This window comes from Erithacus rubecula, assembly GCF_903797595.1.
Source record: "Erithacus rubecula genome assembly, chromosome: 12".
In the NCBI taxonomy this organism is placed as follows: Eukaryota; Metazoa; Chordata; class Aves; order Passeriformes; family Muscicapidae; genus Erithacus; species Erithacus rubecula.
The window spans coordinates 19,147,032-19,278,355 of record NC_136664.1 but is presented as its reverse complement, the minus strand read 5'-3'; the positions used below and the strand labels follow the sequence as shown (position 1 = coordinate 19,278,355).

Genomic DNA, 131,324 nt, shown 5'->3' with positions numbered 1-131,324 from the left:
ACTTGGGATCCCTGTTTATGGTTTAGATAAAGGCTGAGGTCAGAGCAACAGTGACCAATCTGACAGCTGGGAAAGTTTTAACTGAACTGTCATTGAACACGTGTGTCAAATTAAGCAACAAACACCACAAAGCTTCAAATGAAATGAGATATTTTTCACTTTTTTTCTAATCTAATACTGCTCCTCTGGTATGTAAAATATCCTTCAGTTGATTTCCTTTGTTCCAGGAGCAGTTTAACAGTGAAACACGTCATCCAGATAACTCTGGGTAAGGCTCTCAAAACTCCTCTCTCCTGGCTGCTGTAACTTTTGTACTGACACAGCAACCTGATACAAATCTCACCTCTGATACAAAAGCAAATCATCCTCACAGAAGTGCCCATCTTCCCTCATTCAAGAGTTCAGAGAAATTTCCATGCCTTTCAGGTATTAGTCACCACAGAATCATTACAGAAAGCTGCATCACCAGCTCGACAGAAATGTAGGAGGGAGGAACATTCAAAGATAAATCACTGTCCCCCCTCCAGGCTCTTTCAAGATAAGATTAAGCCCTCCATCCCCTCCCACACCTGACATTCCTAACTCCAGTCAGAGATTACTTGCACAGAGGAGGCAGGAAGGTAACCTAGCAGAGCCCTGAACTGGAGCAGAACTGCAGAGCACCTGGAGAAGGGCAGGTTACCTTCTGCTGGAAGGGCAGAGGTAGGAGGCACCAGTGACAAATTGCTGGAGCTGAGGTTCTGAGGCTGCCCTCCCTGGGGAAGCTCTGGTCACCATGACTCAGACTCACATCATTATCCCTGCCATCCCCCTGCCAGCATCCCTGCCACCTCCCTGCCTCCATCCCTGCCACCATGCCTGCCTTCATCCCTGCCTCCATCCCTGCCTCCATCCCTGCCACCATTCCTGCCTTCACCCTGCCACCATCCCTGCCCCCATCCCTACCACCATCCCTGCCATCCCCCTGCCCCCATCCCTGCCCCCATCCCTGCCAACCCCCTGCCACCATTCTTGCCACCATCCCTGCAACCATCCCTGCCTCCATGCCTGCCATCATCCCTGCCTCCATCCCTGCCTCCATCCCTGCCACCATCCCTGCCTCCATGCCTGCCACCATCCCTGCAACCATCCCTACCCCCAACCCTGCCTCCATCCCTGCCCCCATCCCTGCCTCCATCCCTGCCACCATCCCTGCAACCATCCCTGCAACCATCCCTGCCCCCATCCCTGCCTCCATCCCTGCCTCCATCCCTGCCTCCATCCCTGCAACCATCCCTGCAACCATCCCTGCCTCCATCCCTGCCACCATCCCTGCCACCATCCCTGCCCCCATCCCTGCCCCCATCCCTGCAACCATTCCTGCCCCCATCCCTGCCTCCATCCCTGCCTCCATCCCTGCCACCATCCCTGCAACCATCCCTGCCACCATCCCTGCCTCCATCCCTGCCCCCATCCCTGCAACCATCCCTGCCCCCATCCCTGCCTCCATCCCTGCCCCCATCCCTGCAACCATCCCTGCCCCCATCCCTGCCTCCATCCCTGCCCCCATCCCTGCCCCCATCCCTGCCTCCATCCCTGCCTCCATCCCTGCCACCATCCCTGCCATCATCCCATCCCTGCCCCCATCCCTGCCTCCATCCCTGCCTCCATCCCTGCCTCCATCCCTGCCCCCATCCCTGCAACCATCCCTGCCCCCATCCCTGCCTCCATCCCTGCCCCCATCCCTGCAACCATCCCTGCCCCCATCCCCCTGCCACCATCCCTGCCTCCATCCCTGCCTCCATCCCTGCCATCCCCCTGCCCCCATCCCTGCCTCCATCCCTGCCACCATCCCTGCAACCATCCCTGCCTCCATCCCTGCCTCCATCCCTGCCATCCCCCTGCCACCATCCCTGCCATCATCCCATCCCTGCCCCCATCCCTGCCCCCATCCCTGCCCCCATCCCTGCCCCCATCCCTGCCATCATCCCTGCCTCCATCCCTGCCACCATCCCTGCCACCATCCCTGCCCCCATCCCTGCCCCCATCCCTGCCATCATCCCTGCCTCCATCCCTGCCACCATCCCTGCCACCATCCCTGCCATCATCCCATCCCTGCCCCCATCCCTGCCCCCATCCCTGCCCCCATCCCTGCCCCCATCCCTGCCATCATCCCTGCCCTCATCCCTTCCACCATCCCTGCCATCATCCCATCCCTGCCATCATCCCATCCCTGCCCCCATCCCTGCCGCCATCCCTGCAACCATCCCTGCCATCATCCCATCCCTGCCATCATCTCTGCCACCATCCCTGCCATCATCCCATCCCTGCAACCATCCCTGCTCCCATCCCTGGCAGGGCTTCATTCCCTTCCTAGCACCAAGGGCATCAGGAAAGTGAATTCTGATTTTCAGTAATCCCAGGCTGTCACCACTGAGTGATGAGCACCATCATCACACATCCCTGAAAGGCTGACAGTGACACACGGAAAATGGAAATTGTGGTACAGATCAGTCCCAGAAACCCCCCAGATTCTTCCTTGCTTCCTCAGGACCTTGCTGCTGCTGGCAGCAAAAGAAGTGGGGTGGACCAGAAGGACAGAAATACAGAAAAATACACCAACTCAAGAATACAGAAACATTATTTTTCCAAGTAGCTGCTGTAATTATTAAGCAGCAATTAACAAGAAAGACAGCTTAATTCCATGTTCCTGGACCAGCTGTCATACATTTGCAGAAGAATTATAAATGTCTTTGATAAATTTCCCTTCTCTGTAGACAGCTCTATGCTGGACACATCCTGGGTCAGCAATTGTCATCTGACTGTGAAGTCAAAGATTTGGAGAATCAGGAAATTTTGCCTTAGCAATGCTGGAAATTGCAATTATGGAGAACACCAAGGTGCCATTTTCCTTCCAGTACTTCTGAACATGAGTTATTCATGTATTCATGTATACAAGGTAATTCAGAAGACCCTGATTTTCAAGATCATTAAACTCAGATGAGCTGAGACTGTCCCACAATCCTAAATCTACTCTGTGCAATCTTAAATCTACTCAGGGTAAATCCTTTGGATTAGGAACATTGACTTTGATGCTTCAAACCTGTGATTAATTTAGGTTTATGAATAATCCCATTAAGTTCACCTCTTTTTTTTCTTTTGTACATTTGCAGAAATGTTGCTGTGTGCATAGGTTTGTTATGAGAGGCACAATGCTGCACACAGGAAAACAAAATGGAAACATGGCAGCAGAGGAACGTGGCCCATTTTAATGAGGGGATCAGAAACTGCTCTCAGGGACCTTCAAGGGACACCTGACAAGTGTGGTTCACTTACATGGAGGGTTTAAAATCATCTACATGTCTGTGCTTTGGACTGACAGGCGGTTTTCCTCCTTGGCTAAAGGAGAAATGCTCAACACTTGTGCTTTCTGAGCCCTGCATCCTTGGGAATAACTAAATTCACTGCTAAATTCACTGAATTCACTGCTGCATTTCCCCAGGATCCTGCTCCAGCCCTCACTGCCTGTTCAGCAGTCACAGAAACACAGGGCTGCCCAAAGCAGAGAAAAGCCTGCTGTTTTATTTATTGGGACTCCAAAGGGAATCCCTCAAGCATGCAGAGATCCAAAAGGGGTAGGGAAAGGTTGCTTAAAATAACAATCTTATTTTAAACATGGATTAGAGACTGCCCTGCCTTTCCTCATAGCTCAGCAAGCAATGCAGTGAGGGGAGTGAGATCCCACGTACTTTGGGAATGCAGTCAGAGGGGTTAAGAGGCACAAAATCTAAACAAAATCACCCAAGAAACACATTAATGCATAAACAAAGAGATGTTTAAGTTAGAATGAGCCTCCCTCAGAGCCTTGCCCTGGTTTTTGAGGACTGATGAGGTCCTGCACATCTCCCATGTGTAACATTCCCTTTCTCCTCTCTCTTTCTTAGGAGCTGCTCTGCATGCATGGAGTTGAAAGGGTTTATGGCTTATAAAAAGATCTGACAAGCTGTATTTCATGAGGACTGTGCAGTCCAAACACAAGTGTGTGTAGCTGCATTGCCATGGTAACAGCAAAAAATGGGTTATCATTTTCTCAGAGGTTGCTGTCCATCCTTCCATAAACTATCTGGCATAAAAGGGTTTATTGCTTTTCACCAGTGCAGTACTGCAGAAATATTTTTAGCTCCACTAATTCAATTTCATATTCAAATCAATCTGAAAATGAGTTACCTTTCAGTCTGCCAAAGGATGTCAGACAAAGCTTTCACTGACTTGGTTTTGCTTTGGCTTGTGGTGATGGAAAGATTACACCCTACAACAACAAGGAAATGTGTCCCAAAGTTCTAGAATTCCATTATTTCATTATTCCATTATTTCTTTATTTCATTTCAATTTCATTATTACCCATTTAAATTTTATATAAAATATTGTTCTTTGGGGAGTTCTGGAGGCTTGCACTATCTCTTCAGAGGTCTGAATAATAACATAATTACACATTGAAAAGAATCTCAAAGCAGATTGAGAAAATTGCATGTAAAAGTCCTGCAATACTGCAGAGGATGAGCATAAATTATTATTGCCTTTTACACTGACTGATGCAGGGTATTTAGACATTCATTCAAAAATCCAGTAAAAAATAGAAACCAGTTAACTTCAGAGTCATAACTACCCTGCTTACTGATGCACAGAATGAGCCAAGCCCAGCATTTCTCCATTCCCAGCTGCCTTCTGTAGCCAGCAGACCACATCTCAACGTTTTTGATAAAATAAACTGCTTAAGGAGCCCTTGGCACAGCCTCCATCACAGCTGCACTGCAGGGAGATGCCAGAGCTTTGCTGTCCCCAGCTTTGCTCTGACTCTCTAGAAACAACAACTGAGAGAAAGGATTAAGTTCTTTTGATAAGAACAAACCCAGGGCTGCTAACACCAGAGACAAGGTTACTTCATACTCAGTACAGGGCAGTGCTCTGAGGAGATGATTTCTGCAGGGCAGTTTCATTTCTATGCCTGCTCATTCTGAGCTTCTGCAACTTGCTGCAGCTGCCAGCAAAATTTTAATGCTGTTTCTGAGGGACCCTTTGTCCTTGAGAGTTAAACATTCCATTCCATTCCATTTCTTTTTAACTTGGAATATTTCATTTACATTAATACTTTACCCATGAATACAGGTTGATGGGTAGAGGTCCATTACAGTTTGAGGGGGAGCTCCCTCAGGCCTTCCATTTTTTTTTTTTTTTTTTTTTTTCTGAATTGATCCAAAAAATATTTATGTAGGACCAGAGAGAGTTAGTGACAGAGAAAGGCACAGGTAAGCAAAAATACAAGGAACAGTCTGAAGTTGTAAGATGACTTCTTCAAGTACTGCTCAGAACATCTGAGTACAGAGAGGATTTTGTTAATATGAATTAAGGAAACTTCACATTTTTGGAACAATAGTATTCTGAAAGATAAGGCCAGGAAAACAATCTTTTACTTGCTAATAACTCCTTGTCTCACAGCACTCTGTTTCTGTCCCTGCCACCCTAGTGCTCACCTCCATGGAGAGCCCTTCAGCATTTCTGAAATGCCATTAACTCATCCTACAAAGGGAAGGACAGAGGTAGAGTCACTCAGCCAAATTCCCACAGGCACCAGTGACTCACTGGGAATTATCCCTGTCCAGAGCCTTTCCCACTCAGCTCCTCCCTGCAGGAATAAGCTCTGACACCAGTGGCAGAAACCAGACCAACCTTCCAGTACAGGCAGACTGGCTTAAGAGAGGGATTTGCCCATTGACTACAAACCAGGTGATTTCTTACATATAACTCAGATTTTTAATTTTTATTTGATTTGGAGCATTAACTCTGCTTAGGGTTTCCACTACAGTATTGCTTTCCTTTATACTTCTTTCATTATTATTTCCATAGGATTTTGTCTTGTGATATTTCATGATGTAATTAGTATTTCACAATGTGATTCTCCCAAAATACCAGAGGTACCAGCTGTAATTTCCCTGAAAACAGAATGAAAGCCCCAGCCTCTGGCCCAATGGGGACAGAAACATGTTCTGGATTAATGGTGCTGTCCAGGGCCCTCTGAGAAAAAGGAGAGCACAGAAAGCAGTTCGGGCACTCCTGCAGCAGCACCAAATCTGGGTTTAAATGTTTCATGTCCTCCTAAACTTGATCCCAGAATCAATCAGCCCATAACAAGCATTATTAAGCAAGAGTACTGAGCCAGAAGTTGAGCTGGGCAGACACACAGCACAGGTATTACTGTCCAGACCATCTTCCCTTAGATTTTCTGGTGTCCTTACTGTGGTGCTCCTGTCCCACTTCTCCAAAGGGATGCAAAGGCAGAGTCCAGTGATGTTTGAGAGATGCAGGAGCATATGGTCCTGGATATTTATAGAAAAAGCCCTGGGACTGCCATGCATGAGGAAAGCCTTCAAGCTGCCATCTGGGGGCATTTGACATGGGCTCAATGCTTGGCAGAGAAATTTAGAAACAGAAAGTAATTTTAGTTCTTTGTAGTCCAGCTCATGGGAGCAACTCTGAGCTTGTGGACAAGACTGACTACTCAGCTTGTTTTGGTGAGGCATCACCTCCAGAGCAGAGGGGGCTCTGAAGTTTAGGGCATCTCCCAGCACAACCCACATGCTGCATGGAGAGCTGAACAGTGAATTTTTGTGCCTCCCTCTAACTGAAAAAAAAACCCAATTGACAGAGGTAGAAAAGGAGGAATTTAAAAAATATTTATTTTTAAAACACACTCACTGTTGCCTATTGTATTCCCCTCTCCTGTCCTTGTATACATTATTTCTGCTAATATAGCACTAAGCTTTGAGTAATCTATTAAAAAAAACTTATTGAAAAGTTTTATATAACACAAAGGTATATGTATATATATATATATATATATATATATATATATATGTAACACAAGCTGCCTGTGTGCCTATGCAGGTCAGTCCAGAACTTAAATAATTTTAACCCCTTTCACATCCTTACAACTTTTAAAAATGTTTTTTTTAGTATTAAAAATCAGATGAATGCTGTATATATCTACACTGCAGATCACAGCAGAGTTTTATACAAACAGAATTATTCATGCCAAATTCTAGTAAAATTAAAAAATAACATTTTAAACATATAACTTAAATGGTTTGAGGTTTTATTTCGAGCTCTCTCAGCCTGAGTTTTGGGTTCTTGCTGGGAGCAGGGCCAGGCTGCTGCACAGTGACCCCCCTGAGGTGCTGATAGTGGGGAGGGATTGGAATGACAACCTGCCAGCATCCAGCCACTTTTATCAGGCAGCACTCAAGGAGCACAGCCAAACGTGAGAATGGTTCTTAAGCATAACCCAGGCTGTGAAATCAGGATGGGCCTGCCACAGCTCTGGGAAAGAGCAATAATTTACTTAGGACTCAGCTCACAGCCTTTGCTTGAGTAACAATTTTCCCTTAGGAGTGGCTAAATGAAAGAAACCAGTGAATTCACTTTTTTTTTTTTGCACAGAGAGCACTCAAATTTCCATTGATTTTGATCTATAAGAGACATGATCACCCATGAAGTAACAAAAAAACTTGAGGAAAAGCTTAGAGATCAGCAGTGGGGAAAAAACTTTCTAAAAATGCTGAAAGATCTCAGTAATATAATTGGAGATAAAACTACAATATCTGAATATTCACTATTTATTTCTCATGTCTGTTTCTTTCAAAATCTTGTTTAATTTGTATTAAATATAATATAATTTAACATAATTTAATGTATTAAACATTAAAGACAACGCATTATTACATTCTTTACAAATTATCTATTACAAAAATTCTCAAACCACTCTAAATAACTTATTTTTGCTGAGTAGTGTTCAAAGAACATACTTCATTAAAACAATCTATTTTATCTGCTTTATTTCTGTTTGGGTTTTTTAAATTCACTCTCAGCTCAGTGTTCTTGTTTGCAGGAAGTGAGATCATCACAGTGAAAGCAGAGAATATTAATGACTCAAAGACTAATAGGCTAATTGCTTATGGGACACTGAGCCAGCAGGCTCAGGTATCAAATGGCTTTTCATTTAATCCTGGCAGAGACATCTGAATGATAAGCAGGGAAATTGGAGTGATAACCTTGCAGGATGGCAATGTGGGTGCCAGGGCTGTGTCCCCTGCCTGGCCAGTGGCTCTGAGCACAGCAGGTTCCTGCAGGGATTTAATTAATTAATTATTTGTAGGAGTTTCTGTTATTCTGCAGGAATGAACAGCACTGCTGCAGCTCCAGTGACTGCACGACTGATGTAGAAATGCAGGGTATTTCTACAGGAACCTTCCAAATAGCAGTGGCAGTCACTGAAGAGTCCAGCCTGGCACACAAAACCTTTTTACCTGGAATATCCACACACACAGACAATTTTACAATTACAGACAATTTTACAATCAACACTGCACTGACCAAACAGATTTCTCAAATTTTATTATTCTGCCTTTCTTGAAATCAGATCTAGAACAGATCCTGGATTAGAAGGCAGATTCTTCCTTGTTAAACTTACAACATCACAGCCATGGTGTCCGTTCTGTACATGGAGCAAGACCAGACACATTGCTGAGCAGTCCAATGAGCTGGAAAGACATAGGGACTCAGATGTGTAATGCATTTGTCACCCATGAACAACAAGCCAATATTTTAATGAGTTAATATGCACACAGCTGCTGGCCAATGCATGGGTGGTTGCCCTACCTGTGATTGTACAGAGGCACAGCCTGGGGCTGGAGGGAATGGAAATACATCCATAGCTCTGTTTTTGCTCCTTTAAGCATCTATTTGAGTACATTCTATGACTAGCAGTCCATATATTTGCTGCTTTGTGAGATGGGTGTGTGAACCACTTATACAGGTGTGCAGGAAGATTTACCTGCTCTGGCATGGCCTGTATCTGATGCACAGTCAGGGATCTGTTGGTACAGATTGTGCACCCAATAGTGACTGGGTGAATTAGATCATGGATAATCTTCTCTGGGTGTTTAAAACATCAGAGAGAAGGCTCCTAGATCATGATATTATTCTAAGTCCAACACCCACAGAGAGACTCATTTACACATAAATTATGAAGGGGAGAAGGGAGAAAAATTACTGTTTATTTTAAAAACCTCTGCATTTCAATAAATTCATATTTCTATGCTGTCTGTGGCAGTTAAAACTTTGTTGAAGTACCAGTTTTAAGAAGATTTTAACAGCATGAGCAGTGGGCATACTAACTTGGACATCTACACACTTGTATATACTTGACAAAATAATCGGATGTGCCCTGAGGGTTTTATTGCAGGTCAGAGTTTTATCCTGCACATCCAGGTTTGACAAGGTGCCTTTTCCATTGATTTCTGAAGACATGGGCTGTGGGGGTTAGAAAAATGCTCTGAAAACTGAGAGCAGCTTCAGTAAGATTGACAGCCCTTTCTCACAATCTCAGTATTTCTCAGCTGTTTTTGGAAGAGCCTGCAAGGGCTCAAGGCCAAGATAAACCCAGCTCAAAGCAGAGCAGTGACTCCAGGCACCCTGATAAGTATCTGACCCGCTAAGACGTTGTCAGGCTTATTATAGAAGGTGCAGTGTTTGATCTCAGAGGGGCCAGATTAACACAGCAGACGTGGAAACTTTGCTGGGACAGGCAGCTGTGGCAGGAGTGCTGACACCCCCAAGGGCTCACCCTGCAGTGGCCCACAGGGCTCATCCACTTGCTAGCTCTTCTCCAGGCAGACAGCTGTGACACAGGGTGAGGGCAGACCTGACCTTGTTCCCACTAAAGTCAGGGATAAAAATCTTCATTATTTCCGCTGGGAGAGAAATCAGGCTGGTTGTGGTCGGATGCTGTGTCCCAGAATGAGTTCAGAGCTGGGAATCTGATTGCACAAACCCTCCCCAGTATGAGAAAGGTTTCTGTGAAGATACCAGAGCAGGCAGTGACACCAACCAGGAGCACAGCAGGTAAATCTGATATCCGATTCATTCACCCTTCTGATGGCAGAACTTTCACAAGTGTAGGTGACTCTAGACAGGCACTGAGAGCCCTGGTGTGCATAGGCACCACAGGACTTCAGCCAGGGACAAAATAATTTGAAGCTTGTGAAATAATGGGTTAAAATCTGTTCACATGAAAGGTTTATGACTAAAACCACAGCCTGATTCAGCCAACCACTGTTTGTACACTTAGTCCTTAAAAATACTTAGAGAACATGTGTTGTGGTACATAAAAAGTTGAACTTGCATTGCAAACTTGGTATTTTTAGATGGGAAAATCCCCAGGTCAAAGTGTCTAGCAGAAGAGATTTACCAATTTAAACTAATTTCTACATTTAAACCCCTGGGGTAGATAGTAAATTCAAGTTTGAAAACAATATAAAGTGCCATTAAAAACCCCAATCCAGAGAAACTGTGCATTTTGTAGAGTAAGTGTGTTTTCTCTTGGAATTGAAAACAGAATTTCACTGTTTTCAGCTCAGACATTAGACTAATTGAGCTAATAAATACTGGAATAGTGGCAGCTCCTAACACAAACTGCAGAACTGCAAATGCTATTTCTAACAGTAGATGCATGAAAAAACAATAGAAATACCTGCATGCTGATTTAAATTTAATTCTTATTCAATCTGCTCTGTCCATAGTTTGCTCTTACTGTGGCACCATATGACAAAGGAGGTGTTATTAGTACTAAACTGCCTGAATATGGTGCCATCTGACAAACTAAGTTATTATTCCCAGGTATTTACCAGCGTGGACTGATCCTGTACAGCACTCCTGCCTTTTTTGTAGCATAAGATCTAATAAGGGTTATTTAGAAGCAGTTCAGTCTGGCCTCTGAACTGAACATCTTATCTTCTGAAGATTTAAGTTAACCAGGATGCGATGCTTGAAAATTACTTAATGACCCTTTTGGGCCTTGCTTTCGTTGTTATAAATGTATTTTTCCCCTCTATGTAGGGCAGAGAACACAAGACCTTCAGAGGAGAAAGAAACCCACACCCAACAATAAAACAAACAAACAAACAAAAAACCCCAAAAACCTCTGAAACAAGGCATTTTAGTCTTACTGTAAAATATATTAACCAGGGTCACCACTATGCCCTTACTCAGAGTGTGTATTAAGCTCACCTCTCCTAGAACTAACCTTTAATATTTTCTACCTCTTAGCTCACATACAATTACTTAGAATAAATGCAACAAACATGTGGGTGTGAAATCAAAGCCCTAGAGATTTTTTTTAACTGTCCTGTGTTTTTGTCTTAGGTTGCAATACAGGATGTAACCAAAAGTGTGTATTCTATCTGCTGAAACCAAGTGGGGCAGTGATCCTTATCTCTGTGGGAGATATCCTCTGCTGTTAAAAACCAGGGGGGGCCATCTTTCCCACAACTCATTCTTCCTCCAGGAGATATCTCCTGTTAATGGGCCATTGAGTCCCATTTGCATGACTGATAAAATTACATCATCGCACTGGGAGATGCTCCAGCCAGGGGAGGAGCCAAGCCTTTCCTACCCACATAAAATCTGAGATTTGGAACACCCAGGCAGCCTTTTTCCCTATCCATTCTTCTGCAATTAAATATGGACTGGAATATCTCCCTGCTCTTACTATCACAGTATCATTTTCACTAATTAATTGTGACATGGGAATCTGCTCCTCAGCCAGGACACTGACACTCTGCAAAGACAGAGAAAATGGACAAAATCCCCCATTCCACACAATTCACTGCACTGGTGTTTCTGCTTGGTCAGAACAGCAGGACTGAAGAGATCCTTACAATGTAGAGATAAGGACTGGGTGAAGCTCCAGGCTGGAACTCTGATTTACCAACAGTCCTTTCCAAATGCCTACATATCACTAAGACTCTGTTGGAATCACAGCCAGCCATGAGCCCTCTCCATGGAGCTGAAACAGTAATAAAATAGAAAGAACAAAACATAAATCCTTCCATTTATTGTAATCTAGTTTCCAGTAACTCCACTTTTCTATGAAACCCAGACTGTTCCCTCTTTTCCTGTCTGGAAAAGAGCAAAATGTGGTATAAAGCTACAAAAGAGAAAAGGGAGATACAAATATTTATTTTTCTAAAATTAAAATTAAATCATCACCTCCTTAAAATATAGCCTTAAGCTCCTAGAAATTAGTGTTTCATTCTTCCTCTACTTTAATCTGGCGATTTGGCTGTAATAAAGTGGCAAGTAATGCTGCAGAGTAAGTAAAAAAATGGGCAGTTGTTAAAATAACCTGAATTATTTCTACAGTCATCCCCGTGAGTAGATGGGGCTGTGAATGCCTGGCCTTACATTCCTGGTGTGATCTCTGCCCCACTGGATTCCTGCTGGCTGAGGGGTAAGAACTGAGCCCTGGAGACTCATTTTCCTTCAGGTTTAAGTGGCAATGACAGAAGTCATTAAACCACAGTGTCTATTCTGAGTCACTAATAAAGTCAGTGAAAAAAAGAGATTATCTTTTAGTAATTGTGTCATGCAGTACATCCTTATTGGTTTATTTCTGTGTAAACCAGCCTTGCCTTGCTGCTGACGTCAGTGAAAGAGTGAAATCTGGGATTTTTGGTGTCATCACTGGAAGTGCTAATGCTCTTAAGCAGCCAGCCAGGTAAGTGATAACATCCTGCCAGTGAGGTCAGCTGGAACAGGCTGTCTTCAGTCCCTGCATGCCACCTTCAAGGAAATTTTAACTTCTGACAAAAGTGGAATAAGGTAAAAGAGAATATTCACACCCAGGTACCCAGCACGTTCTCAGTCAATAACTTAATAAGTACAGGCTAGCAACTACCAAGTATCAGTTTTAGTACAAACTGTTCAAAACACAAGGTGTTAATTCAGAACTGAGGTTCTGAATGGTTTGTTTGAATCTGAAATTTTATTCAATTTGCAGATTTTAAAAGTGCAGAGTTTGGTGCTGCCAACTAAAACAGCAATTTGTCCTTAGCAAGCCAACAACTTATTGAATCCCAGCAGATTCCAGGAAATACTCTGCAGCAAAACAAGAATATGGCGAGATCATATTCCAAGGGACATGGTTTTAATTCTGAAAATACATTTTTGTCCAGTGGTTCCACTGCCTCAGGAGCCAGTACTTTTCAAATATCTTAAAAATGAGAGTTATCTGTGCTCCATGGGTTTGTCTCTGTTCAGGTGCCACTCCTGGCTGCCTTCTTCCCCTGGGTGTCTCTCCCACAGGATGGGCATAATCTGTGGAGCAGGAAAGGACCACCCTCTGATGCACTGCACACAGGGATGTGGGGAAAGACCTGCAGTTCTCTGTCAGATTGTATTTTCATGCACTGCAAGCCTGGAAACAGGACACCAAAGGGGCTTAACATATTCCCAGTGGGAAATGTATGGCCAGAGCCTGAAAGCTTAGAAAGAGAAAAGACCAAAGTGCTAAAAAAACCCCACCAGCACATTTATAAATAACATACCAGGGGTCCACAAAATGCTGGGTTTGAATCACGCAAAATCCTGAATGCAGTTTAGATAGTTAGATCCCAAAGTCTGAGGAAGAAATCCATAGCATCCTTCTAAATTAAACTAAATTAAATTGATCTCACTCTCCAGAGTGCCTAGTTACTCTCATTTCAATGAGCTTGGCTCAGATTTCTGAAGTGTAGAATTTTAAGGGTAAATTTGTAACTTCCTAAGAAAAAGACAGTCAATTTTGTCTCTCTGGTAAACATGATAGTAACATTTCTATAGAAAAATTCCAATGGGGAAAAGCATTCAGCTCATCCTGCCACTGGAAGCTCCAGAGAGGAATTGCTGTCCCTGGACAGGTGGAGAGGGGCAAGCAACAAAGAAGGATGAGCTGAGGTCTCACAGAGATCCAGCACCACACTGCCAGTCCTAAATTCTCTGTACCCATCACTGTGAGATTGCAGAGATTATTTTAAAAGGGGCACACAGAAGCACAAGTGTTCATGTAACTATGCTATTAAAACTAGGATAAGGTTCCCAGCCCATGGCAGAGGAGCTGGAATTAGATAATCTTTAAGGTCCCTTCCAAGCCAAACCATTCAGTTAATCTGTGTTTCTATGAAACTGCCATTAAAACTGTGGCTAAACAAATTGGGGTAAACAGTAATTGTTTTCCACTTTTTCATAAATCACACAAAGCCAGAGATGATTGCAGGTAACCCCAAGTTACGGGTAACTCACAAGGCATGAGTTTGTGTGAGCTGTATTTACAGAGCAGCCCTTAAAGAGTGAGATTTCATTACCTCAACCTCATTTATCATCTCTGAGACAAATGCTGACTTGGTTTCAGTGTTTGGTAAGCCAAAATGATCCTGGTGTGTCTCCACAGCTTTCCTGTGGTTTGTGCACTGCCTTAGTGCCAAGCCAGGCACATCTGAAGGTAAATCACCACATCCAAGAGAGCTGGAAATTTAAATGTCCATCAGATTATTGTGGTATTCAGAGAAGTTGTCCTTACTGCTTCTGATCTGGATCCTTCATTTATTTTCTTTGTTGGGAGATACTCATCCAATTGCTTTACTGTTTTTTATTGTCCTTCAGAATAATATTTATCTGAGAAGGACACAGGCTAGGTAGAGGGAATTAAGATTTTAACTTAATTTGGAGGTTTTTATGCTTAATTGTGATATCTGAAAAAAATACTAAAAACATTGACTTATTAAAAGCATAAACAGAATCCAGAATTGAAGAAGAAGAGCCCAAGAAGAAAATAGGACCATAACCTTGACTCTTCTCTGTATACTGCTCATTTTTCCCCTTTGGGGATTGAGGACAGCCCTATCTACTACATTCACCTGCTGAATTTCAGGTTCTTTCCTCTGGAATGAGAGAAACATCATCCAATGCCAATCTTTTGAATTCTTGGAGTTTTGTGGTGAAAATGCCTCTTCGTGCTAATGACTTTGTCCTATCTTAATTACCACACTAGAGGCCACATGCCAAGCCCTCCACAGCTCCATTTGCTGCTCACACAGAGCTGAGCAGGGGAAGGCAATGCACAACTGCTCAGCATGCCCTGGGAGCTGTGCCCTGGCCAAAGGCAGGAGAAGGAGATTCCCACCTGCAGTGAAACCTTGAGCTGTGACATGTGGGTGTCTTGAGCAGTGATGCTAAAAACGTGACTCGTGGTCATTAAAGGCCAGTCAAGCACAGGGGGCAGCTGAAGCAGAGGCTGTTACTCTTGTTCCATGCAGGTTTACAAACACCAGCAACAGCACTGCTGCATGCTCCTTAATACTTCCAGTCAAAGCCATGTATCTATCCCACAAACTCCTGGGAAGTTTCAGCTTTGTATCAAGGGCTGAGAAATAAAATGATGGAGAATGTCTTGGATTTGGCAGTAAAGTCTGTTCTGGCAAGAACTGCAATGTGAGGATTTTATTCATATCTGTAGTTGGGATCATTGGTGTATGATTTACCCTTCCTTAGACCCTTATTTGCACACCTTGCTGTCCAATGATTAAAATAGCCAAAATCAATAAGGCAAGCTGTTGGAGAAGCAATTTTGCACAAAAGGGCTTGTGGACTTTGTTTCCTTAATGATGGTGAGCTTGTCAAATCCACTCAAGAGACTGAGCTGGTTCCAGCAGCACATGGATGATGCCACTTGACCAAGAGGATGACAAAGATGTTGATGCTCTGAAAGCATTTATCAGACTCATGGTCAGCCTTAAAGGCTGTGGGTTTTTGACAGAATAGCACATTTCCTTTTTTATATTTCCTTTTTATACAGATCCTCAAGGGGACACAGCAATGGTTGAATGAGCACCCAGGGAAGAGGGAAAAGGCTGCACATGTTGTAAAAGCACAAATCTGGAATTCTGTTAGAATTCCCAGTTAGAACTGAGGCAGTATCTAAGGCTGATGCTTTGGCACCCTGCCAGCAAGCACACAGGCACTAATGAGCTAAAGCTTGATTTCTTCAGAGTACAGTCTGCAACTCAAATTCCTTTCCATTTGCCTTGGTAATGTGTGCCCAAACAGCATTAACACAAGAGCATAGATTCTTTCCAGAGCAGATAAATCACTGGTTAATAGGAACTGGATACAAGGGAATACCATAGTAAGGAACTTAAAGAAATCTAGATTTTTCTTTTCTGCCAATCCAGCAGTGCACCTTTTCAGGTAACTTTGCACATCCATGTCCTATCTCAGACTGAAAGTTTGTTAGCATTGATGTTTCTTTTCCTAGACTGCTTGGTACAGATTCTTCCTTTTCAAGCTCCCTAATTCAACTTCCTCCCATCTAAGGCAGTTATTTGCATTTTCCACCATTTCAAATATTCTGGACATCTAAATTCCAGGTGAAAGAGGTGGGCATCCCTCCAACCCAGCACAGCTCTCTGCTGTGATGGAGCTCTTGTAGTCCTCTACAGCCATTCTCCAATGAAAAAAAAAAAAAAAAAAAAAAAAAAAAAAAAAAAAAAAAAGAAAAAAAATCAAGAATTGTAAAAACTGTTTCATATGCAGATAATCAAATAATCAAATTACAAGATTGTTTTAAAGGATGCATTACACACAATTGTCCAGCTTCCAACACTCTGATATAGGGACAGCAAAACTATTTCAAGAGCTAGGACATTTTTAAAAATCAAAGTAAAAGATAATGGCCAAGAACATGATGAGAGAGTGCACATGGGAAACTCCTATGATTTTCTTATTTTTGAAGGCAACATGAAGATACAGGTTTCTGGCCTCTAATTTCAGTCCTTAGATGAAATTATCAAAACTGATAGACCATTCTTGACTAATTTGAGATTCTTGCTCCATAAAATTCTTCCTTTTTTGGATATTTATTCCTGGAAAGGCAGGCTGCCTGCACACTCAGATCAGTGGCATTGCAAGGATTATTAGAAACCTTTGGTGTGGTTGTTTATTCCTGCAAAAATCTGCTCCGAATTACAACAGAGAAAATGTACTGCAACATACTAGAGCCATGTGACAAAAAGAATTTTCTTTCACACAAAACAAGTATTCTTTGGTAGCCCTTTTCTTTGTTTCAAAATTAAGTTTGCTGTTTCATAATCAAATTGAGGAAGAGTCCCTTAATAACACAACATTATATCATGAGATCCAGCAGGAATGCACACAAGGAAAAGCTAAACAGCTCTTGCTGGTTTTAAGGCTGAGAGGAATGATGGATTTGTCCTTACAAACAAGCTGTGGGTCTGCTGGGAGATAAGTCCAGCACTAAGAGATAAAAGAAACAATGGGAAGGATTCCACTGATTGATGAATGGAAAAAAGATATTTGCCTTTACAAACAAACTGTAGGTTTGCTGATAAATGAAATTTGGTACTGAAAGATGAAAGAAGCAATGGGGAAAAATCATGAATTCTATATGAATTAAAAATTAAAAGGGAGGTTTATACTTTAGAGGGGAATCTCAGGTATCCGATGTTCAGGGAAGTCTGTACCTCTCAAGTACCTCAGCCAATGGGGAAAGAGAAAGGGAAATGCAGCAGAGAAATTGGGATAAAAAGGGAGGCTGCATCCTCCAAAAATCTGAGAAATCCCGGGGGAATTCCCCCCAGCCTCTCCCTGTATTTGAATAAAGCAAAAAGGACTCATCTGTCTCCTTTTTGGACACAAACCTCTGGTGTTTGTGGAGCAATGTTCCTGACAAGGCCTTAGCAGAAATTCCCCCTGATCCCAAAGTGCATTCCTGGCAACCTGGCTGGGGCAGCTGCAACTTGGAAATGTCTCTGCTCTGTGATCAGGGTGGTGGCAGCCACATAATGCACTGAGTGTCACAAACACCCAAACTTCAGTGTGACTTCTCCTCCCCAGAAGCTGCTTTGCAGCCAGGTGGGGCTGGGGAGAGCTGTGAGCAGTGCCAGGCAGTGTGAGGAGCAGGCTGCCCCTCCAGTCCCCAGCTCCAGCCATGCCCTGCTCTGGGAGCTGCTTCTCACACACACTGACATCACCACATTCACTTCAAAAACCCTCCAGGGAGGTTGGACAGGAATGGTTTTTTCCAGCCTCTGAATCACATCTAGCTGTGCCAGCAGATGGGGAATCTACTCCTGCTGTTGTGAATGGAAGAACCATCTGTGGGAGCAATGCTGTGAGTTCAAACTCGTCTGGGGCACATAGGATGCTGTGAGCTGCCCAGGAGGAGGGAGGCTGGCACTCCAACCATCCCCAGCCAGCCGCAGCTGCTGACTGCTAAATCACTGACAGGATGGGCAGAGAAGGGGAAGGTCAACAAGGGGACTGTGACCACATTTCTTTATGATTGCAGTGAGAATCAAATGGGATGATTCATTCCTGAATATAAATAGTGTCAAGCACTCCAAAAGCCAAGTATTGAACAATTTCAAAATCAGGACTGGAAGAAGCTGGGCTCTGCATTCTCAGGAAGTCTTCAGGGGTGCTGGGAGCAGGATTAGGTACATTGGCCTAACAGATTCTGGGTTGTTAATTTTGCTAATCCAAAACTTTATTTGAAAGATCAATCACAGTCTGAGATTCAAAGGGAAGCAGTACACTACTCCTTCCATCATTTGTTCATGTTGGCAAATAAGAAGAATTTGTGGCTTGGTTTGGATCCCCTTTTTGTCCACTAGCTTTGGAAGAGATTTTCTAGATATGTAAGTTATATTTGCAATTTGAGAAATACTAACACAAATTACAGACACTGCTTGAATCATATGGAATCCATGGACTACCACAGAAGGGACTTTTCTTGCAGTGCTCTGATCATCACTTCTCTGCCCTTCATACCTACTTTCTGATTTAATAAAGTTGGGGGGCACTGGAAGCCAGCATTATGCATATTTCTTTAAATGAAGTGGAATCAGTGCAACACTAAAAGTAATTATTTTGCTGTTTCCAGACATCACATGACATCACCTGAGACATGAGTCATAGAGACATTGTAAGAGTTCTTTTTAGCAATCTTGGAATGACACAGCAGTGTCTGCATTTTCAGCTGTTGCTTCTAAATCTATGCTTACAAAATATCAGACATTAAAAACTGCAGCTCATGTGTGTGCAAGCAAGGGTTTATTCTTGTATTCTGTGAAAGACTATTACAGTATTTTTCTTGCAGTTTTAAGTAATTAAAGAAGAGTTGAACACCTTCTCTGGAAAGACAGCACTAAAAGAGTCTCTAGGAAATGCACTGACCAGTTGAGTTCCTGGGATTCTCTTGGCCAGAGTGGATGGCAAGGGTGGAAAAAACTCATGTTGTTCCTTCCTAGGATCTCACCACAACTGCAGTTTCAGGTAGAAGTCCCATATAAACACTACACTGAGCAGCTTTGCTGTTTGTACACCTTCCAGAGAGAAGTGGGTAAGTTAAATATTTGTGTCTGCTGTCCATAAGGCATGGCCAGGGGTGGGCCAGGATATTCACAGGACACTTTGCTAATTTGGAAAATTATATTTCCTTAACTTCCCTAATTAATCTGCACCTGCAAAGATATTGGGCACCAGCAGACTCATGATCAGTCGTACATTTTCACTTGAAAATCTCTACATCTATAAAATAAGAGTGCTCTTTACAGTGAACATTTCACTAATCTGTGTGGTTTCTCTACTCATCCTGAGCTTCCCAATGTCCAGACTCTAAACCAAAAGAAACTGGTTTTCCCATTTCATTTCCTAAAAGCTGAGGGCTGTTTAGATGTATGCTTATACATTTATTTAAAAACCCAAACAAGCAAATCAAAACAAAACTCCAGACATATTATTCAGAGAATTGCATGTTCTAGCCCTGCCTTCCTGGCAGCTTTATGTTAAGGTTGCTCCATGCATTCTCACTGATGCTATTTTTGCTACCTTGCTCAGAGCTGGTCTCCACACCAAAGCACAGTTTTAGGAGAAGCAGTTTTGTTAACCTGACAATCTGTCACCTTGTCCCAAAACAAGATCTCCATGTTGCTGCTGAGCAGTTGCCTCTGCATTTGTTAAGTCACCTGCAACTTCAGTGGGATCTAGACAGTAAATTATTTTCTTGTCCTTGTTCCTTGTCTTGCCACCTGTAATGCAGGAAATAACTGAGGAGCATTAATGCAAAATTTATCTTGCCCAAGACCTTATTTTCTCTTGCACCTCAATCTAGATCAAATGTGTTCAATGTCCCAAAACTACACAATTCTAATTATCTATTCATATACTTTATTTTAATTGAAAAACACATTTTAATAATGAAAACTCTTTACAGAATTTATCTGCTTACTAATTCCATTAGCAAGCTTTTTTCCTGCACTCTATGCTCAAGTGCATGCAGTGGTAGCTGTGTGGAAAAACAGCTCAAGTGTTTTTAGGAGAAACTGGGGGCATAATGTCAAGGGTTTCCAGTGGGTATCCACCTGCAGAGAGGGACTGCAGAAGACAAATGAGTTACTAAGAAAGCAGGAGGGAAGGAGAAATTTGTCTCCCATAGCTTGGTAGATCAACACATGAATAAGAGATGAAATCACCAAAATAAGATATATAAGCTGTTGAAAACAAGTCTACATAAACAGTAAATCTTGTTTGACAGACTTAATGAAATTTATTTAAGGGCAAGTGCAGAGGAGAGAGGAGGCTGACCAAGGCAGGAAATAACATCATCCACACTCAGGAAAAGACACCTCTTGCCTCACAGCCTTGTGGACTATCAAGTGGAGGTAACAACAGGACAAGACTGAGAAAATAACACTAAAATATGAAAAAGGAGTAATGGCAGGAGTCTGGAATAGGCTCTCATCTGAACCTGCACCACAGCACTTTTCAGCATAAATACCTTGAAGGCACTAACTTGTACCTGCTGTTAAAGAAGTCATGACATCTTAAAATAGAATTAAGAAGAGATTGCCAACATGTTTTTTCCCCCTGCTGTTGAAAGTGACCTACAAGATCCATTAATAAATATTGCTCACTAGTTTCTCCAGGCCCTTACTCACCAGGGTGGAAAGGCCAAGGACTGTTACTGCTGCAGAACAGATGAAGAAAATAATTTCCACCCAGAGAAAAGGGCAGTCACCTGTTTTGCTCTTATATAGCCAGCTGGTATCTGTGCAGAACTTCCTTGCTTGTCCTTGATTAAGACCTCATATCTGTTTCCATGAAAGGAAGAATTAAAATGCAGAACTAGGAAGAGCTGCTGGATAAGTTCATTTGAGTTTGAAGCTGGAGCATGGGGTACTAGCAAGCCACAGCAACCATTCAGGGCAGATTGAGTGACATCCATCTAAAATGTTACTGCCTACATTATTTCTATGTCCTTGTTTCCAGGATATTGAGGATCAGCGTCTGGTTCCCCACCCATGGAACACTTTGGAATGTACCAGCCATGGAGTCCTCCCTCCCTGATGCCCCTCAGCATCACCAAGGCTCAAATGCAAAGGAAGCCCTCCTGTGACACCTCTGGGACTGACACCACCTGTCTGTGCAGAAGATGTAGAGTTCCTCTTGGAATGAGACCATATTTTCTTCTTCAAATAAAGTGTTCTGGCCCCATTTGTAACTGCAGGAAGACAGAACTGATCTCCTCTAGGCCATGCTGAGCTTCCACCTCAGACTGAGCACCTCCACTCTGTGAGTATCTAAAATGCCAGAAAAAGCCCCCCTTCATTTCCTGTGCCCCTGCTTGCCCCACACTGAACTGTGCAGGATGTGAATCGTGCTTTCTCCCAGTACCTGAGCTCTCAGTGCCTCCCAAAAAATCAGCCCAGCAAAGACCACAGGAAGGAAACCAGGACTCATCCAGCCCTAGGGCAGCATAGCTTGATGACACTTGAGGGAAAATTGAATCTCCCTTCTTTGGTTTGCTTCTCTCAGCCACAGCAGGAACTGTGAGATGTGTAAGGGACACAGCTCCTTTTACCAGCTTGGCCACTGCACCTGGTGCCACCTGCTTGTTGACAAACCTGGACACGAGAAGGTTCTATCCTGGGTCTTGCCTGGCACTGCTCTGGAGTGACCTGGCAGTCCTGGGTGTGGATACCAGTGTGTCTTGGTTTGAAAGACAGGCGTCTGCTAAGGAAGGCAGGAGCCTCTCTATGAAATGGAGAATGTAAACCCCCTCCCTCCAAATTATTATAATTTTGAAATTAAGGGGCTCTCAGGCAAAGATATGGGAATAGGATTAACAGTTCTTTACTAGGAAAATCAAAATAGAAATACATATTACAAAAAAACCCAAAAACAAAACAAAAAACCAAACAAACAAAAAAACAAACCCAGAAGACTGCCAGAGTCAGAATCCAAGCTGACACCCATCAGTCAGTCAGGGTGTTGGCAGCAGTCCCATTCAATGGTGGCTGCATCCTCCTGCAGTGGGAGATGTGGTTCAGCTGGAGCAGTGCTCCTGGAGAAGGTACAGTTTCCTCTGAAGGTCCAGGGATGATGTGGGAAGGTCTGCTCTTCCTCTGGAATCCAGTGGAGAAAGGTATGCTTTGGTGTTCCAAATCTCAGTTTTTATCTAGGTAGGAAAGGCTTGGCTCCTCCCCCTGGCTGGAGCATCTCCCAGTGGGATGATGTAATTTTATCAGTCATGCACTGAATGGCCATTAACAGGAGATATCTCCTGGAGAGAGGGTGGGTTGTGGAAAAGATAAAGAATTTTGCTCCCCATCTGGTTTTTAACATCTGGCCCATTAGCAGAGGATATCTCCCACAGAGATAAGGATCACTTCCCCACCTGGTTTCAACAGATAGAATACACAATTTTGGTTACATCCTGTGTTGCAGCCCAAGACACAATGGATAAAGAAACCCAAGTGAATGCAAAACTTAGACAAAACCCACGGTGATGACTCAGGGTCTAATCCTAAGTAAGGACACATTTGTTGTAGAGATCACATTTGTCATGGAATCTCATTATTCCATGAGATTTCTTTTGCAGTGGGGTCCTGATCCCAGGTTTTGCACGAACTGGAAACAGATGAAGCTGCATGATGGTCAGATACACAATTTGTTTGTTTAATGAGCTTGGGACTTTTAATAGCTAATGCACTGCAGCGTGTTTTGGCTGAGTCCCCAAGATGTTTCAAAGCCCAATTATCTCTTACAAGGTCAGTAGGCACTTACTCTTAAGGGCCCATGATTCAATATATGTTTGCATTCTATGCTCTCTTTAATGTTTTAATGCTTGTTATAAAAATTTCCACAGTGATTCATTTGCATGTATTTCTCCTTTGTTTGGAAGGGAGTAATTTGGAGTGGCTATTTTAGGGGTTGTTAAGTGGAACAATCTAAGTGTGAACACTCTGAAAAGATAAATGGAAACATTTAATATTTATGTTCTGCTATTCTACTGTGTCTCAGTCACGTAAAATCAGATCACTATCCTACAGCTCTTGTTTTAAAAAGACAGCACTAGAAGTAAGAAAATGTAGCAATAACTGACTTGTTAAAACAAGTGGTGATAAACAACTCAGAGGCACAATTCCATTGCACTTGCAGTGCTGAAAGTGTGCTGAAACTATGCTGAAATAAAGAAATATAAAAATAAAAAGACTATTCTATGCAGAGGCAACTCTCTCACAGTAAGGCTGCTTCAGCCATAGCTGCATCCAACATGATTTTGAGCTGCATCAGCCTCTTGCTCCTGCTCCCAGCACATCCTGAAGGTGCAGTTCATATCTCCTGGCAGCAGTGTTAGTTTACAGAGCTCCCTCAATTTTATACACAATTTCCCCTACACAACTGCTTGTGAGTTTACCATACAAATCTAATAATGTGTTCTTGTGTTAGCAAAAAGGGACTGTGAAAGGCAGCACAGAATCTCCTTGCATGGGCTTTGTCACAGAAACCAGACAGCTCCAAACACAGCCCCCCAGGACTGCAGACAGGATCCTGATCCCAATTGTGTGAGCAGTAACACTGCAGATATGAATATGCATATTTTACCAAATCACAGCTGTACTGCCCCAGGACCAAGTGAGAGGCATCAGAGCTCATGGACAATGGCACAAGGACCCCACACAGCCACCCTGAGTGACAACCACAGCTTCACCTCAATGCCATTCCCTCTGGGACACTTCTTCCAGCCTCAAGCTGTGAGATGAACACAACAATTAAACTCATCCTTGGGCCCACCAGTATAAATTTACACTTCCCATATACAGAGCCAGTCCCTTTTATAATCTTAGTTCTCAGTCCTTAAATTTCAAGGATTAGGATCCACTGTGTTACACAGACAAAGGGATTCCTTGTTTAGAACATTTTGTATCAAGCTCCACAGATAGGCTGATCAGTGCCTTTGTAAAATCTATAAGTGTTCAACTTCTGGCATAATTTGGTCTCTAATGGAATTCTGAAAGACTATTTTTGTCCTTCAAATTGAAGTGAACAGATCTATTTATCATTTCCCTGTAGGTTTTGAGGAGTGTAACAGAGCTATTTTTTCCTGCTGTGAAGCATTTGCCAAACGTTTTTGACTGACAATGAGTTTTATAGGTGCTAACATTTGCAGGCAATACATGAACTAAAATTCACCATTTAATTGTTTCAAGTCATTCACCCACTTCTAACAATGTCTGGTAGTATCCCATATTAGGGTTAAACCTTCATTCTCAGAACTGAAACTTAGCTGCTAAATATAAACTTGAGCCTAATCCAAGATCTTGCTTCAAAAATGTTGGTTTATACAGCTGACTGTGCTAAGTGGGGATGGAAGGCTGTTATGCTGAAGAAGTTCTTTACTATTTTAAAGCAACTTTACCAGCAATTCCTTTGCTGTCTCTCTCCCTGTCGTATTGCTGGTCACAGCTTAAAATACATGGAATATTTTTGCCACTCTCCCTGGGGCAGGTGAGGGCAGTGGAATGGTTGGGGGTTTTCACAGCTGACATCCTGTGTATACAACCACACACTTGGCTAGGAACAAGGCTGGGTGAAGAAACAACACCAAAAATAATCCAGGAAGACTGAGCTGAAGATGAACTCCTAACTTGTGAATAAAGGTCTGTAGAGCACTGAGAAGACCCTGCTCTCCCCAAAAGAAGGGGATACACCCACAGCACCCAGTGTGACACATGGCAGCTGTTTCCTCATTCTTTTCCTCCTTTCTTCTCCCTCTTCCTCCTTGCACCAGGGTGCAGCTTCACCTTGCCTTTACCTGTCCTTTAGAGTTTGATCCAGCTATAGCTGTAGAAAGAAGCAGAATCTTTTAGGTTGGAACAGACATTTAAGACAGTGTTTCACTGCTGAGTCCACACCAAACCAGGTGCCTGTGCTCAGATCTTCACTTGTGCTTGGCTATGCTGCTCATCTGTGGGGGGAAAAAAAATTAAAATTTAAAGGTGAATCTAGCTGCCAGCTGGGGAATTCTACTCTGAGAATATTAAGAAACACACATATTTTCTTTCAACCTATTCCAAAACTGGCAAAGGAGGTATAAATAACTATCTTGCTGCATATTAATAATGACCAAAAAGAGCTATAAAGTTTGGGTGAATTTTAATAATTGCTAGTATTAAGACTTCATCAAGTGGGACTTTCTTCTGTTAAGAGCTACAGGTCCACCTCAGTCTTATTACAGAATTGGAGTTTAATCTCCAGGATTTCAGGTAAGAAAGTGCTTCCACATGGGATCACAGGATGGTTTGGGTTAGAAGAAACCTTTAAGCTCATCCCATCCCACCCCAACCATGGCAGGGACCCCTCCCAGTGTCCCAGGCTGCTCCAGCCCCAGTGTCCAGCCTGGCCTTGGGCACTGCCAGGGATCCAGGGGCAGCCACAGCTGCTCTGGGCACCCTGTGCCAGCCCTGCCCACCCTGCCAGGGAACAATTTCTTCCTTAACCCTGTTATAAATCCACCTTCTCTCATTTAAAGCCATTGCCCTTTGTCCCCAGTCCCTCTCCAGCTCTCCTGGAGCCCCTTTAGGGGCTGGCAGGGGCTCTGAGCTCTCCCTGGAGCCTTCTTCTTCTCCAGGTGAGCACTCCCAGGTCTGCCAGCCTGGCTCCAGAGCAGAGGGGCTCCAGCCCTCAGAGCATCCTTGTGGCCTCCTCTGGATCTGCTCCAGCACCTCCACATCCTTATGTTGGTGTCCCAGAGCTGGATGCAAGGAGCCAATTTGCTCTTGTGCTCTTCCTGTGTAGTGTATTGCTCAAGACAGGATCAAAGGAGAAGTTAGTGCAGTCTCCATGGCAGCCTAATTAGGCAGAATTTGTTCCCCTTTTTCCCACATGAGGTACTTATTATTAGAAAATACCCTTGTGCCCCTGAGGAGCATTGCTGTGTGTGGCTGTACAGCAGAACATCCTGATCACATTGGCCATGGGTAACTCCCTGTGTTTGGTCACAGTACAGCAGGCTGTGTTCCAAAACAGACATTACAGCTACGTGGGTTTTCAGTCCTGTCTCTTTTCTACCCCTTACTAACTTGCTCCTGTTATCAACTATCAGCTGTAGCTGAGAAAATACTCTTGTTCTTTATCTCCATTGTCCAGTACAAGTGGGAAATGAGGATATTTGCTTTAATAAAGAGCTACACTGGAGAGCTACAGATTTGTCTGGGAAGCTTTTTAACAACTTTGTAAATTTATGGAACACAAAGGAAATCATCAGAACTGGTGATTAATGCTTATGAGATTTATTGATTTATAAACTGAATAAATCAAAACAGGTTTACTCAATACTGCAGTGAAACGACCTGTTGGTTTTATCTGATAAGCAAAGTGTTCTGTAAGCTAAACTGTTCACTAAATATCTCCCTAGTTACTCCTAAACTGTACCCATGGAATGCCAGGCAATGGATGAGATCCTTAGGTATTAAAGAAGCAGCATCAGCACTTATTTCATATCCCATCATTCAGTAATGAAATTTAGTAAGCAGTGCTGTTGTTCTTCATTGCTTTCCACAGCTCTAAGGCATCAGCTAGAAACAACTAAAAGCATAAAAATTTGAATTTACTTGGCTCATGTAGTAATCCAAAGGTTCAAGTGGCCAAGGATTCTCTTCTGTAACTGAAGCCATGCAGGTTTGTTCCTGCTTTGTCTCCAAAGACTCCTCCTGTCACCTGGAACAACACAAACACATTTTATGTGTGTCCTAACTGGAGAGAAAAGTCAGACAGGTTAAACTTAAACTGTGCCCTTTGCAGGGATGGTTTGGGGTAGCTGTGGTGCAGGTCAGCTGAGGGATGGTGACTTCTCAGGGCAAACCAAACCAGCGACTTCACAACTGTTTATCTGCATCTGTACACCTGAGTGAGGAGAAATTCTCCTCCAAACCCACAGGAGTGCTTTTAACGAAATAGGACTTTATTGGTATTCCTATGGCAGCTGCCAAAGACCCCTGGGAACTCTGGGTGTGAGGAAAACTTGCGTTTTGGTGGGAAATCTAAGTGCATCCCTTACTGAAACAGCTCTAGCACATATATCTTAACAAGCTCCAGTGTACAAAGGCAGAATTTTCTACTACGTGCACAGGCACTCAGCTTTTCAGAGGGGAGAGGCTCCTGAGCCAGCAGAAACCACCCCTGTTCCTTGAGGATAGCAACCAGAGTGTCTCACACACTTGCTGTCACGAAGAGAAGAGCTGAACTGATTTTTGTGCCAGTTCCCTCAACTCTAACCAGCCCAGTGTGACTCTTGGAGTGTCCTGTGCAGGGCCAGGAGCTGCTCTCAGTGATCCTTGTGGGTGCCTCCCAACTCACCGGATTCTGTGGTTCTCTGAATTGTTTTTGTTTCCCTGTACTCTGTACCTGTGTAATGGTTTGAAAGCAAAATCACTGAGAGACTCCAAGTCAGAAAAACAATTTAATAGGGAAAAAAAAAAAAAGAGAGAGAGAGAGAAATAAAATACATGCAATAGTACAAAAGAAAAACCACTGACCGAGTCAGAATACAACCTTGTTAGTGTGGTGGTAGCAGTGCAGATGAAGTGATCTTCTCGAAGCAGTGATCCTGTAGAAATCCTGGCAGTGATGCTGGTAGTTCTGGAAACCAGTGAGTAAGGGCAGATTTGGTGTTCCAAATCTCAGTTTTTATCTAGGTAGGAAAGGCTTGGCTCCTCCCCCTGGCTGGAGCATCTCCCAGTGGGATGATGTAATTTTATCAGTCAGTGGGACTCAATGGTCCATTAACAGCAAATATGTTCCTGAAAGAAGGGTGAGTTGTGGGAAAGATAAAGAACATTGACCCATCTGGTTTTTAACAGTTGGCCCATTAGCAGAGGATATTTCCCACAGAGATAAGGATCACTGCCCCACCTGGTTTCAGCAGATGGTGATAGAATACATCCCTTTGGGCGTATCTTTACATTGCAATCTAGGACAACCAGTCAATCCCTTCCTCTTGTATCCACTAAAAAAGAAAGAAATATACTGGTGCCTACAACTTCTTAAACAGAGGAGAGCATTCTGCCTCACTAGTCCAAGCTAGGAAATACATGGAATTTTCAGAGCCAAGGTTTCTGTGCCAGAAACTAGCAAGCACATATTCCCCATGAAACGGGGACTGGAACAGTGAGAACCCTCTGGAGTCAAGCAGGCAGGAAATCAAACACCCATTTTGTGCCTGGTAGCAGTTCAGCATCTTCTCTTTATCTAATCCTAAAGTTGAACATGATCAACAAATTTCTGTAGAAATTTCTCTAAAATCTCGACAGAAAAGTTAGCTGTACTGCCTGAAGGGAATGACTTTCAATAAATGCAGCCTGTGCTTACAGAGGCCCTTTGGCGCAGCAGAATGAAAGTTCAGCTCCTTTGTGCTGGGCTCACTCTTGAACGATTCTCCTTGGAAACTGAAATACAGGCAGCCAGCTGAGATTGCTTTTGAGAATGAAGACTTCTCATTTATAATTTATATGGCATAAATACCCATCCTAAATGCTTTAGAAGAGTGATTTTTTACTTTGTAACAAGGAAGGGAACTTCGTATGAGGGAATTTCCTTGTCTTGTAATAAAGAGGGAAAATCTTTCTTATAATTGAGGCTTATTTCAGAGTTTTGAACTTGTAAAATAACTAAATCCACTACCTGTATGTCTGTACCTGTTTTTCAGTAAATCTTAGCTGGAAATGCAACTGAAATGCAGCATCTGATAGGGCAGGGAGACAGTGGAAGTGCACCAGCACTTTCTGTTTAGGCTTGGTACTGAACTCTGCACAGAAATCAAACTGAAAACCACAAAAAACATACAAAGGAAAGTTTTCAGTCACTTTTGGGACTAAAAAATTCCATCTAGGGAAAAAAAAAATTACTGAAATCAGGTAGAAATATTTTGGAAGCTTATTTTATAAACCTGTGGAAGCTTGAGGGGCTGCTCTGTCCCAAGAGGTGTCCAGATAAAATTGTTGAAAATAAGCTACTAGGTAGGAACTGCTTTAAGTTAATCTAATGAGCTTTTCTGGGGACAGGAGGAACTATCACCTTGAACAAAAAGGTTCTACAAAGCAGACAGAAGTTTGAAGGGAAAACTTTGACGAAATTTCATCTTGCTTACTGAGAAAAGAACCAAGCTTAACTTAAATGCAGAACATTCAGAGCAAGAGGGACACTCCCCCTTCTCATCCAGGGATCCTCACTCTGAAAAAGCAACCTAATGAGTTAAAGGCAGTTGTAATATTTTTTCTGGCATGTATTCTGCCATGTCTGAGTGAAGTGTTCAGGAGAAAGGAGAAAATGTTGATATCTTTCCATGGCACAGGACTCTGAGCATCCTGTGTCAGGTGATTAAGGAAGCTAATCGAGTGAAGTATAGTTTGGTTTACATTTTGTTGCAGGAAAATTATGTATTTCCCAGCAAAATCATCACTAATGTACTTGACCAACAGTTTTGATGCAGTTGGATAAAACTTCCCCTAAGAGATATTCAGGGATTCCCTTTTTCTTATGAGTATTCATTCCCTTACAATGGTAATACAAATGAACCAAGTCTCTCATGAATATTTGGCACACATTTTGGATGGAGCCTTTTGGGGAATACTGTTTTGTTTAGAGAGAATCTAAGCAAATCTGATTCCATTTCAGAAAGTATCCTCAAGGCTGTTAGTGAGAATAGTTGTGAAATCTACATTATAGAAAAGACTTTATTGTTAAAATGCAAAGCTTGAATTAAGCAAACAGGCAATGAGCAACAACTCTAGTCTGGCATGAAAGACCAGAGGAGCCTGAGTGACAGGTAAGAGGTTCATGGCAGGAAAGACGCAAGTGAGCTCTTTGCCATTTCCAAAACAAGGTCCTTGCTACACAAAATGCGACCAGTCGAACCCCAGGGCCTCAGCTGATAACTCTGATGATACTATCTAATTAATTAAAGCACACTGATTAGCCCTGAGGCATTTGCTTTGGGCAGCCAGGTGCTCCTTACTCAAATGGAATACGAGCTGCCCCAACTGTGTCTCCAGGATATCAGCATTCCACTGAAGCCATTAAGGTGAACTTCCTATTTTTAGCAGTCCAGAAAGCAAATTCTGCCAGAGTTACCTCAGCATTCAGGCAGTGAGCAGCGAGGGGAGCTGAGATTGCATTTGTTAAAATCCAGTTTGAGTGTCAGACGTGCCCAGGGATGTGCTGATGGTTCTGACAACTCGTGCAGAATTTCTGCTTCCATGGTGGAAATGTGCAATACTTACCCAGACCCAGAAATAACACCAGCTCAAAAGGGGCCAAAGGAGGCAAGTTTCCAGTCCAAAAGTAGCTTGTAAAATGAGCAATGAGTGATTAAATAAACGAACCCAAAATGAGAATAGAGCCACTATACACAAGGAATGCAAACATGAAGCATATTTTTAAACCTTTTTCCATCCCCAGAATGGTGCAACACCTTAAATAATGCAAATGTTTGCTCTGGAAGAGAGGAAGAGCTTGGTAAGTACCATATTGATCTTTTCAACTGATGTACAAATGCATTTGTATTGACAAATTTCTGTTAGCAATCTGCTCAGTAAACCAGCAATGATCCCCTAGCATCCTGTTAGGGAAGTTAGAATATACTCCCAGTTCTACACATGGATACACATTTTCATTTTGTATGTGCTTAAAAAATAAATATGTTCAAGTTCCCATTTCACAGAGATAGGACTAGTTGGCCTGCTAGAAACCTGTGATGAGAAAATGCATTTTCAACTCCACTGGCAACCTTGGCACCTGAGTATAAGTGAAAAATCAGGTAATTCAGGTGTAATTCACCCTGAATTACACTTTTGGATGGTCACCTATTTAGATGAAAGATTCCTTGTTTTTCCTGTGCAGTTGGGAACCCAACAAAATTAACATTCCCTTTTGAAGCATGGAAAACTAATCTAACAATACTTCTACTACTTCTAATACTTGTACTAGTATTTAACTTGGCCTGTAGAACCTCTACATCACATCAGGTATTGCTCTGAGATAAAATGATTGAGTTCCTTGTAGACTGGTTTCTTATAAAACTGAAGTTTAGGCATCTGTCCAGTTTTATATTTATGTATAATCACTTGTGCATCTCAGACTCAAAACATATTTTGAATCTGGTGAACAATTTCACATAAATTGCAAAATCTAATAATATCAAGAAGTCAAATTTATGAGGTGCTTGCCCAAGAGAATAAAACCCCCTGGGCAGCAGGGTGTCCAGTCATTGTGAGAACAGCTCCAGATCAGCTGCAGAACTCTGAGTGTCACTCAGCCCAGGACAGGCAGCTGGGCTGGAATGCAATGAAAAGCTGGTGAAGGACAGCAGAAAATCCTAGGAAATGCAGGAAGGATCTGGGGAATTGCAGGGAAGGTTGTGGGAGATGTGGGAGAGCTGAAGATGGAACAATGAGATGAGATATATGAGATATGAGATATGAGAAGGATTTGTGTTTATAAACTGGTGCCTTTTTGGCCTCACCAGCTCTGGCTCAGCATCTGCCCTGCAGTTTTCAGGAAAACAGGGAGCAGGGAGGGAAAGGACAGATGAGCTCCATTCCACAAGCACAGAAGGGAGACCTTGCAGCCAGAACTCATCTTTTCCAGCACCAGACCATCCATCCCCTGCCTAGTTCTGTCTCCCTGAGGATTTTCTGGTGTCTAATAAGCACATTCCCACTGAGCTTTTCCAAGTGCACACTCAGCTCTCCCTGTGGCATTTCCCTCCCAAGTAATACAGATTCATATCAAGTTTCAGCCTTTTAAAGCTCACTTAAAATCCATCAACTCTGGGAAGTGAATAGTTAGACAACCAAGTTACGTCAATGTCTCCCAGTCAGAGTTAGAATATTAATTTCTCTTAAAGATCCTTTTTGGTGATCTGCATCACTTCTTGCTCTAGTATTGTCTTTCCAGTACAAGGTACAATTATTGCCATCCTGCCTGTACACCCAGTGCCTGGGAAGGAGAACATTTTATACACATGTATAAAATGTATACACAGCATTCACTGTTTATTTAAAAGAAAAAAAGTATATTCATTATGTGAATCTTAAAGCTATAGATTCATAGCCATTCCAGACTTCAATAAAATCACATTGTCTCTGAAAGGAAAGATTTGCAAACATCTCCCATTTCTTGAGCAGAGCAAGCATTCACAGACATGCACTGAATGAGATTAGCAGCAGAGCATTTGTCAGTCTGATTTGGGAGAAGGATCTTTTCCACACAAACTGGAGCTTCGCCTTTTTCCTGCAGTCTCCCTGGCAGCAGACACCCCACCTTTGGCTGCTCCCCATCACCCACTTGCCTTACTAGGCAAAGTGTTTCAAGCATCCAGAGAGGGCTCACACACCCTGCTTGGGTTCCTCACTCTGTTTTCTTGCAAAATCTGCCAATTTACACAGTTCCTGTTATAAAGTTCCTGTTCCCAGCTGCATCCACATCACTCCCTCCACTGCTCCAGCACAGCTGATGTGCCAAATGTGCAGTGCACAAGATCATTTAAAATGATGTTAAAAACAAATGCCCAGGTGTTTCAGATGGTCACAGCCCTTCACTTCTGTCCATGCAATGTGGTGACAATGCACAGGATCTGAAAGATGAAACAGCTCCCTGGACTGAGTGTGATGAGTCAACAATTCAGCCTGCACAGAGTAAATATCACACATGGAATTAGAGCTCAGGAATTCTTGGATAAAAAGATTAGTAAGAAACCCATATTTAGTAAGCAAAGCTGAAGAAAAAAACAGTAAGAATGTACAAAAATAGAAATAGATGAGAATCCAGTCATGTTAAACAGCAAAGTCACTACAATACCTTGCATTCTGAGGCTGGCAGTATGGTTATATAATAATTATAGCTGGAGTCCCAACAGGTACAGTATGAATAGAAATAGCATATAAAGACTCACCACACATTTTCAAAACCAGCACATCCTCAATGCATCTAGGAAACCTTTTTGGGAAAAAAGACACCCAAAATCACTTTGAAACACACCCTCAGACAAAATATTGATTCCACACCATTTAACAACTATGAACCTCACTGGTAGGATTCTCTGTTCAAGCCAGAGCATTTTAGTTTGGAATTTACCTGAAGAAGCCATGAGAAGGAGACACTGCTGTGGGAATACTGCAAAAATGCTCAGAGAAACTACAATTATATAAATATTGTGTGCAAGGCACCAGAGGAGCAGAATTACTTTGGCTATTGAAGCAAACTCTTCCTGTGGCCACAAGAATTGCCTGTGCAAGCAGGCAAGATAGATCATTGACACATTTACATATTTATATACTTGATACTGGTATATTTGCATATAATTTGCATGATATTTAAATGAAAAATGAAAATTTAAATGCAACCTTCCCCCAACATTTCTACATTTTGTGCTCTCAAATGTTTACCTTCAAGTCATAGCACCACTGCTGCAGGAACCAAGAGCTGGATTTACCTTTGCCTTCAAATTTAGGGAAAAAATCCTCAGTTTAAGATCAAGAAAAATTTTGCATCTGTGTCTAAAGCTGTGTTTAAAGTGTGTCTCTAAAACTGGGCAATGGCCTGGCCTGAGGAAAAAACCCTTTTTGTGTAACAGAGATCAGTCCTACAGATGATTCTGTGAGCAAACCCTGAGCAGGAGAGCTGCCCTTGATCCTTTTCTTCCTCCTGGCCTTTGGCCATGCACTCACACGAAGAGAAAACTGAACTGGGAAGGCACTGAAAAGGCAACTGCAAGGTTCCCTTCCAGCTGGCCAGGGCTCCCTGTCAGCCCCAGAAAGGGCTCCAGAATTGTGGAAAAGCAGAGGCAGGTTGGGTGCCAAGGGCTGCTTCAGCCCTTCCCTTTGCCTCCACACTCCTCCTGCTGACACCCTTCCATGGACAAGGAAACATCACAGGGACAAGGAAAAATCCCAGAAGCAAAGAAATGTCCCATGGACAAGGAAACATCCCAGGGAAACATCCTAAGGAAAAGGAAAAATCCCAGGGACAAGGGAACATCCCAGGGACAAAAGAATATCATATGGACAATGAAACATCCCAGAGATAAGGAAACATCCCAGGGAAACATCCTAGGGACAAGGAAACATCACATGGACAAAGGAAACATCACAGGGACAAGGAAACATCCCAGGGAAACATCCCAGGGACAAGGAAATATCCCAGGGACAGGGAAACATCCCAGGGAAATATCCCAGGGACAAGAAAATATCCCAGGGACAGGGAAACATCCCAGGGAAACATCCCAGGGACAAGGAAATATCCCAGGGACAAGGGAACATCCCAGGGAAACATCCCAGGACCAGGGAACATGGGTTCCTGCCACCAGCCCCCTGGGAGGAGCTCCAGGGCCAGGGCAGCAGCCCCCCCTGGCCAGGCAGGATTTGAACATTTGGGTGTGCAGGTCCCAGAGCCAACCCCTGCCTGGGCACGACCCTCAGGACAGCCAGGCCAGGTGAGGGGCCATTAAATTCATTACTGGGGATTTGTTATGCAACTAGGAAAGGAAAAAGGAATTTAAAAATCAGTGTAAATGGGAGATGAACACTTTTAAAATAGGATATTGAAAATGCTGTAAGAGCCTTAATTTTTTTTTTTAAAAAGCCATCCCTTCAAAATATTTTAATCTATTCAGGTTGCGATGCATGTGTGTAGTAAGAGCAAAAATAATTTAATCTACTATAAAATTTCTCAAACCAAGGCAAAGGGCTACCTGCATCTCTTAGTCATTACAGTAGAGAGATGCTGGTTTGCTGAACCATTTACAAAACCAGAAAGATTAATTTTGGTTTAGCTTTTAGAATGAGGATGGGGATGACAACGAGCAAGGGCTGGGTGCTGTCACCAGGCTGTGGAGAATTTCTGAGGCTGGGCTCAGCTCTGAGCTGCTGCCTCTGGGCTCCTGTCCTGGCACCTGTCCCATTATCCTGTTGGATCCCAAAAACCTGGAAATGTTGAGCTTTCTGTGCTTTCTGACACTGATCCTCTTGAGAGCACTGTTTTTGACCTGAGGCCTTGGAGAAGCTTCCAAATTTGAGTGATGGATTTAAAATCATGGGTATGTAGTTAAATAGAAATGTGTGATTTCACATGGAAAAGCGTTTTAAATTTGGGATTTTTATAATGTTGTAATAGGCATGGGACAAGATGAAGGATTTTGGGTGGTGTCTCAGTGTTCTTCCACCTTCTTCGTGGTTTCAGGCAGTAGTTTCTGGTTGGACAGTTAGTGCTGCACTGCAGGTCACAGGAATTTGGTTATTGGGTTAAAAGTATAAATAATATAGGTGATATTTCTCTACTAGACTATTTAGCTTTATGAAACCTTGTAGCAGCTGGATCTGGCTCCATTTTGTCACTTCTAGCTGGTAGCTGGAAGTGCTGCTGAACTTTCTGTACTTTTGATAAGATTTAATAAACAACCAAGCCCAAACACAAGAAAATTAATCTCCTTCATGTTTTTTAATCCTGTCTCTGTGTGAAGACAGAAGAAACTTCAGACAAACCAATAACTGAGTGGTGCCAATACCACCATTCCATTATCCCATACAGGTCCTGGCAGGGAGCACTGCTCAGCTCAGTCCAGTCCAGCCCAGCCCAGACCAGCTCAGCCCAACCCAGCTTAGTGTGTAACTCTGAAACTTCATGTTAGGTGTTAGTAAATTCTCTTCACAGGTAGTTAGATAAGATAATTCCTTTCTAGCTGGGGAATCGAGGACAACTTGTGCCCAAAAATCAGAAACATGGTGAGGGAAAGGGGACAAACCAAGGGAGACTTCATAGTCTGGGGCTGTGGTTGGACAACTGACCCCAGTATGTAAATGAACCAAAACTTATAGAAATGTAAAGACTCATGATCAGGATCCATCTTGGATTTGTTTTGTGTGCAGCCCCAGCAGGGCTCTTGTACTGCCCAAGGTGTATCCTTTCAGTAAATACCTATTTTATTATTTATTATTTTATCCCTTTTGCTCTGTCTAGTATCTGTTCCAGGTCAGCCTTTCCAGGCAACTGTTCTGGCAACCCAGATGGGACATCAATGCATCAGGAAACCCCTGGACTGGAGGAACACCCAACTCCAGGGAACACCAGAAGCTGCTGGCATTATTGGAATGGTGCTGGCAGCAGGGGCTCAGGAGCTGCAGGGTGTGCCAGGGGCAGCTGGGCACACACAGGCTCCTTTCTCACCTCCAGGGTCCATCATTTGGCTCCCATCAGCCAAATGTCTGGATGCTCCAGGACTCTGGTCAAGCTATTTCTGAGTGCTGTTCCAGAAATAGCTCATGGTTTTATTTATTTACTCTGTAGCAGTCCATGTTAATTTGCCAAGTGCCATTACATAACAGCAATTAATTCCATTATTTCTTCATTACTCGATGTGAGCATAGACTGTTTCCACAATGTGCTGAATGCATTTCTGTAGCTCTTCTCAATAGCTTTGAAGGGAAGATAAATGAGGACAAGCAGAGTGCCTAGATTAACAACAAATAATAAATCCAAGCCCCTTCATTGAGCCAAATTAAATATTCTGTTATAGGAATTGACCTAATTCCAGCTACTGGTTATTTTTCTTCTACTTTTTTATTATAGAATTTTTAAAAGATCTGGGTCTGTCATGAGAATAGGCTAACTCTTCCTTTAGACATACCTTCAGAAACTGTCTTGCAAATCATGGATAATTTCAGATGGCTTCAAAAGCTGATTTAATTTTCAGGATTTACTTCTCTATTTAAAAACTCATCCTGTTTAGCATAGTATTTATCTACCTTTTTAAAACTACAAACTATATATGCTTGCAGACAAGTCCAAATGTTATTGACAGGACCTGGTCCTTAGGTTTAATTTCTTAAACTTTTTTTAATGTTTTCTTGTATTTTAGCATGCTGATGTGCCCAGAAGATACATGTAAATTGCGTGTTGTGCACCCCCCTGGCACACACACTATATACTGTACTGTTTTATCAGAATTGTACCTTCTTTCAGGCATTTGTAAAAGGCAGTCAACACTGTACTGAATTACTTTTAAGTCATTCATTTATTTAATCTTGTCTGGTTTAGCAGACTTAGTATCTCCTGGATTTTTTTTTTTTTTGGAGCTGTGTTTTCTTTCTCTACATCTTCCCTGAAGTAAGTGATCTCTCTGTCTCTAGGATTCTTTCTCCTGCATTAGAAAAACTCCAGTGTGTTTTATCTCATAGATTCCAAATCTGCCCTAAACTACTGTGAGCTATTTTACCCCTGTATCATTGTCAGAGAGAAGATGTGCCAGAGGTCTCAGATTATTCCCTCAGGGAATCTGATCTATCCTAGAAAAAAATCTAAGATTGCACAAGAAGGACCAAACTGTTTTCAGGGCCAATGGACTCACTGGACAGATTCAGAGTCCTGGAAATGAACGTGTGAATGGAAATGCTGGTGTGGCTGGGGACAGAATATGGCTAAAGAGCTGCTCTCAGAATATCAGATGTGCCAGCTGGTTACTAAACTGGGAGCTAAACTGAGTTTGTCCTATGTTCTTCCAATGCTTTTGGCCCGGGTAGGCTCCAGAGAGGTGCAGATTTGGTGCTTATGACATCTCTGATGCACTTGCTGGGCAAAAGCTCCTTATTCAAACTCAGTGCCAGGTCTGCTCTTCCACAGGCAAAATCCCAGCCATGAGAGGACATAATCATGGGAGTAGATAGGTGCACACGTGCTTGTTAAGTCATTTAACTGTACAGCTCTAAAACCCCCTGGAATATCTGCAGTATTCCTGATCTTCAGATGTTCCCTGCACTGAGGCTGGGCTCCTCCAGGATCCTCCTCACCCCTCCCACCTTCCATAGCCCAGTTTGTTTATTCCTCTTGTGCAACCCCTTAAAAATATATTCATTTTGACTGGTCTCACAGCTGATTTTACTGTGTTCACACAAATTCCAGCCCACCCTGACCGTCACAGCCCTGTCCCCTTGCAAGCCAGCACTGCCACCTGATCCCTGTCCTTACTCTGCTCTGTTTGCTTGGGGGTAAAACACTCCCACAACTGGAGAACTCATACAAAAACTTCCAAACTGTCCAAACAGAACTTACTGCTCTGTAAGTATCACTTCCTCAGTTCAAATCCAAAAAAGAATGATGCATACAGAAAGGAGAGGGGGAGTTTCCAATGCTGCCTGCCATCTGTAAGCTTCTAGGGGTGTGTGACTTTTTACATGATCAGAGTTCATAAGGGATGTACAGATAAGGCTCTACATGCTCAGCACTGCAAACACCAGATTTTATATCAGATATTGGATTAAACTGTGTATTTGGGGTATCTGCAAGGGTTCAGACAGAACTGTGTCTGTATAACTTTAAACAACCATCTCTGTGTCCCAAAGTGCCATCCCAAGGTGACCCTTTAAACCTCCACTGATTCCCAAGAGAGATAATTGAAATTTGTGCCTATTCTGATTAAATTCAAACTGGACCAAAAAAAGCCTATTTAGTGACCTCTGTACTGCAGTTGCTTTTCCAAAAAGCAAAAACCCAATGCTGCAGTTGACAAACAGGAACTTATATTGAACAGTTTTGGTGGAATGGGCAGTGACAGGACAGGCTTGAAGGCAGAATAACCTGATCTTTCTCTGAGATGGCATCTCAAGCAAAGCTTTTAGCATAGGGCTGTCAGCACAGGGGAGCTTACCCTGATTCTTCTTCTGCCATATGAGTTATTCAGCTGACACCAAGAAAAATTTACCCATCTAGTCCAAAGAAATATGAAAAATCACTTCATAGTTGTAAGCACATTTTTAGGCACACTTACTGTAAACAATTTTGCAATTTTGTTAATTAGATTTCCAGGACGTGGAAGAAATATAATCAGAACAGAGTTAGTAGGAACAGAGCTCAATCAGAACAAGAAGAAACTGTAAACTTGAAGTTTTCCCCTATGGAAAAATTAAAGTGTCTTATTTTAACATTTCAGCATTGAAAGGAAAAATCCTGGGACTTATGACAGCAATGAATGCAGAGCCCACAGTCAGAAAGCCTGGAAAATCTGTCCAGTGCTCGAGGGGAAGGGAGACAGCAAAATCACAAACACTGTAAAGATCCATACAAATTAGATAAGCAAAATCTTATTTTTAGCATTTGCCCAACAGCAAAGACAAGGGAACAGCACGTAAACAACTCAGAAGGGAAGCAGTAACCTAAGCTAGTCCAGAATACATTGAGCAGCCAAGTTCCAGAGGCAGGAGGTGCTCATGGAACTGAAGAACATGAACTCCTACAACTGAAAAAAATTCTAATGGGCAACCTAACAGGAAAGAAAAAGCACATTTTTCTGTCCCTACCTTGCCATTCCATGGGGGATCTTGTAAAATGCCAAGGGTCTTTTGCTCAAAACTGAGGGCCAGAATAAATTAAAGACTTTACTTGACCAGAATTATGAGAGTAACTTGGCACTTAACTCTCATTAAATTGTCATGAAAGTCAAATGGGGTTTAGGAGGATAAACCTTGGAGGATCCAGGCCTTTGGTACCTAAAATAAAACTTGAGCTTAATTGAAAACCTGCACCAAAATGGTGATTCTGAATTCCTTTCAACCATCTGGAGATGCCTGGTATTTTTAGTTTTCCCTGTTTTTCTGAGAGAGGCATAAAGATAGAACAACTCAGTAGCATGGGGAATATGGAAATCAGTCTTGAGCTCTTACACTGTGACATATTTAAAGCAAAAAAAGAATGAATAACACCCATTTCCATACCTCCTTCCTGAGCAGCTGCCTTTACCAGAAAAGGAGACACCACCACCACCTTTCCTCCCAAAAAAAGGAAACCCTGCTCTGTTCTGTGGGTGAGCAGGCAGAAAGAAAAGGGGTGGGAAGGGGAATCAGAGCTGTGGAATCCAAATGGACAGAAGATGCCCCCTGACTGCAGAGAATAAAATCTCTTTCAGCTCAGTGAGTGAGATCCAGCTGGTCCTCAGCACTTCCCTAAAAACCAGCACACAGCTGCCTGCTTGGTGTGGGACTCTCCAGATCCCCTCTGCTGCTCTTCCACACTCTCCTGCATCACTGGAATATGAAGTCTGCTCCTGAGATCAAGTGCCAAAATGTTAGGAATATATAGGAATATAATTAATTGCAGTTTATATTTTGCTATGTATTGGAGAATCCAAGATCTATCTCCGAGGGTATAAGACAATACAGGAGATATGCTCCTAGGAGCTTATTTTACCCAAAAGAAATAAAATATGATCTACACTTCATGGTATAAACAGAGCCAAATTGTAATTCTCTTCACTGATTCAATTCTGTTTGTAAGGAAAGCAATTAAAGATGCCATTAGCCTGGTGATGAGGATGTTTCCATCCTCCACGTGACTCTTACTTGAGCATCTGTGTTCTTGTGAGCAATCCTGTGATTAAATTCATGATCCCTCTGAAGAGAATCTCCTAATTTCTGCTTGCTTATTCTCTCTGAAAAATTTTGTCTGAAACCTGAAAACGGTACAATTAAATGTATGTAACCTGCAGTAAAACCAAATTTTAGAAATTGTGTAAATTGTACCTGTTGATTATGTTCTCTGCTCAAGAAAAAGGTTTTTGCTAGGATTGGCCAAGGAGATTTTCAGAATCTCACTGCTTCAGGCACTTTGTATGACTGCATTGTAAGAAATCTGAACAATAGCAAGAAAAACATTTTCCAGAATGGAATCTCCCGGAGTGGGAGGCAGTGTGACCCACAGACTGCTTGCAAAAAAAGCAAAAGGAAAAAGGTCTAAGGAAAATCTCTGTACTTGACTTGGAAAAGATCAACAAATGGCAGCTCTGGGAAAGACTGGGGTGTTGATCAGCTTTTGTCATCACCCTTTTTTAAAAAGATAGCTTGCAATAGCAGGAGCCTAACAATTAGTACCAGTGAGGGAGGGGTAGGATTTTAACTAGAAGAGGAAAAATAAGGATTAGGGAGATTTCATATGGGCTTGGAGAATTTAGTCATCCTTGGTTATTTAATGAAGTAACTGAAGCAGTGCTGTAGCTCATAATAACTCTCTTTCAAAAATACTGCACGAGGGTACCAAGGGGAAAAAGAAAAAGTAACACAGTTCTTATTCTAAGAAAGAATGAAAGCAATTAGCAGCTAGGGAATTATAAATTATACTCATTAATTAAAATTCCTGGGAAAGTACTGACATATTTTCCAACATTTTATCAAAACAGGTGGGAAACGCATAGATTCACAGGCATCAAGGATTTACTGAGAATCTGTCAAGACAATCTAATTCCTTTCTCTCATAGTCAGCTGGCCCTGAGAATGGAGAAAAAACAGTGGGAGTCAAATCTCTGGACTGCAGTAAAGCCTTGGCTGCTGTCTCCTGGAACATCCACACAAGGAAGGATCCTCTGGATGAAGTTACTGCAAGGAAAGGACATTGAGGCTGCAACATTCAGTGATTGAGAGAAAACTGGAGGACTTGTGCCTGACTCTGTCCCAGAAAATCTTGTTTGTGCTCTGTGCTAGGTAAAGATACGCCCAAAGGGATGTATTCTATCACCATCTGCTGAAACCAGGTGGGGTAGTGATCCTTATCTCTGTGGGAGATATCCTCTGCTAATGGGCCAACTGTTAAAAACCAGATGGGGCAGTGTTCTCTATCTTTCCCACAACCCACCCGTCCTCCAGGAGATATCTCCTGTTAATGGCCATTCAGTCCCATTTGCATGACTGATAAAATTACATCATCCCACTGGGAGATGCTCCAGCCAGGGGGAGGAGCTAAGCCTTTCCTACCTAGATAAAAACTGAGATTTGGAACACCAAAGCTGCCCTTACCCATTGTTTTCCAGAGGACAAGAGCTACCAGACCTTTCTACAGGATCACTGCTTCAACAAGAGCACTTCATCTGCACTGCTACCACCACCCTGACTAGTGGGGTGTCAGGTTGCATTCTGACTCTGTCAGATGTGGTTCCTTTTTCTTTTGTACTATTGCATGTATTTTATTTTTCTCCTTTTTTTTTTTTTTTGATTTCCCTATTATATTGTATTTCTGACTTGGTGTCTCTCACTGGTTTTACTTTCAAAACCATTACACACTCTCAGTGCTGACTTGGAAGATGGAATAGAGTGTCCTTATTAAATTTGCAAATGCCAGTAAGCTGAGCCTGCAAGTGCCCAGGATAAATAAAAGTATAAATAAATAAATGTCTGAGAAGAGATGCAGGTCAATAGAAAGAAGTGTTGTACTGGTCCAAACAGAAATAATCCACTGCAGAAGTACAAGGTGGGGAATAAATGATGAGGGAACATTAATGCTGAACTGGGGAGCCTCAGTGACTCAGAGCTGGACATGAGTCAGGGAGCCAACACTGCTAATGCAGCTGCAAAAAATGGGATGTGGCAGCCTGAGAGGTTTAAGTGAAAGTGAAGGAATTTCTGTTCTTCTCTGCAATGGTGCCACCCCTGGACCCTGGTTTTGGGGCCATTCTTCAAAAAGATGCTGCTGAGTTTAACAAATTTCAGAGATACAGGGAAGGACTTTTAAGATTCTGTGTAAGAATTAACAAAATGGGATTGTCTTGATTAAAGCATTGAAAACTGGGAAAACAAATTACTCCCCAGATGGACAGGAAAATGGAAAAAACAAGATATTTAATTGCAGAAAACAAACAAACAAAAAAAAACACCAACAGTGTTCAGGTTAGACATTAGAAAAGTTTTCCAAGGATAATAGTGAATTTTCAGAACAGTTGACCCTGGAATATTTTAGTCCCCAGCACTGAAAGTCTCTAAGGACACTGCTGAGGAAAGGCACAGTGCAGTTTTCTGTGGCTGGGGGAAAAAGCTGGTGATAGGCTGGGTATTCTTAGAATGATTCTCTTTGACCTTGTAGAATTCCTTATTCTCCAGCTGCTGATAACTCTCCATTCTGGAGTAGGGATAAGCCCGTTTTTATGGACATTATTTGTCTCTGAGATACCCCTGAACATGCTCCTGCCTGTTTGCTGTCCACACTGCCCCCATTCTCTAATGGCTTTATTTAAAACATACTACCTTTCAATAACAATCTTTATTTATCCAATTTTGGGATATGAATAAGAATTATCCTGTATATTGCTTTTAAAAAACATAAATTACCTGCATAAATGCAACTAAGTGGATATAAACTCAATAGAACCATATGTGCAGGTACTTGGACATAAAAACATGTTGAAGTTTGAACAGACATGAAAAGGAAGCCCTACACATGTGTTAAAGCAGTAAACCTTTGTTATTCAAGTGAAAAGAAAAATATTATATTTTTTTTATTTTGTGAGTAACTTTACTTGAAGCAGATGCTCTTTGAAACTAATAATCTCATATATGGATCAAGCCTCAAGTGCCAGAGCTTTTCCATGAAAATTTCTCCTTACATCATGCAGAAGAGGTAAAAGCAGTATTGCAGCTGCACAAAACTGTCTTTGAAAATTTCACTGTTAAATAACATCAGGGGAAAAAAACCACAAACCATCAAAGTTGGAAAGGTTAGTGCTGCACTTTCAAAAGACACCTTTCTATGTTAGAGATGTTCTTGAATTTAACCTAAAATTATTTCTTTTGCTCCTTCCTATCAGTTAGGAGTCTTCAATAAACACAGTGACATGTCAGTGTACTGAAACATGTAAAAGCTTAATAATTTTCTCATTTCCTCGATAAAATTATTCTATACATCCAGAAGTACTGATTTAACAAAGTAAACTCTTCACATTTTTAAAAGGATTGTTTCAGAAAAAAACAGAAACTTATTGATTACAAGATGGCATATTTGTGTGTTTATAGAGAGTTTATCTCTCTCATAGCTGACAAACAGCTCATTCATCTGGATTTTCCCACAAAATCCCTGGGACATGATTCCAGTTGGGATGAGAGCAGGTGCCTGGAGCTGCACTTGGTGCCTGTGCTCACAGTGATGCTCACAGAGGTTCCTTTCCTAAGGATTCTACAAGAAGATTGGCTCCTAGAGGAAATATTTTTCAGGAAGCTGCCAAAATAAGGAAAATTTGGAAAGCAAGTTCCACTTCACATCACTGAAATGCATGTTGTTGATTTCAGAAGAATTTATTGAAAGTACTTTACATTTAAATCTGTTTCAAAGCTGCTCCGAGTAACTGAGCTCCTAGCAGGTAAGACTGAGATGTTACTGTTTCCAAGTAGCAGACAATCCCAAAATGATAAGCACTTGATCAGCTCAATCTCAACCCCTTTTTCTGTGTGCCCCCAGCCCTGTGGCTCCCACTTTGGTTGAAAAGCACAGGCAGGAGGGAGGGACTGGCACCCAACCACCCCCAGTTTGCTGCAGCACTGCTGCCCATTAAAAACAGCATTGATGGTTACTAAACATCTTCCATACAATCCCCTCAAAATTAACAGCAGAACACAGAAAACCCAAATAAAGGTGATGGGATACAAATCAATACTGTTAAAATACATAGGATTTTGGGTTTGTCTTCTTGTGTCCATTAGAGGTTTCTGTTAACTATAATACCCTTTTTTTTTCCCCCTGAAAAATCAAATGAAATGGTTGTTTATGGTTTGATCATGGTTCTAAACATAGATCTGCAACTGGAGGAATTAACTGGGCTTCTTATCCAGAATCTGTCCTCCTATTTTCAGTACTAGCCAAGCAATGTTTCTGAAGAGAGCAGGAGCTTCTTAGCAATCAGGCTCATGGAGTGAAATAAGAAATCCACTCTGGCTTGTGCCCTGCTACAAATAGAACCTGTCTGAGCTGCAGCCTGAGCACAGCCAGAACTGATAAAGGACAGTGACAATCCCTGATGTCACCATTGCTAAAGACACTCAGCAAAACACAAAAAGACTCAATGTACATAATGTGATGCAGACTCCCCAAGCTGGATATAATAACACCAAAAAGAGAGACTTTGTTTCAGTAACCCTGGTTAACCCTGGTCCCTTTTAGCACTAATGAATTTTGCCCATTCCTGCTTCATGTAGGAAACCTTTCATGTGGTTACAGCAACCAGCTGAGCTCCTTTGAAAAATCATATGCCTGATAAAATAGAAAAGGTTCTGTTCCAGTTAGATATCAGCCTGTTGGCAGCCATGGGCTATTTTGGGAATCACGCTTCCAATACTGCACGTCAAGCCAAGATATCGACTTCTGCCAAGGCTACAGCTTGATGGGGGTTTCAAAGGACTTCACATTTTCCACCAGATCTTAAAAAACTATTCTGTAATAGCTTTTTCTTGATTCTGCTTGAATCAAGATTATAGTGAGTCAAGGGATTTACTATTCTGTAGCAAAGAATATTACATGCAACTTTTTATAGTATTTGAATATAATTCAGCAAGGTGCTTTAACAAGTGTTTAATCTTAGTATATATTTCAGGGTACATACATGTCTCTTGCTGAAGGAAAACCTATATTCCTGAGGATAAATTCTGTGTCAAATTTTCAAAAGCAGCTTTTCAGTTTACTGCTTGACCAAACTGGAGTGTTGCTAAGAGTCAAAGTGTAATTCTGGAGAAGAATTCCAGCACCTCTGCAGGTCTCCAGCCTTCTAAAAACTCCACTGCTGGAAGACAAGTTGTTCCATGAGTACTGGGAATGATGAGAGCGATGCTTTCCATCAGCCTGTGTTCTTCACCTCCAGAGATGCTCACTACCCCACTGCATGAACACATTTCTCTCTGAAATGTCCCTGCCTGGGATTGGCCTGTTGGCCCTGCTGGGCACAATGTGGCACTCAAGGTGTCCCTCTCCTCCCCTCACTTAGCACAGATTTTCTCTTCTTCACAGCCTTCAGTTTTACTGGAACTTAATTATGAATCAGACTTCCACATTTTTAGTCAGCTTTGGCTAAAATTGTCCCACGGGTATAAAGCATCTCCAGGGAAAGAGAGAGTATGATAATACAAATCTCATTTTCATACAAAGCTAAGCTACACAGAAAATGACTGTTAGTGATTATAACTTCCAAGAGTTCAGTGGAATTCTCCCAGGACCTCAGCTGATTCCTCCTTATCTCAGAAGGTAAATCTGGGAAAGAATCATTAGACTTTTTTTCTTTCTTTGGCTGAGAATATCCAGTGATTAAAGTCACTGTCCCCAAAGAGAGGATCTTGTCTGAGAAATTCAGGGACAGTGACCCCCAGAGTGGAAGATGTTTCTGCTGCTCTGCAGGTTTTCCAGAGACACTGACAAAAGACAGAAGGAAAAAAGCCCAGTGTGTACCGTGGTGAAAATTTTCTGGATCCAGTTCCTATTCAGTTTTTATATTTTTACCTTTCCTGCGTGTTGGTGAAAAACAGCTTAAAAGCCCCCAGAAAATGTGTATTTGGATATAGAATCTGAATAGTGCCTGACACTCTAGCAAGTCTCAAATAGGTGGATGTCTGTTGTCTGCTATTTTTATTGAATTCATCAAAAATGTTCCTTTTATGATTTGGAACAGACTGGAACTAAAGAAGAGGGCTGACAGTTCAGACTTAAGGGGCAGTGCTAATAATGACTCTACAAATGTTTCATGAAGCTTCCAAGCCTTGAAAATAATGAAGTATTTATTTGATTTCTTTTTTAAAAAGTGTAAATCATGCCAACTTAGGAGGTAAACTTGGAGATCCCTTTAATGACTCTTTCCTACTAGCTTAGCACTGTTTTATGTACAATCTCTCCTTTCTAGAGGTGAGACTTCTACAAGAGTAATTTGAAATTTGTGGCTGTTTCTCTTTGTTATCAAAACAGCAGTGAGCTGTGAAAAATACAAAAATTTCTCCCAGCTGCAACCATGTGCCTGGAAGCTGCTTTCAAACTTATTTTTGGAGTTTCCATGTATCTTGTAACAGCACTGGGTCCTGCAGTTTTGCAGGAAAGGTCTCCTGTTCCTGCTCGGGTTGGACTCATGCCCAGGTGAGGAGCAGAGGGACAAAGCTCTGCCCCAGTAAAACCAGTGCCAGAGAGCTCAAGAGGCCCATTAAAATAGAAATAGTTCAGACAAGTGGTGCAGCCACACAGAACTTTCCTGGCAGGGAAGGAAAGGGGTGCACTTGAGCTGGCACATGAATGTCAGGCTCAGGATTCCCCTGCTGTGGTGATCTCACCCCAAACCCTAAGAGAGGCTGCTCTAGTAATGGTTTAGCTGCAAAATAACATTTCCCCTCATTCAGGAAGGATGACAGAAATCCAAAATTACCTTCTTCTGTTTTTTCATACTTCTACAAGCGAGGTGTTTCAGTGAAACCTTCAGAAAGCCGGGATGTGGGAATGAGCTTCCGCTCCCCCATCTCCCTGTCATCTCCAATTTGATTCATACTTCAGCATTCTTTTGGATTAGATCTTTTGATACTTTGGAATTTTGGAGAAAATAGGTAAGAAGGGCTGATTTTTTTCCATTTCAGCTATGGAGAGTGTAGACTTTTGCAATTATTTGATGGCCTGACAGCAGAGAATGTGATGACTCACAGAAGGCAATGAGAGAGAAGCAATTGTCTTTCACGGACAAAGCAAGTGAAATGACACAAAATGGAGTTTTATTTCAGAGATATCCATAGTAACAGCAGAAGCAAGTCATTTGGACAGATTCAGAAAGATTCACAAGAGCAGACCTAAGACAGAAAAGACCTTAAGATCATGGATCTGAGAAGGTCAAAGAGCCACCTTCTTCCTCCAAAATGCCCTTCCAAGATTGGCACCTGAAAAATACAAAGGAGGCAAGCAAGCCATGAACCAGGCAGGAATCTGGACTCAGGTGCTGATTCTTGCATTGCTGTTGTCTCCTCTCCCTGTTCCTGCCACTAGGTCTGGCAGGATGGGATGAGAAGCCTGGAATGAAATGGAATCCTTTCCATCCTCCTGGGAGCTGTGCCTTCCCTTGGGCACTGGTGCCTGGGGGGCTCCTGGGGGAGCCCTGACCCCTCTCCTGCCAGTCAGGGGCTGTGAACAGCACCCAGGAGTGGGGTGAAGGTCCAATTGCTCATTAATTATGTCCTCATCCCCCTCTGAGTGGGTGTCCCATGGCAGGGGCTCACAATGAGCCCAGCCCTGCTGCCCCTCCTGACCCCACGGGGGGATAGCCCAGGCTGGAGGCACCAAAAGGAAAAGGACTGGGAGCACTTGTGAAAAATGAGGTTTACTTTCCTGGTGGATTTTAAAAGGTTTAATAAAAGACAATAAGAGACAAACAATAAAGCAAAAGGTTGTAACAACTCAGTGCTTGGAATTCAGCCAAGCTGTTTTGGAGACACCCCTAAAATTCATCAGCCTGTTGCATGTTTATAGACCTATCATGCATTTTTGAACTTTTCTATAAGCTATTTTCTGTATTCTAGCAGCTGTTTTGCATGGCCACTCTTTGAGTCTCCCTTTTTAGAGTATACAAATTTTTGGTTGTGGTTTTAATTTATTTTTCTTAAATTTGGGCTGTGGTCTTCAATTTCTCCAGTCAGTCATGCTGGTAACTGGTGTATCAGTAGCAGGTGTCTCCACTGGGTGTTATCCAACCAAGCAAGTTCACAAAGACACTTTATCAGTTTATGCTACTCCTAAAAAAAATATCTTAAAAACCATTCCAACACCACACATACAGTATCCACCCTAATACTTGCAAAAAGCCAATACCATAATATGTATTTATGACCCACTGACTCAGGAACTCCTTCCTGCCCTGCTCCCTCAGCTGGGAAGTCACTTTGAGCTGCAGGATCTCCCCAGCCCCTGGCAGCCCCACAGCAGGGTGGGGAGCTGGGTTGTGGCAAGCTCTCAGTGACTTTAGCAAGTCACACTTCCCTCCTAGAACTATTTATAGCCACCCCCAGATTATGCAAGGATTCCCAGAACACTGCAGACTCCAGTTGGAAATTATATCTGCATAGCCTGGAGTTTATCTAGAAATATTTTTCAAAGCACATTGTTAGCAGAATGAGCAGTTAAAACTGCAGAAAAGCAGAGGTGCATTTGGATAGATTCCATGCAATAAGGAAGTTAATTTTGTTTTGTTTGCCAGGTAATGTTGATAATTTATATATTTTAAAAACCCCAAAATGACAGTTGCATTTTAAAAAAGCCTGAAAACCCAATGTGAATGGCTCATTTGACTGAAAAGTGAGATTTTTCAGATGTTTGAAACAGTATATTTTAGAAAACATGAGGAAATGTGAATAATTTGGATAAGAATACCTGAATTTCAATATTTTAATATCAATTAAAATTTCAAATTTCTGCTTTCAAATTTCTGGCAGAATACAGTACCTTGCTATCCATTCAGCCATGGGATAGGAACTTTCAGTGAAATCTTGTTTTGTGCTTCAAACGTTACAAATTTCTTACACTTTCATGTTGCAAATAACAAATAATAAATCCTGGACTTAAAATATTTCAGTGACATTTGAAAACCTAATAATCCACAAGAAAAGCAACTTAGGAGAGCCACATGGATACAAAGGTAAAATATATATTTCACTCAACATCCATGTTTTCAGTGGAAATACGCTGTAAACACCTGCATCTATTTCTTTTCCCCCAACTCTTGCACCATGTAAATTTGAAGGACTTTTATGCTTTGAAATAGGTCAGTTGGCAGAGTTAATTCTTAATTTTTAAATGGCTTGTCATTCCTGAGGCAGGAATATCTGAAAGTCAGGCTCAAGAATATCCATTGTGAAAATTTGGCTGTGTTTTGTCAAAAGGAATAAAGATTCATAATTCTATTACACAGTTTATTATCACTAAGCCATCACAGATTTTTACTGAAACATCAAATACAGACACAAGTTTGGGTCAGGTCTGTTAAAAAATATAATACACAATGATCATTTTCATGCCAGGGCACTCATTAATTTCAGAAGTGGATTATTGATGGGTCCCAATCTATTTCAGCCAGTAAAACAGTGAAACTCTGTTCACTGGTTTGCTGGTTAGCTGATCCATCCAAGAACAAATTGTACTTTTCAGTATGAAATGAACTTTGGAGTCTAACAATAAATACAGCTACAGAGTCTGCAGAGTCATCCTCAATAATCACTTAGTAATATTCCTGGGCTTGATTGTAACATTTCATGAAATGTCTTAAATGTGCTACAGAGCAGAGGTTTTACAACCAGAATTAAAAAACCCAACATCTGTGCTGGATTTGGAAACTGGGAGTGAGCAGTTTCCTATCAACCTGTCAATGCAGCATTCAGATCTCTGTGCCTACATGTCAGGTTCTATAGTTCAGTCCATTAAGAACATAAAATAATTGGGAAGAGGGGAGAGAAGAAAGGGGGTGGTTTCTAGACCCCAGCTTAATGTGGGAGGGATTTTGGTGGTATTTTTGTTTAGTGATGTCACCTGCACCTTTAGAGTCACTTGAATTTGAACCAAACTGTGGAGAGAATGATGTGAGCTCAATTGTGCTCCCAAATATTCATCATTAATGGACTGGGCTGCCATGTAAACCCTCAGGAGTAACCTTAGAGTCAGAAAGGAGCCAGATTAGGCAGTTTTAATTACCCAGTTGTTATTTGAGCCTTTCTTCCCAGACCCCTTCATTTTTGGATCCAGCCTCCTGCCTCCCACGCTGGTCTGGCCCCTCAGCCTCTCCCCCAAGGTGTGAGCAGCCCATTTTTAGCTATCTGGGACAAAGTTAGCAGCACTGCTATTCTCACTGGGCACAGTGTGCAGCATTTAGTCCCACACTAGGAGAGTATTTAGTAAGGTCACAAGGATGCCTACTCCTTATCAAACACATTCCCTGGAAACTTGGCAGGGGTTTCCTTATACAGGAATCCAGGCACAAATTAATGGCATTTGTTTCAGACTTATTTAAATTTCTCAGTGTTTGTGCAGAAAGAGATTTGCATTAGCAACATACAACAGAAAATTCTTCGTCAACAGCTTTCAAAACCTAATTTTGCTCTTGTTAAATTGATTTTGAATCCATTTCATCGACCAATTTCGGTGGAGTTGCTTCACATTTGTGCTAGAAGCACGCTGCATTTACACCACTAAGATTTATTTTAATCTAATTAACCACTTCATAAGGGAGAAAACTGAGCTTTTTACATCATTTTCAAGATGATAATAAGGAGGCTGGAGGCAAACACAGAGTGATAGATGCAAGGGCGCAATTTTCCACATTCAGAGAGCTTCTTGTGTAAAGCAGACACAGAGGTGATGGAGGTGTGGCTCCAAATGAAAACAGAGCCCTGCAGAAAGACAGGACCTGGTCAGAACATTGTGTCTGTCTGCCCCTCTGAAAGAGGGGAATCCCCCACAGACTTTGTTCCTTGTCCTTTTCCTGACATTTTCTAGTGGAAAGTGTCTGTGTGTGCTGGGCACATTGCCAGGAGCAGAGAGGTGTAAATTGAGCATCTGTGCCAGCACAGGGGCTTCTCAACCTGCTCCAGCCAGAACAAACTGCAGCACCATAGGATGGAGTGAAGAGCTCATCACAGTGCATCCAGTGGAAAAAGATGGGATATGCTAGCTCCATATTTTAAGGAAGAGCCTTTTTAAGAAAACTTATGAAAAGGGAAAAAAGAAGAGCAGGAATAGAGTTATCATCACAGGTAAAAGCTGAATAGAGCCTCAATAAATGGATGAGGGAGCTCAGACCACTCTGAGAATGCAGGAGTAAAATAATCTTTCATGTATAAAAATCTATTATTGATCTTTAAAAAATATTGCATTCAGCTCTGTATCCTGAAAGCAGAATATTCACATCCCATGCACAATACAAAATATTTGCTGTGGCATCATCAGCTGGGGTTTGTTCATTTGTTGTGCATTGAGGCCTCTCCTCAACTTCCTCAGCCTCAGGCAAAAATTGGAATGTGAAGATGGAGAGTTCATTGGTTTCAATTAATAGAAAGGTTTCAATAATAGAAATAGATAGTGCCTTGTACAATCAGAGCCCTTTCCCAGGCAGGCAGAGCAGGTCCAGCAGGCAGCAGAGCTCTGCTCCCACTCCTACACCTTCATCCCCACCATACTGGAATGGCACCTGGATGTGCAGAACACCCTGGCCACAAATACCCCCTCACATTTTGGGTGAAACCCCACTCCAGAGCCCAGCACAAGAAATCCTCCCAGCCTGTCCCAGTCAATCTTCCAGCAGAGGACACCCCTTGACAGGGCTTGGCAGAGAACAGCCACACTTTGGAAACTCTCACATCTGCCTCTGTGACCTTGAACAAGGAGTTGGCCTGTCTGGGACTCAGTTTGCTGCCTGAAAAGCATTTGCAGGGGTTCTTGAGGATAAGATTGCACAGCCCTCGAGTACAGCGGCACTGAGGACGAGAAGAGCAGACAAACTTTTTTTTGGAAGCACAGCAGCTTTCTACTTCAACTATCAGAGAAACCCCCCAGCTGCACCAGAGTTCAAGTATGGGGGTCAAAACAGGCTGTGATAAGAGAGGGCTCCTGTGGGTACTGTGAGAATCAGGGGAAAACTCAAGCTGCATTTTCCCTGATCCTCAGCAGTGTCCACAGCTCCAGCTGTGCTGGTGGGCAATGCACATGCCTTGTGGCACTTGCCCACCCTGGCTGACAAACAATGCAGTGCCTTGGCCTCCTGGCCACACAGAGGGGCATCACACATGGAGCTGCTCTGGGAAGTGCAGATCCTGGAAGCCTCCCCCCAGCAGGACCCAGTTATATAATGCCATTGCCCTGCCACACACTGCTGCTGCTAGGATCACAGCTCCTGCCTGCCCTGCCTGTGAGTGCCAGTGTCAATGCTCAGGCCAAAAATAACCCCTGATGGATGGCATGGATACTCCACAGGCACCCAGGCAGCTTTTTATAGCAGCCCTTTGATTCCAGATACCAAACCTGGGCTATTTTGGGCACACAGGCTCGGGGAAACATTCATGATCTTTAGCTTACATGACTACTTGTGCACACAGGTGCTGTCACAGTTCTTGTGGCTCTTTTTGAAGATATGGAATATATTTATCCCACTGGACATTTGTACTCATGGAGGGAGAACTAACCTAGAAAATGGAGACTATCACATGAGGTTCTCTAAATTGTTGCTGGAGTCTAAAGGACTTGTCACTTTGAGAAGTTCTCAGATGTCTGATGGCTTGATACCCAATGGAACTGAAAAGAATAATTTTGAATTGGATTAACTAGAAGTGAAATGTAACCTTGGGATGACTTTGATGCATTTCCTCATCTAATGACCAGAAAAAGATATAGATATAAATACACACACACACACACACACACACACACACATATATATATATATATATATATATATATATATATTAGTAGGAGAATGTGGTATTACTGGCAGATGCCCAATTCACCCTTCTGGAATATAGAAGTTCACTATTTGTTGATGGTGCAGATGTCCTTATCCAAACACATTTTCTAAAACAGAATGTACCTCTGGTACAACTCTACCAGCCATAAACAGCACTAGAATCTCCTGTGTGGGCAGAGCCCTTGCTATGTTACATCAGTTCAGTACAGCAGGGTAGCAGAATAGGAACATTTTGGCAGCACCACCTGCTTTAGTCATTACTATCAACATCCTAGGGAACTGTATTTCTGATATTTACTATTGTAGTCAGAGCCAAATCTCAAGGAAAGGTGTCTAGATGGTAAATGTCCTGTAGCTTGAGGAATGCTGGCCAGATCAGATCTAGTTTAGCACTTAACCTAGTTTACCAATCTTAACATCACTGGCAAGATTTTTCAAAGGAAGATTGTAATTTCCATGACAACCACATCATCTGCAGCTGATTAAACACTAGTTCAAAACAACAAATCAACTTTTACCTAGGAAAACATAACACCAGGAGACAGGAACAAGCTCTGGAGAGGCAACTTTAAAAGAGAGAAGAAGCCTTGTAAGGTGCTACATCTGGGACTCTGTGTCCAGTGTGGGCTTTGCTGCTGTCCAAAGCCTCCAATTCAGAAAGTCTCTGATCCCTGCAGCTGGCACCATTCACAGAACAGAGAGCAGCCTCTCTATTATCCAGGACAGCAAAAACAAATCCATGGCTCAGCATCAGAAAAGCTGAAACAGATCCCCAGCTGTACTTTGAAACTTCTCATTGAAGTTTCTTGCTCATGTTACCTTCCAATGTGACTTTATAGCCAAATCTAAGCAAAAAAATACACAAATGAAAAAAAAAAAAATCAGTGTTATGAACACTTAGCCAATATTTGAAATAATTTTAAAAGTTAATTTCACAAGAAGTCTGTGAATAAAGCCTTATTTTTTCAGGAAATAAATCTGGTCCTAAATACCAGTTCATTAAGGCTGCTCAAGTCTGGAAGTAGGGTGATTCCAACTTGTCCTATTTTAACAGAGTATTCCCAAGGTATGCTTTAAGACTACAGAATGCAATTCATTTCCCAATTACTATGAAAGGATTAAAAACCTGACCAGATTAGATTCAAAGCCTGGGCAGCAATTGCTAGAGCTGAGTATTTTCATATACCTATGCATTTCAGCTGTTTCCTGATGGCAAAACCCTCTGGTCATCAAGGAAAACTCAGTCCTTCAGCCTTTCTCCTCTAAGGCACACTAATGAATTCATTCATGGATGTTAATCCAACTAGGAAATTGCTCCTCTGTACATAATCTCCCTCTCCTTTAGCATTTGATCTTTTCAAAAGCTGAAAGAGGAACTATGACCTTCAATGGAAACACTAAAATTAGAAAAATAAACGAAAATAAAAGGATTGAAAGGTTACTACACTTATGATTAAGGTAAGAGGGGGTAAATTGCCTTTTATTTCTAAAGCTGACCTACAATATCCATATATCTGTGCATGGGTATTTCTGTTCTTTAGCAGATTTCTTCTTTACCTTTTCCAGGTCGCCATAGTCTGGTCTAGCTCCAGGGAGAGCCCACTGAAGATTATATATCATGTTGTGCTGAATATGCTTTATTTGGGAAAACGACAGAAAATAGGCCAAACTAAAATTAATGGAGTAACAACTTACACTGACAATCAAAGCACAGGCATCAGAAAAATATGTAGTAACACAATTTGGGTGGGAGAAGGTTCCCTTCCCTTCCCTTCCCTTCCCTTAGAAATGCAGCAGTGATTTTTAATTCTGCTATTTGTCAGAAAACGTACTAAAATACGAGAGCTTAAGAGAGCCATAGTCAGAGGGGGCTGCATTGTCATAAACCATCTTTGTCTCAATTTATTAGTGCCATAAAACCTGTCAGAAAATCAAAGTGGAAGAAACTCTTTTGCTGAACATTCCTAGTGTGGGGTATCTGTCAGGAGTGACTCTCAGGCTTTCCACAGCAGGACCAGCAAGTCAGGGAAAGCAAATACTGATTATTAGCTATTTCCCACAAGCAGCTCAGAAAGGAAACCAGTCCACTGCACAGAGATGCTCTGAGCAGAAGGCAGTGGCTTCCCCTTGAAATGAAGATGTGCAAAGCTCCCTGAGGAAGCTGTGAGAGACCCAGGGTGGAGGTCAGAGCACCCCAGCACTGCACAAGGAAACAGCAGCAGAGCCCAGGAGCCTCTGCTGCCTCTGCACTGCCAGCCCTGCTCATGGAGATTGGCCAGAGGATGGCTCTGCACTGCACAGAGAGCACAACTCACACCACCAATGAGACCAATTCCCAGTTATAAACAAGCTGTGGGTCACACCACTGCTCCTCTCACCAGTGATTTATCACTGTACTCCCAGAGGGTGATGGTTGTACCCATGGGGAGTGCCTCTTCCATTCTAAATACCAAAAGATAAGCCAAGTCTCTCTATATTACTATATCACACTTGTGTGACCCCAATGGAGCAAGGAAATCTGCAGCCTGATGACAAAACAATAGGTCAAAATCTTGATTATTTTCTTTTCTATTGTCTTGGATGCCTGTTCTTACCTGGAAGTATTATTTATATGCTGTAAGTATGTAGTAGCATAAAAGAAATACCTAAGTTTTATGATTACATTACTCAGAGAAAGAAGCAATGAACATTCTTGGACACAATCTGACAGCAGGTTGGCAAGTGGGGGGAATAATTCAGAATTCTCTTCATTTCAGCATGAAATAATGCCAAAAAAGCAAAGACTATCATGTAAGCTACAGACAACTCTCAATTAATGTCTGAAATAGCCTTGTGATTTAGCTTTTAAAGGGGAAAATGGAAACAACTATCAAAGATAAAAAATACTGGACTGTTGTTTTTCTATCTAGGTGTTATCAGCCTATTTCCAAGATTTTTAGAAGTCCTCGGTGTCAGAGCTGAGCCCCACTGTTTGAGTACAATGCAAATTGTCAGGCACAAAATCTCTGGGGGCTTTTCTCATCCTTAGTGCAAGGTGCTGGTAGAAAGGAGTGATAAACCACACACATCTAACACTGACTCAGGTGCTCCACAGCCCCACTCATCCACGTGGCAGACAGACAGACAGACACTGGGTAAAGGCAGGGGAGGCTCCCAGGTGAGAGCAGAGCAGTTTTGGCTGCCTGTGCCACCTGCACTGCCAGCCCTGGGGTTCTGCACCCACAGCCAGGGGTGCTCACCTTCCCCAGGCTCACAGGGGAGAATCCCCCTTCCCAGAGCCCCAAATTGGGCTTTTCAGCAGGTGTGAGTGAAGTGTGGGTTAGCAGATTTCTAAACTCACAGGTGGAAGACTGGGATCACAGTGAATTACATAGCTTAAAGTGTTTCCATAATTAGAACTATAAAAGTCTAAAGAATGTCCATAATTAGATCTGCTAAAGAATCTGTACTAAAAAATAGATGCACTGGAAACACATTTTTGGTAGAAGTTCTCATTGCCCTTGCTGGAAACCAAGAGAAGTGCAAAGAGTGCAAAACCTGAACTCCTTAACCTTTTCTCCAAACCAAGCATCTGTGCACACAGCACCTCTGCTCCCCTTACCCCCAGATTCCAGCAGTAATTTCCTGCCTCTTTTCTGGCAGGGCAGGGATATTTTTACTTTTTATTTAAGCAGGCAGTGCTCAGTGTTTCCACCTGCTCTGAGTTGTGAGGCAGCAGCAAAGTAACTCCCAACTGCTGTTTGTGTCCTGGAGGAAAAAGCTGGAAAGATCCAGCTTTGTTCCTTTGATTGGCACAGAGTTCGGACATTCTACCCACAGCTCCTTCTTGTATTTAGTTCAGGTCTTTCATTTCTACCACATACCTGGGGAAAAAAAATAAAAATTAAGGTGCCAGATGATGAGCCATTTTTGCCTAAGTGTAAGTGTAAAAAAGAACACACTCTTGCTCCTAAAAGGAATTTATTGAAATGTAGGCTGTCAGATATTAATTGCAGAACAGACACAAAAAGTTAGCCAAAATGGATAAATAATGATATTGCATGTCATTTAGACTGTAGTGAGATGAGCTGCTTACTTTGCTTTCATATGCAGTCACTCCATTAAAACAGAATTATTCTAGTTTAGTTGGATCAGTTTATGAGCATTCTAGACAAATATTGAGAGCTAATGAAAACTGAGCAGCTATGACTTCTACTCTTTTTCCACCCTGTATTTTGGTCACAGCTCAACTCTGTTCTCTCATTGGAGCAATGCTGCATCTGTAACTTATTTTTCACCACCTGATCCAAGTGCTTGTGTGTTTTCATACCTCCAGTTCCAGCACTGCTCTCTGTGGTGGATCAGACTCATTAATCCCCCATCTCCATGAGTACAAATAATTGGAATGCTGGTTCTTCAGCAGCCAAGTTCTGGCTGTGGTTATTCATAAATATGGCTTTTAAAAAAACCCAAAAATATGGTGCTGCAATATCAGACACTGCTTTGCTGCTTTAGAGATGGCAAATCTTGCTGTGCATAAACCGTAGAAGCAGAATGCTGTGAGGACATATCCCATACTGATATTATTTACCTTCAAATTAAAGCTTGGTATGACAAATGCTATTTCAAACTATGGATAAGACTTAACCTATGTGAGATTTTGAGAATCTTAAAATAGCCTTAAATTTAAAAAGAAACAAAAAAAAAGAAATGAAAAAAAACCCAAACCTTCGGTCTTTAAGAGAGTATTATTTTAAATATATATTTATATATATTTTATATATATTTTAAATGTTTTTTAAAAATGTGGGTAATTTTTATTCTGCAATTAGTTTTTAAAAATAGTCTATGGTAGGCACAGATTGTGTTCAAGTCTTGCTTTTAGAGGGCTGGGTGCCCTTCTGTAGGATGGCTTAGGGACTTCAGTAGGATTTCAGACATTTCTGGTAGCACAGCTTTTGGCTCTTCTCTTCTAATGGTGAAGCCAGTGCAAATAGGGAAATCCTCACTGAAATGCAAGCACCCATTCTGCTCTGGCAGCCTGGGCTCAAAGATCTCAGGCACTTCCAGCTCCAACTTTGAAGACATATGCAAGAAAAGCTATATGGCCAACTGATCTTTCAATTGTTGTTCCAGTGACAGCAGAACTTTATCTGGTGCTTTCCCATGCAGAGTTCCCACCCACTCCAGAGCACAAACACTCAGCCACAGCTGCAGTGCAGAAAATCCCAAGTGACAGGGATGCACAGCCATCAGCAGCAGTGTCAGTATAGTCTCATCACTGCCTGCTCACAGACAAGCCATAAACCAGCCAGGGACAATATTCCTCAGCTCTCCACTAAAGGAGAGGCAGTCTTGGATGCCATAAATTTGTGTGCTTGGCTGAGATTTCATGGCTGATCCCCTGCAAACCCAAAGCACAGAGCCCGAGTGCCCAGGCAGAGCAGGCACTGGCACTGCAGATATTTGACAAGTGTGGATTAACATGAATTCAGAGGCACCAGCTGGGTTTTTCACTTCCTCTCTGAGCTGCAAACCAGGGATGCTCCCCTTGTTCCATTGTCTCTTTCTGCACAACTGTTGGCTTGAATCTGCATGTTGAGTTAAAGGTAACAAGGCAAATCCCATCACAGAATTCATGTTTAAACTCCTTTGTACATTAGGCTAAAGGCAGTATTAATACATCCCATTTTGTGCCATTTCCTTGTAGAAGGTAAGATTATCTCTTTAGTCCTGTTGTGCTCCCTCCCAAGAGGTGAAACACCAGACAAAATACCAGAGAAATAAGGTGGTTGAAAAGTGGGATCTGACACCAGAGCATCAGAGCAAAGCTGTGGATGCTGCCAAAGTTCCTGAAAAAGCACAAATTTGAATTGGGGATCTTCACACTCTATCTCCCACCTACACTCACATATAAAAACAATTATTTTTTACTGGTCTAAAGTGTGGTAGAAAACAGGCAGTTTTCATTCACTGCTGCAGTTACTCATTAACTTCACCTCTAAACAATTCACAGTCCTCAGAGCCTCAGAGAAAACTGTGACAAAAGAGAGCATTTTTCCCAATTCAAATTAATACAACAACAACAACAAAAAAAAAAATACACTTTAAGCTCTATTGCTGTTCCATTTATAAAATATATCTGTTTATCTATATAAACACACTTTAGGCTATCTCTTAAGCAGATATATTTCCTCCCCACCCTCCCTATACTTTCATCGTGACATCATTATTAGTTCAGAAGACAATAGCAAAAGGTAAGACATATTATATTAATTAGTTGTATTAATATTAAATAAATGCATAGAAGATTGTGATAAAAGTTAAAACTATGCAAACTACATTTCCACACTTACTATTAAAGTAATGGGAATTCTGCAAAGCTGGAAAATAGAAATTTCCATCAGGGATCCAATAAAAGAAAGAGAATACTAAAAGCCTGTGTAGCATTTTGGATGTTCAGAGGTTCAGCTGCTTTCTGCTCACATAAATACAGCTTTAGTCAGTCACATCTCCTGAGGATAACTCTTGGCCTCCCAATTTTGTGCTTTTATTACCAAAAAATGCCTTCACACTGAGTAAACCCTTTTCTTACAAAATTTGAATTATAATAATGAAATAGAAGTAATGAGCCTTGGAGAGTAAAAAGCAACACGTGAAACAAAAGAGAGTTGCATTAAAACTGTAAAAAATCCATTATGAGAATCAAGTGTCCAAATGGACATGAGGGTTAAATGCCACAGCTGGGAACTTTGAGGAGAACCTATCAAAGGGGACAGAGATAAAGCCACCACACCAACCCTCAGCTGCAGACCATCAATCCTTGCCTGACACAAGTGGATTTCACTCAGCTACTTGGAGTTTTCAGTGTTCTAGAGGGAGCTGTTATGCTTCAGTCACACTCAGTGTTACATGGAGATTCTGTATTTGAAAATAGAGATCAGAATCACACAAAGAATCAGTTGGCTTCAAGATTTCTCCATTTTCTACAAGTTTAGCATTTTTTTAAGCTGGACTGTCTGGCCTTTGGACACAAAGATTTTGAAGACAGGCTGTTTGAAAACTTCTCATGGATTTCCTTTTTTCCATAGAATTCCAGGTTTTAACTGTGTTTTCACCCACTCCCTACACATGGTGCAACTCAGAAGGAGCAGTGATGGGTAGCAATCACTTCATAACAACAGGGAAAGCTTTCTGTCCTTGTTACCAGGACAAATGTGTTCTCAGATAATTATTTCACAGTATCATTGGCATAAACTCCCTCAGCTCACAACACCCAAAGCTGTGAACATCCTGGCTCAGCACTCTCAGCCTCTGCAGCAGACACCCACAGTGAGAGACAACCAAGAGTTCCTGCTTGCCAAAGACTTGCTGAAAACCCAGCAGAGTATTTAGGGCCAAATTATTGGAGGATTACTACTACTATTACTACTAGTATTCATAATAATAATGTTTTTCATTTTTATATTATAAATCATGGTGGTGGTGATGATGAGGAATGAAAGTATCCCCAAATGAGCCAGTTTCTTTAATCTTGAGATACCAAAGAACAGGAACAACCTGGTGCCATTGGGTCAGCTCAGCTCTCCCAGCAGTAAGGTAACTCCATGGAATTACCAAAAATTAGGGAAAATTAGGCAAAATAGGAAAATGTGCTGAAACACAAAAAACAAAAACCAAAAAACAAACAAAAAACAACCCCAAAACATCACTCAGCCACTAACAGAGGTCAGCCTGTAGACAGAACAATCACAAAGGATTTGTAAAGCGCTCCCTAAGGAATGATTCATATCTCTACTGTGCAGGAAGCAGCACGTTCCCAATTCAGCCATGGCAGGAATTTCTTCCCAAGGAAAAATGGAAGAAATGTCGTCTCAAGGACCAATGGCACTAATGCCATGATTCCACCTGGACCAGCCTGCCTGACTCTTAGACCTAGAAAATTTTAAAATTAATACTTGGGTTTATATAAGCTGATCCTAAATAAGCCATTTAACTTTAAAAAGTGCTGATGGAATTTCTGAACTACCTTTTCATAGGAAATTAAGATTTTTTCATTCCTACCCTGAGGGGAGGAAAAATGTTTTGCAGAGTTTATTTCCCTCCAATATTTTGTTGATTACCTCCAAACATTCCAATTTTTATCCTGTGAAAATCAGTATGTAAGTCTGTGAAATGTGACTGAACAATTCCGTTTATTTAAACTGACAGAAAATTACATCTCATTTTTAAATGAAAATAAGAGCTCTGTAGGCCATTGAAAAAGCTGTGAATGTTTTAAAACTTATTTTTTAAAGAAAGACCTTTTCATAAATTAAAAATTACCACTTTAAATCACTTTAGTAATTGCCCTAATGCTGTAACTTGGCAGGTTATAGGCTTTACAGACAACTTGTAAACCTTCCAAATAGACATCAATCATAGAAGTAATTGCATGGTCTTTATAAAGCAATCTGAACAATTATGCTCCTATACAAAAATCAATTTCCCCTATAACCAGCGATGAATCAGCTGCCCATTAATGAATAAAGATTGTGAATCATCATCTTTAAAAGATTTAAGACTGGGAAATGTAACAGCTTCTTAAAATTGGCTCCTGAGCTTGTCTGTTCTCGTGACTGCATGGCTGAGGTGGTTGAGAGCTTTTTCCAGTGTCCCAAAGTTAACCTGATGTGCAGCTTGGAACTGCCCCTCCCAAGGACCTCCTCTGTGTGGGAATGTCCCCTGCTCTCACCTGGGCTGGATAACATCACAGGACCACTGAGTGTAATGGTTTTGAAAGCAAAAGCAGTGAGAGACTCCAAGTCAGAAATACAATTTAATAGGAAAAAAAAAATAAAATACATGCAATAGTACAAAAGAAAAACCACTGTCAGAGTCAGAATACAACCTGACACCCCACTAGTTAGGGTGGTGGCAGCACTGCAGATGAAGTGACCTTCTCAAAGCAGTGATCTTGTAGAAATTCTGGCAGTGATGCTGGTAGCTCTTGTCCTCTGGAAAGCAGTAGGTAAGGGCAGCTTTGGTGTTCCAAATCTCAGGTTTTATCTAGGTAGGAAAGGCTTGGCTCCTCCCCATGGGTGGAGCATCTTTCAGGGGATGATGTAATTTTATTAGTCATGCAAATGGGACTCAATTGTCCATTAACAGAAGGAAGGGTGGGTTGTGGGAAAGATAAAGAACATTGCCCCATCTGGTCTTTAACAGCTGGCCCATTAGCAGAGGATATCTCCCACAGAGATAAGAATCACTGCCCCACGTGGTTTCAGGAGATGGTGATAGAATACATCCCTTTGGGCACATCTTTACATTGTAACCTAGGACACAGAGCCACAATACCACAGAATCAACCACATTGGGAAAGACCTTTGAGATCATCCTGTAACCAACACCACCCTGTCACCAGTCCATGGCACTCAGTGCCACATCCAGCCTTTCCTTGAACATCCCCAGGGACATTGCACAAAGCTAAAGGGCCTCCTTCAGCTCAGCATTCATAATCAGTTCCTGATTTCCTGTGAAACAATTCCCTCCTCCACCAGCATCAATTAAACACGGTGTGAGTCAGATGAGACTAACGAGGCAGGGCAGCATCAGTTCCTGCAGAAATTCAGTGAGCTAATGGTGACTGGCAGATTTGATCGGAGGCAGCCACTCCAAGCACAGTGTCTGTGTTTTATGGGTGGGGATTATTGCATTTAAACCACTGGCATGAGAAGGCAAACACACATACACCACAGAGACTTTCATATAGAATAACCCAAATTTACTTCTGCTTGATAAAGTTTTGTACTTTATGAGTATTCTATATTCTTTCCTGACTCTTTTTGCTGAGACTTGTCTTTATGAATTCTGTGTGTGTGTGCGCCTAAAAAATTTAGGCAATGTATTATTTTTAACGTTTTTCTAAGCATTGTATATGACGTAAACAAACACATCCTTTGCCAAATGGAAAAAAGTTTGCAAATCCACAGAGACCAAATGAAAAACTACAGCATGCAAGAAGTATTTCAGTAATTTTGAAATGACCATGACAAATTTAATTTTCAGGTCAGTGCATGATTTTCGATTACTTTTTTTCCTTTAACCAGTCCTGGCTTACACTACCCATAGTGTAATTAAGATCACTAATTTAATCAAAAATTGAAATAGATTTTTAAAAGTCAGTTTGTGCTTTCAGCTTGGATCCTAACACACAGCAAGTCAGCCAAATGTGAGGTGGTAGTTTTGAACTGTGTGCACAGGATTTTTGCTAGTCTCCAAGACTTCTGAGCTTCACAAACACTAAAAATCTGCTTAGACCAACTTCCCATTCATACCTGCTTGAGGGTTTGGGTGTATTTTTAATTTTTGGAGAAGGGCCCAAAATTGTAATAAGGCACAATTCAAAGAAGGATACAGTGATTTTGAACTTCAGATTTCCTTCTTCTGACTTCAGAATACTCTAGTTACTATTTAGATAGTCTAATTTTGCCACAAAATTCATCTACATAGGTACAAAAGAAATTTCCAGTTTTAGGGAAGCGAAAGAATGATTTCTAAAATAAATGTAAAAAAACACAGGAGGAAAGACAGACTTCACCTTGAAGCTATGCAAGTTATGTGCATTAACAGTAGGAATGACAAGCACAAGAAATAAGTCACAAACACCACAACAAAATGTAATTTCAGGTACTGCCTGTGTCCTTCCCATTAGGGTGGTATAAGTGGGTCTAAAAAAGCATTTGCAGTTTTGTCTAATCCAGCAGCCACCCTGATCACCCAAAAGCCATGTGAGAAACAGCTGGGAAAAACAATCACCATTGTCTTGCCATTATCACTGCTTCTTTTCTTAATGCAGTACTGTGAACACAGAAAAGTCATCTTTATCTTTCAGACACAAATATTAGATGTTTTATTTAAAAAATTAAAAAAAATTAATTGTAGTCAACACAATTTCTCAAAGTTGAAAGTATCTCTTTAAATAGTCTTCTCAAAAGATTGAATGCTTGGCATAACTAGATGAATTTTGCAGTTCTGAGTGTGAACAAGAAAAACACTTAATGTCAAAGGCATTTCATAGTGAGGAGGAGGAAGCAGGGCTTTCCCAGGGGCTGCTTATGCCCTGTGGCTGAGTCTGAGCTCAGAGCTGGGCACTGCCAGGGCTCACAGCTTTTATCTGTTTCTAGCATGGTCTGATCTCAGCAAATTCTCTCCCTCCATTGGGTGAGTGCCCTTTATTCCTTTCTCAGGCATTCACAATATATGTATTTTCCTTGCATGATTTGTGTGAGGAGAGGTGAGAGAATTGGGAATGTTCACCTGGAGAGGAGAAGCTTTGGGCTGAGCTCAGGGGGGCCCTGCAGGGCCTGAAGGAGCTGCAGGAAAGATGGAGAGAGACAATTAGCAAGGGCTGGAGGGACAGGAGCCAGGGAATGGCTCCAGTGGCAGAGAGCAGGGCTGGATGGGATATTGGGAATTAGGAATTGTTCCCTGACAGGGTGGGCAGGGCTGGCACAGGGTGCCCAGAGCAGCTGTGGCTGCCCCTGGATCCCTGGCAGTGCCCAAGGCCAGGCTGGACACTCGGGCTGGAGCAGCCTGGGACACTGGGAGGGGTCCCTGCCATGGCAGGGGTGGCACTGGGGGGGAATTAAGGTCCCTTCCAACCCAAACCATTCTGGGATTTTATAATAATGTAATTCTTAAATGTCATAGCTCAGAAAAATGTTCTCCTGCATGCCCTCATTTCCTTGTGGGTCTCAGGGTGTTCACCCTGCACAATGAGCTTTGTTCCTCAGTGAGGAAAGAAGATATCGAGACATTACTTAGGGTATTATTTCATGATAATAAAACTGACTGGTTTGGCATCCAGCCATGTTTGAAATGTGCCAGTAAGGGAGGAATTAGAACAAAGTCTTCATGCATGCCCAACTTCAGAGTTCCAGTTCTGGGAGTCACTGTGTGCCCAGAGTTGCCAGTTTCCAGAGGAATTAGTTGTGGCCTGATGCAGTGAGTCTTCATTCTTCCATGAGGGTAGATAGTTTAGAGGATTTATGCTTTTTCCAACAGTAATCCTGCTTGAGACAGTGAAGTCACACATCCATAAATTTGCCTCACCACCTCAGCACTAAGCATTGATTCAGGAGTCATATCTGCCTTCTACGTATGAGGAAGACTGCCAGTGATTAATGAAACTTTAATTTCATGCAAGCCTCACGTGGAGATAGCTCAGAATAGCAGAAGATACCAGAAATAATTTGCTTATCCCACTATATGTACTTCATTTATTTTCCTTAGCATTAACTGCCCTCATTTTTCCTTCTTTCTCTCCTTCCATGCTGCCTTCAATCTCTTTTTCCAGATGGTTTCTGTCACCTTTAACAGTAATACAAAAATTGCCCATGTGTTGTTTAAAGGTTCAGAACCAATTAGCTAGGACTTTGCTTTCATTTCACCAGCTCAAAATTTCTGTATATCTGATCACATTGTTCCAGCTGTGATCCTAATGAGCTAGAAATTCTCATTTTGGGGGGCTCTAAATTCTATTTATAGAGTCTTTTCCAACAATGAATTCATCTGTTCAGAAAACAAGGTCGGACTGTGCTCAAAAATAACTTATAATGAGCCATGTCAGCAAATACCAGATAAAGGTAGTGCTGAAAGAGGGAAATGAATACTTTAAGCTCATTTATGATTTATGAGTTCAGGGTTGAAATGGAAGTGGCATGTAATAATGAACAATGGAAATATCTCTTGTTTGGAAAGTGCAGAATAGAACTTTGGGCTTGAATAGGTTATTAATAGGTTATTGATCCAACCTATTTCTGCAACAAAAAAATAGAAAAGAGACCAAAGTTCAAAAACTGGTCAGCAATAAACAAAAATATACTCCATCAGCCAATAGCCAAACTAGAGGTCAGTCATATGCACAGCCATAAAATAGAGACCCTTAAGCATCAGTCATGGGTGTCTGTAATGGTTTTGAAATCAAAACCAGTGAGAGACTCCAAGTCAGAAGTACAATTTAATAGGAAAAAAGAGAAAAAAATTAAAATTCATGCAATAGTACAAAAGAAATACCATTGACAGAGTCAGAATACAACCTGACACCCCACTACTTAGGGTGGTGGTCGCAGTGCAGATGAAGTGATCTTGTTGAAGCAGTGATCCTGTAGAAATCCTGGCAGTGATGCTGGTAGCTCTTGTCCTCTGGAAAACAATGGGTAAGGGCAGCTTTGGTGCTCCAAATCTCAGTTTTTATCTAGGCAGGAAAGGTTTAGCTCCTCCCCCTGGCTGGAGCATCTCCCAGTGGGATGATGTAATTTTATCAGTCATGCAAATGAGACTCAATGGCCCATTAACAGAAGATATGTTCCTGGAGGGAGAATGGGTTGTGGGAAAGATAAAAGAACATTGCTCCATCTGGTCTTAACAGTTGGCCCATTAACAGAGGATATCTCCCACAGAGATAAGTATACCCCCACCTGGTTTCAGGAGATGGTGATAGAATACATCCCTTTGGGCACATCTTTACATTGTAGCCTAGGACAGTGTCTCACACCTGAAACCACACTGCATGTAGAGGTGCGATGTGCACATCCAGGGGCTCCCACTCTTACTCCTTCCAGGTTTTCCAAGCAGATGTCTGTTAACTCTGGACAGTCCCAGGATTTTATCGTTGCAAAAATTTATGACCTCCATGGAGAGCAGAACACTGTATTCCCTATTTCAGGCCAAGGAATCAAAAATTCAGTGATTTTTTTAGAGGTGGATATTTGCTTTCCTTCCACTTTCCCAGCAGAGTTGTCCTATTGACCAGGTCTGGTTTCTGTGAAATGCCCACATCACTGGCATGTTTGGTTTTAATTCAACACCACCCTGGGAACCACAGCCAGCCTTTGCTGTGTTATAAGGAACCTGTCAGAATTACAATCATGCCTCTCAGTTCATGGCAAAGTTCTTAGAGCAGCTAAAATGTCATCAAGTTGAGAAAACCTCCTTAGACAAAAATAAAAGTTTAAATGGATGCATATTCATACTTCTCCTTTTTCTTCACAGAGCATAAAAATCATATTTTCATTGCAAAAATGTGTTTAAAGCAGGATGATCCTGGTGCTCATGGCTGCCCAGGATCCCAGCTTGCCTCCAGGTCTTTGCTCTTCTTCTGTAGATCAAGACGTGTTTAGCCACACACAAAAATATATACAGCTGTGCTGCAATCAGGTGGTCTGATGAATAGTACAACCTGTTCAGATTTATTTAGTAATTTTTGTTATATTTTAACTAGGTATGCAGGGTCCTGCTGCAATTTGCAGTTTTCACAAAACATAATTGCAAAATTCAACTGAAGGAGAGCTGTTTGATTACAGCTGTTATTTCCTGGCTACCACTTGAGTATTTTGCAATAAGAACATAAAGTAAGAGCAGGTTCACCTGTTGCTACATTTCCTGGGTTACATTCTTCCTCTTGCTTTAATCAACATCAGAGCTTTACAATTCTTAACCTCTTCAAAAACGTGCAAAAAAGAAGCAATAGAAAATTCTTACACTAAGTTGGAAAGGCAATTAATTACATCCATAACTGGAAAGTTTTTGAACTCTCTCAGCAACAGAAGTTTCGTGGGAGATTGTTTTCATCAGCAGGATGAATAAAAGATGAGTTGGCAGGTGAATCAAGTAGAAATATTTATTACTAGCATGCACTGAGAATGACACTAGAATGCCTCTAAAAGCCTGGCTGGGAAAAAAAAAAAAAAAAAAAAAAAAAAAAAGCCATTTAAAAATTAACTCTCACTCCAGAAAAGGAAATGAAGATAACCAGATAAGCAAGCACAATATGTAGTTAAAAAACCACACAAAAATTGAAATCAAAACAAAATTAAAGCAAAATGAAATTGAAGTTTCTTTTCCTTTACGTCACATGGTCATAGAAGAGCAACAATGCCCCATTGTTTCTGTGGGTTTGACAGAGGTTTCAGGCTTTTCACCACAGAAACTCAGGTTATTGGACAGTGCCATTTGCTCCACTGCAGCCAGAGGTTTCAGAGATGCAGGGCTTACCACAAAGTCATAATAAAAACAAATAAATCCCTTTTTCAGCAGCATTAGCATTTTACTACTCTTGCCATAGTTTCAATAATACAGCAATTATCTCTTATTCATAAACTGAACTCTACAAGTGAGGGGAAGGTTCTGTGTGCCTGCCTTAGGAATTCATAGGGGATTTCACAGCAGAGAGCCTGGCAAAGAGCAGGGTTCTGAATGCATGGCACATCAGGACTAGGGCTGGATGCACTGATTTTATTTGTTTTACATATGCTTCCAAACAGTCAGAAATAACGATTCTTTTTTATTATTATTTCTTTTTTTTTTTCTTTTTTCTTTTTTTTTTTAATAGGATGGTGCAACATGAGTCCAACTCTGGAAGATTTTAATAATGACCTATTATTTTCTCTGAAAAATCTAGTCAAAGACTGGATTTCACTTCTAATAGAGTGAGAGAACACTATTAGATCTGGTTAACAAAGACTCCACGTGGATTTGAGTTCAGAACCCAGCCCAAGGCCACATGTGGAGCAAGTCCATGCAGGACCAGCTCCAAAGTTCACAACTTTGCCCTGCTCCACCACTGCCCAGCATCTTAATCCTTCAGTTGAGTTCCACTTATTTTCTGGTTGTTTTATTTTCATGGTAAGTGGTTAGAAACAGAATCAATTAAATCCCATGCTGAAGTTCAGGATTACACAAAAGGTAAAACTGGTCTAAGAGGATGATGCATTACTTTTATCAAATAACAGTGAGGACAAAGTTGTTCCTCTGTCCCCCAGCACTTCAGATGGGTGTTTTTTGCTTGTTAATTCTGCATTTTCTGACACCAGCAAACAGTGGGAGAAAGCTTTTCCATGGAATTGTGGATTATTCACGTGTGCACCTGGCTGAAACTACATTTGGCCCCACTCTGGAATTCCCTCACCCTCCTGTGTGGAAGAAAGTCATGTCCCCCTTCTCATATTGCTCTAAAATGACAATCTTGCCCCTTTTTCTTGATTTAGTTACTCAGAACAATAAGCAGAAAATGTAATACCATGGAGTAACTGGAATAGGAGGGGGAGAGGCATGTGGGAAATGCGACAGCAAGGATACACAGAAAATGCAAGTTTTGATAAGTTGCACCCAGTGCAGGCAATTATGTCCAGAAGAAAAAAAACAAAAACAAAAAAACAAAAAAAAAAAAAACAAACAAAAAAAAAAACAAACAAAAAAACAAAACCCTGGAGATGAAAGGGTAAAGGGTGGGGGAAGCCTCATTTTACTCAAGGATGCCAGATGACAATGAGGCTGGAGCAAGACATCTCTATGAACACCCAGACCAATAGTGCATTCCCATTCCTCCAGGAGCACCCCAGTGCAATCCCCAGACTAGAAGTTCGTCCAAATGAAAATGTTTGAACCTAAGAAGCCATGGCAATGCAGCTGGAGCTGCACAGCAGCAGGAGGAGACACTGGGGTTATGGCTGAGCAATGATTTCCCCAGCTCTGGAAGCATCTTTTCCTCTTGTGCAGCTGCAGCCTCTCCAGAAAACTCAAGCAGGTGTGTCCTGGCTTCATTTGCATATTCTTGTACCTCTCAGTGCCAGGACAAGGAGACTATTCCACAAAGCTTAACCCCTTAGGGTGCTTGGGCCATTGAAACTTGGTCTTGAAAAATAATTAAAGTTAATCAAACTCTTGCTCAGATTATCCATTCATAAATTTAAAGTACTAATAAATCACATGGAATTTTTAAAAATATGTGTAGATGATTGGTGTTTTTTTTCCCTCTATTTTCAAGAGCATCTGAAATTGATGTTATGAAAAGTAAGGGTGAGGAGAGACTGGGCACATAGCACAGCAATCCTTTTGCAAAGCTCAGGTGACATCGTCTGGCCAGGCTCGGCTCTGCAGGTACCAAAGCAGGGATTACCCAGCAAGGAACTGAAATGGGAATCCTGCTCGTTAAGAGAATCAACACAGAACTGTGGAGCTTTAAGAGCCACCTCAAAGCAACCAAATCCATTTCAGAGGGTACAAACCAAAGTGACTGAACACAAATAGAAAGGAGCAAGCCCAAGGCTCCACCCTGGGAGCTCAGAGCCCCCTGCCCTGGCAGCAGGACGCTGGCCCCTAAAGCACTGCAGTCAGCTGCAGGTGGGAAGAACTTCCACAGGGAGAACCTCTGGGCTGCTTTGGGAGAAGCACAAAGCCAGACCCTGAGCTAACTTACCCACCTTACAACAAGTGCCTATAGGATTGGCTCCAAAATTTCAGCAGGGAGGCATGGGAAGTGTACTTTATGACCCACTCATCTGTCACCCATATAATTTCAAACATTGCCTGCTGCCACAGTTTCCCCTTCTGCCCTGTTTAATTCAAAAAAAACCTCATTAGCCATGCAGGCTTATCTCTTTCAGAAAAGTGCTAGACAAGTTCCCTTAACCCAAATAAAAACCACAATTATTCTTGCCTGCCCTAACTGATGGCTCCCAGTCACCTTTTTCCCTGAGGATGTTGAAGAGCTCCAGCCAGAGCATCCCCAGTCCCTGAGACCTGGCTCCAGCAGAGGTGCCCTGTGTGCCCTGTGGGGCTGGCACAGGCCAGGCTGGGATGTCCCTGAGCCACCAGCACAGAAATTATCTCACCCAGCTGACAAGTGCAGAGATCCAACAGAGCAGTGTGAGTCAATCCTGCAGGATAAACACAAGATCTGATAAAACAGCAAGTGTTCTACTGGACAGTAACAATTTGAAGGTCAGTGTCCCCACCACAGATACAAGGAAAGGGGAAAAAAAACTTTTCATGGGACACCACGTTTCATAACCCCAAGAGAAACTCACACCTTGGATTCTTCCCTTTCCACTTTCTGTGGAATTACTCAGCCTGTGGCAGAACAGAGCACACACCAGCAGTGTGGCAAACTGACACCTGACAAAACCCCAGCTGTGCACAGCTCTGCCTTTGCTCTCATTACAGCTACAGCTCTGAGAACCTCTCTTCAACTTAATATCACAAAACTCTTCCTCAGTTTTAGACAAGTATCTTCTTCTGGAAGAATCAGTCCCAAACAATTTTCTTTTTAGCTGTCCAAGAACAGATAAATAGTTGGAATTAATGGGAAAAAAGTTAAGCCTCAAAGACTAAGGACATGAACACTTGCCTTGATACTGGTCTATCACAGGAGTAAGGATGTATTGTTTCTGTAGGTGTTGTAGGGAGGTTTTGCATTATTTTAAGACAATTACACCATTTTGAATGTTACAATGATGCTTTAACTTCTGAAGAACACATATATATCAAAGTTAAAATAACTTTATGTAAGTGTCAAATAAACTTAAGCCCAGTTTGGGTATTTTGGCCAGTGAACTCATGTCCCCTGTGCTACTTGGTTAATTTAATGGAACCTCAGTAGTGTCAAGATGTCTTAATTTTCATTTATTGAGTTGTTTTAGTTGTGGAAAACTCCCAGAGCTACAAACACTTCAGCAGACTGAAGCTGTTTACTTCTACCCCATGTTGAACATTTGTGCTCTCTGACCTAGAACCCGGCATATTTCCCTAGGAGCAACATTCCAGTGCAGCAACCAAAACACTGTCTTTCATCCATTTAATAAGGATTAGCTATATGTGTGAAAGGAGTATTTTTACTTCCAAAAGCAGTCATTCCCTCTCACCAGGTACAAAAAAGTTACAAAAAAAAAAATTTAACAAACGAACAAACAAAGACCTCTCCCAACTCTACATTATGGAGGTCTTAAATATAAATAAGCATAATAATTTAGGAGTTCTGAAGAAAAAAAGTTACAAAGTTGTGTTTGAGCTCAAGGTGTAAGTTTTAGGTAAAAAAATATTTTTCCCCTAGTATTTACATCCATGCTTAACCTCAGATGTTTTATTTAAAAGTCATAATGCCCATAATTTTAAGACACAGAATTTGTGTGGCTGCTATTGACTATTACTTCTCTTACTGCTGCAGAAATGAACACAAAAAGCAAGCAGAACTATCTAACCTAAACCAGACTGCCTGTAAAGATGTTTATTCCAACAGACTTTCAATATTGCAGGAGTTGCATCTAAATGTTCTCATGAATCTTCACATCATTAAGCTTTCAGAAGCCAGTTAATGCAGTTAGCTTGCTCACATAAAAAATTTTTTGACTCTCCAAGTCATAAAATACTATTTTTATTAGTGGCAGTTAGCTCTGATTGCACTAATTAATGGAGCAATTAAGAGATGAAAATACCTATGACCTATGATCCAGTTCATATGGGTACAATTTTCCTCACCACAAGTGCATTGCTGAGAATTTAAAGTGACTGAAATGTGTAACTTTGTTAAAATACATTGGATAGAAGACACCATTGAATTACTGTCAATTCAGGTAATTTCAGGGTGCAGTAAATTGTTGAACTCATACAACTTACTGTGTGGGTAGTGGGTGAATTAATCACAAAACATTTCACTGTGTGTACACTCACAGCTCAGCACAACCTTTCATTTTTTGACTTTAAATGTGATTCTTTCCTGAGTAAATATGCACACCTAATACTGCAGAGAATTGAGACTGAAAGGGATTGCAAGAAAATGCAACATGTCAGCAAGGTGCACACTTTATTCTGTTTCAGCAGCTCTTCAGAGCTGCAGATCCCTCAGGCTTGAAGAGAATACCCCTCATTTTGATCTCTTCTGGATCAGCTGGTACCAGCTGTCAGAGGTGGTGAAAGGAGGGGGACAGTATTGTCACCTTGTTCTCGTGTGAGCCTGGAGGCAGAAATGAATCTCAGTGCTGATGTGGCTGCAGCTCAGCTGTTTGATGGGATCAGTGGCACAGCAGCTGCCTGGGGTGTGCCACCTCTAGCTGCTCCTGCCACCTGTGTGACAGCCACAGTGACAGAGAGCAGATATCCAGGGGCTCCCTGGTAAGAATCAATAGCTCTGTCACCTCACAAGACTGATAAGAATGCAGAATCACACCTTGCTTACCTGAAGGCTGTTCTTCACCACGTGCTTGGCATCTCAGACAATCAGCTTTGGGTTTCCAGAGTTCTCACACATTTCTACACGGGTGGACTTTTCACCCTGGGGAGTTCTCATCCTGCTTAGTCCTAGCTCACACTCATTTTGTGGAGGGAGAGGAGTTTCTGGCAAATTCCTGTCTTTCCCTGTGTGCTTGCCAGGGCAGTGGTGAAATCACCACCCCTGGAGATATTTTAACCCACGTGGATGAGGTGCTCAAGGACATGGTTTAGGGGTGGCCTTGGGAGTACTGGGTTAACAGCTCAATTAAACCTTAGATATCTTTTCCAACCTAAATGATTCTAAGTATGGATGCATTGCCTTCACTGACAGCAACAAATTCCAGGGAATAGGCAGTTCAATCCATTATTTGTATTTAAAAAGCCAAGCAACCAAACCAAATCAAACTTTTAACTAGTTTAACATTATCCCTTTTCCACCATAGATTATAGTGCTGCATGTCAAAATTGAGCAAACCTATCATGAAATGGGAAATAACTTTCTGATTTTCAGACACCTTCTCCTAAACAATCACTACTGCAACCTACACACAAAATCTCCAGTTACACTTGATGAAAAAGTGTCCAGTGGCTCTTTCAAGAGAGAACCTGGATTTCACCACTGGATGCTGAAAGGAACATAAATTTGTGTTTATTTTATGACACTTGCTGCTTTGCTACACTACTCTTGCAGCAGCAGTTTGGCTCCACATTAAATGTTTGCTAGATTATCTTCATAAGACAGGTCTCAGCTCACATCCCTTTGGTAAGGGTTTAGCAGCTTTGGGCCTCTGGCTACACTGCTAAGTAATTTCTCCATGAAGAGGCAGTTGAGAAATGCTTTTGCACTACTTTATGGCTAAATTTCAAACAGTGAAGCCTGTAACTGAACACATGAGAGGATTTGTAAGAGCAAACAGAGCCCAGTGAAGCCAGAGGGGTCCAGGGATGCTGCTGAGGAGCTCTGCCCTCCTTATCCCCTTACAGGCAGAGTAGCCCCTCCTGAGACCAGAGCCATCCCTGCCTGCCTTTCCTGGCAGAGGAAATCTCAGTCCCCACAGGCATCACAGCCTGGAGGATGAGAGCAGGGCACCCTTTAAAGCAAGCTGCACCCCAGCACCAAGAATTTCAGCAATCTCTGCAGCATCTGGCACAAATCCAAAGTCTGCCTGCAGCCCTTAGCACCCAGAGCTTGGGGCAGATCTCCTCAGGTCAATCGTGGCTTTTTGGTATCAAGGGGAACAGACCAACTCATTGAATCTGCCTTCAGGTTGAATGGCTGGATGTATTCCAGTGTGTACTAGACAAAAAAGAAAAAAAAATTAATAGTAAATTCAGAAGTTTTTTTAGGGATGCATTTAGCAATTGCAATTGTAGTCAATCCTATTGAATTACAGTCAATCCTGAATAGTCAAAAAGCAAAAATATGTTTTCAACTATTTTAGCTTCCTTCTCCTTCTAATCCCATCTTCCAAACAGATTACTAAATGCCTGAAAAAAACACTAAGACATTTTATATGTAAGGAAAAGTACACAAAGCCAAAAAAATTCCACAAATGCTACCAGTTTAAGCCCTTAAATTTAAATTTTGTCTACTTAAGATCTTGAGAAAAAATAAGTTTTTCATCTGCTAAACTGTAGAAAGATAATGCTTTTAAGTGAATTTAATAATTAAAAAAGCAATGTTTTTATTTGCTCTGCTGCACCCACACAAGTTCTTAGCAGCAAGAACAGTAAACAGATCTATATTCCCAGTGTGCACATCCTTGTGGGAAACAGTTCCTGCTGAGTGTAAACAAGGAAGAGACACCAGAGAACACCATATGTAAAAGTTAATTTGCAAGCTTGGACAGCACTCTGAAAGCTTGGTATATACAAAAAAAACATTGTAAAATACACTTTTGTGTATGTTCAGAGACTACAACACATTCATTAGGGAAAGCAACTCTGTAACTATAAAGAAAAGCAAGAATGAAAGATTAAACCTATTTTGGAGAAGTATCAGCACTGTTATTTCTTCTAAGGTAAACCTGGAGGAAAAGGTGCTCTCTTTTGCTGTATTTACTTTTAGGTTAATTTTTTAACTGCTACTTCTGACAAACAATTTAAATTATGTTTGGTGGATATGATGCACAGCACCTCATAGATCAATACTTAATAAAGGGTACACTGTGTAAGCAAAACACTCAAATGCTTAAGCCTAGTACTGTTAAATCCTGAACAGGGAATTGTGAATCCCCTCAGGTGTTTGAATTCTAAGCTGCCACACAAGTCCACAGTGTTAAGAGAATGGGAATTCCCACTTAAAAAGAACTGTACAAGAAAATACAATTTTTCCCTTGCATAAAGAAGATAATCAGGAAAGACACCTGACAATCCCAGGGCTATTTCAATAGCCTTCCTTCATGTTGTTTTACGAATATGGGGCAATTTGTTAAAATATCTGACACATCAAAAAAAGGTTTGGTAGTTAATTTATTTAATACAGTTACAGTGCTTCAAAAGGATGCTACTTGTTCTCCACAAGAGCAGAGCCTGACACTCCATGCAGCTACACCTATTATCCATCTCTATTAAATTGTACCAGTCTCAGTGAAGTTGGTCTTGTTTGCCCATTGGAAAGTTTTACCAGAGGTTCTCATGGAATCAGATCTGGTCCACAATCTTCAGTTCAGTCAGTGAGGTTTTAGGAAAACATTTTTTCTTCAGTGTATACAAACCTGGAAACCCAGGGAAATTTCACCTTTTAGAAAGTTATTTTCAAAGCCAGTAAGTAACAAAAAGATGTAGGAACTTGCAGACTGGTAGCAGCTGGACTACCAGAGAGCGAGAGGAAGGGTTCGGTATCCAAGTTCCCTAGTGGTTACTGAACTGCAGCAGTGCAAGGCTCTACTGGTGGTTCCTGTAGTAATCTTCAATAGCTTCTGAGTTGAAGAACACGACAGTGACAGTGATGTCATCCCTGTACATCCTGGCCAGGTCCTCAGGCAGGGTCAGCATGGCAGCCAGCTTCTCCGGGTCCACCTCGCCGTACTCATTGCTGCCGACGGCGTGCCGGATCAGATGGGTGGCGATGTTCTGGTCCAGGGAGGCCAGGCCTTTGCTCTTCCTCTGCAGCAACAAGTTGTGCATGTAACCCAGATTAACTGGTTTCTTAAAAGTCAGTGGTGGTTTCTGCATGTTGAGCTCTGTAAGGTGTCCAGCAACGAGCTGTACAACCTTCTCATTGCTCAGCATCTCCCACAGACCATCCGAAGCAATAACGAGAAACTTATCCTTGTTTCTTAACTTGTGGTATGTGACTTCAGGCTCTGCAGTTAAATAAGGGGGGGTGTGGTAGTTTGGAGGAACGTACTGATAAATGTTTAGAGCCTCAACATCACAGCTGTTCTCGAGAATGCTGTGTTGTAATTCTTTGCTCCATTTTAATTGCACGTCTCCAAAAGCTCTGGAGGGCATGAGAATCCCCAGTAATCTGTCATTCACAAACAGGGTTTTCTCCTCAGATCTAGGATGTTCTCTCTTCAATCTTCTAATTTCAAATTCATCATAGGCATTGTGGTCTCGGGTTAGAGGGAGGCTAGACCATGTTCCATCTTCCTCACAGACCCCTAAAACCGCTCTGCAATCACCAGTGTTAGCCACATGTAGGTGAACACCATCAATGTGAGCTACACAGGCTGTCGCACCGGAAAAAGCCACTTGCAGGGCAATATTTCTCATCAGCTCATTTTCCTGAGGAGCCTGACCTTCCAGCGATATGTCCGAGTCTAACCTTTTGAAGGCACAGATCATGGCTTCTTCCAAACTAAAGCCCGGCTCAGCGTCCAGGTCCAGCAGGTGCTGCCAGTAGACGCGCAGGTTCTCGAAGTACCGCGAGGTGATCTCCTGGTACTCCACATCGCTGGGGTGCCTGTGCCGCTGCAGGATGGGCCGCACCGGCTTCATGGCCTCCACAGCCAGCTCGATCTCCTCCAGGCGCTGGCGGGGCAGGAGGGACACGGCGATGTAGTGCAGCAGCCTCTCGCTGACGGCCTGGGCGCAGGCGGCACCCGCGTGGCCGTCGAACACGCCGAACATCATCCCCGCCGTCTGCAGGCACGTGGCCGCGCTCCGCCGGTCCTCTATGGGGCTGTTGGAGGCCAGCTGGTTGCTCTCAAACCTCAGCACGGAACTGGTGCTCTTGCCATGCAAATCCAGCGTTCTGTGGGACAGTTCGCCCGCTCGGAGTATGTCGTTGATTTGTGCCGGAGACAACTGGAAAGAAAAATGTTCTTCTTCGGTGGAAGTGTGTCGGAATGCTTTGGGAAAGGAGAAAGTTCTGTCTAAGCTGCAGCTCCCAGCAGGGTAGGTACATGTTTTGGAGAAAACAAGCTTGCATTTGATCCTGTTTCTATTTGGGATACAGATGGAGTACCAACGTCCTTTCCCTTGTAAAATAATGCTGCTTCTGGCTGAGCTTAAAATCCAGGATGATACAGTTCTTGACATCATAAGTCACTCCAAAAATGGAGCACCTTCCTTCAGTAACACAGAATGTTCTAGCAGCCTGGAATATAAACACAGGAAAGGGAAAATAATTAGAAAATACATATAGAAGTGCAAAAGCATATCTAGAGCCCTCAGAAACGTTCAGAACTTCCTTCCAAAAGAGATTGCTATAGATAAAGGCATATTGAAAATGATACAATTTCCATCACTTAATTATTACCAAGGATATGACTTTAACTTATCAGAAAAGATAATTTTTACTTTCCAGACAGGGTTCTTTTTCCTCACTGTGGCAAGAAGAAATGGCAACATTACAAGAGATGTTACTGGCAACAACAAAAAACCTCCTATAACATGACACCGAACAAACAGATCCAACAAGCTTGAAAATTCGGACTTACATGACAACTCTTGCACAACTCTCAAAAAAGTCTGCTAGAGTACAACTCTATTAATAGACTCAAAACTTCACACCCAAGAGAAGATAAGTACTTAAACCCTGTGGAAAGACTAAGAGATTGGTCAGTTAATGATTTATGTGAACTACCATGATCCTCACAGCTAAAACAAGCCAGTCTACCTTTCCAATTCTGTTACAGCTTATAAGCTCAGCTGTTCTTTTTTTTACCTCCAAGGTCTTAACCAACCCTCAGGTAGGCAGGATCTTTTACATAGCTGAAGGCAAATTCTGCTGCTGGTTAATTAATGCTTTTTTCACAGCATTGTGCACTCTGGTGCAGTGAAAGCTGTAACACACTGACAACATTCACAGGTTCACAATTTGGCTTGTTCATTTGGAGGGCACTTAGAACAAGCTGCAGGGAAGATCTCTGCTGCCAACAGCACTGAAATCTTGGGCACTTCAGCAGCTGAAGCTCCTCATTGCCATTGGGGAGCTCCTCACATTGTCTCCCACTTTCAGTAAAGTATTCCAGCTGTGGGATATTGCTAAGCACAACCAGATGTTCACTCACAACAGAATTCTGCCCCACGGATTTCAAAAACTCACAATTACTCCCAAAATACAATTGTAATTGTACTCCCAAAGTACAATTACTCCCAAAAGATCCCACTAGCAGCCACTAAGAACAAGAGAGTTCTCTGTGAGCTTTCAAACACGTTGAGGTGGCCTGTGATACCACTTGCTCAGGCCAAAGACACTACATGCTGCTACAACAAGGGCACTTCACAAGAAATAACAAGAAACCAGCCAGATCAGATGAGTGGAAATATTTCCAAGAAATCAGCGGGAAGTAAAAGTCACCTTGAGCTACTCTAAACAGAAGGCTTACTGATACAACCCAAGAACTGCTGAAATCCTGTTTGGAACCCAAAGCAACGTGTCACAAAACATTTCTGAAGCGTGTTACCCATACTTAACACAGAAAAGAGCAGACAAGCATTCCAACAGACCCCACCACTATGATTCTGGCAACCTGGTGAGAACAGGCAAAGACAGCATAATTTCACTGCTGATGTCAGGAGAGCAGATGGAAAAGGCAGTGCCAGTTCACTGTCCAAGGCTCGCCTGCAGTTTCCTGGGACACTGCATCTCCCAACGCACACAATGCCTTTTGTTGTCCTACAGAAAGGAATGCAACCAAAATACACTAAATGACACTACCAACTCCAGCAACAGCTAAACCCAAAAAGCACCTACAGCACAAGACAAGCCAAGGCTTGCCAACCTTTTTCAGTCCATTCCCCGAACGGCTTTTCCGTCTTTCTCTGTCCGTCCCTCTCAGCCACACGAGACTGAAACAAGGATGACTTTCACATACGTGATCAAAAAGCCGATTGAAACAGTGTTTTAATGAGACCTGCCCCGTTCACAGCGGCTGGCTGACAGGGCGAGGCGGCGAGGCTTTATCCCCAGCAGAGTCACGGTCCCCGGTCAGCCCTGCCCAAGCCCAGGCAGCGCCGGGAGCCGCGGAGCTGCTGTGAGCCAGCCCTGCTCACTGCGCTCCCACCTCGGGGTCCGCCCCAGCCGCAGCGTGCAGACGCTGCTGCCCAGCCCCCGGCAGCGGTGCTAATTAAAGCGGTGTGTTCAAGACTATTATGTAAGAGCCAATTATTACATAAATTCCTTCCCGTTCCAGCGCCGGCACGCGGTGTTCCGGAGGAGCCCGGGCTGAGCCCGGCACGGACCGCAGAGCCGAGCAACGGCCGCTTTCCCCAGCGAAATGACAGATACCCGGTACATTGGGATTTACAGCTCCTCTGAGATCCGCACAACCCCGCATTCCCCTCACTCACCCTCCTGACACTGCCCACACCCACCTCACCCCACACACATCCGGCACACCCCGAGCCCAGACCGCCACCTCCGCACTGCCCCAGCCGCACACACCGACACACAGAGCCCCCAGCACCCTGTACCGTACGCCTAACCCACGCCCGCCCACCCCACCCCAACCCCAGCGCCGCCGCAGCCGAGCCCCGCATATCTCCCACCTTTCCCGCTCCCGCACAGCCGCCGCGTCAGGCCCGACTCCTCTCCCTGTGCCCCGGCCGCACTCTGCCCGCCCCGTCCCCCGCCCCGGGCGCACCCACCGGCCGAACAGCCGCCCCCCGCGCTGCCCGCGTGGGGGCTGAGGGACGGCGCTGAGCGACACCGCCCCGGGTTCCCGTCAGGACACGGCGGGCCGGGCGCGGCCCCGCCCCGCCGCCATGTTGTGCGCTGAGGGGCCGCGCGCTGCCGGCACCGCCCCGCCGCTGAGGGGCCCGGCCCGAGCGGGAGCGGAAAGGAAACGAGTGACACGTGTTAGGAAAAAAAAGCACCAGCGGGGCATTCTTCCCATTAATAACGTTCCGAACCACGTTGCTTCATTGAGGGAGCACCCCTCCGCTTTTGGGTTTTTTCCAGTACGATTCCACACCCTTCAGCGCTGAGGACAGCGGCTGATGAGACTCAAAATCGCAAAACTCTTTCGGAATTAACTCTCCGTATAAATTATGGAGAACAAAAGGGCTGGTTTTGCTGACTCCCCGGTTTCTTGGTTCATGTGACTGCTTGTGTGGGTTAACATTTGCACGGAGCGGTTCTGAGCCCGGTGAGGAGGGAAGGAATGGGCCCAAAGTGCATGGTGGTTAATCAGTAGGTGCTGCTGTTAACGCAGTGGTTACTGAGTAGTCCCTGCTTTAAAACCTCTAACAATCATTTTTGCAAAAAACAGGGGCTCGCAAGTCATATTATCAGCGCATTTTTTAATTTGCCTGGCTTCTTGTACTGAATGATTTTAAGTTGAATAATGTGGTGCAAGAGGAGATAAGCATGTTCCCAGGTTATCTCGTGTAAAGATGGTGATCATCTTCAATGACTCTGAGCTTTCAATTTATTGTTTTTACTATACCATGAAACATAGTTTCATGTTGCATGGAAGAACTTACAAAAAAAAAAATAGGTTATCTTAACAAAAAAACCCTTCAGAACAATATTTTGGCACAGGCGAAATGTCACCTTAAATTTGGCATAATTACTTAATCTGCCTGACAAATGCGAACTGGAAGAGGACACCAGCAGCAGCTCTGGGATGTCCCTGGGGAATGAGCCCAGCTCTAAGGCTGCCAGGAGCCTTTGGACACTGCTCCAGGGATGGACAGCAGGATTGCTGGGGTGTCTGTGCAGGGACAGACTGGACTCAATCCCCCTTCCAACTCAGGATATTCCATGCTTCAATGATTCTTCCTTCTGCCCTACCAATTTTCAGCTTTTGTACCTTTTTGTACAAAACTGATAAAGCCTCACACAGCAGCCTGAGAATGAACCTGAGTGCTCCGAGTTTCCTGTGCTCCCACCATGGTTAAACACTTCTCTTCAGCTGAAAGCTCTAACTTACTGCTCATATGTTCATGCAGTAATTTCATAAATTCATATGCAGAAGCTGAAGTGACTTAGGAGCCATGAAAATGAAGGTGAAACAATTAACAGTCCTGCAGGAGATGTCCCTTTCAATCCACATTTTCTGAACACAAGAAGGAATGTCGTCTTGAAGGTCCTTCACAGGGTTGAACATAAACTTGAATTGAGATTTAGATTCTGCTTTGGACTGTTTGATTATGCTGATGAACTAAAGCGATATATAATTGAAGGAAAAATAGTAGAGATACTACTCTCTGATATGATCTGAGCAAAGGAATGGTATCACTCGAGCTTGAGGTGTTTTGCCTTTAGGAATATCTAATAGAAATGGCAAATTTCTGTAGCAACGGGGCTTGGTTGCCATAGTGCTCTATGTTCTCAATTTGCATTGAAAAAACTAGAACTCAAGTTTATTTGAATAAAACTAAGATTTGGTTTTGACTTTGTTAATTATATGTGAGCAAAGTTTAGTCCTGTGCCAGAAGAAAATCCTTACCTATAAAAAAACTAGTCTAATTCCAGGTATTGTATTAAGGTACAACTATAGGTTAAAATATAGCAGATCCTATATTTAGATTTTTTTTAAAGGAACAATCTTATCTACTGACTTGTACAGTGAGCAGCTCTGGTTTTCTGTGGAAGTACATTCTTGAACTCATTTCTGTGTTCTTGTTCAAGCCAGACTGCATAACTTGGGGTTTCCTTCTTTCCCATGGAACACTATTTTTCCCCCTGCTTGTTCGTTTGGACAACTGACTGTGGCTACTTTGGTGGAATTTGAACATCTTCTGCCCCTCTTCTGCACTGCCTTCACAGCAGGTGCTAGCATGGATTACTTTCCATGACCTCATTCATATTCAAGAAAAGTCTGGGACTCTTGATGCTTTGTAAACATTTCTTGTTATGGGGATGCACAAAGATCTGAAACACCAAAAAAGCCAGATATCCCTAAGAAAACAAGTTTAAAATTGGACTAATATTTCTAATAAATAGCTAATCCTTCTGTCAAAAAGCTGACTGGCAGCAAAATTTTGAGTCCAGAGAATAGTAGTAAACTACTACTAAAAGTTGTTTCCTAGTTTTCAGAAGTTTTTCTGCAATAAAGAGACACAGCCTAGTGATAGAGATTAGAAAACAGCAATAGATCCAAACCCTTTGGAAACTTGTGAACATGCAAAGGATTGGTGGGTCCTTTGAATGAACTGTGTCTCTGGCCCATCTCAGTGAACACAGACAGTTTTGTGCTTTTTGCACAAAGAGCTCCAGTCTAATAACCAGCTTTTGGAGAGGAAACAGTACCAGCCCACAAAACACCTTCCTGCTGAGCACCTTTAAGCATGTCCCCCATTTGCTGGCTCTGTCTGGCCCTGTGAATAATGACAGACATTTCATCTGCTGTATATGACATTTTGGATTTTCACAAGAGGCAAATGGGCACAGCAGATGCAGAAATCTCTTACCATGAACAAACAAAACCCACAAAAAAATGGAGAAATGAAGGAGGCTCTAGGTCTGTTAGAGCAACTGCATTTTCCAGCTTGGTTGCAGCTGTTTCCAGTCTGATTTTCCTAAGTAATCTAAACCAAACACTCAAGTGCTAGGAAGGAAGGCAACCTGCAAGAAACATTGATGAACAGAGATAAACACCATGAACAGTTGTAGGAAAGGTGCCATCCCAACTCTCCTCTTGCAGCAGAGGCTCAGCAGTGTTTGGAGTTGCAGGGGTTAATCTGAAGACCCAGTTTAAATCACTGTAATTGCACTGGTGCAAAGGTCTTTCCAGTTGCTGTAATGGGATCTGAATGCCACATGGATCATTTTTATTGGATGTTGCTTAAAAATTGGTTTCAGTTAAACAAACAAATGTTGATTAAGGATCTGTGCTGCTGTAAAAGTAAATTTACATTTCTTGGGGTCAGTTTTCAAGACCAGGAAATCTTGTGTCTTGGGAAGAAGTGCTTATGTGTAAAAAAGTGATTATATTCCTTTTCCCTCTCTCCTCCTTCCACCTTCTCCTCCTCCAACAGACAAACAGGGAGAGCTGGCTCCTAAATTGCTGTATTTAATATTCCACTGTGTTGATATGAAATTAAATGATTTGCATTACTATGTTGCTGTTCACAACCTGGAGTAAGGTGCTGAAATTTGACTAAATTTCAAATGCAGTGCAGGTAGCAGCATTAATGGAACATCAGGGGAGTGGAAGTTTCCTGCCTTACATCTGTGCAAATTGGAAATAGTTCTGTGCAAGTCAGTCAGGTTCCATCCTCTGCTGTGCTTTCCTCAGGGTAAGTGAGAAAAAGTGTGAGACCCCTGCAGTGCTTGGATGCTCAGTGCTGTTAGTAAATGCTCTCTTCTGCATGCAGAGGAATTCAGAGAGGAAAGCAGCTACACTGAGGTATAAGATAACACCCCATTTTCTTCAGGCTTATCTCTGTTTTTTTCCTGAAATGCTCCCTTTTCTATCTTCCTGACCTTTGAACTTTGCCAAAAGCACCATCTGGTGTTGAGGTCCCTTGCAAACTTGTCCCCAGTTCTTGTATTTGGATTAAGTTACCCTCATCGTGAAACATATCATTATAAATCTGCTACATCATAGCAGATTTGTAATGGAAACACCTAAAAACCTTTCTACTTGCAAGAGGTTGGGGAAAAACCCCAAAGTTGAACTGTAACTGCAGCTATTAAAATTTAAAGGCTGAAGTTAAGAGAGTGTGCAGTTCACCAAGCAGAGGATTTTTGCTCAGCAGTGAACTGAGGACAAAAAAATTGTAACTGGTTTATCGAGTTTCTTTTATCAGACTGATTTTTATCTGAGGAAGGAGTTTCAATGACTACATATACAGAGCCAGCAAAAGGTTTTCAATGACAACCACTCGTATCTTTACAAATTATTATTGTCAGAGCTAAATTCTCTCATCTGTTGTATTTTGACTGAATAAGCCTTAACAATTGTTTGATGCATTGTGACAAGGGAAGGAGAGCCACTAGATGGCATTTTTAATCCAGATTTACTGTGCATGTTCAGCTTGCACAGTTCAGCTGTCCTAAATGTGAGGCCTCTGTTCTCTCACTCAGGATGGCTGCAATCCCAGAAGAAGATAAATGAATTTTTGCTGGAATAATTACAGCCAACTCCCATTTTTTCCTTCAACACAACAATTTGGTAAAAGATAGGGATAGCTCATGCTTTAGAATTGTTCAATGTCAAAATAAATGAAGTGCATTAGAGAGGTGTTTAGGTGTTTATCCAATACAATAATTGTGGGGTTTTTATTGGATGATCACAACAAAGAATATAAAAGTCTTCCTTTTATATTTTACTTCCCCATGGTAAAAAATAGATCATGTTCTTCCATCCAACAACTGAAAAAAAAAAAAAAAAAAAGCAACCTAAACAACCAAAAAACCCTGTAAGCAAAATCAAATTTATTTCTGCAGGAAGGTACAATTCAGTTTCTGCCTGGAACTGAACACCTTGGGGCAATGCAGCTTTTAAAGCTCTTTGCAATGGCTGAGCTTTTACAATAACCATCGTAAGCTAAACATTTTCCTCCTGCTGTTCATGAATAAACTACCCTCAAACAAAATTAAGTACCATGTGCAAGGTCACAGCACAGACACGTTCTGGACATAAATAAACTTTTTTTTAGATTGAGGAGTTGGAGCTGGGGAAAACTGGACAAAATTTCTATGCACAAGCCCTCTTTACCTCCTGTGAGAGAGCAGAAAATGAGAGGAAAATACTGAAAATGCTCATCTTGACTACTCTGTGAACACCTGTACTAATATTATTAATATTAATATTAATGGGATAGCTCGATTATGGTAAATAATACTGTTTGTATTTTAATCAGAAAAGTATTTTAAATTTGCCCCTAATACTTTTAAAATTTATTTTGGCTATCAAAGTGTAAGGTTTTTTTTACATAGTAGAATGCATCTCTTCATGTAAATTTTAATAGGGACATAAGGTACATGATAATTTAACTCTGGGCAGGAAGTCATTCAAGGTATACAGTATGTTAAGCTGAAACAGAAACTATTAATCCCAGAAGATGGTAAGAACTGAGATATAGACTAAAAAGAGGTTTCAGAAATAATTTATAGAATTTAAAAACATGCCCACAAACTTGGGAGAGATAACTTTTATCTGTACTTAGATCATTCCACAGTAGCTTAGGCAAAGTTTCTGTAGAGCTGAAGATAAACAATCAAAGCATTCCTTGATCCCAAAGAGATGCATCCATTGAAAACATCAGTGTCTGTTAATGAAATCCAAGAAAAAGAATGCTGTTAAGTAGGGAGAGTCAGGTCTTTTCAAAATAAAGGATGAAGACATGCACAAGTGATTTTAAAGTCTCATTTATTTCATTTGTTAAAGAAATGAAGATATATTAAATAGAGTTTCTACAATACCAGTTTGCATTACTAGCAAAGTAATACATAATACATTCAAAGTAATGTCATAATACATTCATAATAGCTAAAACCATTGCATTGTATAAGGATTTCCCATTGCCTTTAGCATCTGCTGGATAAGAATCTCACATCTAAAACAATGCTGAATTAGCCCTCATAACAGCCCTGTGAGGTAGAGGTCAGTGTTACCCTCTTTCTGCATAAGAGGAAATTGAGAAACAAAGTTTTAGGTCAGTGTACCAGAAAAAAACCCGGGGATTTGAGGAGCAGAATTCCAGTCTTTCACTCCTTGTACTGTGCTCCACATCTCATGTCTTTCTTCCCTGGAGAAAAGGGAGCAGCCACAGCAGCTGCTGTTCTCCCTTCTCCCCACTTCCCTTGGCCTTGTACATCTTGATTTCTTCATCTCAGCTGCTGGAAAGTGATCAACACCAGCAATCTCTACCTGAGCTACACAGACAGAACAGCCGTGTCAGGCCAGAACTCAAGGAGCTGGGAATTGACAGAGAACATCACAGTATTGAGTATCAGAGTCAGAATTTTGTCACTAAGCTGCAGAACCAACACGTGGCTGTTCTAAAGCAACTTTAACAGAGGTAAAAGGACTCAGGAGCACTGAAGCCTGTGTGTGCAGGGAGCATCCCTGGGGCGGGGGGGGGGGGGTGTCTGTGCAGCAATGCACACTCAGGGCAGACAAGTTCTACCCATGCTAGGTCCCTAAAGGAAACCAAATACCTGCTCTCTGTAGGGCAGACACTGAAGGAGGTCATATTGCAGAACATAGCACTGAGCTGAGGTAGAATCTGAGCAATTGAGGACCACAAAACACACCTGGATCACTGCAGAGGAACTCTTCAACCAAACTGACCCTGGCCAGGGCCCTGTGATCCTGCATTCTGCATGGGCTGAAAGGACAAATACCTAAATGACATTGCAGTAAACTGCTCTGCTTTTCAACACAGCATTACATTGTTATTTCTCATTGTAACATAGCATCTTAGAACAGTAGATTTAAAATATATATTTAATTTTCATACCAGGGCTTACTTGAGGCAAGTAAAAAACCTTTTTCTAGTGCTACTCATACACTCTGCTTTCACTGTATTGCAGTCTGATGACACAATCTTTAAATCAGAGCTCAGCAAATGGTAACAACAGATCAGTAAGGAAAATTTAAGTCCATTTTGTCCAAAATTCTTGATTACTATTTCCTCATGTATTAAATGAGACAAGTAGAAGTCGTGGCCATCAGCACTAGTAGATCACAAAACAATTTTCCATTTTATATCAAGTTGGATTTTAATGTAATTTTAATTTTATAGAGCTTGGATAACAACCTTGTTCAATCAGCTATCCCTTATATTAAATAGTGCTGGTTAAAAAGATGCCATTTCTCCACAGAATGAGCACTTCAGATAAAATAGAAAGCCAGAAGATTGTCTCCCTCCAAGCAGAGGGTTCACAGAAATGCCTGTCTTGTGTGTTCCATAGGTGGTCTGCAGACCAGAGTTTCTGTTTAGAGTATCTCACACGTGGAAGCTCTTGGATATCTCAGGACCATGATCAGTTTTCTTCAGGCCTTGAAGGAAGCTCGAACAATTCTCCCCTTGAGAGGCTGAGGGGGACGGAAGTTATCGGCCATTTGGATCCTCTGGTCCTCCTCACCCGTGAAGAGCAGCATGCGGAATTTCTCCAGCTGGAAGTTCAGGGGAAACAATTCACTGCTTAAGAGGGCAATCAACAGTAATGGTTTTGAAAAAGAGACCAAAAGGAAATATTCCGTGTATTTAATCAGTTAATGGAACAGGTTCAAGCAAAGCTCCTAGAGAGTATTAACAGAAAATGACGGAAGCCCCGAGGATTGGACAAGCTGAATATTCACAGACTTTCAACTTGGCCTCATTTCAAATCAAAACAGTTTTTGCCTGCTTATCCAGCATTGAATGATACAGGAACTGAGAGAGTATCAGAAATTTACCTGTTTCACAGAGATTCTTATGGGTTCTTTCAGCACTATCCATGTCACACTCTCATTAAGGGGTGGAGTTGTCAGAGAACCAAGGTATGTCCAATAATCTAGACTCGAGGGCAGGAGGCATTTAGGGTTGAAGCCTCTAAACTGAGCTTTTGTTCCCTGGGGAAATAAAATAGACTTGAAATTTATCCTTTTACTTTGAAGTGCAGGTAAAATAACTTTATTGAAAGAGAAGAAAATGTTAAAGTAACATTAAAATAGGGAAAAGGAGAATTCTGTAAAGGTTGGCTGCCTTGTAACTGCTAGCCAAAAGCAGATGGCAAGTGTCATGCCTAATGCTGGCTTACTGGACTTTGAGGTCTTGCACCATGGTCTCTACCAAAATTCACCTCTTTTCACAACAGGCCCAAAAATAATGCAGGCAGTGTGTTCTGTATATAGTGTTCAGTGTGATTATAGATAATATAATCAGAATTCCTTGTCTCATTACATTCTCATCTGTTTTAGTAGGCAAAATTTAATTCTGTAGTCATTGTCTGCTATGGTAAACGATGACTTAAAAAAATAAATCAAACCTTCAAGTCTAAAATTAGAGGAAGGTGGATTGAGGAAGATACATCAACCAAAAGACTGGTAGAAATGGAAGGAGGTGCTGCTTGAAGTAGTGATTGCCTTAAGTACCACAGTCTACAGCAACACACTTCACCCTGTAGGAGCATCCAAAAGGGTCTCAGACACTCAGAAAACACCTCAGGAACAACCTCTGGACCTCAGTGAGGTCATCCCTGATAAACCTCTGCAGCAAAGACAAACAGACAGCTTCCACTTGATCCTTTCCCACTGAGCCTTGGCTGGCACATTTTGCTGAGTCTAAAAGCCAAGTCTCAAAGGTCAGGGAGCTGTTGATTTTAGATTTTTTGGGAAAGGCAGAACCTCTGCATGACCAGTGGGGTCAGCACAGCCTAGTGAGGTACCTGAGATTAGGAAAATAATATGAACGTTGGAGAGGAAAAGGAAACTACAGCTGCAGTTATGTTGTAGTTATGGGAGGAGGGTGGGTGATTTTTCATTTTTGTCTCAAAGATGTACATGAGTGTGATTTTTAAAGGATATCCCAGAAGCAAATTTAAAAAGAGCTTAGAACTTACTTTAAATTTTACCATGTACAAAGCATCAGTAAGTCTGTTCATACTGGCATGTTCTTTTCCAATCTAAAAGAATGGAATATACAGGTTAATTAAGGACTACAACTGTGCTTTAATTAGGTGTTGTTTTCTTACCAAACCTGAACATTCCTACCAAAGTTTATCAGCAATTTGCAATGCATTAATGCCTCCAGTAAGTCATCTGTTTTCCTTAAGCACTTCTTAAATATGTGGCATAGTCCTCAAACACTTTACAGCATAATGCTCTTTATCATGTAAACATGCTATTTTTGCAATTCTTACCTCCAAGAAAACACCAACTACTGCCAAGCCATCTGGAGCTGCTGCTGCCTCTCCAAATGTTGCATATTTTCTGGCATTCCAATGTACTAAGTGAAGCTTTAACAAAAAAATAACAAATAAGAATTAAATTACTGATAGAAGTTATAAACGTGGTTTCTCATTGACGCTAACAATTGTTCTTAACAGAACAGCTTTGTGTCAAAGGCATTGCTGAAAACATGAAGTTCAGTCTTTTGGACAGGTCCATGGGTGTGGGCAGGAACCAGGCAAGTTTTCTGTAACAGCCCACACAGGGGTGGCATGGCCAGGCTCTGGGAGTGGGAGGATACAGGGGTGGCTTCTGTGAGAAACTGCCAGAAGCTTCCCCAGCTCGTGATCACAAGGAAGGGACCAGGCTGGAGCAGCTCCTGGAGCTCTGACTGCACCCATGGACAGGGACCAGGAGCAGCTCCTGGAGCTCTGACTGCACCCATGGACAGGGACCAGGAGCAGCTCCTGGAGCTCTGACTGCACCCATGGACAGGGACCAGGCTGGAGCAGCTCCTGGAGCTCTGACTGCACCCATGGACAGGGACCAGGAGCAGCTCCTGGAGCTCTGACTGCACCCATGGACAGGGACCAGGAGCAGCTCCTGGAGCACTGACTGCACCCATGGACAGGGACCAGGCTGGAGCAGCTCCTGGAGCACTGACTGCACCCATGGACAGGGACCAGGCTGGAGCAGCTCCTGGAACTCACTGTCTCCTGTGGGAGGGATCCCACACTGGAGCACAGGAGGAGTGTGAGGAGCCCTTCCCCTGAGGAGGAAGGAGCAGCAGACACAACCTGGGATGAGCTGAGCACAGCCCCCATTCCCCATCTCCCTGCACCACTGGAGAGAGGTGGGCAAAGCTGGGAGTAAACTTAAACTCAGGAAGAAACAAGGGGCAAGGAAAAGGTGTTTAAAGATGTAGTTTTTATTTGCCATTATCCTGCTCTGATTTGGTTGTTAATAGATTTTTTTGTTTGCTTGATTTACTGTGTGAGTAGCTGGTGAGGGAGCTCTCCCTGCCCTTATCCTGACTCACAAGCTTTTCCTTGTATTCCCTCTCCCCATCCAGCTGAGGAGGGCAGGATGTCTGACCTATCCACGGTGAGCAGGAATCAGAATCCTAATCCTGCCCCCTCTGCAGACAAAGTCATATGACAGCATCATTTGCATGAAATAATCCTATCTGTGCCAACACGCCCTTACCTCACAGGGAAAAGGTTTTCCATCAATGGTGTGCTCTGAGCCCTGGCTGTGGGTGGTCCCCCAGTGGAAGTGGAACTGCTTTAGCCGGAATGGATTCTGAAAGGGCCCCCCACTGATTGCTGGGCAGAAGAACAAAAAGACAAACAAACAAACAAAAAAATTTAAAAGGAGAAGAAAGCTTAAGCATTCTGGCCTTTTAGCTTCCTGCTAGTAAAACTAACCACTGCTGGCACAAAGCCAGCAGACTTTCCCAGCTGCCAGCATGAAAAAGATGCATTATCCAGGCATTTAAGAGGAGTGGATTTATTGATGGAGAGCACCAAAATTCATTTGAAAATGTAAATTAAAAACACTCTGTGACTACCTGTACAAAATCTGTAGCTTTCTTGACAGAGTATATCTGACACATGAAGATGTGGTAACCACATTTATGGTTATGCCTTTCCTGTTAAACACAAATATAGGTAGAACAAATTGAGCAGCACTTGGGGCTGCTGTGGGTGAGAGCTGGATCTGCCCCAGCCCCAAAATTCCAGTGTGGGCAGCAGGGCAGGGGGGATTCTGCCCCTCTGCCCCTCAGGTGAGACCCTGAGCACCTGCAGAGCTGCCCCAGCCCTGGGCCAGCCCAGCCAGGAGCTGGAGCTGCTGCAGAGAGCCCAGAGGAGTCACAGGATGAGCAGAGGATGGAGCAGCTCTGCTGGAGGAAAGGCTGACACAGCCGGCATTGCTCACCTGGAGAGGAGAAGGCTCCAAGGAAACCTTATACCCTGAACATCAGGTAGACAATTCAGCTAAGTATTTCCTTTTTGCAGTATCTTTACTTCCAGTGGAGGTTATCTATATTCCATTTCCTTTAAATACCTGATCCCATAAAAGAGGAAATATAATAGCTGGTACTTCACACAACACCACTCGACCTCAAATCACCTTCTCAAGGTAAGGAAATGCCACAAAGACACTTCATACATCATTTAGAAATAACACCAATGGACAGGCAAATGTTTAAGATGCCACCTATAGAAGATACTTTATCAACAGCACCAGTAATCCCTGTAATTTTATATGCCCTCAAATCTAATACACTTTGTCCAACAGACAAAGCCTGATCCAAGTGTCACATTAAGAAAATTAAAACTACATGTAATGTCTGTAAAGCTTGTATCCTCAGTGCAGTTTATAACATTTTATTTAAAGAGTGAAAGCTGGGGCTTGCACAGTGCATGCTTCCAGCTGGCCTTTATGCAGGAAACAGGCCTTGGCAAAGCAAAAGTTTTAGTATTAATTAAGGATATAAATACTCCTAGTACATTTTTCTAAAGTTAGAAAAATAATGCATCACCTGCCCAAAATATTTTAAGAAATTTAGCTCTTATGGATTACTGCCAAAATTCTGTTGTGTCATTTATGCAGAACTTTGAGTCACTAGATCCATTTCAACACAACTAAAAGCAGTTTAAACCATGTTTTCTACTCCTAGCAGTCATATTCTTTGAAAAGGTGTTATTGAAACAAGACATTCTTAATGTAGAAAGGGTCTCATTCCTGGCAAGTGCTCTGAGTGTATATCTCTAAATGCAGAGTAATAGATGTTCTTAAACTTCTAATGCTGAATAAAGTTCACTGTTACACAGACACAATTCAACTGAAAATTGCATTAAAGTAGTTACCAAGCTAAGATAATACTTCCAGAGAGATTTTACAAATTCTATTTATAGAGTGACATTCTGAACAGATCTGTGCAGGAAAAATGGAAAATGCTCACCCAGTCTTCTTTGCAAATTCAGTAAAGATGCTTGAAAACCTGACCATCCCATTGGGCAAGTTCTTAAATTAATTCCAGAAGAGAAATTTTAAAATAGAATGTCTGGCATATTAACCTGTAGCCCTTATTTCAAAGATTTACCAGGACAGTCAAGCCACTTCACAGAAAAAGTAATTTGGTTTCAATATCAAGGTATCCTATTTAGCTTGCATCAATCAGCACACCCAAAAGGAAGATGAAATCAGCTGATAGGTTTAAAAATTGTTCTGGTTATTTTTGTTTTGTTCTTTTAATGCACTCTTCCCATTTATCAGCTGCTTCATTATCTCCATTTGAATGCAATTCTCCTACCTCCAAATGTAAAAGCACAGTCTACCATGGAAACAGACCTAACAGAAGAAATAATCAATCACTTAAAGAATTTGCATTCTCTGCCAAGAGCTGAGACAAGAATAAGGTACAACTGCAGACAGTCCAACATCCAAAGTCAGCTGCTATCAACTCAGAATTCAGAATGAGCAGAAGATTTTCTAATTTCTGAAGGAACCACAGAGGTACAAGTCGGGGAGGGAAGAAGAAAATGCAAGGTTACAGTGACCAGTGCAGGTACAACTTGGTGCAGTGATTATGATTATGATGAGTGTGCTGCATGACCCAGCTCTGCTTATCCTCTTCCCTTCCCTGTGGGTGGGAGCTGGGCACTGAGCCAGAGCTGGCACGTACATGAATTGGCATCTTCGGCTGGGGTGCTCACGACCCAGGACACTGAGGAGTTTACATCCCTGCTTTGGGTGCTGGAGAGATGCCCAGAATACTTCAATTCTCATCTAAAAGAAAAGGACTGCAATCAAACTTCTCATTTTTCTGATGCAAGGGCTTTTCCTAACGAAGGAACCCTTATTGATCTGTGATCCTGCATTGCTAGAGAGGCTCAAAGTGAAGACAAAACAGAAATGGCTCCAGTCACATGCCAGAATTATAGATCATAGAAGTTACACCGTACAGATTGTGCTTAATTATTTCCCTGGTGTTCTGAGTTGGCTGGCTGTGCTAGTCTCACCTGTCCTGTCATCAGAGTCCTCCAACTCCACCATGACAGAGTGGCCAGTGTTGGAGATGCTGAGGGAGGTGCAGGACTCGTAGGAGATGAGCAGGGGCTGCAGGCTGGGGTCATAGACCGCACGAGCAGAGTCGATGTCGATGGGGGACTGGCGGTTCCCCTGGGCAATGGGGTAAGCCTTGTGCCACTCTGAAGGGCCTTCAACAGCCAACAAAGAAAAGCAGCATTATTTCCTTCCCACCACACACAGAATGGTCATTATGGGTTTTTCAGGAGGCTTGAAATAAAGCTTGCTCAGCAAGAGCGACTCCAGTGTTTGGAATGTGAGAAATTCATTTAAATTCTAGGCTGGTGTGTTTTTATTAGCACAAGCAGGCTGCAACAAGATGGGGATTCAAATATCTTATCCAAATCACACAGAGGAGATCATGGCACACCAACAGACTGCTGTACCCCCAGTCACTTGTGCCACTCTCTCTGCAGAGGCTGCAGTTACCTTGCTAAGGTGGGTACAGGGGTAAACACTTGCATGCACACACTCCCCAAAGAAACAGCATTTAATTCTCTCTGGGAATGAGAGTGTAAAAGCTCCAGCAATTCAAATTAGATGCAGATGACTCAATCCCTTAGCTACTGACTATGCAGTTATTTTTAAAATAATTTTATGACTGCAGTAAATCTTTGAGACAGCTCCATTCTTCACTCATGCCCCTTATGGTATCTTTCTAACCTGAGTGAAGGATACAGGATGATAATTAACACTTTGGGACTTCCTGACCTCAATAGAGAGGGGGGAGAAAGCCCAATTTAATAGCAGAACTCTGCTACCAGACCTGGAAGATTCTTAAGCCATTTGAAATAACAAAAGCTTATCCATATCAAAGAACTCCTTTTTCTTATGGCTCATTTTCTACTTTGCTATGGTAGGGAAAGCAGCAATTAAATTCCTCTGCTGCTTCTGTGCATGAAGTATAACAGTTAGCAATTGTACTTTGGGGTTCTCAAGAAGCACATTTTTAATTGTAGAATTCTACTTTCACAAAGGGAAGCTTTTTTTAAAATCAAGCACAGGTACTTAGCCTCCTTGAGTTTACATAACACAACAGTGATCTATTACAGTGTTACTTGGCTTTGACACTTTCTGCAAAGCTAAGCTGATAAAATAATATCTTTTCTCAGCCTGCCTGCAAAGCAGATTTAGGAATTAAATGCTCTTACACAAGCTAAAGCAATATCACTTGGCTCTCACAAGCTTCATAGGAGTATACATGGCTCTATTACTCCTAGCTACAAGCACAAATAAATAATATTACCTACTAGCACTAACCTAAGTTTGGTATTCATACTTGCTTTCAGACTCACAGAAAGTGAAGGAATTGCTGTTAAGAAAGAGATTGGCACCTGAAGGTTATGCAAAAGACTCTTGTTGGACACTCAGCAGCTAAAACAATTTCTGCAAGGAGAGAGACTCCTGGAAGTTATGCAATTGTCTCATTGGCCAGCATCAGCCACTCACCCATCCTCTGTAAAGGACACAGGCACAACACAACACTACTGTGGCAATCCTTCAGGAGCTCCACATCCCCCTGACACACAGCACTACTGTGGCAATCCTTCAGGAGCTCCACATCCCCCTGACACACAGCACTACTGTGGCAATCCTTCAGGAGCTCCACATCCCCCTGACACACAGCACTACTGTGGCAGTCCTTCAGGAGCTCCACATCCCCCTGACACACAGCACTACTGTGGTAATCCTTCAGGAGCTCCACATCCCCCCCTCACGCTCTGACACGCATCCTTGGAGGTGGGAAGCAAAGGAGGAGGACTAAATTAAAAACTGTCAAATCCGAAAGCATAAGTTGTTCTGTAAGAGATCTGATACTGATCTGTACAATTTCTTGATGTACTAGAAATACATAACATATAGCTTATTCACTTTTATGAAAGCCTAGATATCACATTTCAGCAACTGCACAGAATCAGGAGATCTATTACTGCTCTATTAAATCTTCTTTACCTAACAGAATTGCTTTTGGAGAGACACACAGGTAATTGTTTTTTTATAAAAGCATTTTGGAAAGGGACCCATGTATAATATCTGCAATCTGAAAAAAACCCCAAAACATTCAAACTGCTCCCCTCAGTTTAGGAATGTTGATTGCAACACTGAAAGGCAGCAGATGTAAACTTGTGCATCTTTTAGTGCCACTTTCTGGGTGCTATTGATTATCAATAAAGTAATTAATTACCTGCTGTATATACTTGATTCTTGCAGACATCAAAATGCAGGCAGCTCTGCAGGGCTCAGGCAACAGCTCTAGAAAGAAAACGAGTGGGGGAAGACAGAGAGATGCAGCACGGAAATGCCATAACCTACCGTCAGCCTGCCCATATCCCCATCTGTGGTGGCCAGTCATTTTGGGAGCTGCCCCTGCTTGGCTCCAGCTCCCTGAGCAGGGCACTGCTGCCTACCTGCCTTTATAGCAGCTCCCGTGGGATAGGGTCAGCCCCTTAAAGATACAGAGCAGCCAAAGCAATTCCTGCAGGACAGGGAAAGCGTCCGTGTTCTGCTGCTCTGCTCCTGCTCCTGCCCCTGCTCCCCCTATTTGCTGAGGCAGCACAGGTGAAGGAAAATGCAAAATTCAGATAACTGAAGTCTCACGATTTAGAGAGAAAGATAAATTGTGGATCAAAATCAGGAAAAAATATCAGTGTTTTCTCATTCTCTGCCCCAAGGAAGCAAAAGCAGTAAGGTGCTCTGAGCATCAGGACAGTCGTGTGCAGGTAGGACCTGCCCTTCTCACATGTGTGTTCTGCAGGAAGAAACATCACTGCCTCTCTTCTGAAACCCTCCTGCCAGCTGCAGAAAGAAATGGTGTTTTCACCAGATTTGTAATTAATCATAGTCAATGCTTGGATGAGATGGAGAACATTCTTACCTTGGGACAAAACTTCTTTTGCTGCTTCTAAACAAGGTACAAATCACGCAAGGTAAAAATGAATTTACAATCTGATTTTAATTTTGCAACTTTAAAGAAACTTTTCAAATGGACAAAATCAAAAGTGGTTATATTAGGGACAGAACATAGCAGACTCCAGAGAAAGGAGTTGATCTGTGAAGCCTCAGTTATCTGGAATGACCCAGTAGTTGCCTGTACCCTGCTAAAGCCATGGAGAGGCTACAATGAGACACCCAATCTGCAGCTGTAAAATGTATTGAGACATCTTTGGGACAAGGAAAAGGCTTCTTCATTGTGATTTTGTTAGATCTGAGGAAATGCTCTCTGTCGAGGCTAAATTTTATGAATATTGATTTTCACAAAGACAATAGCACACAAGATAGGGATTCTTCTATTATGCAATCAAGAATATGGAAGGAAAAAATCAATAAGAGCATTTTATGCAACTTTTATGTTGTGGTACTGCCTTGTAAGTATTAATTTTCTTTTTCAGGAGGTTTCCATGACAGTCAGCTATAAAACCTTTAAGAGTTGCTGATGCCAGCTATATTACTCACAGAGGGATGTAAAGTGCTGGAAAGGTCTCCTAAACTGCAAAGTTGCTGAACAACTGTTTTCAAGTGAAACATCAACACTGGGCTCAGGTGAGCCCACAGGGCACAGTGGCACTGCACTGCCCAACCTGCACCATCGACCCCTTCAGCTTTTATCTTCTCACTCAAACCCACACAGATTTCTGCAGATCTGGACTAAAACACGTGGCACAGGAAGAACTCTGAGACAAGGGAAAATATCCTGAAGATGTGGCAGGAAGCAGACTCCACAAAATGGAGGTTTAAATGGGTGGATTTAGAAAAGTGGAAAGAAGGAATGACATTGTCTTGAGGGGAAAGTGAGCCTGAATAAAATTTTAGCTTGTAAAATTTATCATTAGTAAATGTTAGTCAGTGTGTATATGACAACTTAATGTGCTTACATCCCAATCAGCCTTCTTTCTTTATGAGGAAAATATAAAATTTTCCTTAAATATAAGGTAACACTGCTGCTTATACAAATATCACATAACCCTAATACCTCTGGATATTGGGTGACTCCAAGAATGGTTTTCACTGATTCTGCCATCAAATTATCATTTATCACTTCAAAAGCTGCAGTCATCATGTAATTCCATTCTTTTTTACTAGTTTGAATCCAGGACAATTACATCACACTCGTGAACTTATGGAAGTGAGAACAACAGAGGGGTGGATTTCTCCAATGCTGAGCTAAAAGTGACATGATTTCCACAAATTTCTTCTGGGCTCTTGTCAGAAGTGTCTGCTTCACAGTGAATGACAGGAAGACATCATTCCATTCACTGCAGTGACTTGTTTCAAGCTGCCTTAAACAGGAATCTGTCTTCCCCAGCCTTCTCACTTAGGGTTTTATTCCCCTTTGCCAGCAGTGATGAGTGAAAAGAGCAGCAGCCCAAGAAAAATACAGGGGGTCTTCTGAACCTGTCACCTGTTGTGATACAGAACTAACAATGAATGCTTCAGGTTTCCCACCTTTATATATAGAATTAATGTTTTTATGATTTATTTTTTTAATTTAAATTGCTATATAGGGACTAATCATTACGGTTTAAAAACTCCAAATAAGATTGGAATACTGAACTGAAATTGGACATAATTAAGCTTTACAGATTTGAGGAAATTGGAGATTTTAATCTCTAAGGTAAAATGTCCGTAATGTTACAGGTCTGGAGTCATTGGGAGGTTGTTGCACATGAAGATGTCACTCAAGGATAATGCTTCTGGTAAATATTACTGCATCCCTGTGGAGGGGCAGAGCTCCATTTTAAGGTGTGTAAGATGAAGTAAGAGTTATTTGGTTCCAAGGTGAATGGCTCAGTGGCACTCTAAGTGTATTAAGTAACTTGGCAATTACATCTCCTGACATCATTAACAATGGTGACACATTTGAACGAGGTGTCATGTGCCTTCTTTAATGCACCCCAGTGTGTCTGGTGTGTCACTGCAAGCCAACAAAACCAGAAATCCCAGCAGTTTGGGTGCAGGCTGCACACTCTGAGCCATTCACGTTCCGTGAGTAGGAGCAGATGAAATGTTAAATAAAACATTCATCACTCCAGAGTCTGTCTGTGCCTCGGGTTCTTGACAGAGTATCTGTTTATCCAGGCAGCTCCTCTCTCCTCTTACATTGCCACCAGGGATGCTGGCAGCTCCCACAGGGGGTTACTCTGAGCTGGCATCTGTTCTTTACATGTGTGTTAAAGGCATTTCTAACGAACCCAGAAGCTGCACAAAAATACTCCACACAGTAAATATAAGCAGCACAGTACTGCCAACACTGAACACTACAAAGCACAATCATTCCAGATACTTTTCTATGTTTTAGTATTTGATTTTAAAACAAACTGCCTACAGTTCTTGATTGACTACAGAAGTTTCAATTTCTGTTATCTCAAGTTATTTCTTGCAAACACAAAATGTGGTGGCTTTTGTGTATATATTGATATATTAAGATTTTATACATGTATATGTATATTGCAATATTGATTCTCATGCAGACAGTGGAACTTCAGGACCTGAAAGTGGTCATCCTTCTCTCACAGCTACGGAGATTTCTGAGAGTTACGAGACTTCTAAGGGAAAAACTCACTGGGAATCTCCTCCTGGCATCAGGGGAAAAACAAAAACAATGGTGCCAAAGTGAAGAAGGCAATAAGAAAAGGACAAAGAGGACATGCATATAGTTGACAGACAACTATGCAAGAGAAAAGGTTTGAATCAAACATGGGCCAGGGTGGGCAAGGGGTTAGAAGCAATTTAGTAGGAATGATTTTGGGAAAGTGGGACAAAAAATGGGAAATGGGGTACCTGGTTCTCTAAGAGTTTCCCAGCCTTCTGTCTTGGTTTAAAAGATGGGTGGAAGGAGGAGGAGGAGGAGGAAGAGGAGGAAGAAGAGGAAGAATGAGAAAGAGAAAAAACCTAACCCCCAACTCTTTCATACACCATTTTTTCATTACTTTTTTTTTTTTATTTATTTACTTTTAAAGGTACACACGGTTGGCTGCCTTATACTAGCTATGGGAACTACATTCTGTACCTAAGCCTGAAATATTAATTATTGCAAATTATGGTTTGTCCAAATTAGGCAATGTAGCAGAGAACAAGACCAGAAGACTGTTTTGATTTTGGGAAACAGAATGTACCTGAAATACAGCAATGGTCACTGAAATGACAGCAAAAGGAAGAATTTACTGTGGCACAGCAAACACAAAGCCTTAAAAATGAACTTTCCTGGAGATGCTGTGTATGGGAAACAAAAGAGGAAGCACTGTTGTGTAGTACATCAGCTGCAAGATGTAAACCATTCCATATAATAAAGCACTGCTGTGTGCATCATTCCAGCAGACATACAGAAAACTTAAGTTTCTGAAGAGAGACAGATTAAAAGGATAATGGACTTTATATGTACTAATAAATCAGTGTGAATGATGCAAGTATTTCAGGACCTCTCTTTTGTTGTTGAAACTTAGTGCCAGAAATGTTGGTTGAAATTTTCTTAAGATGTGGAAATTTTCTCCTTTCTTGTACACCATTGTTATAGATGAGCAATGCAAGGTTGGATGTCACAATTAAAGGATGAATATTGTATGTATGTTAATTTTGTAGATGTATAGTTATGTTATTGCAATATATCTTCTCACAGTCCTCTTTCCCCTTTGCCTTGTAATGCTTTGGGCATTTGGGGATGGCTGGCTTGCTACTAGGAGGTGTGGCATAACAACACCTGACCTCCAAGACATAAGAAAGTAATATCCACCAAAGGACAAAGAAATAGTTGACTGATGTGACTTTGGGAGGGGATAAGGGTATAAAAAGCAGTGCATCCATTTTGTAAATGAGCACAATCATATGGCTGCAAGCCATGGGGAGTCCCAGTGCTGCCTTTTCTCCTTATTTAGTCTTCTGTTGTGTTTTGTTGAGGTTTAATAAACCTTTGAAATTTTAAAAAGTGAGTGTTGTTTCTCACAACTACCAAGGTCCAACCAATCCTGATCCTATATGGAAAGATGTTCATAATAGAAGCACATAGGCACAACAGATTTCACATGTTCTTGTCTCCATACTAAGCAGGAATAAGTGCAGTAATGTGCAACATCTCTGCAAAATACATCCTACCTGATTTTCCTGACTGCAGGCACCTTCACAGCTTCTGCCTCAGTCTGCCTGAAATTTCCTGAAAAGTCCATACAGAAAGTGCATCAAGAGATGCAGAGAAATGCCCGTTTTGAACACAAATTCTGGGAATGGTACTGTTGTCCAGACAAATTGGATCCATTACTATGCAACAGCCAGTAAATACACACTTGAGAGAGACATTGATTGCTTATGTCAGAGTGCCAAGCCTTGTGCTCGATGGTGCTCCACAAATCAAGCAGCCCAACTATCCATACTTTTCCCTATTTATATATTTTAGCAAACAAAGGCATGGATGTTTATTGGCTACAGGTTACATAGTTCTCTTATTAATGAGTATTCTCTCTTCTGTTGGTTAATGAGTGTCTCATTTCTCATGGAATTACTGCCGTGCTCTCACCTTCTCCTTTGGCTCGGTGCTTTCCTGTGTGGCTGCTCCATGAGTTGTGCTCCTGATCTGCCCCTGCTGCAATTCCACACAATTGCTGAGTCGCCTTTGTTTCTTCCTCATCTTGAGGGTCCTGCCAAATGTCCTCATGGCTCATTGTGAAAAACAAGGTTTACTTTCCTGGTAAAATTTAAAAAGTTTAATAAAAGACAGTAAGAGACAAACAATAAAGCAAAATACAGCTGGGTGCTTGACATTCAGCCAAGAGCACACACTAACTCAGAAAACACTTTGTTAAATGCATTGACGTGTTGCATATTCATAGATCTTCATGCATTATTCAAAATAATTTCCTCCCCACCCCAACCTGTAAATCAATATCAATATTTTTTGCTTCCCTGGGGTTCTGGTGTCAGATAATCCAAAAGTGTGAAGAATTTCCTGATTATCATTTTTACCATTCTTTGAGTTAGTTACACAAACAAAAGCTTTTTACATCACCCTGTTATAGTCCAACAAAAATACATATATTTATCACACTATTAGGTTTTGTTAATAGCAGAACTAAAAGAAATTACATTCATTCAGTAAAGTTTTCCGACATTATGCATACAGCTTTCATTTTAATATTTGGAAAAAGCCAATAATATAATATGTATTTATAACACCATGAATTCTGCATTCTTTGTGTATTGGTAGAAATCCTCCTCTCCAAGCTTTGATAACCTCCCCAGGCTGAGATCACTGGGGCATGTCCAGCCCCAAACCTTAACAAGGCAATTCTGCTGACCAGGAATTGGTGTTCTCAGCAGCTGGGCATCACTTAGAGATTGCTGGCTGCTCTGTTTCATGGATTAAATCTCTCTCCTTGCTGATTAAGCTTAAAAGTTACAAAGATCAAACAGCAAAGAACATCTTTTCTTAAAATTCAACATACTCCACATTTTATGTACTGAGGCATAGGTAGGATGTGATTAAACTCTCCATGAGCTTTTTTGAGTGGAATCCTGCTAGGAATAGAGTTCCTTTAGGAGCTGGAACAGAGATGACACAGAGTTAGGGGAAATAAAATGGGTATTTATTGAAAGGCCTGCAAAGGCTACACCCTGGCAGTACAGTGCCACAGCGTGGCCCCTGCCCTGCCTGAGTGGCTCCAAGATGGAAGTAAAAGAGGGCTTTCACATTTTTATAGACTTCAATCTATTTACATACAAGAGTCAACCATCCAATTCATAGTCTCAAATCCCTCCTCTTCTCCTGGCTGGCCTGCCCTCCTCTTCTCACATTGTTTATACTTTTGGCCTGGAGTCTGAAGAAACTGTCCTTGAGTCCATAGCTGGAATCAGCCTTTATCACCCTAAAGCACATGGGAAAGCACACCCAAGCAGAACAGAAAACTTGCAACTTAAGGCATCACCGTGAGGGCTGGCTTGCCAATGGGTGGGCATGGAGTGGTCATGTGAAGTATTTTTTGTAGGCCTCCTATTTTTTGTGTTCTCTGCTCAGGCTGTGGACAACAAACCCTGAGCAGAGGAGTAACACTGCAGTAGAGAATGGGTGGGTTGAGATGCAAAGGGAAGCTGCTGGGGGCAGGTTTACTGCGATTGTGGCCATTATGAGGGCTAAATGAAGTTCTGGCGTTTGTATAAACCAGAATACTTAAAATAGGAAAAGAAGACAGACCTAGATAAAGGGAAATTTATGATTAAACCCATTCTGTTTAGATACCTCTGTTGTGAATTTTGTATATTGAATATTGTATACCAGTTTGTAAAATAATGAAAAAAAGGGGGTTTCCATAGTCTGAAAGGTTTTTTGCAGAATCAGATTTCCTGCCTTTGTGTAATCAATCACAAACTATCTGCTAAGAGCAGACTTCCTACTTCTCCTGTTTTTTATCTATCCAGACCAGATGGTTACATGACCAATTATCACAAGAGCTGTCCCACGGAATTTTGGAAGTTTCTTTGACCACTACTGCTTACCTTGCAGAATTACTACAACAAAACAATAACAATTATTGATTACTACAAGGAAAACCATACTATAAAAAGGGAGCTGCAAACCAAGGCCTGTGGAAGCATGAAGCGGGCGGTGACCCCTCACGTTTTCCCCAGCACTGCTTGCTCTGTCTATATAAAATAAAGCCATTATATTTTGCTAAATATCGAGACTTTTGTTTCTCATTTATAACGGAGAACTCCGGGCGCTGCCGACCCCGCCGGTCTCGACTCCAGCAGCGGCAGGGCTGAGGGAGGACCGGCCGCTCCCAGGACGGGGCCGCCCCTCAGGGCAGGCGGGGCAGGGCGGGAGCGGCCCCGCGCCTGCGCGCTGGAGCAGCGGCCATGGCGCGGCCGGGCCGGGCCGGCCTCAAGGAGCAGCGCTACGACCGCCAGCTCAGGTACCGGGGCGGGCACGGACCGGCACCCACACCGGCACCGGCCCGGCGGGGAGCGGGGCCGCGCCTCCAGCGGCGGGCACGGGCGCGTTCGGCGCCGCACCAGGGACAGGCCCCGGGGCCGCGCCGGGCCCGGCGGAACCGCGGGGAGCAGGAGCCGTGTCCGAGCGGCGGGGCCGTGAGGGCTGCGCCGGCACTCGGACAGTATATATGCAATAAATAAACTGTATACGTTACTAGAAACATAGATATGTATTCATACATAAGTATATACGTAAAGGGGGATAGAGATACACAGATATAGATATATATGTATCTAAGTAGGTCCTCATGTATGTTTTTATATAAGATACATAAGTTATTTGTAAAGTGCTTGTTGTATAAGTGTATAATGTATAAATACATAAATATGTTTGTTCCATATGCTTGTATTATGTTTGTATCTCTCTGTATATATCTGAATATGTAAAGGAGGCTGTGTCGAAAAGATGGAGCCGAGCTCTGCTCCGGGCCCAGCAATGGCACCAGAGCCAGGGCAGGCTGAGCCCAGGAACTGCCCCTGCACAGGAGGCACAACTTGTGCCCTGGGCCGTGCCCAGCCCTGAGCAGAGTGTGCAGAGAGGCTGTGCAGTCTCCTCCTGGGGATATTCCAGAGCCACATGGACACTGTGCTGTGCCCTGTGCTCTGGGATGGCCCTGCTGGAGCAGGGAGCTGCCACCACAGCAGCCCCTGGGCCCCTCCAGCCTGACCCAACCTGGGGCTCTGTGAAATGGCAGAAAAGATCCGAGTTACCAGGGGAGGGTACCAGCACCAGTCAGGGGTGTCTGTCTGCAGTGTGGCTGTTAAGTTTCCTCATGGATGGATATGTGTGAGTGAAGGGCTCAGCAGTGGTGATACCACTCTGCTGTTTTCTCCACAGCTTTGTAGAGGTAAGAAGTGCAGAGTCCTGGGCTCCTCAGTACAGGAAAGACAAGGAGCCACTGGAGAGGGTCCTGTGGAGGGCACAGAGAGGGTTTGGGGTCTGGAGCATCTGTGGTGAAGAGAGACTGGGAGCTGGACCTGGTTAGCCCAGAGCAGAGAACACTGAGAGGGGATCTCATCAATGCATGGAAGTATCACCGAAGTGGGTGTCAGAGGGTGGTGCCCAGCAGCGGGACAAGGAGCAGTGGCCATAAACTAAAACGCAATAAGTTTCATCTCCATATGAGGAAGAACTTGTTTTCCTGGAGGGGGCAGAGCCCTGGAGGAGATGCCCAGGGAGGCTGTGGATTCTCCCTCTCTGGGACATTCCAAACCTACCTGAACAAGCTCCTGTGTCACCTGTTCCAGGTCACCCTGCCTGGGCAGGGCTTGGACTGGGTGACCTCCAAAGGTCTCTTCTAACCCTGAAAATTCTGTGAGTTACCACCCCAGTGAAATCAGCAGGATGTGTGACCCAGGGCTGTCTCAGCCTGGTCTCAGCCTCGGTGCTGTTTTCTAGAGGTCTGAGGTACCAGATAGAATCAAGACTGATTTCTGTCTCCTGTGTGTTTCAGTGCCTTGTATGAGAAATTTTAAAAAATATATATACATAAAATGCTATTGTTTATAATAAAAGTTAGGAAAAAGAGAATGTTTGGCATTAGGACAAAGTTTGGGCAAGGACTGTTTTAACACATGATGCTTTTTAAAAAGTTGAAGTATGTTCCAAGAGAAAGAGGGTGTGCATGCATATGGTGTAAGGTTGGAGAAAATGAAGTGTCAGGGAAACTGCTCTTTGGAAAGTCTCAGAGTTTTCACAGTAAATTCCCTTAAGGATGCTTATTTTGGTTAGTGCTATTTAGGTCCTCAGCAGTGAATGCACAGTAGCACACCAGTCCACTATTTGTCTTTTTTTGTGTGTGTGTTTTGTTTTGTTTGTTTATATTGACTTTGCAGTCAGAAGTTAAATAACTTTGTTGTATTTTGGTTTCCTTCCCAATAGGCTGTGGGGTGACCATGGCCAAGAAGCACTGGAATCTGCCCATGTTTGTGTGATAAATGCAACAGCAACAGGAACTGAAATACTCAAAAACTTGGTCCTGCCAGGTCAGTAGATATTTCTTCTGTCTCTTCTTTGTGATGTGTCTGATAGCTTGATGATACCAAGTTATTCATAGAAGGCTTTTTCCTCCCAAAGGTATTGGTGCGTTTACAATTGTCGATGGGAATCGAGTCTCTGGAGAAGATGTTGGAAATAAGTAGGCTTTTTACTGATTTCAGTTACAAATTGGCAAGTGACAGAGTTTCATAGGTAGTTCGATCTCTATATTTGCTAAGAAGTCCTGCAAAATTCTTTTAAAATTCTCTCTGTGTTTCTCCAAGTCTTCTGTGGGTTTGGAGATTGGTGACAGACAGCGTGCATGGTCATTTTGATATTAGCTGCTAAATTATTTTAGTTGCTAAGTTTGGGCTTTACAGGTCTGTTTGCTTCATTGTCAAGTTTATAAGGACAATGCTCTATTCAGTATAAAAATATTGAAAATTAACTTGTTTGATGTAGTCTTGAGCTATGGCAGTGCTTGTATTTCAATGTAGTTGAATATGTTTTCCCGAATTCTGGTCATGTGGCTGCTAGACATTTATTACCCTTCATGGCTTTGAACAGCTCTGTGCAGCAGGGAAAAGGGTAAAAAACTGTTTGCAAATCCTGTAAGAATGATTTGCCTACTAATTCTTGATCACATTCTGTTGCAGTACCCATAGATATCTACAGGGGTTATGTGAGGGGGAAGGATATTCCATTATGTGAGGAAATCAGTGCTAGTGAGTCTTTGATTAGCCTGATGAGAAAGAACCAGCAGCATGATCCTGTCTTCCAGACAAGTTTTGCATGTTATATTTCAGATTTATGGTTTGGGCATTGAAAATCTTTATGAAGAAACAGTTTCTGAGGAAAATATAACAGTGGTGGGGAAAAAGCATATTTAAGGGTTTGTTGTGTATGAGAGTCAGCAACATATTCTGCAGAACAAAATGTAACTTCAGTGCTGTTTTTTCTTCAGAATAAAAGTTCACATGTAACTCTCTCTTGTCTCCTTTTCAGTTTCTTTCTACAAAAAAGCCATATTGGTCAGGTAAGGAAATAATAAATGTCAGTTTACATGTATTGAAAGCATAGAAATATTGAATATTTTAACATGGTATTATGAATAATGCTAAAGGCTTGTGTGTATAGGTTAAAGTCTGCTTCCTCTTTAACAGAATTCCCCATGTTTACTTTTTAGGTGCTTGTAAGTGAGAAGATAAACTCAGTTGTGGTGAAATTGAATAGGAAAAAAATTATGAGCTTATAATTAAAATCTGTGGAAGGATAAGGTAGTTGTAGTTGAAGGAGTAAAGTTAGGAGTAGAGAGGTGAATGAGGGGGGAAAAATGACAAAAACAGGGAGTATGAGAGGCATAGATAACTCCTGGAAACTCTGTAATGAAACTGGAAATTAGGAAATAGCCATCTCACAATTTGTCTTTTTGAAACAGTATTGCATGCTCTCAAACTAAGTGCCTGCTATTACAGGATGTATTTTTCCTTCAGATGAGCAAGGCTTGGAGTAAGGAGCCTTAGCTTATAATGAGCTTTGTTGTGAGGTGTTTCCTGAGGTTGTTTTGTTGTTGTTGCTTGGTTGGTTTGCACTGTTAGCACGTGCCATTATGTAGTACTGATATAATGTGTAAACTACATTTCATTTTGATTGCTCTGAAACAGAATCGTGCCCAGAGTGCCATGGAGCTCTTGCAGGAATTGAATAGTGATGTTTCTGGAAACTTTGTTGAAGAGGTTTGTATTCCTAAATCAGTACTATGTGTGTGTTATAGTGTGATAAAAAAGTGAAGTAACAGCTCTGTGTTGCTTTGTGTTGTTGCAGTTTTAATAGATTCAGGATAAAACAGCATTTGACGAATTGATCTTAAGTTAAATCATTTGTATGTATTTCACACAAAGAATTTTTTCAATTGTTTCAAGCATTATTTTGTAACTTCATCTTAATTTTATGACTTTCACTTAACACTTTAGATTCAGCAGATTTGCTCTGTACTCAGAAATTTTCAGTGTTCCCTGACATACATTTTCCCCCCTATTTAGAGTCCGGAAAAGCTTTTAGACAACGACCCTTCCTTTTTTAATCGGTTTAACTTGGTGGTTGCAACACAACTGCCAGAAAGGTAAGAATTACTTAAGGTTGAATTACCTGTTTTCATTCAGTTGTAAAAGCAGGTTTATATATGTGTGTGTATACTTCCTTGTAGAAAAGCAGGGCAGAACTGTGTCCTTGTGGAGGAGAATTACAGCCAGTGATGGCAGTTTCTATAGAGACCTTTTTGTACCTCTGATGGGAACTACCTCTTCTGAAAGTTAGGACACTGCAAAACATGTGTCTCATTCTTCAGTTCTCTGTCTCACAACTCATTGAAGCTTTTTATTTGATACTTGGAGCATTTGGGAGGGTGGAATGAGACATAATGGACATAATGGATGGATATTTTTCCAACTCACTGTAAATTGCTGTATGAAATTAATCACCTTATGTGCTTAGGATCATGATGATATTAGAGAAGTTTTTTGAGAGAACTCTTTCATAAGTAACTGGTGTAGGAGTTATCTTTATAGATAACTGGTGTCTTCTGCAGATGTGAAAAAAGTATGTTTTTCCTTACAGCACATTGCTGCGCCTGGCTGAAGTTCTCTGGAATTCCAACACTCCTCTGTTGATATGCAGGACTTATGGACTGGTTGGTTACATGAGAGTTGTGATTAAAGAACATACAGGTTAGAGGGTTTACTGAAATCAAGACTTCTCTGGAAGGTTTAAAGCTTCAGTAACTTATGTCACTTTGGGGTTTTTTATTTGTCTTTTTTCACCTTGTGATACATTTAGTATTTGTTAAGTCCTAGGTAGTTTGCATTCTTTGAGGAATGCATTGGGATTATGAGCTGCAACAAATAGTAAAATTGGGGGTTATCCTGATGTTATGGGTGACTTACACAGAATACTTACTTTGAAAATCAAGCAGTGAAAGTAGCAGGTGGTCCTGTGTTTGTGTAGCTCTGTTCTAATGGCCAGACATAAAGCTGGGAAATGCATTGTGTCATTTTTTCACAGTTGTTGAATCTCACCCTGACAATATGTTAGAAGATCTGAGACTGGACAAACCATTTCCAGAACTGACAGAGCATGTTCAGGATTATGACTTGGAGCATATGGACAAAAAGGTTGGTATGTGGTTTGCACTGTGTTCCCCAGCACAGGTACAGACACAGCACAGGGATTCTGTGAAAATGGCCCTTGGCAGATGACTCTGGTGCCAAGTCCCATATGAACAGAGCCAACTCTAGAACCAGTCATGAGGAACTGTTTTTGCCTCTGCCCCAATGTTCCAGTCTCTTTAAATATTAAGCAGGTGCAGGTCTTGGGAAGCAGCGAGTATTATTGGACAGCTTGATCTTTTGTTAGATTGAATACTCCCTCACACCCTCTTTTGGAATTTGTTATTTTTATGGTTACCTACTGCTGCAGAGCTTTACACTGTGGATGTTTCTGCATAGCTTGAGTTCCACTCCAGGAAAATATTGGAGAACTTGGCTCACTTTTTTAAAATTAATAATAATTTGACAATTTATTTTATAATAGTTAAAAAAATTATGGCTGAGTCAGAATCTGGAACATGTCCTGTATCTTTAGAGTAGTGCAAGGGATATTTGGAGTTTACATTGTAAATAGGTTTTTAATTTGATTCCTGTTTTTTATCTTTTCTCAATGTGACAAAGATTTCTCCACTATTCAATTCCAGGACCATAGCCACACTCCATGGATTGTGATTGTAGCCAAGTATCTCACAAAATGGTTCAATGAGGTATGTTGCAAAACTGTATTATTACTATTATTGGTCTGTCTTTTCTGAAGCAGTTAATTATTTTGGCAGTGTGTAACATTAAAAAATGAAGGTGGAATCATAAAAAAAAAAAGATTACTAATTGAAGTGCAAGTAAATATGTAAGCAGTGACAAACTCCTGGAGTTCAGCAGTCTGAGCACAGTTACCTTTTAGTAGTAGGTATTTTAAAAACAAAAATCTCTTTGTGTTTTTTAAATTTAGAAAAGTGAACAGTTGCCTAAGAGTTACAAAGAGAAAGAAGCCTTCAAAGAACTGATTCGGCAAGGTAATCCATGTCCCAGGGGTCCCTTATTCCTACTGGCAGAACTAGATACAAGTTGGCATCTGAAAAGTAATCCCAAATTCTCTCAGGTTTAATTTATGAAAGATCTGTTGGTATATACTGTATGATTCTTCTGCTAAATGATTGTTTTGTACAGGTGAATTTTAAGATGCTACACTTGCTTATAAATGTTTGTTGTCAGTGTTTTATCCTAAGATCCAGAGTGTGTTTTGATTTGGGTGGAAGCAAAGGCCTTAAGAGAAAATTCTGCTTAAAATTGATAAAGAGGAAAGCAAATGTCTTTTGACACTGGAATTGTTATTCTGCAAATATTTGGTGTGTTCATTGACCCATCAGAGACTTGTAGTCCTTCAGCTCTGCATGGCCAGGTTCTGTAGCACTGACTGCCCTGTAACTGGTGTGTGATTGACTTCATTTGTGCAGTGCTTTCAGTCCAGTACCTTTTCAGGGTGCTTAAGATCATGTGTCATTTTTAAGATCTATATGCATTGTCTTAAATGATTGTAGAAAAACACCATTGACTGAATTTTTGGTATTTCCACACTTGAAGGTGACCTGTGTGCAAATTTGGAGTGGTCCTTAACCCCAGTCTGTGATAGGGAATAGATCTGATCCATAGTAATTACCTTTGTTAATGTCAGATTTTAGTGGAGGCACTTTCTTGGGCTGGCTTGCTCTGTGGATGCATAAGTGTTTGCCAAATTTGATGAAAAATCCCAGCTAAACACGACTAGCATGAGAAGGAGACTTGTTAATTTAGTGCTTATGAAACTTGATTATCTCCTTACAGAAATAAACTTGTGCTTTTGTGCTAGGTTGCTTTTGCTTAACATCACAGGAAAATGAATCATATGCAGAATTTAGATGAAGTTAGCTTTATAATTACATCTGATCTTTTTTCTTGTGATTCATTTTTCTTTTTTTTTTTTTTTTTTTTTTTGGTAGCTGTTATGCCACGAAAATATCCAAAGCCAGTATGCTCTATTGGTAAGACATGATGAGATGTAATTCAAACAGTTGTGCATTTTAATTTTTTTTTTTCAAAAAGGTATCTTAAAGAATGAAAATGGGACCCCAGAAGATGAGGAGAACTTTGAAGAAGCTATAAAAAATGTGAACACAGCATTAAATCGTACAGAGGTAAAATAAACATTTCTGTGATAAAACTGAAGTAATTTCAACTGCCTCATTTTCTCAGAATATATTATTCAGTTTTAGGACAGAAATTCCATTAGTAACATTTGTATTTAGCTAAAACAGGATTAGTACAATGTTAGAATTAAAATTGTGTAGTTTAATAAGTTAAATAGACCTAGACTAGCTGGCAATGCAGCTTACAGAAATTCTCTTACTCCCTTGCTCTTGTAAGAAATCTGCATTTCCCTCCTGCAGACTTGAATTCAAGTCTAGAATGAGTCAGCAACCAGAGTGCATCAGTGAGTTCTTGTCTGACTGTTACAGTTGAGTCTGTAAAAAACTCTGTGAAGTGCTGAGTACAACTGCAAGGCTTTAGGAGTGAGTGGTGTAGCTGATGCTGATTTAAATACACTGCTGGGAGAGGGACTGAGAGCAATTACTGAAATTGTGCTGTGTTGAAGCCATGGGCTTAGTAGTTACTCTCTGTAGAAATGAAGGGCTGCATGGGGCTCCTGATACAATAAATTAACTTCTTTTCTCTTGGAGAAACTTAGTAAAAAATTCCCTTCATAAACTGGTTAAGCTTAAAAGCATTAAAAGTGATGTTTTCCTTGTTTCTTAAATAATCCTGACATAGTAACTCATGGTTTTAATTTGAGCTCTGATTTCTTTAGTTTTTCATCTGGGGTAAACTGCAAAGGCTGCATGGGGCAAAAGCATATTCTGTGATTCTTCCTAGATTATGTTCTGTTGTTTTGAACTGAGCTGATCCTTGTTTGGATGGTCATGTTAAGTCTCCCAAGAAAGCAGCAGGTAAAATTTACTGCTGCTTTCCAAGCCACTACAAGACATGGCCCAGGATATTAACATTTATTTGAGTTTATGTGCCAGACTGACTTGCAGCAGTTAAGGATTCTGACTAAAAGTGACTTTTGTAGCCCTATTCCCCTTCCCCAGCCATTCGGCTGCTCTGCCCCAGCAGGCAGGGTGGGCAGTTGGGATGGTTGCTGGAGCAGTTTTTTAAATCTTCCTGTCAAAGGTGAAAGTCAGGTGAGGTTTTGTTTGTGACATTGATCTTGCTCAGAAGCATTGCCTTGCTCTTGGGCAGGGCTGCTGTTTGAAATGTGTCTGAGCAGCACTGGCTGTTGGATTCAGAGGAGATTTGTCATGAAACTCTGAGGTCACCTGGAGTTGGTTCACCTATGTTGTGAGTGTTGAGATAATTCAGGAAATCAAAAGTCAGGGAATTACAAAACAAATTTATTTATTTTCATAGGTTCCAAGAGGCATTGAAGAGCTTTTTAATGATGATTGCTGCCTAAAACTCACAGAGCAGGTATGAGTAGTTAAGGGTAAGACTTCAATGTAGAAAAAGCATTGTAAGTAACATCTGTGTACACGACTGTCTCATGTGCATTTGTAGTCATCTTCCTTCTGGATTTTGGTTCGAGCTTTAAAGGAATTTGTGGCAAATGAAGGGCAAGGAAGCTTGCCTGTCCGGGGCACCATTCCTGATATGATGGCAGACTCCAGTAAATTCATCAAACTACAAAATGTGTAAGTAGACAACTCCTTGACAGAGCTCACTTCCATTCATGTGGCTTGTATGCTGTCTTTACAATGTAAAGCAACAACAAAAAAAAGATAGCCTTCAGTGTAGAGTTGATGGCTTTCTGCTGTAATTATTTACTTCTTCATTATTACCAGATACCGTGAAAAAGCAAAGAAGGATATTGCTGCTGTGGGGAACCATGCTGCTAAATTGTTACAGTCCCTGGGCAAGGTGAGTGCAAACCTATGGCTGTTCTTCTAATGAAGGAAGTATCTGTGAAGTATCTGCTTTATTTAAATCAATTTGGTTTGATCATATAAAAGCAAAATGCATACAGGCATATGCTATTTACAATTTAAGACCTTTTTTTGGTACATTAGTAACTAGTTATTTCACAATAAATATATTAATATATATGTGACAGCAGGAATTCTCTGACCATTATGTGTACTGGAATGAGTATATTCTCTCTTTTAGGCACCTGAGTCTATTTCAGAGAGAGAATTGAAATTGTTCTGTGAGTATGCTTGGATTCTCTTCTGGGTTTAGGCACATAATCAAATAATCAAACACTTCTGAATGGTCATGTAGTTACTAAGCAGTAAGTCAATATTTGAATTTTTCAAGTAAGTACGAAGTGATTTGCATCCCTCATTTTTAGGAGAAGTAGCAGAAGTTCAGCATTTCTCAGGAGTGAGTCTGTAAAGATTGGCTTTAAAATTCTGTATTTTTTTCACTCCAAACAATAGGGAGCAGCTGCCCTCTGCTCTGTGTGATGACTACCTGAGAACTCTTGCCCATGCTGGGGGTACTGGTTTCAAAGTGTGGGCTCTGGAGACTTGAGGTGGTCTGAAAAGCTGTAACCCAGCTGATGACACGTCAGGCTGTGTCTGTCCTGGATGTTACAGGTGTCCAGCAGCAGCCTGGCTGAGGCTCCTCACAGCTGGAACTCCCTTGTAAACATACAGCAGAGTGTGCTGCCCTGAACTGGTAAAGTGTTGGGGAACCTCCCAGTTGCTCCTTTTTCAGTGCTGGGTTGTAGCTGCACCCTGGGTTGGTTCCTAGCAATGATACTGGAAAACAACCTTTTCCAGCTCATGGCTGTGCTGTTAAAATATTGAGAACATGTGAGGCAGTGTGAGATGTAGTGGAAGACTGGAAGAATCATGTTAATTTGCAGCCTGGAAGAGGGAAACATTGTGGCTGTGACTGATTAATTGCTCTGGTGTCACTGTTACATTAACCTCGCAGATAGTGGAGATTCCACATGAGCACAAAACTAAAACTCTCCTGACCACAGAGCTAAAGGTAGTTAAGCAGGTTTTTATTCCTGCAAGAGAAGAAGCAGGGGAGTGTTCAGTGCAGTGCTGTTAGGTGTAGCCCTTCCCGTGTCACACGGGGTGTGGCACAGCCGCAGCGGGTGGTGGCGCTGATGGGCCGTTGTCTCCCTGTCCGCAGGCAGCAACGCCGCTTTCCTGCGCGTGGTGCGCTGCCGGTCCCTGGCTGAGGAGCACAGCCCCAACTCCTGCAGCAAGGACACAATCAGTAAGTACTGCTGCTGGCCACAAACATCACTGCATTTCCAGCTTGGAATGCTGGTGAGGAAAAGGAAATGTAAGCTACATGTTCTGTTGTATTATGCAGTTTCATCATTTGGAATGTCACAATGTCTTCGGTGGATTTAAATAAATTCTTGTTGTAAGGCTTATGGTTCTCAACTACAAGTATGGAGATTGAGGTCTAGAATGTTTAATTGAATTTGATTTTGAAATTTCAAAAATGATCTTACAGATTGATGTGTGTTGCAGCTTTTGTTCTCTTGTGGATTTTACTTTTAGTACTCTATATAAAACACTTTTTTCTTCAAACTTCTTTTTTCTGTATCAGACAGAGCTGAAAAGGTGCTTTTTCAGCTTATTCTTTAAGATATGAACTAACAGACTAGTTACTTAATATTGATTTTGGTTTTTATATTGCCTTTTTTCCTTTTTGAACCTGCATAAATAAAAAAAAGGGCAGAAATACTTATCTATCAAAGTTTGTTGAAATTAGCTTAAACAAGTCCTCTGAATATTTTGGACAAAATATGTATATATCTTGTGTATACATGCATCTTGTAATATTTATCATTCCAGTGAAAACTCCTTGAATTAGTTTGTAATGTGCAGTGGAATATAAGTAGCAGTTAATATTTACAAAGACTATTGAGCTGTGTGCTAAGGGATAAGACCTGTTTTATAATTACAGTCATTACAAATAATACTTAATGCATATGTTTCAAATCCTAAAATTATAACTAAGGGTAACCCATTTAAATTAAAGCAGCTGCCAGAATTGAAATGTGAGTTTCTTCACTGAGTAGTTTATATTAAATACGTATAATACTGTTTTGTCATAAACTTTGGAGACAAAATTGTGTACCTGAGAGTTGTGTGATTAAGGTTCTATCACTGGCTGTACTCATTAAGGTTTCTTTTTACTGCAGATTTGTTTTCAGGGAATTCAAAACGTTGCTTTTTCCATTTCATCTGCACTAGCTAACCAGTTCTCTTGCTGTTTTCAGTTTCCCATATGGATAACCCAGACAGTGAAATAGTGTTGTACTTGATGCTGAGGGCTGTCAATAGGTTTTACAAGCAGCATGGCAGATACCCAGGTATGTTGATACCAGTTACTTCACATCATCAAAAGAAATAAAAAGATCCAATAGTTACTGTAGTTCAAGTTATAAACTGCAAATACATTAGTTGTGGTTGTGGTAATACAGCTTTACGAATGTGAAAATTAAAATGAGAGTTTTTTCTCTTTGGGAACTTAAGGAATTTATCTGACTTAGTATCCTTGATAGCTTGTGTGGATTATGAATCAGTTCAGCTATCCAGTAATTTGTCTATCGTGAGAAGCATCAACAGAATATTCAGTTATTATTAGTCTAGTACTAATATGACATTGATGGGCTTAGAAACCTTACCCGTAAGCTTTGACTGTGGGGTTACAGTTGTGTGATGAAACAGCTGATTTATTTTCCAGGTGTCTACAACTACCAGGTGGAAGATGATATTGGAAAGCTAAAATCATGCCTTACTGGTTTCCTCCAAGAACATGGGCTGTCTGTAATGGTGAAAGATGATTATGTGCACGAGTTGTAAGTGCTGTTTTTGGGGGGTGGCTGTGTTGGTAAAACTGCCAGGCATGTTGTGACTGTTCCTTTCCTGTGCAGTTGTCGCTACGGAGCTGCCGAGCCTCACGCTGTTGCTGCCTTCATGGGAGGTAAGGGTGACACAAACAGCAGCCTACCCAGCCAGAACCCTGCTCCTTAATTCCTCTGGGCTGCAATCACAGGCTGCAGTCACAGATGGCATTAGGGCACAATCCTCCCCTTCATTCTCCAAATGTGACCTCCCTACAGTACATACAGAGTAAGTGGGTGCAGCAAGGGTTATAATCAGTAAAATAAACCTCAAAAACAATCTCATTATATCAACTGTTCAAACTTAGAAATAAAATGGTGCTCAGAATTGATATATCAGTTAACATTATTTGGCTGCATGCAGTGCTGAAGATAATTATGTATTATATATTCTGCTTATGTGGGATTTTTTTTCTGATTAAAAAAGTTGGTATGTATCATTATTTTGAAAAATTCATAAAGCTAATTTCTGAAGAAATTACGCAATGTTTCCTACTACAGGAAAATTCAGAGGGATTACACTGAAGTGACCCTCCAGTTTATGTTGCAGTTAAGTTTTACATGATTTTTTTTTAAACTCAGCTTCTCAGATGAGAGAGGTCACAACTTGCATGGATGTGTCCGCTCACCCATTTTTATTCTGTGTGTATGCACATGGAGAGAAAGTGTATGCAAAGCTAACTTTTAAAGTAGCGGCTTTCTGATCTTTTATAGTGTGAAGTACTGAAAGGTAGTTTTGCCTCCTAGGAGATTTATCAGGCACTCCTGAAATAATTCCAGTGTATGGACTTCTAGATAGAAACATTATTTGCCTGTTGTTTAAATATGACCTGCTAATTGCCTTTTGGTTTTTTTTTCTCTTTTGCAGGAGCTGCTGCACAGGAAGTCATCAAGGTCATTACAGGACAATTTGTAATTTTTAATAATACCTTTATTTACAGTGGAATGTCACAGACTTCAGCAACTTTCCAGCTGTAGGATAAGCTCTTGCATTCGATGCCTCCAGGCGCTGCTGCTGCTGTACTTACAGTTTTTACAGTATTTACAGTTCCGTAAATACTGTGGTGTTCTGCCACTGACTGGACTGTTCTGTTCTGTATTACCTGCTAATTAAAGTTTCTTTATTTGTAATTATTTTCTTTTTTTCTTGTTATTGTTTCCTGAGGACAAATCATAATTTATCCTGACAATGTTTTTAAATCTATAATTTTCTGACTCACCTCTGAAAGAAAAAGGCAGTAGCTGGTTTTTGACAGGGTAAGTTGCATTTACAAACTGGCTTACCTTATTAGCAGCAGAAATGCATTTTTTCTTATAAAAGCTGCTCATCAGCTTGAGTGGGGAGAAGGTGCAAAAGGGTGAGAGAGGCTGATGAAGCTCTGATGGTCTGAGGATCCAGTATTGCAAAGAACTGGAAGTTGAAATACTATTTATTGTGTTCAGGGTCATTAGAGAAAAGGAGTGTGTGCCTGAAAGCTCGGTTCTGTCAGCCACATTCCCCTAGTAAAAGGGTTTTTCCTGCACCCATGTGTGTGGCCAATGCCACGGGTTGGCAGCTCTTTCTGCTGTGGGGGCATTGCAGCCTCCAGCTGCAGAGTCTGCAAACTGAGCTGCATTGAAATGTGTTCCCAGGGCTCAGTTTTGGGGCTGGTCCTGGTTAACACCTTAATCGATGATCTGGATGTGGGAACTGAGAGCAGCCTCAGTAAATTCTCAGACTCCCATTGGTGGGAGTGTGGATCTGCTGGAGGACGGGAAGCTCTGCAGTGACACTGGGACAGACTCGATCCACGGGCCCAGGAGAGCGGCGTCAGGTTGCACAGGGCCAAGTGCCACATCCTGCAGGTCAGCAGCCACCTCAGCGTGAGCCAAAGTGTGCCCAGGGGGCAAGAGGCCGATGGCACTGGGCTGGATCAGCAGCAGTGTGGGCAGCAGGAGCTGGGCAGTGCTGAGGCCACACCTCGAGTGCTGCGTCCAGCTCTGGGCCCCTCCTTTGAAAAATGACACGGAGGGGCTGCAGTGTGTCCAGAGAAGGGCAGCAAGGCTCAGGAAGGGTTGAGGAATGTCCCGTGAGGAGCAGCTGAGGGAGCTGCGTTTGTTCAGTCTGGAGCAGAGGCTCAGGAGGGGCCTCAGGGCTCTCCCAGCTCCCTGACAGGAGTGTGCTCTGAGGTGGGGCCACTCTCTCCTGCTGGGCCTGCACCAGAGGAACTGGCCTCACACTGAGAGAGGAAATTCAGGTTACATTTTAGAAGAAAATTATTTGTCACTGTTCAGGTGTTCAGGCCTAGGAACAGGTTGGCCAGGGAGGCGGTGGAGTTGCCATCTCTGGAGATGTTAAAGAGGCCTCTGGATCTGACACAGGGGAACGGTTTATTGGTTTTGTAAGGGAAATTAATCCACAAACACCAGAGGTTTATGTCCAAAAAGGAGACAGAGGAGTCCTTTTTGCTTTATTCGAATAAAGGGAGAGGCCATGGGGCATTCCCCTGGGATCTCTCGAATTTTTGGAGGACGCAGCCTCCCTTTTTATCCTAATTTCCCGGCCGCTTTTCCCTCTCTCTTTCCCCATTGGCTGAGGTACTCGAGAGGCACAGACTTCCCGGAACGCCTGACACCTGACATTCCCCTCTAATGTATAACCCTCCCTTTTAATTTTTAATTCTTGTAGAATTCAGTTTTCCCCCTCCCCGTTGCTTCTTTCATCTTCTGTTACCCAATTTTATTTACCAGCAAACCTACAGTTTGTTTGTAAAGGCAAATCTCTTTTTCCATTTATCAATCAGTGTAATCCCTCCCATTGTTTCTGTTATCTCTAGGTGCTAACTTTACCTACCAACAGATCTACAATTTGTTTGTAAAGACAAATGTAACATTCCTCTCAATCCCTCCTCTTTTATTTTTAGTAATTGTCTTTACAAACTTTAGCTATCATTGTCTTAATTTCTTGTTCTTGTGTCCTTTTTTGGTTTTGCAATTATTTGCAATGACATCAATTTCTGTCCTTTTGTAGCCATCTCTGGGTCAGTAGGCATGGCTATAACCTGCATCCCCTTGATCACATGTTGAATAAGTTGTATTAAGCAAGGGATCATGCATGGTAAAAAGATTAGCGTTGCTACAGCACATAAGAGGAAAAAAAGCAGTTATTTAACCCACAGTCCACCAGGTAGCCATGAAAACATGTCCCATTCCCGTACATGAGCTAACTTTCTTATTCCTTTTGCTATTTGTTTCACCACCCTTTCATTGTCATCTATTTGCAAACAGCAGTTTGAGTCATTTAATTTGCCACACACGCCCCCTTCTTCTGCTATTAAGTAGTCTAATACCATTCGGTGTTGAAATATTGCATTTCTCATCTGAGTAGATTGGTCAGCAAGAAGGTCAAGAGCTGTAGCTGTCTGGTTACTTACTATTTCAAAGACAGCTTGTAACCTAATTATCCAATTTAAATTATAAATGGGTTCTCTGGCACCTAATATTAATTCACTAGGATTCCAAGTGGCTGGGCCATAGTGTTGTACAATTTGTTCAGGTGGTCACTTATCATTACCCCACTTTTGAGTGCTCCCCCCAGCCAAGGATACATCAATTGACCGCTTTTCCCTGATTAGATCATCATATACCTTGATTCCTAACTGGTTTCCCTGAACTTGTGGTAGCAGAAAGAGCAGAGGTTTGATATACTCCACATAACATATTCCTGACCAGTTTGGGGGTAACCTGTGATAGGCATATTGGCCACAAATCCAGTAATGCCCTTTTAAAGCCCACGTCCCATTGGCAAAGGGACCTTGCCAATTTTCATTATCTACTGGGGGGTCAAAATACAGCTTGCTTCCTGGGCCTAGTGGTCTCCCAAGAATAAGAATCACAGTATTTGCACTTCCATGCTCCCACATGAGGTTTCCAGCTGCAGTTACATCCCAGATCTGTTTTATTAGATTGGGACCAGAACCTGCTAAAAAGAGTTCAAGTTCCATTCCTGTGTTGCCACTTCCACTGATAGTCACGAACAACATGTGTCCTACTTGTGGAATTATCTCAGGGGCAGCTTAAAAATAAGGAGTCAAAAAACTTATCCCTCTCCACTGCTTTACAGCCTTCCAAATCTTTCTGGTAAGCATGGTAGGAACACTTTACCCAGCTACCATTTGAGAGCTTAACATGAGTTTGATTCTATCTGCCCTGATATCTGGAACAATCATAAGGAAGGCATTTGGGGGTCCAACAATCTAAACTTAAAGATAAAGTCCAGTTACAAACACTTTTCCCCACGTATATGCTTCCTGTTCTATTTAGACAATAAGTGCCTCTTTCAGAAGAATGAAGCCGCCATGGACTTCCTTCTTCATCCCAGAATCCTGTTCCATTATGGACTTCACTCAGGGTACTAACCCACCATTTAGGTTCGACTGGGCTGGCCACCCATGGCCAGTTTTCAGATCCTCCTGGCCCCTCACAGACCCAGCAATTGCTAAGGTTAAAGGTTTTTGCTACTTCTTCTCCTAAGGTTTAAAACTTATTTTCCCATTCCTGGCCCCATCCTAACTGACAGTATAAAGGTAAGATCACTAAGAGAAACATTCTAACTGGGTTATGTAATTCCTTAACCTAATTTTTACTTTCACGTTGTCTTCTGCACCTGTGGTGAGTGAAGGCACAGAAACAGCTTAATACAAAGGAAAACAGTGACAGCAAAGGGCTGGCCCCCCAGTGACTGGAGATCCGAGAGGTGGGATGCCCACACAAACTTATTTCAGCAGGCAGTCCGTGGGTAGGCACACGAGGCTTCCCTCGATGTCGACGCACTTGCTACTGCTCCAGTCCGCCCCTGCGGAGTGTCAGTCGCGGCTTCCCATCCTTCTCCTCCAGCTGAGATGTCCAAATCTCTGGGGCCTTAGAGACCTTGACCCGAGTGTGATGGGTCCACCCATGTTCAGCTGTCTTGACGGCTGTTTCTGTGGTCAGCAACACCTGGAAAGCTCCACGCCACTTCACCACCAGTGGTGCTTCTTTATACTCCTTAACTAGGACCCAATCTCCTGGCTGGATGTTGTGAACAGCAAAGTCCAAAGGCAAGGTCTGTGCCAGCTGAGCCTCCTGTCGAAGAGATTTCACAAGAGACAGTACCCGAGACACATAATGTTTCAAATACACATCACTTACCTCTATCCCCCCACTAGGCTGAGAGTTGCAAGGATAAGGAATTCCAAACATTAACTCAAAGGGAGATAATTGAATATCTTCCCTGGGTCTGGCCCTTATTCTTGCCAAAGCCAGGGGCAGGAGCCGTACCCACGGCATCTTGGTTTCTATCACCAGCTTCAGAAGGTGTTTCTTTATTTCTCCATTCATTCTTTCAACCCGACCCGAACTTTGGGGGTGCCAGGGGGTGTGCAGGTTCCATTGTATCCCTAAAGCAGCCATAACTCCTTGAAGAATTTTTCCTGTAAAATGAGTTCCCTATCTGAGTCTATTGCTTCCACAATTCCATATCTTGGAATTATTTGTTCCAGAAATACTTTAACAACTGATCCTGTAGTTGCTGAAACAGTAGGAAATGCTTCTGGCCAGCCTGTTAATTGACATACTATTACCAGAAGGTATTTAAACCTTGCCACTCGGGGCATTTCAGTAAAATCCACCTGACATCTCTGGAAGGGACGTACAACCCATGGCCTCCCTCCCCTGGCAAGTTTCTTTGTAACCTTGTTATTTGTTTTAGCACAAGTCAAGCAACCCTCAATAGCTCGTTTTGCCAAGCTAAAAAGACCCACAGCAGCATACATTTTTAGGAAGGCTTCTGCCAGCCCTCGAGAGCCCCAATGACTCCTTTCATGAAGTTGTTTTAACAATTGTAAGGCCAGAGCTTTTGGGATCCACTGCCTCCCATCCCTTGTAAACCAATCGTTTCCTCTTTCCTCTGCCCCACTCCCCCTAATTATCTCGAGTTCCTCTGGTGGGAAAGACAGCCTCTCTGGCAGCGGTGCAGCCACCGGGCGCAAGGGGAGGATCCCAGAGACCTCTGGCAACAATGCAGCTCTCCGAGCCTTCCCACCAGCCAATCGGCCTCCCATTGCCCCCCCCCCAAGCACCCTGCCTGATGCCCCTTAATGTGGACCACTGCCACCCTTTTTGGCAAACTCACCACCTCCAATAGGCGAGAGACCAAGTCTTCATGGGCTAACGTCTTTCCCCTAGAATTCAACAAACCTCATTCTTCCCACAGTTTCCCAAATGCATGTATCACCCCATAAGCATATTTAGACTCAGTAAAAACATTCACTGTCTTATCCCGGTATAACTCACAGGCTCTTATCAGCGCATACAGCTCAGCTGTCTGGGCTGACCAGGGGGGCGGTAACCTCCCCCCTTCCTTTAATTGTTTGCCATTCACGATAGAGTATCCTGTAAAACGCTTCCGTTTATTACTCTTGACGACACATCGAGGAACACATTCTCCCTCAGGCCAGGGATTATCTCTCAAATCTTCCCTAGCTCTAGTCTGGAGATCTATAACAATCATGGCTTTCCTCCTGTCTCCCCCTTTCTTCGGGGCCATTCAAACAGGAGGCTGGATTAAAATTTTCCTATTTTTAAATTCTAAATCCTCCTGTTCCATTAAACAAGATTCATATTGTAATAATCGAGCACTCGTCATCCACATAGAGGCTCTCTCAGTTAACAAAGCTTTAATCTGATGCTAAACTTTTTACAATCACATACCCTCCCCTTGTCAGCCCCTATCAGAGCTGTGGTCACAGTTTCTGCAGACAATGGAGCCAGCCTCTGGCCGCTGGGTTAACAACTCAGAAAAACAGGCGACAGGCCTCTGTGTTCCTTATTCTCTTACATGAAAATTCCTTTAGCATGACCCAGCTCAACACCCACATGTAGTTGAAATTCCTTTTCTGCATCCAGAAGAGCCAAGACCAGAGCACCAACTAATCCATCCCTCAATTTTCCAAAGCACAGCTCCACTTCTGGTGTCCACATCACAACACCAGGACCGCTCTGGGTTAAAAAGTTACACAAAGGTCTAGCCACAACAGAAAAATCCTCGATCCAAGCTCCGCAGTCCCCCACCAACTCCAAAAATTTCCGCAACTCCTTGTCAGTCTGGGGCAAAAATCCCCTGCACTCCTTCTGGACCAACACACTGCAACCCCTCAGTCAGAAGGTGTCCCAAATATCTGACTTTCTCCTCAACCACCTCTTTCTGCTCCCCCGATAACAGCAAATCATCTACATATTGCAACAGCTTAACTCCTGAGGGTGGAGTAAACTCTTAATATTTTCTGCAAAGCTTGCCTAAACAAACTTCGTATATCTCTGCAGCTGCATTTCAGCATAAATCCTACCAGACATTTTACATAAAGATATTACAGACAGTAACACAGACTCTGTGTTACTTCTTTTTTTTTTTTTTTTTTTTTTACTCTTGTTACTTTTCACAAAACTAATTTGCTTTCCCATTCTAGTCATCAAATCTCTTCCCAGTAAATTACAGTCACAATGAGGAGCAATCAGAAACTCATGCTTTTTAAACCCCTCCCACACATTTAGCAAATTCCCATGGCTTTCCCTGTATAACTTGTATTTTCCAGCAAAACTCACAAAATCCTTAAAACAGAATCCTAATCTTTTCACGTACAATCTGCATTTCCCATATATTCCTTTATTCTCCTTCTCCCTCTCTTCATCACACACGGTATACCAGAGTCAGTTTGCGTCCTGTCACAGTGCAAACACAGCTCCTCCCCACTGGTGCTCCCAGAGAGCACGGCCCGCAGCAGCACAGGCAGCTGGGCACCCCAAACCTTACAGGGCTGGGGCACCCCGAGCCTCACGGGGGCCAGTGGACACTGCTGGCCCTGCCCGGGGATGGCGGGGTCAGGCACAGCCCCGCGCTGAGCCCCGGCTGCCCCACAGCCCCCAGCCCGTGTTCCTGGTCCCGCAGCTCCGTGCTCGGACCTGCCGCTCATTGCCTCACCCATACCTATCACACACTCCTCCTCAATTCTCTCCAACACACACTCTCCATCCATCCGCCGCTGTCGAGAGCCTCTCTCGACTCCCCTTTTTGCCCCTCAGGGCATAGACTATCGAGATCCCTTCTCCATTTCCCGTATTGCCCCCCAGGGCATGGATTATCGAGATCCCTTCTCGACTTCACTTGTTGCCCCCCCAGAGCATCTATATAACATGGCCTTATAAGCCCCTTTGACAACTTATACTCTGGCCACACAAAATAACAATATTTTATCATAATTCCCATAGTTACTTCCGGGTGAATATACAATCTGTCCCAAGACCTCAGCATTCTCCCCAAGGGACTCTCCGGGGGCATTATGGGATCCTTTTTGCAGCGTCCCTTTCCTGGCTTCACCCTTCCAACCCTCCATGGGTTCCCCATTTCACCTGTGCTGCCCTCCATGGGCGCCCTCCCAGGTGTACCTGTGCTGCCCTCCATGGGCGCTCTCCCAGGTTTGCTTCCCCGAGGATCCCACTTTACTCACCGGTGAGATTTTCAGTGGTCCTTCCCTGCGGACGCTTCACGGACCCCTGGTCCGCCACTCGTCTGTCTCCTGGACAGTCTCGGGAACCCAATCGATCGCCCGGTGCCAGCCGGCACCCAGGGGAGCTGATCACCGAAACTGGGTGAGGCGCGCCTTCAGCTTCACCGCTGCCTGCCGCCCCGAACAGTGGAAATATCCCGGACCTAGCCCCCAAATTGTAAGGGAAATTAATCCACAAACACCAGAGGTTTATGTCCAAAAAGGAGACAGAGGAGTCCTTTTTGCTTTATTCGAATAAAGGGAGAGGCCATGGGGCATTCCCCTGGGATCTCTCGAATTTTTGGAGGACGCAGCCTCCCTTTTTATCCTAATTTCCCGGCCGCTTTTCCCTCTCTCTTTCCCCATTGGCTGAGGTACTCGAGAGGCACAGACTTCCCGGAACGCCTGACACCTGACATTCCCCTCTAATGTATAACCCTCCCTTTTAATTTTTATTTCTTGTAGAATTCAGTTTTCCCCCTCCCTGTTGCTTCTTTCATCTTCTGTTACCCAATTTTATTTACCAGCAAACCTACAGTTTGTTTGTAAAGGCAAATCTCTTTTTCCATTTATCAATCAGTGTAATCCCTCCCATTGTTTCTGTTATTTCTAGGTGCTAACTTTACCTACCAATAGATCTACAATTTGTTTGTAAAGACAAATGTAACATTCCTCTCAGTTTAGGGTTTGTAGTGGCAGTGCTGGGCTGAGATTGAACTGGATGGTCACAAAGATCTCTTCCACCCCTGACGGTTCTACCATTCCCAGCGCTTCCCTCCGGGCTGAGGGGAAGGCTCCGAGTCCGAGGGCGGCCGCGCCCTGAGGCGCTCGGGCGGCGCTGGGGCTGCGGCGGCTCCTGAGGGGCCGGGCCGGGCGCTGCCCTCAGCTCGGCGGGGCCGCCGCTGCCGCTCAGCGCGGCGATCCCTCCCTCAGCGCGGCGATCCCTCCCTCAGCCCGGCGATCTCAGCCCGGAGATCCCTCCCTCAGCCCGGCGATCTCAGCCCAGCGATCCCGTCCCTCAGCCCGGAGATCTCAGCCCGGCAGTCCCATCTCTCAGTACACCGATCCCCGTCCCTCAGCCCGGATCCCCCTGGCCGCCGGATCACAGGTACCTGAGTCGTGCCTCATTTTCTCCCTAGGGACTCCCCAGCCCTCCCATAGAAGAATGCAGCCACTGTTTCATCTTTAGACTGTTGCCTTCCTCCCATTCCCCCCACCCCTTCCCCCCCCACCCCGTCCTTCATTTAAATATTTTGGTATGTTCTTTCCTTTTTATATTTGGGCTGATCTGGAGTGCTCGCTAAGACTTCAAAGTGGAGCTCTGATAATGAGCTGTAAATCACACACGGCTCATCTGAGGGGGGAGCTGAAATAGGCCAGGACACCCCCAAATCCTCACTCAGCTGCTGCTGTGGCCTTTGGTTTCCACAGGATACCAACAATCCACACTTCTCCCCTCTGGGCTTTGGTCCCTGCGTTCCAAAGGGTAAGTCCCGCCGAGGCTGCCTGGTTACTGACCGTGCCAGCCACGAGCTCTAGTGCTGCTGAACACACACACTGACACATCTGCACTTCTCCGGGAGTGGCTTTTGAGGTTTGAAGGGATGTTACTGGGTTATTTTCCATAACTGATAGAGAAGAGCCAATATGTTCTATAGGCAACATTTGCCAGGTGTTTGTTGAAGCAATTCTAGTTGCTTGTCTTTCTACCTTGCCTAAAAGGTGGAAATCAGCTATTTGCATGTAATTAATGTAGGCTGGCTTATAAGTACTATTTTGTGTACCTCCTGTAGGTTGCAAAAGTGAAAGATCCAGGTAAGGTCAAGATAATCCTTACATATATACACAGTTTTAAATCCCTTGTGCTTCCTATATTGTACAATTGTATAAACACGTATTAAACCAATGTTGGGGGTTGAGTGTTTTTTCTGTTACTGTGTCAATTGAAAGAATTTTTCCCATTATCATGACAATGGAGCTGGCCGGGCTACACCCAGGATACCTGATGAGTCCAGACAAAGGGGTGGGTGGGAACGGCTCCTGGAGGGGCCTCTGCGGCTTCCGGGAGGGCACTCGGGTTTCCGGCGAGCTCGGAGGAGGACGCCCGGGATCTTCAGCCCACGCGGCCGAGCACAGCAGAGCCAGACCCTCTGCGATCACCTGCCCTGCATCTGCCCCGTTCCAGCCTCCTGCCTCTGCGGACACAGCTGATCCCCCGGACACACACGGTGAGTGAGGAGCCACCGCTGCAGCCCGTTCCTGCCTGGGACCGGCGTGGCCGCTGCTGCCCCACCCCCCTCCCTCCTGCCTCCGTTCCTGTCTGCCCTCAGCAGCTCCGGGCTGGGACTAAGCACAGAGACAGCGTGCTTGCATCTAAAGGGACTGACACCGAGTTATCTATTTCGTTCGGTTAGCAATTTTAACTGTTATTGTTTTCTGCCTGTACAGTTAGATATATTAGTAAAAGAGCTGTTATTCCCACCCCCCTTATCTCTGCCTCAGAGTCCTTGATTCAAACAACTATAATACTTGGGGGGGGGAGTGGAACCAAAGTCTCTATTCCAAAGGGAAACTTCTGCCCTTACTGGCAGACACCTGTCCTTTCAAAACAGGACAGATTTGGGCGCCCAACGTGGGGCAGAGGGCACTGAGTTGAGAGTTAAGACAGGAATAACAGGTCTCTTAACTGGCAATATGTTGTCTGGTTTAATCTGGTTTGTGTTCCATGTGGTCACAGCCATCTCCCTCCCATTTGCAAGCCCTATTTTGAATTTGGGCCCCCTCACCAAGGTTGCTGTGGCTATTGTCCGATTGGTTTGGTGGATTGATTATGGAATTCATGGGTTTTTAATTTTTTCTGGGAAGCGGTTGCATGGATCCGGAGCTATCGTACTCTAACTGCGTGTTTCTGGGGCTATTTCAGTAATGGTACTTACTGTGAGATAACGAGGGCAAGGGAAATTTTCTCCCAACCCATCACCCAGTTTTTTGAGGCTACCCCACTGGTTCCCAAGGATTTCAGATCTGCTTTAATTGCCAGTGCTATTATACAGTGGCTGGTGTTGCTGGTAGGCTTGTTCTACTTAGCATTCAGAAACAAGGGAATATTGGCTTGGACAACAACTCTGATACCTGCCCCAGGGACTAGGGATGTTGTCCCAGAACCTGCCTCTGCCCCAGAGACAGCAGTATCAGAGGTACTCTTTGGGAGGGATGGACAGCATGACAATGACCCTGACAAGGTCAAGTGCACAGGGCAGATGTTATGGAACTTGGCAACCTTGGGTCCATCTCAATATACCACCTACATAGCAATGATTAATGCTGATAACCATCCAGAGACAGTGTGTTCTGTTGCCAACAAACTCAGAAATTTCGAGAGCATGATGAATGGCCCAATGTAGGCTAATGTCTCTGCCGTGGCCAGGGACCTCCAACAGGTCGAAGATAGGATGAGGGATATGAGGGAGGAGATGATAGAGAGAATTGAGGAGGTGAGGAAAATCAGCGTAGCTCCAGTACGAGTCACAGGCCCCCAAATCAGAGCTTCACGTTGCCCAGCTAGAGAGAGAGGGTACACCTCACGAGCTGACCTGTGGTTTTTCCTGCGAGACCATGGGGAAGACATGGAAAAATGGGATGGGAAACCCACTTCTGTCCTGGCAGCACGGGTGCGTCAGCTCAGGGAGGGAAATGCTAACTGAGGGAGCCGCACTAAAATGAAGGTAGCCTCAACCTCCCACAAGCAAGGTGCAGGGTATTACAGCAAGGAGGATGTTCTGTCAGATCCCCTGGAAGGAACCTCCACTATGTATGCCCAGGAAAGAAATAATAACCAGGGCTAGAGGGGCCGTGCCTCTAGCCAGGGAGAGGCATGGGATGACAGGATCTATTGGATAGTGTGGGTGCGATGGCCTGGCACGTCAAAGCCACAGAAACATAAAGTGTTAGTTGATACTGGTTCACAATGCACCCTGATACCATCAGAACATGTGGGGAAGGTACCTGTTTCCATTGTTGGGGTGACGGGGGGATCACAGGAATTCACTTTGCTGGAAGCTGAGATTAGCCTGACAGGGAAGGGGTGGCAGAAACATCCAATTGTAACTGGCCCAGGGGCACCGTGCATTCTAGGCATAGACTTCCTCAGGAACGGCTACTACAAAGACCCAAAGGGGTTCAGGTGGGCTTTTGGAATAGCTGCTGTAGCGACAGAGAGCATTAAGCAGTTGAACACCTTGCCTGGACTGTCAGAAAACCCCTCTGCAGTAGGACTCCTGAAAGTGACTGAGCAACAGGTGCCAATTGCCACCATGACCGTGCACCGCCGGCAGTACCGGACAAATCGAGATGCTGTGATCCCCATCCACAAAATGATCCGTGATCTAGAGAGCCAAGGGGTGGTCAGCAAGAGCCACTCACCCTTCAACAGTCCTATCTGGCCTGTGCAGAAATCTGATGGAGAATGGAGACTGACTGTGGACTATCGGGCATTGAATGAAGTGACTCCACCGCTGAGCGCTGCCGTGCCGGACATGCTGGAACTCCAGTACGAGCTGGAGTCCAAGGCAGCAAGGTGATATGCCACCAGTGACATTGCAAATGCATTCTTCTCCATTCCTTTGGCAGCAGAATGCAGGCCTCAATTTGCTTTCACCTGGAGGGGCGTGCAGTACACCTGGAACCGACTGCCCCAGGGGTGGAAGCACAGCCCCACCATCTGCCACGGGCTGATCCAGGTTGCACTGGAGAAGGGTGAGGCTCCAGAACATTTGCAGTACATCGATGACATCATTGTGTGGGGGAACACAGCAATGGAGGTATTTAAGAAAGGAGAGAAGATCATCCAGCTTTTGCTGGGAGCCGGTTTCGCCATTAAAAAGAGCAAAGTCAAAGGACCTGCCCGAGAGATCCAGTTCCTGGGAGTGAAGTGGCAGGATGGAAGGCGCCAGATCCCCACTGAGGTCATCAATAAGATCACTGCAATGTCTCCACAAACAAGCAAGAAGGAGACACAAGCTTTTCTAGGTGCTATCGGCTTTTGGAGAATGCACGTCCCTGAGTACAGCCAGATTGTGAGCCCTCTCTACCAGGTCACTCGCAAGAAGAACGATTTCCATTGGGGCCCTGAACAACAGCAAGCCTTCTCGGCAACACTCAACAAACCAAGCAAAACAAATCCAAACTATCCAAACAACAACACATAGAATCAGCAACTTTCATTCTTTAAACTAATAACCTTTTGGCTTCAGCAAAATAGCACCTCATCTATCATAATCCACCCTTTCCTTTTATTCTCCTTTTTTTGCCTAAGCCCTTGATTTAATTATCCTGTGTGGTCAGCATAAACTGACTCCTTTCGCAAAGCAGTCACAGACAGAATTAATCAATCTTTTATTAGGTCAGTGTTAAATTCAGTCTATTTAAAAGTTCTTGATTTGTCAGTTCACGTTGCTGTCCACAGTTCTCCTCCAACTCAAGACAAGTGAGCTGTAGGTATACTTGTGTGGAGTCCCTCCCATCAGCAGCTCCACCTGTGCTTGCTCAGATGAAGCAAAGCTCAGATCGTAACTGTGGCAACAAAGATGACCTTCCTCATTATCCATACCTGCTTCCTAAGTTCTGTGCATGACAACAGCACATTGGAGGGATATAGAGGTGAAGCACAGAACCCATGACACTCCATGCAGCAATTTGCAGAGTCTTACAGCATCATTTCCTATTCCTCTTTTGTCAAGGTCTGTTGTGGTTTATAATCCCACTGCTCAATACCCAAGGGATTGCAGCCCACAGCGGAGCTAAAGTCTCTCTGGTGGCAAATACAGAGGTCAGTGCAGTCTTGCCCTTGACTGTTTACTATTAAATCATCTTTTGAAGATTAACTTTAAAGGGTCACTTCCTTGTACCACTGTCCAAGTTTGGGGAGGAACATCCACTGGTCCTTTGACTTGAGAGGTGTGAGACCACTCCTTTTCTGCAGTCCTGATAACTGTTTCAGTTGTTAAAAGTACCTAAAAGGGACCTTCCCATGCTGGTGTCAAGGTATCATCTTTCCAAGATTTTATTAGAACCAAATCTTCTGGTTTTACCTGGTGTACGTGAAAGTCTAGAGGTGATGTTTGGGGTAACAACCCTTTTCTTGTAAGGTCCATGAGAGAAAGTGTGATTGCCTGCAAATAATTTCTGAGATGTAAGTTTTATTAGTTTCAGCCCCTCCTCCCTTCCCAGATAAGGTAACTCAAACAACATTCCTTAGGGAGAAACTCCTGTGTGCTTTCTTGGAGCAGTTCTGATCTGTAATAATGCTAATCTGGTTTCAGTCATTAATTTGGTAATAGGTTCTTAAGGATAGCATTTATTCTCTCCACACATTCAGAGTGTTGAGGGTGCCATGGGGTATGAAATTTCCAATTCATGTCTAATGCAACACACACAGAATGTAAAATTTTTGAAGTAAAGTGTGTTCCCTTATCTGAGTCCATTCTTTCAATGATCCCATATATGGGAATTATTTGTTCTAATTGCACCTCAGCCACTTGAGAGGTAGTTGCAGCTGAGGTAGGAAAGACTTCTACCCAGTGGCTAAGATGATCAACTATTACAAGAAGATACTTCCATCTCTGTATTTTGGGGAACTCAATGTAATCTATTTGCATATTTTGAAAGGGTTTAAGGACTAGGGCTCTTCCCTCACTAGGGTGTTTTCTCATCACTTTCTTTTTTATCTTTTAACGAATCAAGCATTGTTCAGTCACTATTTGGCTACCGTATAGACTCTCTCACAGCAGTAAGTTCTTAAGTATTGATCACACAATGCTTGAGTTCTCCAGTGTATTCCTTGATGCAGCTTAATTAAAATTTCTCTAGCAATTGCTTTATTCATTACTTGCCTCCCTTCCCTGCCTGGCTGTGACTGGAACTACACCAAAGGCAAAGTGTCTGCAGCTGAGAGAAGGCTGTGGTTGGGTATCTGGTTCTGTTTGTTGTTCCTGCTGGTGCTGCTGTTTGTTTGCCTT

General features: G+C 42.6%; 4 protein-coding genes across 7 annotated transcripts in view; 1 reads left to right on the top strand and 3 right to left on the bottom strand.

Annotated features, from left to right (window-relative positions):
- Positions 1-75,919: 75,919 nt before the first annotated feature.
- On the bottom strand, positions 75,920-80,542 carry PDP2 (pyruvate dehydrogenase phosphatase catalytic subunit 2). 2 transcript variants are annotated; one of them, XM_079316412.1, is made up of 2 exons: positions 80,408-80,542; positions 75,920-78,011 (listed from the first exon to the last, which is right to left on the bottom strand). In XM_079316412.1, exon 2 carries the CDS (start codon positions 77,954-77,956, stop codon positions 76,352-76,354), a length of 1,605 nt encoding a protein of 534 aa, XP_079172538.1. In that variant the 5' UTR covers positions 77,957-78,011; positions 80,408-80,542; the 3' UTR covers positions 75,920-76,351. The 2 variants fall into 2 exon arrangements, with proteins under 2 accessions (XP_079172538.1, XP_079172539.1); XM_079316413.1 differs by lacking the exon at positions 80,408-80,542 and adding an exon at positions 79,642-79,908.
- A 5,622-nt stretch (positions 80,543-86,164) lies between these two features.
- CA7 (carbonic anhydrase 7) lies at positions 86,165-96,319 on the bottom strand. Of its 3 annotated transcripts, XM_079316499.1 has the most exons (8): positions 96,192-96,319; positions 95,969-96,036; positions 93,717-93,914; positions 90,895-91,013; positions 89,661-89,756; positions 89,361-89,423; positions 88,216-88,371; positions 86,165-87,933 (listed from the first exon to the last, which is right to left on the bottom strand). In XM_079316499.1, exons 3-8 carry the CDS (start codon positions 93,748-93,750, stop codon positions 87,811-87,813), a joined length of 591 nt encoding a protein of 196 aa, XP_079172625.1. In that variant the 5' UTR covers positions 93,751-93,914; positions 95,969-96,036; positions 96,192-96,319; the 3' UTR covers positions 86,165-87,810. The 3 variants fall into 3 exon arrangements, with proteins under 3 accessions (XP_079172625.1, XP_079172623.1, XP_079172624.1); XM_079316497.1 differs by lacking the exons at positions 95,969-96,036; positions 96,192-96,319 and adding an exon at positions 96,097-96,166; XM_079316498.1 differs by lacking the exons at positions 95,969-96,036; positions 96,192-96,319 and adding an exon at positions 96,097-96,159 and having other exon boundaries at positions 87,863-87,961.
- A 7,252-nt stretch (positions 96,320-103,571) lies between these two features.
- NAE1 (NEDD8 activating enzyme E1 subunit 1) lies at positions 103,572-116,878 on the top strand. Its single transcript, XM_079315947.1, has 20 exons — positions 103,572-103,676; positions 105,638-105,741; positions 105,833-105,893; positions 106,739-106,769; positions 107,398-107,469; positions 107,776-107,855; positions 108,350-108,459; positions 108,794-108,903; positions 109,482-109,544; positions 109,787-109,850; positions 110,917-111,008; positions 112,282-112,341; positions 112,429-112,562; positions 112,713-112,788; positions 113,035-113,074; positions 114,016-114,102; positions 115,121-115,213; positions 115,588-115,702; positions 115,778-115,827; positions 116,616-116,878. Exons 1-20 carry the CDS (start codon positions 103,621-103,623, stop codon positions 116,723-116,725), a joined length of 1,608 nt encoding a protein of 535 aa, XP_079172073.1. The 5' UTR covers positions 103,572-103,620; the 3' UTR covers positions 116,726-116,878.
- Positions 116,879-129,512: 12,634 nt separating this feature from the next.
- Positions 129,513-131,324, bottom strand: part of LOC306807066 (uncharacterized protein) — a 5,059-nt gene continuing 3,247 nt past the window's right edge. Inside the window, exons 4-5 of the mRNA XM_079316323.1 lie at positions 130,239-131,324; positions 129,513-130,203 (exon numbers count right to left, since the gene is read on the bottom strand). The exon at positions 130,239-131,324 is cut by the window's right edge and continues 511 nt beyond it. The gene's annotated coding sequence lies outside the window, so the exon portion shown is untranslated. The remainder of the gene's footprint in view (positions 130,204-130,238) is intronic.

What these genes read in the sequence shown, in the direction of transcription:
- NAE1 (XM_079315947.1), top strand. Translation starts at nt 103,621, where the DNA reads ATGGCGCGGCCGGGCCGGGCCGGCCTCAAGGAGCAGCGCTACGACCGC. An exon ending in GGAGAAGATGTTGGAAATAA is followed by an intron (nt 105,894 to 106,738) that starts GTAGGCTTTTTA and finishes TCTCCTTTTCAG; the next exon opens with TTTCTTTCTACAAAAAAGCC. An exon ending in TTCATCAAACTACAAAATGT is followed by an intron (nt 112,563 to 112,712) that starts GTAAGTAGACAA and finishes CATTATTACCAG; the next exon opens with ATACCGTGAAAAAGCAAAGA.
- PDP2 (XM_079316412.1), bottom strand. Translation starts at nt 77,956, where the DNA reads ATGATGTCAAGAACTGTATCATCCTGGATTTTAAGCTCAGCCAGAAGC.
- CA7 (XM_079316497.1), bottom strand. Translation starts at nt 96,136, where the DNA reads ATGACTGGCCACCACAGATGGGGATATGGGCAGGCTGACG. An exon ending in GGGATATGGGCAGGCTGACG is followed by an intron (nt 93,915 to 96,096) that starts GTAGGTTATGGC and finishes TGGCTGTTGAAG; the next exon opens with GCCCTTCAGAGTGGCACAAG. An exon ending in TAGTTGGTGTTTTCTTGGAG is followed by an intron (nt 89,424 to 89,660) that starts GTAAGAATTGCA and finishes CCATTCTTTTAG; the next exon opens with ATTGGAAAAGAACATGCCAG.